The sequence below is a fragment of the Hippopotamus amphibius genome, chromosome 1 (genome assembly GCF_030028045.1).
Source record: "Hippopotamus amphibius kiboko isolate mHipAmp2 chromosome 1, mHipAmp2.hap2, whole genome shotgun sequence".
Classification (NCBI taxonomy): Eukaryota; Metazoa; Chordata; class Mammalia; order Artiodactyla; family Hippopotamidae; genus Hippopotamus; species Hippopotamus amphibius.
In genome coordinates, this window is record NC_080186.1 from 12,934,464 (window position 1) to 13,075,441 (window position 140,978).

Below are 140,978 nucleotides of genomic sequence, written 5' to 3' on the forward strand. Positions count from 1 at the left end.
CAGGCCTCTCTGTAGACCACAAAGCGATGTTTACCAGGTTCAAGGGCAAAGGTACAGCCTGATTCCTGGTCATATTGTCCTTTGAAAAAAGGCAACAGACACGGAGTGCGAGAACCCAAGGGGGCCGTGAGAATTGACTGTCGTTTGAAACACACCCAGACGTCAGCAAATTCTCCTCTGTCCCATTTGTCGTTTCCGTTCCACCAGCTTGAAGGCCCCATAAAGCGGGCTCTTGTCCCTCTTGTTTTCTGCTGTGCCACACGCTGCCTACCTGGACGTGGTACAGAGTAAGAGCCATGGGTTTTGTGGAATCAGGTTATTAGTCCCCACTGTGTCTTTTTTGTATGTTTTCTTTTATGGCCCTGACGTTAGGACTTAGATTCCTCTGTAGAAAATAACACTTGGTGACTTGAGGTCTTGAAAATTGAGGCCAGATTTTGGCTCCATAGAGCCTGGGATTCTCAGAAAACACCCAGAGATACTGTTTTCACGTGGGTCATGGAGAACATGATGGTGGAAAAAGATGGTTATCTGGAGTGTCTGCCCTGACACAGGCTGAGGAGAAAGGGACCCATAAACCTGTTGCTTCTCTGAATAGGATCAGCTTTCCCCCAGCCCTCCTCGGAATGTGCTGAGGCAGATGCACGAGTGTTTCTTATGGACAGAAGGGGGCCATGAACAAAGGGAAGCTGGTGTGAGGTTGTCCCCAAACCTGACCAAACAGGGCAGCCTGGAGCGGTGAATGAGCTCAATAGACAAAAACTGAAGCCTTTGCCAGATTCCTGGGGCTGCAGAAGACTGGAGAGAGGAGCCGATGGCTGAAGCAGCACTTACATCAGGTAAGTGCAAGCGAGCCTCCACCAACCATTCATGGGGCATGTGGGGGCATCAGTAAAGGAGCCAGGGGAGCCCCAGTGAGAAGAAGCACCAGCTTAAGTCCTACCGGCCCCATAGAGCATCTTGTGATGGCGCCTGGGAGCAAGAACCTTCCCGCTGGGACTTCCCTGGTGACACAGTGGTTAAGAATCCGCAGGGGACACGGGTTTGATCCCTGGTCCCGGAAGAGCCCACATGCTGCAGAGCAACTAAGCCCATGTGCCACAACTACTGAGCTGGCGAGCCACTGCTACTGAAGCCCGTGCGCCTGAGAACCTGTGCTCCACAGCAAAAGAAGCCACCGCAGTGAGAAGCCCGCTCACCTCAATGAAGAGTAGCCCCTGATCGCCACAACTAGAGAAAGCCTGTGCACAGCAACGAAGACCCAACACAGCCAAAAATAAATAAATAAATAATGTAAAAAAAAGTGCCCTTAAACACATTAAAGCGCACATATTCCAAAAAAAAAAAAAGAACCTTCTTGCTGCCTCCCCTACCTAACACGCATCTCCCCTCCCTTCTCCTGGAGTCACGTGTTGGTTTTCTGCGGCTGCTCTAACAAATGACCACAAACTTGGTGCCTTCAAACAATGGAAATTTATCCTCTCACAGTTTTGGAGGCCAGAAGTCCAGAACCAGTTTCACTGGGCTGAAATCAATGTGTCCACAGGGCTCTGGAGCCCTAGAGGAGAATCCGCTCTTTGCCTCTTCCAGCTTCTGTGGCTGCCGGCGTGCCTCGCCTGGTGGCTGCATCCCTTCAATCTCTGCCTGTGTGGTCATGTTGCCTTCTCCTCTGTGTGTGTCACATCTCCCTCTGCCTCTCTTATAAAGACACTTGTGATGGCATTTAGGGCCCACCCAGAGAATCTAGCATAATCTCAGCTCAAAGACTCTTAGTCACATCTGCAAACTTAGTCACAACTACAGGGACTCTTTCTATGTGAGAAAACACAGGTTCCAGGGATTAGGGCCTGATATCTTTTGGGGGCTATTATTCAACCTACCACAGATTAGGAACCACCATTTGCCAGCTGGGCAGGTAGAAGGGGAAGAAAGAAGCCGAGCATCCCCTTTCCAGAGTTCTAAGCTTTGCAGCTGCATTACATCCTAACAGGAAAGGGGCAAGGCAACTTTTTAAATTGAGATATAATTGACATGCACATTGTGCAAGTTTAAGGTGTACAAACGTGTTGATTTGATACATTTATATGTTGCAATACCATGACCACTGTAGGTGTTAGCTGATACCTCTGTCACATCACATAATTATCACTTTTTTGTAGGGCAGATTAAACTTCATAAAATTAAGAGGTTTTCTTTTGTGTTGGGTTCAGTTTTCAAACTTCTGAACTGAGATTGTTTGGTGACTGTTTTATGTCTGGTTCCCGGAAACAGATTCTGAGATGAAGGTTTGCACGTAGGAGGTTTGGGGTAGGGGGGAATGGTGGGAGGGTGCTCTTAGGAACCACACCCGGGAGGGAGTGTGCGGGGCAGCAGGAGATGATGAACTAGGATGTACTGGCCACAAAGGTTTTGGGTAATCCCCTGGGATGCTCTGGGGTTGGGCCCTCAGAGTTGTCCTGAGTTAAGACAAGTGGCCTGCCCTTTGTCTCCCCACATTGGCTGTAGCTACCCCCGAAGAGGGACTGTAACCTTGGGAATGGGCAGTAGACGATTCCAGGAGAGGGACTTGCTGTGAGCAGCCAGAAGCCAACACTCACAGCAGCTGGGGAATTAGTGCCTCCGCCCCAGAGGGGGTCAGGTGGCATACCATAGCATCCACCAGTGACCCAAAGTGACCATGGGACTTGATTCTCTCAGGGTGATGAGGAATGTCATTGAGGAGCTGAGGGAGGACTTCCTGCACTGAATGAGCATGTGAGGAAGTGGGGGAATCCATGTAAATTTGCCTTATGGTTACAAACCCCTCGCTTCATTGGAGAGACCTGGGGAAGCCCACTGAGATCTTTTGCAGGAATTGGGGGGTCGTTTAAGTCATTTGGACCACAAAAATTAATTGAGTACCTACTATGTCCAGGACTCTTTTGTGGGTACTGGGGAGTCAGTGGTAAACAGGAAGCGCCCTAGAGGGGGAGCAGGACCTGCTCTAGACCCCTCCAAGCCCCTCTCATGCCCTGAGATGTCTCCATGCACCAGCCCGAGGGTGCCCCTCCCCACTGTACTCAGAGCCCTGCACAAGGCAGGGCTGCCCAAGGGTGGGAGGCACAGAGCGCCCATGCTGTTCTGCACTAGAACCCTGAGCCCAGCCCTCTCGACCCCTCCTCTGTTGGACCATCTCCTCCCTCCAGCCAGCCAGATGGGCGGATGAGTGTGGGTGAGACATTTGGGGAGCATACACGCGATGGGCTCCTCCTACCAGAGGGGTTTTTAGGGTCATCCCGGCCACACCCTGCCTCCAAGAGCCCCCAGAACAAAGCCACTCCTGACAGTTATGCTGCATGCTTAAAACCTCCAAGGAGGGCTATTATTCTTTTTAATCTCAAATTCACCAAGCCTGGCTCACTGAGCAGTCTTCACGTGGTACCCAATTTATCTCCCCCAGGCTGTTATAGCACAGGTTACTCATCACAGCCTGGTGTGCCAGAGCAAAAGATTGAAAACAAACACTCATATATGATGATACAGCCTTACTCGGAATACTATACAGTCATAAAAAAGCATTGGGATGCTTTTTTACATACTGATACCAAGAACTTCTCTCTGAGTTATAAATACTATGAAGCGAACAAAGCAAGGTATGGAATTCTATGCAGCATATATAGTACCATGTACGTAAAAGTAAAAAGGAGGGGAGGATATAGGTTCATGTTTGCTTGGTGATGGGTAACATTTATTTGGAAAGAGAAAGAAGAACCCAATGCCACTGGCTGCTTCCATATAAGGGAGCTGAGTGGATGAGAGAAGGAGGGAAACTGTGTTGCAAGCCCCTTTAGAATTTGAACCCTTGTGACTGTCATACCTATTCAAAAATAACCATAACCCAGGGTTAATAAAATGAATAGTTTTAAAGTTAGCTGGTGAGGCTCTTAAGCTGGGGCAGGTGTTCTCATTTCTTCACTCAGTGAAGTCAGTGGAGATGGGGAGCAGCTGATGACCTCGCTCAGCGGGGCTCTTTCATCCATTTATCCCACGAGTACCTGCCGGGCCCCTGCTGGGAGCTGGTGACACAGCTGTGGTCAAGGAGCCCCCTAATCACCTGGGGAGGGGATGCAGCTTCCTGGACCACAGCCCAGGAATTTGCAACTTTTCAAGCCTCCACCCCCCAATCATTTTTGCAACCACCAGAGGGCTGAGAACCACTGGTCCAGGACTTTGTACCTTACCTCATCAATTTCCAGGAAACACACACCTTAGAATTGAGGCCCCAGAGCCTAGAGGTCCTGCCACATGCCCCCTTCCTGACCACTGCCCCATGCACCCCCTGCGGATATGTGCTCCTGACAGCTTCCAGTTAATTTAAGCCTCCAGCACCGTGTCCAGGTTGACCAGTTCCAGGCCCCAGCTTCCCAGAGCCCCTCTTGCTCCCAGCTGGAGGCCAGAGACCCAGGCAGCCAGCCTCAGCCTCCACGGGTCTGCAGGCACTAGCTGCTTCATATTGATAAATTAGTGATGCATGGGCTCTGACCCCAGTTGCACCTCAGCACTGCCCCTCCTCCCAGCAAACCTCCATGGAGAAAATCATTTCCACTTGGGCAGCTGCTAAAGCCTCCTTAACAAGGGGGCGGGCTGGAGAGGCCCTGAGCCCATAAGAGGGAAGGACAATGGGGAGCCCTGGGGTCATCTGAGGCCACTGTGCAAGGGTTGCTGTGCACATCTGGGGGTGGTCAGTTCGGAGGGCCGTGCCATGTCCTTTCAGAGCATCGTCCATCTGTCCTTGGACAGCCCTGCCCATGCCCTTTGTGTGCTGGGCATGGAAATCTACTTAGATGTCAATGGGTGAGGAGCTGGGGGTGGGGCCGGGCAGGGAGGCTAGTGCCTGCCTCCAGTCCTGAGGCTGCCCTTGGATTATGTGGAAGTCGGGGGTTACCTCCATTCTCTGTATCTTATCCTGTTGTCCTGCCTCATCTTAGGGAGCCTAGTTTGGGGCTTTAAGGGCCTCCCAGTCCTGCTTCTGCCCCTCATGGGCTGTGGGGCCTTAGAAGCAAGAGCCTTGCCGCCTCTCAGTCCCCTTACCTGTGAAATGGGGGTGAGGTTGGGTCCCAAGGCAGCCGTGAGGCCTGAGTGAGGGAGGTTCCTGTGAGCTGGAGCTTGTCGGAGGGAGGACGTGGGGGACCTGTGAACCTCAGTGGGGAGGTGACTTACAAGGCCACGTCTTCCCCGGGTCACGGCACAGACCTCCCAAGTCCCAGGCCATGTCTTTCCCCTCTAGGGATCCCTTGTGTCTGAGACAAGTGACCCTCCACTCCTTGGAAGCTGGGAGTTTATAAATAAGATGTAGCTTCGTAACTCTAGAGCGTCAGTGGGAGGTTGGAGTCTGGGCTGGAGCTTGTCGGAGGGAGGACATGGGGGTCCTTGGAGCCGGGCATGGTAAGAGTAAGGCTGAAGCTGTTAGGACCCCAAAACTGCCCTGACCATGAGTTAGGGCACCTCAGCAGCTGAGCGGCTGGGGGGCCATCCCCCTCCATGCCAGCTGCCTTCTAGGCCAAGAAGGTGAGGCTCTTGTGCCCCCAATTCTATCTCCTTGCCGGGCTACCCAGGTGTGCCCCGCAGCACTGCGAGTCCTTCACCGTCGATAGCTCTGCGGGAGTCTTGATCCAAATCTACGGCACAGCCCCGCTAAAGATGGGGGAGAGGGCGGCCATGAACTGGTGGCCCCTGTCGCATCCCACGAACGTGCTGGTGGGGGTGACATCCCCCAGCTCTGCCAAGGACAAGGCTAAGGTAGGTCTTGGGGGGAAGGTGAGGGGGACTCTCCCAGGAGAAGGAGCTAACACGCCTCCTGGGGTCTCCCTCCTGACAGCTGGCGTTTCCTAAGCTCTGAGTGTGTGAGAAATTCAGTGCCAAATGTTTCGCACGTCTGCTCTTATTCAGTGCTTGCAACAAACCTGTGAGGTGAGCACTCCGCGACCCCATTTTGCAGACAAAGAAACCGAGGCACTGAGTAAGGGAGGTGTTCTGCCTGAGCCAGTAATCGGTCGAACAGCGACTCAAGCTCAAGCACGTCTGTCTCCTCCATATGGGCTTCTGACCACGACACCAGCTTCCAAATTAGCTGCTTTTGAAGTCTGGCTTGAAAAGTTGCAGCAGCAGCAGAACTCAGATGGGCTTTTTGGCTAAGGCTGGTCTCCCACATGTGGAGCCTTTTAATGAAACTTGAGAGCTACCATGTGTTCAGCGCTGAGTATTAGGTATCGTGAGTGACACTTCCAGATGCTGGCTTTACGTCCTTTTATGCAGAAGGAAATGGGGCCTAAATAGCATAACTGCCATGGGGCAGACCTAGGACCTGAGCCCAAGTCCATGCCCTTTCTTCTGGGCAGGCTATCGCCCTAATGGGGTCCTTGAGAGGGAGAGGTGGCCTTGCATCTCGCAGAAGGGGCTCATCAGAGCCTGAGTGGTTGGTGGTGGTTCTAAGCGATTAGAACCACTTGATACCCAGGTCACACCCTCCTGCCAATCAAATCAGCCTCTGTGGGTTCACAGCTCCCAGGTGACTCCAATGTGAAGCTGAGGGTGAGAACAGCGGAGGAAGCACGTTCAGGACTAGGGGACTCGTGTCCTAAGCTTTCTGGAAGGTAGTTAGCAGAGGGCTACTCGGGGGTGGCTGAGGGGAGTACACCCCACCCCCATACACTCTATGCCCAGGGCAGGCAACCCCCTAAGAGGCAGGTAGCACACTTAGATAAGACTGAGCAGCTCACAGATAAGAGTTGAGGCTGTGATGTGACCCAGCTGAGCCCAGAGGACCTGAGACGCCTTCTCTGCCCAGGGCTCAGCCTCCAGCACCATCGAGAGTGAGATCCTTACTCCTGGCCCCAGCTAATGGCTAATTTTCTGGTTCGTGATGAAGGCCTGCAGTCAAGGCCAGTGGCTGAAGGGCAGGGCTTTATCTAAAGACTGCTCTGGAAGCAGAGGCTGGTCTGGGACACGGGAAAGGCTATCCCCGCCCTGGCTGTCCTGCTTCCTTTCGGACAGCTCAACCCATCCCACATCCTCACGGCCCATCTCATGGGGCAACAGGTGGGATCCTGGGAGGGGCAGGTATAGTGAGGAGGATGTATAGTGTAACTTAGAGCTTAACAGCTAGAGCTGGACAGCCCAGATCATAAATTCTATGCCTCGCCTTTATCTGGCTGAACGATTTAGTCCCTCCATCTCTCTGTCCTTCGGGGTGGAGCCCACCTGGACGGGCTGTCGTGAAGCCTCGGTGTCTAAGTGCCCTGGAGGGTCATGGTATGTTGTACATGGGGGTTATTACAGTAAGATGGCCCTGTTGGCTCACCGCAAGACACCGGAAGCTCAGAAACTGTAACTCGAGACCAAGGTCAAAAGGCTAGACTCAGGGCCCTGATCCGGCCCCCCACCCACTAATGCTCCCATGGGTCCTGGGTGCTGTCTCCACAGGTTTCGATCTCCTACTACCAGCAAAATGAGGATATCCCTGTAGCCACAGCTGTGCTCTACCTCACGGGCATTGGTGAGTGTCCTCCCAGCCCTGGAGAGGAGGGCTGGGCTTTGCAGAGGCGAGAGGAGCTGGAGAGGGCTCTCCCTGCAAGGAGATGCCTCCCGTAGGGCCCAGATGGAGTCACCCAGTACCCACGCTTACGGTCCCTCAAAGCTCAGCCGCTGCTCCGCCACCCTCGCTCACTGCTGACCTCATTCCCTGAACAAAACAGAGGCCATTGGGATCCCACGTGTTTTACATCACCCGCCTACCCAAGTCGGGGCCCTACCTCCTGCTTCCTCTGTTACAATGGATGACTTATCTGGTCCCAAGTTAATCTTAACCATACCAGACTCTTTCGCCTTTCATTCGGCAGTTCTTACTGATGTAGGAAGCCACTACCCTTCCTGCCCTCCTCTTCAGATTGTCCCAGAACAAACTATATCTATTTCCTTAATAGAAATAAGTTTTTGGGTTGGCCCAAAAGTTCATTCGGGTTTTTCTGTAGGATGGTATGGAAAACCCGAACAAACTTTTTGGCCAATTCAATATCATGCCTATTCTCTTCAGGAATGAGCTCTAACGTCTGTTCTTAGACCTGATTCTACGTTGTCTTCAAACTCCGCTCCCCTACCTCTCTGCATCCTTACTTTTCCTCCTTTTCCCTTGAACCTGCATGGACTAGACGCCCCCCACCAATGCAGCCCTCATCGAGGACCTGAACACCCTCTAGTGTGCTGGGTTCAGTGGTCCACTCTCTTCCTCTCCCTTGACCTGTCCTCAGTGTTCACAACACTGGTGGTCCTTCCTTGAGCCATTTCACCTGAAACACTTCAGGGAGCCTGCACCCACTTTCCCCTCTGCAGCTGGCCTTTCCTTCTCAGATCCCTGTGCTGGATCCTTCGTTGACCACCACCCACCCCTACCCTGCCTGTCAGTGAAGTGCTGCAGGGCTCAGGCAGCTGGTCACATGACTCTACAGACAGCCCCGTGGCTGTATCACGCTAGATGGTAGCTCCATCCTTCCAGCTGGCCAGGCCCAAGCCCCTGGTGTCGCCCTTACTTTTCTCTTAGCCCACATCTCATGGGGCAACAGGTGGGGTCCTGTTGATCATGAATCTTGTTGGTGTTGCCTTCAGTCTAGCTCGAATCCAGCACCAGCCACTTCCAAAGCGCTCAGCCTGGTCCGAGCCATGGTTATCTCTGCCTGGGTCACTGACAGGTCCCCAGTGAGGTTCCCTGCTCCATCCTTGATCTTCTACAGATCCATTCTCAATTTGGCCCCCAGAGAGGCCCCTCTTTAAAAGGCTCTCAGATAACGTCTCCTCCCATCAAAGCCTCCCACCACTTGCCTACACTCAGATTAAAGCTGGCATCACTGTTACCCACACTACCTACCCAAGCTGACCCTGCACTGCCTCTAACCCACAGTCTCTTTCTCTTCCTTTGTTCATGCTGTTCTAGGCATGCTGGCCTCTCTGACCCTTGAACTTGCCACCATGCACTTCCTATTCTAACTGCTTTTACCCCAGATACTAACACGGGTCACATTCTTGCCTCCTGCAGGTCTCTGTTCACACTTAGTCTTAGATCAAAGAAGTCTTGTGAGACACGCCCCCCATCTCCTTGTTCCCCGTGGCATTTTACCATCGGACATAACGTATATTTTACTTATTTCTTCACCCCTTGCCACTGCCCCGTGTGTGTGAGTAGGTACACACCTCCCTAAGATCAAAGAAGATAGGGCCTGTCTTGTGTGCTGCTGTATCCTCAGGACCTAGAACAGTACCTGGTTGGTGATGGGCATCCCTGAGCATCCGTGCCAGGTGCTGAGTGGACAGCAGGAAATGAGGTCTGTTCCCTTGGCCCTGATGTTTCAGTGGAGAAATACCACACTGGTTGTCAACGCTATGAACAAAAGTACAACCAGGGTAAAGCCACGCAGTGGTCAGCAGGGTGGGGAGGGGTGGGAGGTGGGATGTAAAGACCCAGGAAGAGCCTCTATGGTGATACTCGGGCAGAAGCCTAGATCCTTAAGCTCTACAGGGTCCTGGAATTGGCATGTATTGAGCCCTGGCTATGTCTTAGAGGGCCAAGAGCTTCCCGGAAGGCTGGGCAGGTGGGCCTTCCAAGTAGGCATCTGGGAAGAAGCCAAGAGGCACAGATGGCATCATGACCACAGTGGACTTGCTCTGTGGGCTCCCAGGAGGTGGGGGGGAGATGCATGAACACCTGGGCCTCTCTGGGCTTGCTTCCAAGCCGGCAGCATGCCCCAAAGGCTGGGGGACCCTGATATCAGCCTTAGGCAGCCCCGGGGCCTTACCTACAGCTCCAAGGCTGCACCCAGCAGGTCTAGGTGGCTGAGACCTTTCCCTCCCGTTACAGAGCTCTCCCTGGACGTGGATGTCTACCGCAGCGGGCACTTCGAGACATGTGACCCACGGGCTAAGGTGAGGCTGCCAGGGGTAGGAAGCAGGCCAGGGGCCCGGGAGCCAGATCTGGCTGACAGACTCAGTTTGGCCTTCACCGTGTCTCTTAAGTCAAATTTCTGCAATACCAATCAGAACTGATGACGTCAATTTCTAGCTCTTTCAAAAAATTAGAATGTCTGGTGGCACTAGGCTCCCATCCTAGCCTGGTCGAGTAGACATCTAGGCCAGAGGGTCATCTGCCCCCTTCAGATGGGACACGTCGCCTCCAGTTTGCCACAGACCCTACCTCCCCTAGACACTGAGCCAAGGTAGGAAGCTGGTAACCCGTGTCTAGATCTTTGCCTCCCTCTCAGCACGCTTCCCTGATGCTACTGTCCTGTTCCTGTAGGTACTGGAGTTGGTGAACTCTGACCTAGAGGTCCCTGTCGCCCTGGAGAAAGGCTGGACTCTGCCCCCCAGGTGGAGTAGCATCCGCAAAGCCAAGGGCTTACCTGGCTTCTGCCTAAACCAACATTCCTGTCTTCTTTACAGAAAAACTGGGTCTGGGGCCCCAAAGGCTGGGGTGCCATCTTGCTTGTGAACTGCAGCCCTGCTGACGCACGCCAGCTCGCGGACAAGAAGAGCAAGGTGTTCTCTACAGAGGGTGAGAACTGGCCGCTGACCAAGAACCATTGCCCCCTTTTCTCCCTGGGCTCTGCCTCCCCTGGGCCTTCACTGCTCCACCCTCTCAGCAAACCCAGATTCCAGGCTGATGTCCCTATTCTGGGCCCATCAAGCCTCTTGTCAATGGCTTGATGGCTTGAAGCATGTAACTGGGCAGAAAAGGGCCCCATGGCAAGACCATGGGCTCTGATGTTGGATAACAAATTGTTACTTCCTGGCCATGAATTTGAATATGTTAACTTCCCTGGTCTTGTTTTGCCATCTGTAAAATGGGGTGATACAATGGATATCACAGGTAGTTGAGAAGACTAAATGAAGACACCCAAGGGGTAGGTGAGACCCTTCCTAAAAACCCTCCTGTAGCCTGGGACAGGACTCCGAATGTCCTAACAAAAGCCCTCTTGGATCTGGTCCTGACTTGTGGTCGGGACGTAGATTCCAGGTCCCAGCAGTAGAACAGGATGTCCTGGTTCACACCAAGGCTAGAGGGGAACCCTCACTGAACTGACCATGCCAGGCCCTGTTCTAAGTGTTTGTGGGAAACATCTACCCCTTAAAACCAACAGGGTAAATGCCACCCTCACTCAGAGTGGGCCCCGGTGATGGCGAGTTGCCTGTGGCCACATGGGGAGCAGGCAGCAGTGACAAGGATAGAGGTCCAGGCCAGAGTGGGAGGCAGAAGGTCCTTGGTGCTCTAATATACAAGCCCCCCGGCCCTACTGCTCCCTCCACCCCTGGAGCGTTGGCTTCCCCGAAGGCCCTGAACCTTTGCCTTGTCTTTTGCTCAGATATAAAGAGTCTGTCCCAGATGATACTGAGAGTTCAGGGGCCCAGATGCATTTTAAAGAAATGCCGGGTGGTTCTCCACACCTCCAAGGAAGAGTCGGAGAAGGCAAGAGTCTACCGGCCACAAAGTGAGTGTGTCTCAGTGTGCCAGGGCCAGTCATGGCCACACCTGCTCCTGGCAGCGTCTCCGTCACAAGCCGCGAGCAGTAGTTTGGGGTCTGTTAAAAGCTGGACTTGTGTCCCTGGGGTCCTCTGGCTGCCACCTTCAGCATGGACTACGTCTATACACGTGGGTGAGTCATTGTACTTTCAAGCCACTTTCCCCAGTGGGGGCAAAGGTCATGCCTCTCCTTCCGGACTTTCATAGCTGGAAGAGGAGAGATGGTGGCTATTGCCTTGTATAGGTTAATGTCTTCTCCTGAATATTCCTCCCAGGTAAATCTGTTTCTTAACCAAGACTCCACTGTATTAGGTTTCTAGAGTTCAGAGGCCAGGAAGCCAGAGTGGCAGCTATGCCAACACATCCAGCCCAGGTCCCACATGGCCCGGGTACCACGTGGCAGGCAGGTGACACACCCCTATTCTACAGATGAAGGCGTGGAGGGCTACTGGTTTAGACAGAGGACGAGCCCAACTCCAGCAAACTGCCCTCCAACAAACAAGTCTTTGGATTCCTCTAAACGGGTTTAGTATTCAGAGCCTCTAAATTGAGATGTAACTCTTTGCTACCTCCTTTTAAAGCCAAGTTTAGCTTCAGCTGAGAAACTGGGGGGCCCTGTGGTTTAGAGTGGGCTACCTCTGTGTCCAGCATGGGAGAGAACCTCGGCTATCTCCCCACCTACCCTCAGGGGCCTCAGCTCCAAATCAGCTGCTCCATCTCTTCTGCAGACCTAGGTCACAGCTGGACTTAGAAGTGTCCTGGGACTAGCAGAAAAGGCAGGCTAGGTTGTATGTGGTCCTTTGACATGTGGGCTAGGAATGAGCCTTAGCAACCATGGGTCTAGGGCTGGTTCAGGCCACGAGGGCTGTTCTGCTCCCATGAAGCCCACCACACCCAGGCAACTGAGGTCCAGGCAATCTTGGGAGGCCAGCAATTTGTATACTGCTCAAGATGCTGTACTTCAACCTACCTTACCTGCCTTTTGACTTATTCAGAAATCTAGGGCAGGACAACACAGCATACTATGTTAACATACCCTCCAGGTGATACTGAGTTGAGCTGAAGTTGGGGAACCACTAGTCTCAAAGACAGAGCAAAGGAATTTAAGAAATTTCCAGACAAATTGAAAGCCAGTGCATAAGGTTCTAGAAACAAAAGATCACTGCTTTCATGAAAGTGTTTTCAACTATGGCCGGTACTGTTGAGCGACTAAGATGCCAAATCATTGGGAAAGTCTCAGTTTTCAAAGCTGGTCATTAGTGACCTTGATAAGAACAGTGGAGATAAAAAAAGAATAGGGAGTTCCCTGGTGGTCCAGTGGTTAGGACTCGGCGCTTTCACTGCAGGGGCCCAGGTTCAGTCCCTGTTTAGGGAAGTAAGATCCCACAAGTTGTACAGTGCAGCCAAAAGAGTAAAATGGGCGGGCACCGTGAACATAGACCACGGAAGGAATCTGCCATAAAGGGAGCCATGTGGCAGTGATACCTGGGCAGGGGCGAGGGCTGGGGTGGGGGGACAGGATCTGAGGATGGTAGGACACAGCTCATCCATGTGCAGATGGGGCCCATCTAAAGGAGGTGAGAAAATAGATCTAGGAGAAAATTACAGGAATGAGTGCACAGTACTCAGAGTAGGAGAAGGGGGAGAGTTAATGGCCACAAGATAGTGCAAGATAGTGTTTCTGAGCACTGCTGAGGCCCCTCTCTGAGGTTTCATCATATCCTAAAAGATCTTTCCGTGTGGTGGTTTCTCTAGCTGCCTGAATGCCAGGGTCAAGGTTTTGGTGTGGGAGCTGATGGCGTGTACAGGGGAGTGGGTTGGGTAATGGACCCTGGAAAATGAGGAAGATGCAAAGGAAAGTGAGGGTGGAGGGTGAGAACTGGCTGTGTAGAAAGGTTTGGGGCTGGGATGAAAGTGTAGATGAGCTGAAAAGACGGAAAGAAGATGCCAGATCTGTTTTGGAGGTGGTATCTGAGCCATGAGCCTTGACATTGGTGTCTAAGATGGTGCAGACCTCGAGTTCATTATTTTTTTAATAAATGTATTTATATATTTATTTACTTGGCTGTGTTGGGTCTTCGTTGCTATCCGTGGGCTCTCTCTAGTTGCAGCGAGAGGGGGGCTACGCTTTATTGCTGTGTGCGGGCTTCTCATTGTGGTGGCTTCTCTTGTTATGGAGCATGGGTTCTAGGTGCACGGACTTTAATGTTGCAGCACAGGGGCTCAGTAGTTGTGGCTCATGGGCTTAGTTGCTGCGCAGCATGTGGGATCTTCCAGGAGCAGAGATTGAACCCTTGCCCCTGCATTGGCAGGCAGATTCTTAACCACTGTGCCAGCGGGGAAGTCCCTCAAGTTCATTGAAATAAGGTCATAGAATCAGACTGGGTGGTCTGGTCTATAGTGTAAATGGTACCCACCACCCTAGTGGTAAAGATAAGCCAATGCTAGAACAATTCAGAGGTTGGTGAGGGTGGTAGTCAGGTACAGGGGGCAGGTGGCATTATCTGATAGCATGTCCCTCAAAGGGATAGGATTCTTCTAAAAACAAAAAAAATTTATTTATTTATTTGGCTGTGACAGGCCTTTGTTGTGGCACACAGGATCTTCGTTGCAGCATGTGGGCTCTCTAGTTGTGGCATGCGGGCTTAGTTGCCCCATGGCATGTGGGATATTGGTTCCCCGACCAGGGATCAAACCCACATCTCCTGTACTGGAAGACGGATTCTTAACCACTGGACCACCAGGGAAGTCCTAGGGATGGGATTCTTGAGGATTGAAGAGATGATCTAGAAGTGCCGGTGAAGATCAGAGGGCATCTGCCCTTCCTCTAGGCCCAGTGGTACATGGAAGGTAGAAGAAAGGAGCACAGTTCAAGGAAGTGTTTACTCTGTGCCCTGGGGCTCCAGCTCTAGAAGGATAAGTGTAAGACCTGCTTTCAAAGCCTAGGGCAGTTGGATGGTCAGCCACTCCTTGGGGAGTGGGTGTGGGGAGAGCTCGGGGGAAGCCAAGTGAGTGGGAGCCGGGCCGGGCCTGTGAGGACAAGGGCAGGAAGGGCCTTCGAGGTAAAAGTAACCGGGCTGTGGCTGGTCCTTCTGGCTGCCTTTTCTGAACGATGGGGATGATGGTTCGGCACCTGCCCCAAAGGATGGTGGTGATGCAGAAGAGCCCGAGCTCCACCCCCCAGTTGCAGGCGTGTAGTTAAGTCCTCAAGAAACGTTAGCTGTGCTTAAGAACAAGCGACTAGATACGCGAGAAGGCCCCCAGCAGCCGGACAGAGACCAGATGGTGGGCAGCCAAGATCCAGCCCTGCACCAGGCCAAGCACGCCTGCTGCAAACCCTGGGCGAGGGACCTGCAGGGATGCGGGGGGCGTCATACGGTCTTACCCCCTCAAGGTCTGGATCAGGGCCAGAGAGGAAGCTTCCAGGCAGACTAGAAGCAGGAGGCTACACAGGTACGTCCCCAGCACCGGGGCTGTCCAGCTGGCCCCGCCACACACTAAGGCCAAGCCTGCAGCCAGCACCCCTAGCACCTGTGATGAGGTTCTTCCGCAGAACCACCTGGAGCCAGAGTCTGCCAGGGAAGACAGAGCTCCGCTCAGGTGATCACTGCCTTTCAACCCAGAGCAAGAGGCAGGAGAACCAGGCCAGGGTCCCAGCTTGTGTTGGACTTTTCCGATGAGGCTGCCAGACCTACCTCTGTACAGTTTCTCACCTTGGAGACTTGTGACATTCTCCCCAAAGCTGGTCAAAGCGCAGAATGACCATGAGCCTTCACCTCTTGAAAGCAAGCGTTTTTATCTGAGTCCCACCTCCTGACAGGTCTTTATTTCATTTTATTTTATTTTTTAGGCTCTTTATCGGAATATAATTGCTTTACACTCTTGTACCAATTTTTGAGGTAAACCAAAGTCGATCAGCTGTATTTATACACATATCCCCATATTCAAAAATATGGAATGCTTCACGAATTTGCATGTCATCCTTGCACAGGGACCATGCTAATCTTCTCTGTATCGTTCCAATTTTAGTATATGTGCTGCCAAGGCGAGCACCCGACAGGTCTTTAAAGAGTAACTGGCCCGCGTTTGTGAACAAATACCTGGCTGTCCGCTAAGCCCTAAACACCAAGAACCTAGGGGCCGAAAAGCCAGCCTGGCCCCGCTCTGCTGGGGCTCCTGGCCTGGCTTGTGACCTGAAGGATGTGTCATCGGGTGTGGTGACCGGGCACGGGGCTCCTTTAGCAGCTGGTCTGTCCTTCTCTCCTTCCTAGAAGACAGCTCTAGCACCTTCGAGTTGGTGCTGGGGCCTGACCAGCACTCCTGCAACTTGGCCCTGCTTGAGGACAACTTGGAGGAAACCTTCTACGTCGAAGCCTTAGAGTTCCCATCAGCCAGCTTCTCGGGCTTGATTTCCTACTCAGCCTCCCTGGTGGAAGAGTCTCAAGACCCGGTACATCCCCAGTAGACAGGCGGCCCTCAGAGCAGGAACTAGGGGAAGGAGACCTCTCACAGCCGGGCAGACAACGGGGGCACAGTGGGTGGAGCTGGGGTGTCATGTCCCCTTTGGGTGAGAGCCCTGCAGAGGACAGGTGAGGGCCTGGAGGTGGGCTGGGCTGAGCAGCTGCAGGCCCAGGGGAGAAGGAGAAGGTGGGCGGGGAACCAGGTCACCAGCAGGACCTCGTCTTACATCGCAGTCGATTCCAGAGACCGTGGTGTACAAAGACACAGTGGTGTTCCGGGTGGCTCCCTGCATCTTTGTCCCCAGCACCCAGATGCCTCTAGAGGTGTACCTGTGCAGGTAAGAAACCCTCAGGCTGCCTGGGCCAGGTCGTTTCTAGAACTGGCATGTTCTCCTGCCTGTCAGCAGGACGGGTAAAGATGATTAGACTTCTCACCAGGAAAGTGAAATCTTTCCACCTAAGACAGTCATCCAATGCTTGTTTGGGTACTTAAAGGGCTAGGGCTGGAGCAGTCCCTCTCTGGTCTCATGGGGTGACAAACGAAAAGCATTGTTTCAGGTAGGATCCAGGGCTATAAAGCCAGGTAAAAGGATGGAGGGGTAAGGAGATTGTTCCAGGGACAGCAAGGAGGCCTGCAAAGCCAGGAGAGAGTGGGCGAGAGGAGGGGAAAGGGGTGACAGGGCAAGGTGAGCAGGGCCTCGTGGGCTTGATGTGTTAGGGCTTAGCCTCTGGGACTATAACAGACCCCCAGACGGTGGTTTAAAGCCAGCTTTCTCCCACCCAGATGCCCACAGTGGGAGTCAGGGGCCCTGGTTCCTTTCAGGCTGTGATAATGCTTTCCCCTGGGGCAGCAGCTTCCTCGTTATGTTGGAGGCTGACTGAGCACAGGCACTTCTGAGGCCTGGCCCCTAGGACATGGGCAGAGCTACCCATTTGTCACTGCTGGGGTCTGGAAGACTCCTGAATTACTCTGCTCACGTGCCAATGGCCTGAAGACGTACAGGCCACCCTAACGGCAGGGAGGCCAGGAACAACCTCTAGTTGGGCGGCCGGAGGAGGGGAGAAAAGACTCTGGCAGGTAAAGCCCTGGGAAAACATCCAGGGTTCTGTCTGCACAACCATGCCAGCCACATGGAAAACCAGGGGTACAGATAAAAAGGAGCCGGTTCAGCCATTGTGATCCCGTGGGCCAGACAGAGCCGTGGCTCAGGCCGGGCTGGCAGGATAGCAGCAGTTAGATTAAGGATTGCTTGGAGGGCAGGCTCCCCCACTGCTAAGTTAGCTGAGGGATGGGATGCAAAGAAACAGGAGTGTCCCCTAGGTTTGGGGTCTACAACAAGATGAATGGTGGTACCCCTGCCTGGGGTGGGGTAAATCGGTGCTTTGGCTCTGGAGACTTAAAGTTGGAGACACCCATTAAGTTTCTAAGCTTCTGGAGCTCAAGGGAAAGTCTGGCAGCTGGAGATGGGGGCCCTGGCACGTGGAGGGTGTTCAGAGCCACAGGCCTAGCTGAGCCCATGGGATGAGGGAGTATATTGGGAAGATGCTGAGAAGTGAGCGCTCGAGCCATTGAACCCTTGGCTCCAGGCAAGAACCTAGCAAAGGAGCCTGAGAAGGAAGAGGAAGTTCAGATAAAAATCAGGCAAGCAGAGACCCAGAGGTTAGGGGAGGGTGATGTAGGGTAAGGGGCCAACCATGGGGAACTCCGAGAGGAGAATAAGATGCCCATAGGGTTTGGTGAGATGGAAGCCAGTGTGAAGAGAGTGGTCCTGACTGATGGGTTTGAAAGTGTGATGGGGTCACAGTTGCATCGAAAGAAGAATGGGAGGGAAGTACTTTGCAAAACTCCAGGGAAGTGGTCTAAAGGGGATTTGGGAAAGGGGAGGCTGTTTTTTAAGGGAATCAAAGAATAATACTAATGGATGTGATCCAGCAGAGAAAGGAAAACTTAATGGGGAAAAAGCAAACAAGTCACACTGGCCTTAATAGGTAGGAGAGCTCACCCGCTTTCTAGGAGCAAATCGACTAGAAGAAGTGTTAATGGTAGGATGCTGTCTGATGCCAAGGACCTGTTGAAGTTGCCAACTTGGAGAGAAACCCAGTGACAGGTCTCTATTTTTGGTAATGAGTTCTAGGGAAGAATAAACATAGAACTGAATCTAGCCAGGGTTGGAGTTTTGCCAGGCAGATAAGCCCAAAGATAAGGACAAGGGTATAAAAAGAGGCATCACTGACTCAAAGTTGGATAAGGAGAAAGGCAAAGACACGGGGTGATGGGAATAAAAGTAGTTGAGGGCTAGGCATCCCAATGAGGTCAAGCTGCTGGCCCAGGAACCAAAGAGAAGATGGAGGTGATGGAACTGGACAGTTGATCTTGGAGGTGGTGAGACCACTGGGATGGAAGGGTAGAAATAAGACTTTTTAAGTCAAGCATCTGAAGTGGTCATGGTGGCCTGGTTGTAGCACCTCATGGCAAGGAGGTCCTCCATCCCTCCTCCAGACGCGGTGGAGGGGTAGAGGAAAAATAGCTCTTCTGTGGGAGGGCTGCTAGGGAGAAGGGTCCACAGAGCAGTGCCAGGCTTCAGAATGAGAGGGTTAAAAACGGGAAGAGCTTGAGGGATTTTGCTGACAACAGATGTCCAGGTACCAGATCTTTCTTTGTGTTTTGTATCTGAAGACAGAAGTTCACTCACAGGAGGCATCTACTGAAACTCTGATCTTCTAAGACTCTCCTGTAGGGGTGGTATTCAGGCATGGCTTGACCCAGCTTTGCCACAGATGGTGCCCAAGACTGGGGCTGCACTTCTTCCCTCAGCACACATCTCAGACCATTTCAGACTTTGTCAGGCTGGTCAGTTCCCTGTAGTCTTGTCTGTGTAAAATAAGAATTTCTTATCCAAAGAAATAGGTTCTTTGGAACACTAACATGGAATAGCAATTTAAGTTCCAGAGCTAGACTAGAATCCAAATTTTTTACACTTCCCAGTGGTGACCTTGCTGGCATTCAACTCATGAGGACCTGTTGGTAAAATGGGTGGTCTCAACGTCAGCCTCAAACATCACTGTTTCTCTTCAACAAGGAACGGATGTACATTGTGGACCTGTATGCCTGGTGCTGTACATGATGGCACTAAGACCTCAGGGCTCAAGACCTCCCCCGCCACCCGCCCCCCGTCACCCGTGTGAATATGACAGCCTCTTTGGCCATCTCAAGGAGGCACTTGGCTTCTTGGGAGAAAAATATAGCCCCCTTGGGGGGGGAAGAGTCAGCCCTCTGGGTAGACCAAGGCAGAGCCTAGGGCGGCTCCTAGATCACTGGGGCAGGGGGTGGAATGTGACTGCAGAGTAGGGCCAAGCAGGGTCCTAGGACACTAGAGCAGAGACTGACACTAGCAATTTTTAAATTTTTATTGGTGTATAGTTGACTTACAATGTTGCATTAGTTTCAGGTGTACTGCAGAGTGAATCAGTTATACATATATCCACTCTTTTTTTAGATTCTTTTCCCATATAGGTTATTATAGAATATTGAGTAGAGTTCCCTGTGCTATACAGTAGGTCCTCAATAGTTATCTATTTTATACATAGTAGCATGTACATGTCAATCCCAATGTCCCAATTTATCCCTCCTCCTCTTCCCCACTGGTAACGAAGTTTGTTTTCTACATCCATGGTTCTACTTTTGTTTTGTAAATCAGTTCATTTGTATCTCCCTTTTTTTTTAAGATTCCACATGTAAGTGATATCATATGATATTTGTCTTTCTGTGTCTGACTTATTTCACTCAGTATGACAATCTCTAGGTCCATCCATGTTGCTGCAAATGGCATTATTTCATTCTGTTTATGGCTAATATTCCATCGCACATATGTACCACAGGTTTATCCATTCCTCTGTTGATGGACTTTAGGTTGCTGTCCTGGCTATTGTAAATAGTGCTACAATGAGCATTGGGGTGCATGTATCTTTTGGAATTATGGTTTTCTCCAGGTATATGCCCAGGAGTGGGATTTCTGAGTCATATGGTAGTTCCATTTTTTGTTTTTTAAGGAGACACCAGCAATTCTTGGCCTGACTTTGCTGTGAGCTAAATGAATTGATGCCAGGAAAGGCATGCCCTCAGCTTACCAGCTGGTGCTCCGTGAGGTGGGGGGACGCAGCTCTGCTTACCTCACAGGCAGGGGCATCCTCTCTCCTGACCAGAAGGAGGTGCCCCCTTCCCCTGGGATGAGAGGTCACGACAGTGGGGGAGCCTTGGAGGCCTTCCCCGAGCTGGCTTATCGCCCATGCAGAGAGCTGCACGTCCAGGGCTTCGTGAACACAGTGACGGAACTGAGCGAGAGGAGTAAATGCCAGGTGGCATCCGTCTACGAGGACCCCAACCGCCTGGGAAGGTGGCTCCAGGTAACCCCCACCTGTGGGGGAGGGGCGGGGGAGACCCCACGACACCACGCGTGGCACGTACAGCAGACTTCGCCAGCTTCCGTCCCACCTTCCAGCAAAGCTAAGACTAACCGGGGGTGCCTTTGTTCTTAGGACATCAGCGGGGGCTGAGATGAAAAATGACTTGCCTGAGTCTTAGCCACTAAGGGATAAAGCTTAGAGTTCAACCTCCTCCTATTCCAGAACGTATGTGTTTGAGGCCACAGAACACCTAACCCTAAGCCCCAGGTATGTGAGGGGCTGATGCCTCCAGCTACAGGCTGGCAGAGCCGGGGCACCGCCCTGGGGTCCAGCTCGACCCTGGCTGAGCAGGAACTGTCAAGTCCAGTCTTTTGATGTCTGGTGCTCTATTCACAAATAACAAGCATAAATCTAAGTACTAGAGATGAAAGACAAGGGGCCTGACTTCTGCCCCTGATCTCGTGGGGATAGAACTTCAAGTACCAGGAAAGCAAGAAAATGAGATGATCTAGTGAGTTACTCGATCCACCTTAATGGTTTGGGTGGTCAGGAAAGTCTTCAAACTCAGGAAGCAAGGAGCTGGCCTTGCAAAGATTGGGGTTGGTGGTGGCTTAGAAGTAGGAGCCCTCCAGGCACAGCAACAGCTGACCGAACACCCGCCAGGTGAGGAACAGAAAAGCTGGTATGGCCAGATCAGAGGGAACTACCGTTTGAGGTAGGTAAGAGATAAATTATATATCAGGGACTTTTTACGCCAAGGGAAGGAAAAGAAGAAACCAATCTCAAGCAAGATGAAGGGAATTCCCTGGCAGTCCAGTGGTTAGGACTCCACGCTCTCACTGCTGAGGGCCTGGGTTTGATCCCTGACTGGGGAACTAAAAGCCCATGAGCAGTGCTGGTGTGGCAAAAAAACGAAACAAAACACCAAACTCCCAAAAAATCAAGCAACATGACATTGAGCGGTACGAGCCAGGGGAGTTGAACATTCTGACTTACATTTTAAAAGATCCTCTTGCTCAGTAGAGAGCCAGCCTTAGGAAGAGGCAAGAATAGAAGAGACGCTGATTGGAGGGCCTTGCAGTCACGTGGGGAAGAGGTGGTCTTCCCAGGTGGCTTCCCCTGTATAATACCAGAGAGGAGTCCACTCAAAACATATTTTGGAAATAAAGCTAACAAGGCTCGTTCATGGATTGGGTGCCGGAGATGAGAAGGGGAAGACTCTTAGATGACTCATCAGGTTTAAAATCTGATGAACAGAAGCACAGGTCAGGGAAAGCCCCCAAGAAGGGGAGGTGTCTGAGCAGGGTTTTGAGGGCTGAGCAGGAGTTGGCAGGAAGAAGGGGGTTCTCCCTGTACCTGCTCAGTGGAGATGGCCCATTTACAGGGAGCACTGTGGCTGGAAAACTGGATACAGGAAAGTAGCTGATGGAACGAGAGAAACTCACAACTTATTTCCCGGTCTCCTCTAGGATGAGATGGCCTTCTGCTACACCCAGGCTCCCCACAAGACTATTTCCTTGGTCCTCGACACCCCTCGGATCCCCAAGCTCGACGATTTCCCCATGAAATACTCACTGGTGGGGATTCGGTTTGACTGATCTGAACTCGGTCCAACCTCTCAGGCCTGGTGCCTGCCCGGAAGTGATGGGTGCCAGGGGAGAGGGCCCAGGTGGCCTCTGGGGGATGCGGGTGTAGGAATCTACCAAGAGTCTGGATTGGGGTAAGAGCGAGGCTTAACGCCTATCCCTCCTAACACCCTGCCCCTCTGGGTCTCCTTCCAGAGCCCTGGGGTTGGCTACATGACCCAGCGCACCCAGGACCATACGGTGGCCAGCATAGATTCCATTGGGAACCTGATGGTGTCCCCACCTGTCAAGGCCCAAGGGAAAGAGTACCCTCTAGGCAGGATCCTCATTGGCAGCAGCTTTTACCCCAGGTGAGGCGAGAGGCCAGGTGGTGGCCAGATGCCTTAAAACCAAAGGGAGGGACCCTTGTTCACCTGGACCTACCTGATTCCCAGAGGACGCAGCAGGTCATCTGACTTCGAGTCAGGCCCTCTGAGTCTTTGATTCATGTAGGAGACTAGAGGTAGAAAAAGCAGACAAACCGCTCCTTCTGAGTGGTGATTCCCGGGTTTAAATTGAAGCATGGTAAATTTGGTTGGCCTATTGACCCAACATGTTGTTACTGCCATAAGATGTGTGGCTAGATTTCTTGGTGGCCGTTCATCTAAATCCAGGAAATACTTGTGTCCCAGGGTTCAGTCTTTATTTAGAATCCCTTGGCTCAGTCCTGAGTCGAGCCGGAGTAAAGGAATCTTTTTAAAATTTTTATTGAAGTATCGTTGACTTACAATGTCGTGTTAATTTCTGCTGTACAAAGTGACTCTGTTATACATGTACATACATTCTTTTTCATCGTGTTTTCCATTATGGTTTATCACAGGATATTGACTATAGTTCCCTGTGCTGTACCGTAGTAAGGGATTCTTAATAACCACCCCACCCCCTAGGGACCAGCCAATGGTTAGAGCAGCCAGTTACCGGAAGGTAGCCCGGCACTCACTGAGTGGTTGGCAGCCAACCAGGGCCATGCCGGCTCACGGGCTATTCTTTCCATCTTCCCTTTAGCAAGGACTGCCGGAACATGAGTAAGACCCTCCGGGACTTCCTCTGCGCCCAGCAGGTCCAGGCCCCAGTGGAGCTCTTCTCCGATTGGCTGATGATCGGCCACGCCTACGAGTTCATGTGCTTCGTCCCGGCACAGTACAAGGTGGAGGGCAGAAAGGTCTGTGGGGGCTGGAGAGGAGGTCTCCCACCCTATTTTGGACTTCTGGAAGTTTCTGGAAGGGATGCTACCATCTGACCCTAGTTCTTTGATTCCCAGGACTTCCGGCTGCTCCTGGCCAGCCCCAGCTCCTGCTACAAACTGTTCCAGGAGAAACAGAAGGAGGGCTATGGAGACGCGCATCTGTTTGAAGGGATTCGAAAAGATCAGCTCCTTTCTAACGGTAAGGGAACCCCCTCGAAGCAGAGGCCAGCCCCTCGGCCCCAGATGTCCTTTCTAGAGAACCATTTCCACTTTGTTCCTCCTGATAGAAAAGAATCGTAGAGAAGCATACAATGTACCATATTAGAACATCTTGTTCTATCTCAGGGTAATTCTGGTGGTTCTAGGACAGGACAGGCAGATCAGCCAGAGGTTCTGGGATGGCTGAGAGGCTGCTAGAATATGTGAAAGAGGAACTTAACATATGGATGCTCCATGTGGTGGGCAAACCAGATGCTACCAACCCTGGTGTCTGGATCTCTTCGGGGAAGGCCAGGTTAAGTACCTGGGCGTTGGGACTTCAGGGTCTCCTGGTCCCTCTGCAAGAAGACATAAGTGGACAAGCAGAAATTGTAGGGACTGGCACCACAGCAGTTCTGTTCTAAACCTTTTGGAACCTAGAAAGGGAGTGGGGGGGGGGGGGGGTGGTGAAGTCCTGAGGGCCAGCATCTTTGACATCACCTGGGAGCTTGTTAGAAGTGCAGAATTTTGGATCAATTTTTGGGGTGGGGCCCAGGATCTCATGGTCCTAGGAGGGCTTAAGGAAGTTGACCTTGAGCATGAGGCACCAGTCACATACCAAAGACCTTGTGTTACCTCAGCTGATGGCCGAGTTGGGCAACTGAAGAACAATGTTAAATAACCCGGTCAGGGTCACAAGGGGGCAGGTATCTAGGCTGTACGGTCACAAGGCATGGAGGTGCTCAGGTTAGTGGGGGCTGATGGCACCTGCTCACTTGGTCCAGGCTGCCTGCCTCAAAGCCAATCCTAGGCTCCTCCCCTCTGACCAGGGACCAAGAGGCTGGTTATGGCCATGGAAGTCCTCCCTGGGCTTTCATGGACCCTGCTGAGTCCCCAGATGTGACATTTGACCTAGAATGGGTCCCTGGAGACCAGTCAGGCCACCTACAGTAGTCACTGGCTAGAGAATATACCCAGTCACCTGTGCCCAAGACTGGAGTCTGCCCAGCCCTGTACCACGTTGCCCGACCCCTAGCCCGCAGGCCTGCCTGCCCTCTCCTCCTTCCTGCAGGCAGGGAGGCCAATACCATCAATGAACTTCTGGCTGATGAAAACATGAGGAAGCAGAACGACTACGTGGAGGTAGGGGCCAAGGATGTAGGGGACCTTCTCCAAAAGGCAGGGGGAGGCAATGACCACCTTGGCAACGGGTCCCTACTGAGCAATAACTATGACCGAGTGGCACGCGTGATACCTTATTCTAATCCTCAAAATAACCCCTGAGGTGAACCCATCTTGTCTATGAGGATAGGGAGGCTCAGAAGAAAGCCACCAGCCTGAGCTGATGAGCTACGGCACCAGGGTTGAACCCGAGTGTGATTCCCAAGTCATCTAGTGTTGGACCCAGAGACAGTGCTATCTATAGCTCAGCACCTCCCGACCCTGACTTCTCTAGGAGGCTCTGAGCACCAGAGAACACACCAGGGCCTTCTCGCCACTTCTGGATGGAGCGGCCTTTCAGCTCAGAGTCAGAATCACCCAGCACCTCAGATCCCTTAAAATGTGAATCACAAGCTGTGAGAAGCAGATTTTCCAGCAATTAAACAACTCCCAGCGGGGAAGCCACGGCCTAGACAAGGGCAAGGAGGGGCCCAAGGTCACCGTCAGCACAAAACCGCTTGGCCCGCTGAGTCTGTGGCTCCTGGCCAAGGCATGTGCTGTGCCCCGATCTTTGAAACAGGGGAGGCCTCCAGGCACGGCAGGGTGGACAGAAGGGGGTCCAAACAGCATCTCTGAGCCCTGGTGACATGCGAGCACCTGGGGCATGAGGTCATGAGCCCTATGTCGAGACCTAGGATGTGCTCAGGCGTTAGGTATTAGCTGGTCTGGGCAGTGGCCCAGGGGCCCACTGCTGGTGTCCCTTCCTAAGGATGGGAGCAAGTGCCTGGGTTTGAGGACTTCTTACTCTTGCCCATGTCCCCCACTCTGGCCAGGACTGAGGGCCCAGGGGGCCCCATGCTACCATAGAATTAGGACTAATTGCCGCCCTGGCGCTGAGGAGCTGAGGGATCCTGGCCTCTTGAGACCAGGGCTTTGCCTTGAACCCCCACTTCAGGGGGCCGCCCCCCACCCCGCCCTGCATGGCTCCCTGCCCGCAGTCAGTGCCGAGAAGATGCAGCTGCTCTGGGCTGGTACTTGGTACCCGATGGACTCACTCCCCTCCTGGCCCCTTCCCGCCCCGCAGAAGTGCATCAGCCTGAACCGCGACATCCTGAAAAGGGAGCTGGGCCTGGAGGAGGAGGACATCATCGATGTCCCGCAGCTCTTCTGCCTGGAGCGGATGGCCAACATCCCCTCCAGCGAGCAGACCGAGAAACTCTACGCGAGGCCCTACTTCCCTGACCTGGTGAGGGGCGCAGGGTGTGGGCCGGGCGTCCCCAGGGTGGGGGTGGGGGCTGTCTGGCCACCTCTGGCTGGTCTCTTGATGTACCCGGTGCTAGACTGCATAGGTGAGGGCCCAGCAGTGGTGCCTGAGAGGAAGGCAGGTGAAAACGCTTCTCTCCCCCAGTTAGGGAAGACCCCTCCAGGGAGCAGGTGAGCGGGGCCCAGGCTGGGCAACTCACCAAGCAGGGACCAACGTCAACGGGTAGACACCGGGTGGCCCACCTCACAGGCGGGGCCGCTGGGCTCCCCCAGAGTTGAGGGGGCTAAGCTGACTGCAGAGGCCACGGGTAAGCTCCCTATCCAGGCAGCATCCTCCTACTTAGAACAGGAATTGGGAATTTGGGGGTGTGGTACGAGAGACCCCTGCTAGGCCAAGCCTGTTGCAATCGTGGCCTACATCTGACCTTTCTGTCACCACTGTGACCCATCGCATAGACACTTAGAATGAATTGAGACCCTTGGGTTCATCAATTCCCTACACACCCGCAAGCCTCTTCTCTGAGTCCCAGGGACACAGGCCCTGCATTCAATCACACGGGGTTCTTTTTACAAGACCAGTGAGGCCCTCTGGGCCTTTCACAGGCCCTGGGAGCAGGTAGGTGTGGGTGATGATGGGAGAAGCTGCTTTTCAGGAAGAGATGCTAGAGTTAAGATGTGAAAAATGCACACAAGTCCAGTGACAAAGGCGGGGGTGGAGCACATTCCAGTAGAGGGAGGCAAGAGAAATGCGGTAGAGGGAACCAGGGAAGCTGGCAGATTTTGGTTTGGTTATTGAGAAATCTATCAGGAGTCACTGGAGGGTTAAGTGGAAGTGGGGCGGAGTTTGTTCAGATGCATTAGTGATGTATGTCTGAGCACAGGCTTGGAGAAGGGTACCTTGTGCTTGTCTTTCCTGGTCCAGCCCAACCACAGAGGCAGCTGGGTTTTCCCTTGCGCCGAATCTAGAGGAGGCACAGGGGCCTTTTGTCCACAGTGCTGACCCTCATCCATCCCAACCGCCTCTCTGACAGCTGCAGATGATCGTAATGGGCCAGAACCTGGGCATCCCCAAGCCTTTTGGGCCCCAGATCAACGGCACCTGCTGCCTGGAAGAAACGATCTGCCAGCTGCTGGAGCCCCTGGGATTCCGATGCACCTTCATCAATGACTTTGACTGCTACCTGACTGAGATCGGAGACTTCTGCTCCTGTGCCAACATCCGCCGCGTGCCCTTTGCCTTCAAGTGGTGGAGGATGGTGCCTTAGACCCGTCTTAGTGCTGCCAGCCCTGCCCCAGCATGAATGGCTGTCACCACCCACTAGTGTCTGATCCTTGCCCTGCTCAGGGGCCTGGAGTCAGGGCACTACACCCCTTCCCCACCCTGTTCAGCCCCGTCCCTTGGCATTCATTGGGGTGGCGATGTTGGCAGCTGGAGCCCCTTGGAAGAAGATGGGAAATGGCCTTCAGCTGAAAAGCTACTAACTGTCCATTAAAGCTCTAGCCATTCTGACTGCATTTGGGCTGTGGCCTCCTTGTCTCAGGGCAGGGGGTGCGTAACAGCTAAGGATGGAAAGCGGAGCAACTGGGACACCTGTGGTCGGCCTGTCCCACTGGGAGGGGTGGAGGGCCAGGCCACGGTGGAGCTGCTGCCCCTCGTCTCTACCTGTAACGGGAAGTGCTTGGGCTCAGGTCACGCAAATTCTTCTCCAGTTCTAGATGACCTGGTTCTAGATGCCTGAGCTCAATGTGAAAGACTCCAGGCTGCGGGAAGGCAGAGGACTTCTCCTCAGCCTGGTAGGAGCTGCAAGAGGCCAGGCCCAGAGGAGTGACCTCGTGCCTTGTGGGCCTCCACAAGTAGAGGCTCTGGTCTCCTTGGCCAGCAGGTATAGCCTCTGAAGTACAAGCTGCGACAGACAGGCCTGCGAACGACCCCTGTTAAGCTCGAAGTGTCCAGGGGAGAGGAAACGCCCACTCAAGGACCCAAAGCTGCCTATTTCCATGTCTCTGCCCATCCGTGCTTATGGTACAAAAACGCCATTAAATCAAATGATCCTGAGGTTTAACCACAGCTGCTCCCACCCTGCCCCTCCTGCCGATGGGACGCTCCAAGCAGTCCAGGTACTTGGAACGGGGCGGTACCTACGGGAGGGGCTGACCTGCAGGCATAAAGCAGCCGGCATCACAGATGCTCCACCAACGGGGTTGGAACGTTGGTGGCTGGTGACCTGGAGGAGCCTGGAGTGAAGGCTGTCAACCTGGGCAGAAGAGAGGCCGCCTGGGGCCTCTGAACCCACGGCTGGCCGCTTGGTGCCCCCTGGTGGGCAGCTCACCACACTGCCAGTAAGGGGCCAACACAGCCTAAAAGGGGGACATTTGTGACAAGCGAAGTGACAGCAGGGCGCCCTTATGAAGAGTGGGTGTACGAGGGTGGGGAAGAGAACATGCGTTTTACAGCACTGCTCAGGTGCCTTCCATGCCTCATCCTCTCAAAGCCCTACTGTGTATGAAAAACTCAGTTTGAGTTGGGCCAATGGGGTGCTGAAGCCTCCCTGAGGATCACACTTCCAGGGACAGATCTGGGAGCTCCACTCACCTCCCACCCCCAGCAAGGGTCAAGCCCAGAAGCTGCAGTGACCCAATCCCCTGGGGCCCAGAGTGGGAGCCCACCCGGGACAGGAGGGGCTCACGTAGGAAGCCGTTTCATGGTCGTTCCTCTGAAAAAGAAGTGCAGAAGCCGAAACAGAGTAAACAATGATGTCATTTATTTAAAATGTTTACTCCAAGAAATATATATATATAAAAAGACAATTACAGCACTAAACCAGGCACCTTCAACCAAATCACAACCTCTTCTTGGACTCTCCCTTTTGCGCTAACCCTCCTCGTCCACAGTCTCCTTCCTGAGCTGGAAGACACGTCCTGTGCCCAGAAGGTCAGCACACCCCAGCCCGGCTGCTGTGTCCCTTCCCCTCGGAGCACAGGGCTGTCTCTCCCAGCTCCTCGTTCTAAAGGATTTTTCCCCCTTGGGAAGTTCATTTGAAAATTCTAAGCCCAAAGGAGTGACTGTGGGAGAGAACAGGGCACTCTCCACATGGAAAGGATGTCCCTTTCCTGCTCCAGTCCCTGGCAGGGGGCCCCAGAGCGGGCTGGCAGTGGGTTTCGGATGAGTCCACTTGAAGATCGAAGCCCCACTTGGCCAAGGGCAGCTCCTGCAAAGGCCAGGACCCAGGCTACTGCTCCCTCGACCCTCTCGGTGACCACAAAACCCAAGGCGGGCCTGCACGGGTACAAGGAGCCCGTGCACCTAAGCCCATTCCAGGAAAGAGGTCTGCCCAGGGAAACCGAGGGGTTCTACGCAGGGAAGCTGGAGTCAGCGATGATAACTGAGTGATTGGGACAAATCAGGTTAGTTTAGCAGAAGCTCTGAAGTTGCAGAAGCTTCTCCCCTGGACTATAAACACAGGACAGGAGAGCCGAGCATGGAGTCAGACTAAGTCTCGGAAGGCTGCGGGCGGCCTCAGGACTGGCCAGGACAGATGCTGCTACACGGCCTGTGAAGGCAGACGTCGCTGTCAGGAGTGACGGGGAGCGGGGGACAAGTAGGGAAAAAAGCAACAACGACTAGATCATTTTTGGCATTTTTAACATCAAGACAAAAATGGTGACAATAGCAAAGCAAAAAATAATAAAAAAAGACCAATATTTAACTTTCCCATCCACCCGTCTCACACTCAAGTTCTACCCCTGTCTCCCCCGTAAGCACCACGGAACTAAAAATCTATTTTAAAGCACCCAAACCAGTCCAGACCCTCTCGAAACCAAGAGCCCCAGCCAGAGCTGTCGCCTCTCTTGGGTCCAAGCGAGAGGAGGGGTCCGGGGAAGGCACCTGGTAACTCACACAGCGCAGCGCTGGGGACAGGCTCGGGCACAGGGCACTTGGCGGGGAGCCAGGGGAGCAGTCACAGCCTCTGCGCGGACACGCGGGGAAGGGGACTTCTTCCATGATCCCAACTATTTGGTTGCACAGCCAAGCAAACGTGACTAGGGAGTTGCGTTAGCAAAACAGGTACTCAGGCCTCAGAAACAGACCAGGCCCGTTCCCGCAGGATCCAGCCAGGAGGGAGAGGGAGGGGGTCCGAACAGAGACAGAAGCACAAAGGCGATCAAGGCTGGTACACAATGGGCTGATCCTTCTTTGCAAGGACTCCAGAATGCACTTTCTACTGCTGGCTGGTCCATCTCTAACGGCAAGTGCCAGCGAGGCGGCTCCGGCTCAGGGGAACCTTCGAGCTGGATCTGGAACCAGATACATTGTCCCCACGTCTGCCCAACCCCACCAAGTCCCCACGGGTTCCACGATCACCTGATTTCCATTTGGACTTTTTTTTTTTACAGCTAAAGTAGATATAAATGGCTAAACACAGATCCGAGAGCCCCCACCAGGGGGGAAAACGGCAGATTCTATTAATGTCGCGGCCAAAAGGTGGCGGGGCTCACGAGCAGCCGAGGGGAGAAGCAGAACACGCACGGCCTCAGCCGGGCCAGAAGGGAGAGCGGGAAAGAAGTGGCCCGGGGGCTTCCGGGCACGCGGGCGTGACTGTGGATGGAGATCGACCACCAGGGACGGTCTTGGCCTGGACGCCGCCGGCTCCCACAAGGGACATTTTTTTTCTGAGCGTGTGGTGACTCCTCTCCCAGGTAGCACCCACAGAGCTCACATCAGTAATCAGAACCGGAAAGGAGTGTTTTTGAGAAGTGTGTGTAGGAGAGGGGAAGGGAAAAGGAAAACTTAAAAAAAGAACCAAAAAAAACCCACCTAGATTGCTCAAAGTTTCTGCCTCTTTTGTAGGAATGGTAAGTCAACTATGAGCAAATATTTTAATTGAACATTAAGAGGGGAAAAAAAAACCCACTTTGGAAAGTACAAAGAAAAGGTAGTTGACGTTGAATCACTTATAAAACGGAACCTCAGGGAGTCTAACAAATATGCACCTTCGGTCAACTTTTGCTTTTGAAAATTCCTTGTCTGACTTCCCGTCCCAGTGCACGTGGAAATGACAGCTGCCGCGAGAGGTGTGGAGTGGAGAGACTCCGGGAGCATCAGAGGGTCCGGGGGTTGTACTCTGGCAGTTTCTTGATCTTCTCCTTCTCCGTCTCACTTTCGTCTCTCGCTATCACCAAGGAGTGTGAGTAACCCATGGCAACCTGCGGGACAAACCAGCGCTGAGTGGGCAAGGGCGCTTCAGCTACAGAGTTTGGGGCTGACAAACCCAAGGCAGGTGGCGGGACGCTGGGAAGCTGGGCTGGCCGTGGGGGTCAGTATGGAGATCAGAACAGAGACATCCTGAAAAGCTCAAAAAAGCCCTTCGCTGAGGACCACCCGTGTCAACATGACCTGCCACCGACGCCCTGCCAGCCTGCCTCCTGGGCTGCCCCGGGGAGACGGGGTGGAAGGAGGCCACCCAAGCAGGGCTTGGACACTGACTGCCGGCAGAGGCTGACGGGGACTCGGGACCATGCTCCGTTTCCTCCGCCTCTCTGGACCACAGTCCTGCCTTGTGTGAGGGCACAAGCCCCACCTGCATCTTGGTGACAAGGGCTGGCATCCTGGTGGATGGACCAACAGCAGAGGCCTCGCCCCACCATCTGCCCACAGCCTAATGGTGTACAGAGTCTTGGGTGAAGGTACTGAGCTGACGTGAGCGATGCACTCGGCCTGGAGCACATCGGCTGTGGCTGGACCGTGGCCGATGTCCCTCAGGGTGACAGCCGTCACAGGGCCGGCCAGTACACCTCTGGTGCTTTCCCCGTCACCCACCAGGAAACTCTAGCACGGGGCACAGGAAATCTGCATAAGGAGATATCAGACGAGGCTCAAGCGGGCTGCGAAGAGCAGAAGCAGGAAGAGGTGCGATTCGGCTGCGCCTTTTCCTCTCGGCCCCAGCGCCCCTGCCCCCACTCCTCCCGGGCCCAGGACGCCTCACTCACCTGCTCCGTGAAGATGCCGTCGAGCGTCTTCACCTCCTGAGCTGCAGTGGAAGACTTGGGCTTGTGGTCCCCGTAGCCCTGGTGAGGCAAACAGAGGGATGCTTGTAGAACCCGGTCCCAAACGCCAGGTGGAAACGGAATCTCAGCCATGTGGCTGGGCCTCCCACAGACCCAGAGCCTCTGTGGCCGAGCCCCACCGCGTCAGACCCGAGGCCAGACCTGGGCAGCAACACGCACTCACAGGGGCCAGTAGGGGACCGGCTCCTAAGCCCAGGACCGAGACGCTAAGAGGTAAGCTGTAGGGGTCTACATGTAAAGACACCTTCTGGGGAGTCACTGGTCAGATGACACCACCACGAGGGCAGGAAGAAATGGCAACTGCAACCCTTTAGGGCTACCAGGTCACAAAGAGTGCTGGCTGTCCCGTTCCCACCTGCGTCCATGATCAGCCATGACTCCAGGACACCAGAGATAGAAGGGACGGTCAAGGACTGCTTTTTTTTTTCGGGGGGGGGGGGAGGGGGTCGTCACATGCTGTGGTGTGAAGATGGGCGATTTTGAGGTGGGCAGGCCCCTCAGCTCAGCTCCAAGAGGGGCCCACGTGGCAGGCAAGCTTCACCTGCCACCAGCTGAACGCCACATCGACTCCTCACCCGAGAGGCTGCCCCCAAAGTCACCAAGTCTCCAAGTCGAGTCTATTTCTGATAGGCCCTAGAAACACCTGTCCTTCTCTAAGAACAACCCATTAAAAACTGGGCCAGGTTCTCCGTCTCTTTCAAGATTCCTCACGGGGCCACCACGGAAGGGGCCCCATGTCTGTGGCACATGGGGCCCCCTCTGAAGCCACCAAACTGAAAGCACGTGCACAGCCCCGAGGAACAGGCATATTCAGGCCACCAGCCCTGGACCCCCTGCTGCCAGGGGGTCAAGAAGCCCTCCTTTCCCTCCATCAGCTCCTGCTAAATGAGAGCAGCGGGAAGGGAAAGAGGCTGAGTTCCCAGCAGGAAGTTAAAGAGCCAGGCTGGTGATCAAATGGCAGCTACAACAGGCAGACTGTCAGGAGGAGCTCCACAGCCCAGCTGTTCTCGATGAAGATGTTAGAAGTTAAGGACTCACCACACCCCAGAAGCTACGAATCACACACTTGGTTGAGGAGGCCAAGTGTGTGGGGAAAACGAAGGGCCATGTGTTCTCAGCACTCAAGTAACTGAGATTTAAAGCAGGGAACACAGACAAACTTATTTGGGAAAAATGAGGGAAGGATGTCCCCACATGACACGAAGAGGCTGGAAACCAGGAAGATTTGATGCACGGTCACCAGTGGCCCCACAGTTTAAAAGGACACTCTGTTCCTGCTGATTGAAACCTTCCTGGGGAGAGGGAAGAGAAACCATCCTCTTTCCTGTCAACATCATCCCACAATTACCGTTTACAAAACACAGGGGAAAATGGGATCTGAAACTTCCCAACTTCCACTCAGCGCTGTGGACAGAAAGGTCTTTCACAGTTACTTGACGGGCAAAGGAACACCTCTGAAAGCTGAAGTGACCTAAACATTAGGGAATACTGCAGACCTTCATGGAACAAGGAAACACAAACACACACACACTTTCCTTCTGTGTGTTTTCAGGAAGCGGCTCAGGGAGCCCAGAGTGGGTTCCGCCTCCAGCGTGCGGGGACCAGCTTACCAGTTCCCCAAAGGTGGGCGACGGGCCCCAGCTGATCGTGCTCTCGTCCGCAGCCACGATGATGCTGCTCTTCCTGCAAACGGCCAGAGGCTGTTAGCGCCGAGCCCAGCAGCCCGGCCCTGCACCCCACCCACCCAGCAGCCCGGATGCTTCCTGTGGCCTCCCTGCAGGGTGAGACCTAGTAGCATTAAAACCAAGCCAGACCCACTAAAAACTCCATTTCCAAACAACACAGCACAGGGCCAACGGGCTTCTTCTGAAGCCCAAATGCTGTCCCTCACAGGCCCAAACTGCAGAAGCCCTTAGTGCCCCGGATCTCCCTGTCCCACCCCTAACTCAGGTTCTAGGGCTCTTTGGGTGGGGGGGTCACTTTTAGATGAACAAACACACTGGGAAAATAAGAGACCAAATCAGGATGAAGTGAGAGTTCATTACAAAGGCGGTGGAACTCGCCGGACAATAACTTGGGCGAGGCTAGAGGTTTCAGATTAAAATCAGACTGATCCCCCAACAACTACACACTACACTGTCATCTCCCCAAAACCTGGCAGGCGCTGAACATCAAACTCCTCACCAAGAGGTGCTGCATAGCTCAACAGGTGTCCTCAAAATCAACTGAAAATCACTGACTTGAGAATCCTTTCTTGTTCCCACTGTATCAAAGTTAACTAAAATTTTGTACCTAAATATAATTTTGAAGCTGCAGTAGGAACAGAGCACATACCAAGCCTTCGAAGGATGAAACCCTCGGGGACCTTTCCGCAGCAAAGCGAGTCACCTGTTGTAGGACCTCCCAAGCCCTTCGACCCAGTCCCTCACCTCCTGACTCTAGAATCTGTGCCTGATGCCCTGATGGGAAGAGTGGAGACCCCAAGGGACAGGGCACCTCCCAGGTGTGCCCAACATGCCCGGGAGGGGAAAGACATCCCGCTCACCGGAGACACAGCCACGTACCCACAAGCCAGGCTTCGGATTCTCCAGCCGCAGAGGTCCTGCACGGCCTTCGGGTACATGGTGGACTCCCGGGACGTGTTGGTGGCACCCCAGAAAAAGAGACCACCTGGGAAAGACAAACACATCACACTGTCACCGTCATCTCAAGTGCTGGACCCTCACCTCAGCAACAACAAAGGAGAAAAGGGGAATGGGGACCCGCCTGGCATGGTGCTTGGCACGGGTGACCACAAAGAACTCTGGTCTTGAACAGGGCAAAGGCCATGGGACTCCCCAGCGGAGCACGCAGCCAGGGAGGGAAACCCATGACTTGGCCCTGGACGCCTTCTTGCCGAGGCCCAGACAGGGAATCACTGACCCACTTCGCTGACGGCAAAGGAGCAGGTGTAGCCGGCGTAGATCTGGGATGCCCCGCGCCCAGGGAAGTCGAACAGCTTCACCAGGCGGGGGACCATCTCGTCTTTCTGCTCGGCGTGGCCCAGCCTGCCGTAGCCGCCAAAGCCCCAGGAGAAGACACGCTTCTGGGAGTCCAGGACCAGCTGCAGGAGAGAGAAAAGGCAGCGCTGGCACAGGGGCCAAGTGGGTGGCTGCTGCTCTGAGAGCCTGTGGCTGTGGCTGGGGGCAAAGGGCAGAAACACTGCAGGTGACCCACGCCCGCCTCCGACAGGGGAGGCGCCAGCAGCAGGCACCGCATGGCAAGGATGTCTGCTCTCTTCCCAGCCAGGGACACTACTTTCCACTCAACAAATTACTGTCACACGTCTTCCTCTTTCCTTCATCAGAAGCACGTGGGTGATGTCTCCAGAGCAGCCTGCTGCACTCCACTTCCTGTTTCAATCCTGACAAATGCAGACAGAGCCTAGAGGAAAAGCCCCACCCGCCTTGGATTCTCCTTCAGGCGGATTCGCACAGGTGACCCTCCACCCAGTCACAGGTGCAGTGTGCATGGTGACATGTCAACAATTTAAAATCCGTCTTCTTACACGCACTCCTATGTTCACTGCAGTGCTATTTACAACAGGCAAGACACAGAAGCAACTTAAATGTCCACGGATTGACGAATGGGTCAAGAAGATGTGGTACATATACACTATGGAACACTACTCAGCCATAAAAAGCAAAACAAACAAAAATGAAATAATGCCATTTGCAGCAACATGGATGGACCCAGAGAGTATCTTACTAAGTGAAGTCAGTCAGAAAGAGAAAGACCATATGGTATCACTTACATGTGGAATCTAAAATATGGCACAAATGAACTTATTTACAAAACAGAAACAGACTCACAGACATAGAGAACAAACTCTGATTACCAAAGGGAAGTGATGGGGGAGGGGATTAGGAGTTTGGGATTAGCAGATACACGCTACTATATAGAAAACAGACAACCAACAAAGTCCTACTGAACAGCACAGGGAACTATATTCAATATCCTATAACAAATCATAATGGAAAAAACATGAAAAAGAATATATAATAACTGAATCACTCTGCTATACACCAGAAACTAACACAACACTGTAAATCAACTACACTTCAATGAAAAAAATAAAAAGTAAAAAAAATCTATCTTCTCTGCACAGCATCCTTGATGTCTCATGTTTGAATCTTGTGAATATACAACATATTAACATGATTTGATGTCAGAGACCTAAATAAGATGGATTTCTCCTGACTACGCTGTACAAGAGAATCAGCTTTTGGACTTGAAGGGACTGAAATCTCCCAGTGCTGAGGTCACTCAGCCCGGCACCCACTCACAGGAGACCGACCCATCTCTGAACTCCCAGCCCTGGCCCTGCTCCTTCAACAGAGATGAGAACCAAGTTTGACTTTTTTCAGGCAAAATAATCTCAGGAAGGCAACTAAGATAAAAAGACACACATACAGGGACTTCCCTGGTGGACAATGCAGGGGGCGCAGGGAACTCAGATCCCATGTGCCGCACAGCCAAAAAAAAAAAATACACGTACAAAAATTTTATTGCCGTTTATCTAGATTGACCTTTAAGAAAACACCCTTAATGACTCAATCTATTCAACAGCCCATCTGAGGTACTGTCTGTCGACCTGGAAAGACATCTGTGATGGTCTATTAGACAAAAAACTAAGAAACTTACTATATGACCCCAACCCAAAGTGTCTGCATGTTCAGCTACATCTGTGGACGCCACGGAGAAGCTGTCAGGGGAGAGCGACGCCCCCGGACGACAGAGGGTGCGTAGCCCTTGAGGAGGGCAGGATGTCGAGGAGGCCAGGATCAGTTCAGTTCCTGGCTTTGCCAAGCCAAAGGTCTCCACCGAGGTGATACCCAGGAAGCCTGAAGAAAGGCCAGAGACACTCCAGGCTTACCGTGTGGTTAGCGCCGCAGGCCACATCCCGTACCACCACGTTCGGGACAGGCAGGATCTGGCCGTCTTTCGTCTTCTCGATGAAGATGGCCACTCGCCGGGGCACCAGCTCGCAGTCATACTCTATCCGCTGCGCCCGGGCGATGAACTTGCCGTCCGAGTTGTGTCCTGCAGCGACCACAGAGCCGGCCATCAGCAGCGGCCACAGCACAGAGCGCCTGCCCAGCTTGGCCAGGCAGAGCCTCACGGGGCCTCTCCTCAACCGAAGGAGCGCCCTCCAATCTGAGGCACGACCTACCTTGTGGGGCATGGAATTGGTGTTGTGGGTTGAAACCGGTTATTTTTTAAAAAATGAATAGTGGGGGGCGAAGGGGAAGCTGGGATGAAGTGAGAGAGTAGCACAGACATATTTACACTACCAACTGTAAAACAGATAGCTAGTGGGAAATTGCTGTATAAGAAAATGAGATCAACTTGATGATGGGAGATGCTTTAGAGGGCCAGGACCGGTGGGGGGGGGGGGGGGGAGGGAGTCATGGGAGGGAGGGGATATATGTATAAATACAGCTGATTCACTTTGGTGTACCTCAAAAACTGGTACAAGAATGTAAAGCAAATATAGTCCAATAAAGAGCTTAAAAAAATAAAAATGAATAGAACACCCAAGGACACCATCCGTAATGGGGAGTTCTGGGAAAATTATTTGTGCATCTATGTTTGGGCTGGGCTGCGGCCAAAAATGGGAAGCTCCGGGTCAAAAGGTATGGTCTTCTCTGCGCGCCACGTGGGGGCCTCGAGGAGCCCTGCGTGGGCCGAGAACAGACCAAAAAGTTCAACATGCTTTCCCAGGCTTGCTTTTTTATGAGTTACCAGTAACCCAATACATCATCCGTGATGTTAAACGCATGTGATGTTCCCGCCTCTGCCTCACCCGACCCAGTAAGCAAGTCGTGGGAATGAGCGCGTGCTGGGGGTGCACCTTCCAAGGTCAAGGTCTAATTCTGAAAAGGGATCTCTCTGGGTTTGGACAATAAGACTGAAAACAGGTTTTAAAATAAGCTGGGAAGATTAACTGACTCTATAGCTAAAAATCAAGACAACTTCTCAAAACACCTTTAAATGAGTGTAAACCAAGCAAATGAGATGCGGTATAAAGTGCTGCAATGGGGACTGGTTCCCAGTAACTGCTCACTCGATATTAGCCGTCATGGCCATTACCAAGGGCATTTCATTTCCCTGAAGGAAAATCTACCTGCTACGACAGGCTGCCTGCCTGCAGATCTGGGGCAGCCACAGGCAGCAGGGGAGCCACGCACACTTCCGGAAGAAGACCAGAAACTTGCTTCCGGTGTTTTGCCTGGGGCTGGGGACGGCACCAGGGCCTGTGGCCATGGAAACGGTTTCTCCAACAGTCTCTGGCAACTCCCTGGCAACCAACGCTGAATGTGCACGGGGCTGTTCTTTCTTATTCACTTCTGACTTGGGTATATTTAGTTTCACAAAGTCACTGTTCCCTGAAGTCTAAAGGCCAGCGAGATGCTCCTCGTTCTATTTATACTATCCTCCATCTGCCTGCTTTTAATGACGTGGGGACCCAGGCAACCCAGATCCGGGGGCTGCCGGGGATCCGGCGCGGCGTGCACCTAAACAGCCAGCAGAGGGCGCCCACTCCTCACCTCCCACTTGGAAGGAGCTGGAAGGTGGGAAGACGCCAGAAAGGGAAAAAAAAAAACAACAAAAAACAAAAAACACCTCGTTGGTGTCAGATGGGAAAAGAAAATGGAGACCTTGTCAAGTCAGGAGGGAGAGTCATCTTCCACTCACTGAGCATAGCTGAGAACTACCTTCTGAGTTTTACTTTTCTACTCAATGAAATAGAAGTAAATTTCATCCCTTCTGTTTAGGGATGAGAATCCAGAAGGGAATCTCACTTTTACATGATATTGGCTCTTCATGTGCATACCTGAAATAATGGCCCGGGCCAAGGTTTTCAAAGCAACCTTATTCTCGTATAATTTCCTCACTTTCAATAAAGGCAAATCTTTAAATATGAAAATGAATGAAGGTGGTTTGAGTAAAAAAAAACAAAAACCAAAAAAACTTTAAAATCCTTTTATATAAAAATGAACCCCCAAATCAGAAAAAAATCCTATGTCAGACGCGAGCCCTGACCTGCATTAAGGCAAGTCACGGTCAGACTGCACAACCCCGTGAGTTATGACATGCCGGCCCGCTACATGGGACGCCCACTTAACGGATCAAGGCTATTACCTGCGATCAATTACCCACATTTCTACCATGTGTGCAGCCCCACAGACTTCTGGTTCTAAACCTACAGTCAGATTACAGAGCTTTTAAAACATGTACTTGCATACCCAGCTGGCCATACTCAGGGCACCCAAAGGAATAGAGGTTTCCTTTGCAGTCCATTATCATACTGAATTCAGCCCCACAGGCCATTTTGGTAATTGGCTGGCCGTTGTACATTATCTGAAAAGAAAAGACAGCAGACTTTTAGAGTTCGTTTTTTAAAATATTGATAAAGTCTCTACCTCTCCACGGGTTGGTGTGAAACAATTACTGGGCTGCAAAGGACTTATGGACTCAACAACGCTGAAGGCAAAGGCCTAGAACGTATGTAAAGAAACACCCCCAGTACAGAGGCAGTCCACAGACAGGCAAATCATGTCCCCGGGGCTTTGTAACCCTCAAAACGCACTACACTGTGCCTCACACATCCTGGTGCCCAGGGAATGCCGAATCCAGCTGACTGACGTGGGCACGAAGACCTAAGGAAACAGAAATGAACCACATGTAGTCCCCAAATCTCATCCTAGTCACTAGTTCTGATGTCAGGCAACTTTAAAAAGAAAAGCTTTTATAAGCCATATTGCCAGCCAGTAAAATGAACTGTTTTACACTCTCCTTCACTACTGTAAGAGCTGCCGGCTAATTGGCCTTAATGGAAGGTGTGACTAGGAAATATAATGGTTCAAAAGGAACTTAGAAGACAGCAAAGGCCCTGACTAATTTAACATGGGATTTGGAAACAAATCTGAGAAAGTGCTTAGAAGACTCGCTACTGCAAACTAACCAGTCTGGGAAAGCCAGAATGGAGGAATGGAGGGCGTGAAGTATTGGCATTGCAGGAAATCACAGGAAAAGGTGATGAGACTGGAGAGGGGATGCTGAGTCCTGGCCTCTGTCCCGGCCCCGGCTCACTCTGGAAACAAGTCATATTCCACTGCAGAGCAAATGGCTGACAAAACGGCAACCCCTCGAAAATCCTCCAAACTACAGGTACGTTTGGCAAAGGTTGAGGTTTCTCTTTAAGACCAAGAAACCCACACCCTCATCAGACACTCACTATAGCATCCTGCTGCCTTATGTCAGTAGCTCACTTTCTAGGTATAAAACCCACTCCTCCAACTGACTCCAAAGTTTCTCAGAAATAAAAGACGACCTACCTCCTATTTGTTTTCTAAGTACCTGGCAGGTGACTTGTTACAAGGTCAAAACTCAGAGTATTTTCAGACAAAGACAAATCATATCCGTGTAACAATTCTCACCTTGGAATAGAACAGGCTTCAAACAGGCCTCTGGAACAAATTATTTCGGTCAGAATGAAAACCTGTTTCTAGGTTGTTCTTCAACTGTGACCATCTATTAAACCTGATCCACTCAAAGCACTGAGACCCTGCTTTTACAAGGGACCCAGTAACTCAAACGATGGGGAGGAATTCCTGACCTCCTCCCAGAAAATTCAGCCCCAAAGCCAAGAGAGACAAAGGCCCTAAAGGCAGAGGAGGATGGGCACCTGTGCGGGGCTAGGAACGGCGTCTGTTTGGTTGCCGAGGCCCAGCTGTCCCATCTTGTTCTCCCCGAATGCAAACACGGAGCCCGTTTCTGAAAGGAGAGAACAACGTTCATTACCAACGGGAAAATAGTGATGAGTATTCTGAACTAGATCTGGAAGCAAAGGCTCTAAAATAATAAAAACAGCTCCTTTGCCAGGAAGAATGCAAGTGAGACAATTTTCCAAAAGGGGGTGGGACGGACACCTCAGAGCAGAACCACTGTCCAGCAGAGACCACCCCGCTGCCCCGGCCTCTGGTGCCCACAGGTGAAAGCTCCTGACACCTCGAGAAGCCGCCCACCGGGCTCCCTGGGCATCTTTCCGATCGTGACCATGAGTCATGGGGGAAGCTCCATCCCTGGCCCCAGGCGGACCATGTGGCCTCTGACCCCATTTTGAGGGCAGCAGCTCTTCCTTACCTGTCAAGGCCAAGGTGTGGTTCCGCCCACATGCCGCTGACACAATCACCTCGTGGCTGAGCCCCTCAATGAGTCTGGGGGCTTCAACTCTCTTGGTGTCGCCATGGCCCAGCTGCCCTTTCTCATTTCGCCCTGTGGGTCAGAAGCAGGATAGATGAAGTGGGTGGGGGAGGAGAGAGGGCAACCAGAGCAGCTGCTGGGCGAGGCTGGGTCTCCTAGAAGGCGCCATCCAAACCCACAGCGGAGCACTGGGTGACATCAAGCCTGGCTCCGCAGGCAATGCCAGCGTCTCAGGGCTGCCGGATGGGGTCGGGTGACCAGATGAGACATGCAGGGCTGTCCCCAGAGTCACCTCGGTGGGCAGCCGACAGCCACCACCTCACCTGCTCTGACCCTCTTTTCTGGGACAACGGCTGAGACCCATCCAAGCACTTCTGCCAGCTCTCTGCCCCCGAGGGGAACAGAAGAAAAACCAGGTTCGGCCTGGATGTCACACACGAGGACGAGCTCATGGAAACTCACAGCTCTCACTTCTCACCGCACCTGCCAGACGCCAACTCCCTCATTTGCTTCACTCCGAGGTATTTTGAGACAGTAACACCTGTCTCACAGGAGTCTGATTCCCTCGGTGCTCTGGGCGTCTACCGTGGACCCTGCATCTCTCTCCTCTCTAACCCCACTTCCCACGGACCCTTAGCCACGGGAACCCCAGCAATGGCCAAAGGCCAGACCTGCTCTGAACACAGGCCCTCCCCGGACACGGGCCCGCCTCGGCCTCCGGGGCTGCGCTGGTGTGGAATCGGGGGGCAGAGAGGCCCCAGGAGGCCAGCCCCGCCCAGCCCCTCTGTGCTACACAGCCCCCCTCCCCCGCCCAACACAGCCCTTCGGCTCAAAGCTGATGTGAGAGCTGCGTGGGCCAGGAGCCTGGGCCCTCTGAACCTCACCTAATTTTCAACAGAGGCTACAAAATAGTTCCAAACTCAGCACCTCAGTGGGCCTCTCGCAGGCTCCTCTAAGAACCATACTTACAACTGAACACTTTGTGGGATTTTATGGGGCTGGAAAGCCAGGCAACTCGGAAAGCAGGGGAGGTTTCCACATCCTTCCCCATCAATCAACTTTGACCTTGCAGTCATGAAAGAGGGGGAGTAGAGCCCCAACTGTCCTGGACAGGGCTCAAGAAGGAGTGACCAACCACCGTTACTAGAGGAAAACCATCCTTGGGCTTTGATTATGGCACTCCAGCAGGACAGAAGGACACCAGCTTCTAGTGGAAACTGCCCAAGTTCACTGTGAAAGTCATGAACAAGCACTGGGCGCAGTTCTTCAGCAAATGCGAGAGGCCCAGGTGGCTGGCGAGTGCAGACCCCGTGAATTCCGGGTCGCAGCACGAATGCTCCCGGGAGCTGGACCAGACCCTGCACCTTCCAGGGACTCACGTGGACTCGTGACACCCCCACTGGCTTGTCCCCCTACAGTGGCTAGTCTGCTCACGGGACAAGTCTTTGTTCTGGGGCCAGGTCAGACGCACAGCTTTTAGAATTGTTCCCTGCCCACAGGGTCAGCAGAAGGGACATTTTTAGAAGCACCACGTAAGTGAAATTCAGTAGGGAGATCAGAAAGAAGACACCTGAAGTTGGGAACGCCGACATACGAGGCTGCATTCAATGCTGGAAGAGTGAGCACGAGGGGGCTCTGGGGGAGGGACACACCTCTGGGCCGACCGGGAGAAATGAAAATCGTGGCGATGTCAGCGTGTCACCAAGAAACTATAAAGTTTAAATTTGGGCCAGACACACTTGTTAGCTTTTTTCCAACAGAATTACAAAATTAGCAGAGTGCAGGGAAGACAACAGATGTTAATATATTTGGACTTTGGTACAGTCGCTCATGAAATTGCAAAAAATGGTTCAAACAGCCCAAAATAAAACTGCAGTCACATGGACTCAAAGCTAGCCAAAGGGCCAGAAACAAAGGGTGAGGACAAATGCAAACAACCCCCACGGGAAGGAGAGTCCAGGAGCCAGCAAAGGGCAGGGGTGGGGGTGGGGTGGGGGGAGGACGATGACTGAGCCCCAGCCAGGACCTGCATGAAGGATCTAGGAGCTGGAAGAGGACATGGGCACACGGCGTGGAAGCCCTCTGCAGGGGATCCTGAAAGGGAAGACAGGCTAAAAGACAAGGACGGTGCCCGCAGCACCCAGGCGAGGCAGTCCGGCGGCAGGACAAGCAGATTGCCTTGGAGAAAGTAAACTCAACTGCCTGGGGAAATGGAATAGGAAACAGGAACAGGACTGCAGAGACTCAGGGCTGGTGTCACCACGTGGCGGATGTAAAAGCTGGTGGCATTTAAAGTTGCAAGAACAGAGGTCTACGTCACACTGTGCTGTGTGCTGGGGGGACAGCGTGCCGAAAATAGGAATGCAATTCTAGGCACCTCAATATCAGAAAGATCCAGAGTCAGTCAGAACTTTCAGGAAAAGGCTGTTTAAAGAAGAGGGTTCAGAGAAATCGGGGGGTACGTACAGACCAAAACCTGGTAGAAGAGTGGAGGGAGTGATGTATTCACGCGGCACAGACGAGCTGGGAACCAGGGAGAGAGGAAACACACAGGGAAAAGCACAGCCCCAGAGGGTGGGCGAGGCTCTCCCCTCCAGGGAGAGGACGGGAGCCCACCCGAGGGCCCGCCCCGCGCGTCACCCTGTCCCCATGGTACCTACCCCAGCTCCACAGCTTCCCCTCGGTGGTGATGAGGAGGCTGTGGGCGGCGCATGACCCAGAAACCACCGTCCGCACCCGGACCCCCAACAGGCACCCATACCTGTGGGGCCCCCACAAGTTCTGCCCGAGGTTGCGGTAAGCAGCTGCGAAGAGAAAGGAACACGCGTCAAACACCTGCAGAGCTAAGGTGGGTGCTGAGAGCTGCCCCAATGTCACACGCCACAAAGGGCCACCCTCCCACCCCGGCGTAAAGTGTGTCCTTGGGGGCTCCTGGGGCGGCACAGCGGCAGCGGGGACCTGTCCGTGGCCACCTGCACAGACACTGTTCCACCGCTCTCTGGCCCCGACCCACTGGGGGCAGCTGCCGCGGAGGGTGCCACGTGCTGGTGGCCAAAAAGCAGGTGCCAGCCCACCGCAGCCCCCGTGGGGTGGGGCTGACCCAGAAAAGCGGGTAGCAGGCCCCAAGTCTCCCTCACCCTCCTGACAGCTCGTTCCTGGCCTTCCACCTGGGGAGTGAGGGGGACCCTGCAGCCAGAAGGCTCTCTTGGGGCCAAGCCTGGGCCTGCACCCCCACCCCATCGTTCTCAGGGGTCCCATCATGCTGGCCAGGTCACGACCCCCAGCTTCACCCATGTATCTGCTCCCCCAGGAGGCCCTTCCCTGCCCCCTGCTTATTCTTCACGCCTCAGGTCAAACACCCCCTGCTCCAGGAAGCCCCCCTTGCCCAAGTCCCCCTTTGGACTTGTCACCCTAGGGCTCTGTGAATCCTGTCACAGCACTTGTCCTACTGTACTCACAAGCCTTCCTGCCCCACCCACCCCTGGAGCAGAGAGCGCCCTGGGGACCGTTCGAGGGCAGGTAGGGGAAAGAGACAGCCGCAGCCTTCACAACCCCCACTTCATCTGATGAGTGTGCAGGGTGTGGCCAACTTCTGGCTTCATTTTCGCAACTTGGGGCTCTCAAGGACAGAAAAATGAGCCTGTTTCTAGGCCCAAGGTGACTGTTATGAAATGCTGGCCGCTGCATAATCAACTGTGTCAGACTGACCTGGATGCAGGGACTGACTGAAAGGTGGACTTCTCCATCAGGTACCTGGATGCATGGGAAAGTCTGTAAAACTGTTCCTGTCGGTCCCCACCCTGCCCGCACCCCCAACCAGAGGGTGCCAGGCGTGGCCTCTCGTTTAGTTACATGGGGTGCGTCAGGCAAAGGAAGGAAATTCCCCACCGTGATTCAGGACAGCCCTGACCTCCTCTACCTCAAGACACTCCTCTACTACTGAAAACTGAAAGAAGACCCAGCAATTTCCTGGGAAAGAGCACACCAGAAACAGCAGCCTTCACACTGATGTTAAGGTCTGCTCCACTCATCACAGTGGCATGAGTGCATGTGCTACGCTTGTGGACACACGCAGTGCCCAGAGATGCCAGGGGACACCACGACTGACCGAGTGGCTAGGTGGACCCCCTCGCAGGTGGGTAGATGGTTCGATTTGCCAAAGCATCTGCCCTGTTTGAGCTCCACTGGGTGTCCGTGCCCAAGATGCCATCAGCTCGAGAGAGGCAGGAATTCTCGGGGCCTCCGTCTTCAGAGGGATTCTAGTCCAACAAAATGCGTGGCAGAAGGCCTGGGCAACTCAGCCAGGCTGGAGGTCATCAATGCCTGGGGCCTGGCCCGAGGCAGAGGCGGAGCACAAAAATCACCTCGTTATCTTGAAGAGGAGGCTGCTGACTTTAAGAGATCCAGTGACAGGTACCCAAGGGCTCGCGGAGGGAAGGCAGCTTCAAGGACGGGAGGGACTGGGAACAGTTAGGCAGAGGGGGAAATATCCTTCTTCCCTTCATATTTGGCACCAGTGGGAAAACAAATTCTCCCTCCCTTCCCTTCGTGTCTACCGGCAAGGTCACAGCCGAAAGACACTGAAAGACTTTAAAAATTTGTATTTAATTACATAAAACTTCATTCAGTGGGAGAAACATCCGGGAAGCAAAGGTAGGCCTGGGAGAAGACAAAAAGGCACTCTTAACACGAGCCCAAGTGGGACAAGATTCCTTCAACTAGCGGCAGCCCTGCTCTGCCACAGGTTCCTCTCTGGAATCTACTTCTCACTTGGGCTCGAGTGTCTCTAATTGCAAGTGGGCCACTCATTTAAAGAGAGGCTTTGAGAAATAATGCGACACCTGCGCAGGGGCTGGCAGGGAGACTGATGTTATCTCGCCCTGGGAAAGGTTCCAGGTGACACCAGCTGTCGGGGAGCTCGGGCGGAGACAGCTTAGTCCTGAAGGCTGGGCACTGTCCCCAACAGGAAGAAAATGGTTCGAACCCATTTTTAACTCAGTTGGACCCCAAGTGCTGCTGAAACCCCGCCCGCTGTTTTCATGGAATAAGATGATCCCCACTGCCTGTCCTGAGGCCCCAGGGAGTGTCACTGTGCAAATATTTGTTCACTGGGCAATGCTGGGAAGTACTTTGGGAATCTTTCCAGATGAAATCAAGAAGCCATAAACTGTGGCAAAGCGCCAGCCTCACTTCTCTTGGATGGGCCGGTATTCTCCCAAGGAAAGACACCAATTTTCTAAAAACATTTGGAGGTTGAGACACTTCTTAGGACCTCTCTGCTCCCCCCACTCCAGACTGTTACTTGCTCTGTCAAACCAGTTCCGGCAACAATTTGGCAGTCTACAAGGAAATGTGGACTCTTCTGAAATGTCTAACGAGTTTGACATCCGACACATGACACGTATCGAGGACATTTTGACATTCAACAGCACCAGCCTCTTCATTTTAATAAAAATAAGGGCTATGAGAAGATGGGAAAAAAGTGTCAAGGTTTATCTGAGGCTACTATTTATATTTTTCTGTTCAAGCGCAACAGAATTTTCAAAAGCAGAGTTGTGCCCAAGTGATGGACTTGCCCCAAGACCAGGGTTCAAATCCAGCCATCACCAGAGTGGCTGTGTGGCCCTGGGCAAATCGCTTGGCCTCTCTGAGCACTTCTGTAAAGAGAATACCTACCTGGTGGACAGTCACCAGAATCACACTGGACACCTAGCACACAGGAAGCACTCAATCAACAGTAGCGTCTTCTATTTTTTAGAAATCGTTTCTCATACCTTGTTGTTTAGGCACTTCTTTTCGACCAATCAAGTCCCAGTTGGTGGCCCCAAAAATCAAAAGCTGCCCTTTGCACTTAGACCCTTCAAGTTTCTACAGAGACAGAGAGAGAGGGAAAAAGAATTAGCTTGCAATGCTGCTTCTAGCTTCCCAAATCTGTCCAACAGCAGGAAACAAACAAAAACAAAAACAAAATTTATCGTTAACACTTTCCCCCAGCGGTGCACAAGTGGACAGACAGGCCTGGTATAATCTCCACCTCCTCAGCCCCTTCCACGTGCAAAATCCCAAACCTGCCCCGGCAGCTCATCGGTTAACCCCAGGTTCTTTTTTATCCTTTGATTTCTCTTTAAAACATCTTCGGCAAAACACTACAGAAGAAGCTAAATGCTATTCCTCCCTTCTGCTCTGCAGATTGCCTCACATAGGTATTTGTAAGAGGCCTGCTGCGTCACACAGGGAGTGAGGGTTAAAACCACTGTCCTTGGGGCTAGGGCTGCGTTTTCCCCCTGCAAGCACCGCACACCCACACGTGGACCTGAAGCCTTTGGGGCCCCGTGGCATCTCTGCACAACGATCACATCGGTGGACTTTCCCATTCTCCCTGTGTGCTGCCCTGGCTGCCAGGAGCCTTCCACAGGGAAAACAGCAGAGTCCTGTGTTCATTCCTTCACTGGAGGGAGGAAGACCCATGTGGGGCTGGGTGGATCTGACCTGGCGCCTCTGATGGGCTTGTTCTCACTGCTGGCTGAAAGCCAGGGGACCAACAGCAAGTGTCCCTGCCAATACACCTCAGTCCCCATCCTCCGTCCCTAAGGGCCACATGCCCTGTCTGGTAGCATGTGCCACTTAAAAAGACCACTGTCTGATTCTGGGTGGCACTCGTTAATCACTCAGCCCTTCCCCCTTCGATTCTGAGATGCCAGTACACTGGTGAGTCGACTGTTAGTCAAAGATTCATTTCTGAGTCCACACAGGCAAGGGAAGCAGAAGCTTCCTGTTCTGCTTTCATCTTTTACATCATCAGCATCCCAGGACATTAAAGGCAAAGAAGGGGTTTTCCTTCGGTTCACAGAAGCATTCTTAGAAGGCTTCGAGAAAAAAAAGACCAAACAGCTGCAAATCCAGTCATTCTAACTCCTATGCGGTGACTGCCCTGGCAGGACGTTCTGGCAGCCCAGCACGTGTGTGTGTGTGTATGTGTGTGTGTGTAAGAAGAACACATCTTCATGGGGTGGATTCCATCTCTTAGGGAACTCTGTGAGACCCAAACCTGATGTCACAGGCACCCCCCCCCCCCCAAAAGGTCCTGTCATGCTTGCCCTCTCGGCCACGAGTACAGGGCTGGAGGCAGACGGTCCATCTACAGGGCGCGTCCACGGTCAGCATGCAAAAGGGCACCAAAGCAGCAGGGCTGGAGAATGACTTCACCACATTTCAATTATTCAGAGAACGACCTTAATCAGGGTAGTCCAACCCCTCAGCACCCAGACTCCGATTACTTGAACGGGAGCCGAGTTTCCCCTGGTTATCTTTCCTTTTCTTTGTTTAACTGGCAGGCCTGGCTGGAACATTCTACAGGTCTACTGCAGGAGACAAATAGCATCAGGGGAACATCAAGTTCCCGGGGGAAGGAGTAGCCCTGGGTCTCTGCTCCCGATGCTGACTTGCTCTCCACTACTCCTCAGGTCTGCGTGGAGGGGCAGTGGAGAGTCAGAATGGACCTAAGGCACCGTGGGATGTGCTACCAGGCCAGAACGGTGGAGAGAGGACACCGGAAGGACCGTGACTTCAGGCCAGGCCACCCCCGCCGGCCCCTAGGTGGGCAGAGGCGGTTAAACCACTCCACACCAAGATGCGCTCAGCACAGCAACACTTTAGCAGTGCTGCTGGCCACTGCGGGACCTGCAACTCTGCCAGAACTAGCGGCCGTCACTCTGGGCATGAGAGGGGTCTCCTTTGTGACCTGGAGATGCCAGCACCTGCACGAGTGGTCAAGGGCTTGTGGGTACTGGCCTATTGAGCCAGCTGAGCATTTATACAAAACCCCAAGCCTTCTGACACAAGGTGCTTGTGGGCAATCTTCATCAACTGGTCAATGGTGTTTCCTCCAGTGATAGTGGTCCAAGGAGGGTAGTAAGTGGTACCTTATTTGGGTTTTTGTGTCACGGGCCTCATTTCCTCCTCATTTCCTCACATGTTAGATGTTATCATCTACAGAACTCTTTGCTGTAGGCTGCTTACAATTCAATTCTTCCCCTCACCTTATATGAGATTAAAAATTCAAGTAAGGACCAGAACTCCTAACACCCCTTAAAAATCACAGCCCACGTCTCTCTTTGTCAGAGCTGAGCCTGCCCACAGGTGAGAGAGACCCCAGATGCGGGGCGCTCCAACCAGAGGAACCCCAGGGACAGCTGCCTGGGCTGTGAGAGCCAGAGGTTACGAGACCCTCCAACGTGTAACCCGGCCTTCACCGATGGGCAGAGAGATTGTTTTTTGGATGAAATCAGCAGCCATACTGCCTCTGTCTAAAGATCATGTGGCAGAAAAGCTGGGAAAACAGTCTCCCAAGAGGATGGGTGAATTTCGCTGGCCGGGATTGAACGGCCACAGCAGACACACGCACCAAACTTCTTCAATCAACAAAATGGGGTTTCTGGTCCGAAGTAATTTTTGAATTACTGCCCAAGTGCAAGGAGCATGTTTACGAGGCTGAGAGTCAATCTTTAACATACATCCATTTAGAAAGCTGCCGCTCTAGGCAGAGGGAAGACCATTCAGAGAAAGGCCCACAACAACTCCCTAGTGGGCTATCAATTAAAACAGGCTTCAAGCTCAGTTTTCAGTTGTATTTATTTGGTCCTTTCAGATGGGGCAGAGTTGTCTCGGGGTCCACAAACCCCGAGCAACCCAACACTGGAAGAACTACAAAGACCTGTACAGCTTATGACACTCACCTATCTTCTAGGAGTCAGCCAAGGCTGCTCGCTTTACCTACAGGGTTATGAAGTTCACAGGGAATTCAGGCTGCATCAACCCTAGAGGATCATAAAATGCTCATCTGATACAACTACATAGAAACCTGAGGTCCTTGAAGAGAGCATTTTCCGAGACTGAAATCCTAAGAATGTTTTATAAAAATACACAGCTTCTCCTCAAGGCAACTCTGTCCCTCAACCATACAAGTATTCGGGGTTCATCTTGCACAAGCCCAACATCTGCGGCTTTGAGTTAACCAAAGGCAACATGGCTTCAGACAACTCCTGGCAGCTGCTCACACAAACCCCCTTCCAACAGTCCTGAACGACGGCGAAGCTTGTGAAATTCTCAGTAAAAAGCCTCTTTCTGAAACGAGCTGTGGACTGCGGCGGGCCCATGGCAGCAGACAGGATTCCCAGGACTGCTTCCCAGGCGCCTCCCCTAGAGTCTAGGAACCAGGGACCAGGGATACACCCAGGACCGGGGCGATGCCCAACTAGGGCAAGGCAATGGGAACGCCAATGGGGCAGCATGGGCCTGGCCTTTAAGGCTTGAGGTGTGCACTTTCCATGAGGCAGGGAGGAGCATCATTCACTTGGACCCTCAGTCTCCTGCACACCCTGAGCCTGGGATGGTGTGCTGGCCAGGTCACTGCACACACTCTCTCTTGGTGACTACCTTCGGGGGTGAATCTCCACTCACTGCTCTAAAAGGCTGACTGGAAACACTTGAGAGACAATGCAGCAGAGGTAGAGCCCGGCTGACCTTTCTTCTCAGTTCCCTCCTAACATTGGCATTGGAGGGCAAGTGTCCAGAGTCCTGCACAGGTCGTGTCTGTTAAAGGAAAACAGTCCCTGCACTCCCTTTTCTCAATACTGTGGCCATTGCCCTGGCACTGGCCTGCTCCCCAGCCCCAGGTGACATATTTCAGGGATACAGGCTCTCCTTTACGTCACTCTCCTCCACGTCACTCTCCTCCACCATCAAACACGCTGACCCTTTCCACTTAGATGGCAGTTATAAAGCATCGCCACATGAACAATTTGCAGAGGCGTTAACGATGACATCAGAAAAAAACCTGAGCCCAGTGGAAATCTAGCTCCATGTGATCTTGGGCTAGGCCCTTAGACTCCGTGCCCCAGTTTTCTCACCTATAAAGTGGACCTAGAAGTGCAATTATTTTTAACCATTTAAATACTGCCTGAGCTTTCCCTGCGGGAAATCACGCTGATACCGACTGAGAAAAGGATCCCTTCCAGACTGTGAGCCTCTAGACCCCAAGTGCAAGTTCTTACTCTTTTGGAGTTATCTGAGCATCTGGTGAAAGCTTTGACCGTCTCCCTAAACACACATCCCACACTAAACCCGTGGGGTTTGAGGATCACTGACCCCAGGTTAAGATCTCTGGCTCCGCAGGGTTTTGCAGACATATGAATTAGTTCCAATCTTAATTAAGATTTGAAGGCCCAACTCTAATGAACAAATTGAAGCCCATTCAGACCACGGGAAGGGGGGGAGGTCTGCACAGAGCCCACACCGAGCGCCCGTGCCCTCGGACCACAAGCGATGAACAAAGCCCACAAACCTCTGGGGATGAGGGGGAGACCCTTCCCCACCTCCGGGGGGAGGGCTCTCTGGAGCATGCGCCCTCGCACCCTGCCCCGGCGCCCGCCACCCCCGCCTCCCCGGCGGCGCGAGACGGCGCAGGGCCGCACGGGGCATGCGCGGCGGCCGCCAAGCCCCGCCCCCCCGGAGCGCCGGAGCCGAGGCGGCGGGAACCTCAAAGCCCCGGCGTGAACCGCCGCTCCCCGCAGCGCGCCGGCGGCCCCCTCCCCCGCGGCGCCCGGGCCGACCGGCGGCCGCAGCGGGCCAGGGGCGACCAAGGGCACGCGGAGCCGCGCCCCGCACCCGGAGCGCACCTCCCCTCCTCCGGCCGGAGACAACTCGCAAAAGTCTCCCTTCCCGGGGCGGGAGGGGGAGGGGAGGCGGAGGCCGTCGGCTCGCGCGGCGCCGGGGGCGGGGCCATGACCCCCTCGCGCGGGCGGGCAGGCGCGGGCTCCGGCTGCCCCTCCCCCGGCGGGGGGCCCGGGGCGCGCGCCCCAACGGCCAACGGCCGCGCGGGCGGCGGCGGGGGCGGGTAGGCCCCGGCCCGCGCCCGCCCCGCGCCCTTTTGTTGTGCGGCGGCGGCGGCGGCGATGATTCAGCCCGCGGCCTGCGCCGGCCCCGCCGCCCCCGGTCAGGACGCGCGCGGTGACGTGCCGCGGCCCTCGCCCCCCGCGGACCCCGGCCCCGCACTCACGACGCGCTCCTTGGTGTGCTCGGGCTCGGTGATGACCACGGCCGCGCCGCCCGCCTTGGCCGCCGCCGGCCGCGCCGCGCGCTTGCCCCCGCCGGGGGCCCCGTCGAGCTCCAGGCCGTCCTCGTCGCCGCTGCTCCCGCCGCCGCTGCTGCTGCTGCAGCGTTCGGGCCGCTCGCGCTTCCTGCCGGCCGGGCCGCCGCGCTTCCTGGGCCCGGCACGGGCCGTGCCGTTGCCCGAGCTCGGCTCCTCCCAGGCCGCCGCCGCCGCCTTCTTCCTGGGCATGGTCGCGCTGGAGGAGACACGGGGCAGCGGCGCACAATGGACGGGTTATAAACTGCGCGGGGGGAGGGGAGCCAGCCGAGCCACCGGCCTCCACTTCCTCCCCTGCCCTCCCCAAAGTGGCGGCCGCGGGGTGGGCGGAGAGGGGGCGAGCCGGGAGGAAATCGCGCCCCTCCCGGGCTCCGGCGCGCCTCCTCCGGGGAATCCCGCACGGGAGCCCGGGTCCCCGACTGCAGTCCGCTCAGGGAAAGGAAGAAAAAAGAAAAAAATGGAGAGCCCCTGCCCCATCCTCAAGTTAGGTTTGCCTACATCGCATCATAATTGCAGCCTGGTCCCCAAAAAAGTGAAGGGAAAGAAAAAAGGAGTCTCTGATCCCCTAGCTTTTAATTGGAGAGGGCTTTGGGACACTTCAGAGATCCCCTCTTGGCACCTCGGGTGGCGAAGGAGCTCCCCCTTCCCCAACTGCCCCACCTGCTGCTTTTGTCTCCGCGCCCCCCTCCCCAAGCCCACTCAAATGCAATTCTCTCCACCCCTCGCCTGAGTCCCCAATTCCGCCCCAGCCTGGGGGTTCCGACCTCGGGCTCTAATTAGCCGAATCCCTTGGGGTTGGCTGCCCCCGGTGGAGGAGTGGGGGGTGGCGCGAATACAGCCGGCCCCCAGCCCCAAACACCTGCTCGCACAGACACGAAAAATAAAAACTTTAATGATGCCCGACTCTCTCCCGGCCCTTCCCCGAGCGTGCGGCTCAGCCGATCCCCGCGATTCCGGCTGCAAAGTGCCCAGCTCCGCCGCTACTTTCCCCCGGCGTCCCTGCGCCTTCGCCCTGTCTGCTTTTTTTTTTTTTTTTTTTTATTGATTTTGAACAATGGGATCTCTGTCTGTCTCCGATTTAACCACGTGGATCCGCCTTCCTTCCCCTTTTTATTCATTCAATTCCCCCAACCCCCCTTCCCCAGGTTGTTGTTTTTTTTTAACCTTTTCTTCTCTTTTTTAAGAAAAAAAAGGAAGGAGAAAAAAAAAACTTTCCCAGACCCCGCAAACTGATCATCGTCGATTTCATTTTCAGCCCCTACCTGCTTGGAGTGATGAGAAACCGGAGAGAAAAGGGAAGAGGAGAGGCTGAAAGACGAACCGAAGGGCTTTTTTTTTCCCCCAGCCCAGACGAGGGCTCCAGCCCACTCACCAGATACACTTAAAATGTAAATACGAGCTTCCAGAACAAATGCTACAACACAAAACAGAAACACATGTGCGGCCGGGCGGCAAGCGAGCGCGCGGCGGGGCGGGCGGCACGGGGCCCGGGGCTCGCGCGCCCCCTGCCGGCGGGCGGACCCAGCGGCGGCCCGGGTCGCCGCCCGCGCCCCGCGGGGCAGCCCGGCCCAGCGGAGCCTGCGCCGGGCGCCACGCCGCCAGACTCCACTCCCCGGTCCTGCGCGTTTCGCGGGCGGCGCAGCGCGCCCTGGGCCTCTTACGCGGCGCGTCCTGCACGTCAGAGATTACTTGGGGGGTTAGGAGAGTGTTAGGTTGTTTTTCCCGGGCATGTCTAGACAGGTCACCTGAGGACAGTCGCTGGAAAATAGTTACTTCGCTCATGAATCGGCCAACAAGGGACGTGCCCTAATTGTGATTGGAACGAAAGATGGATACAATTTGAATAATTTTCTCCTGTGCAGAGAGGAGCTGTATTTTATTTGACTATGGATGTGTCCCAGTATGTAGCAAGATGCTGTTACATGGTAGTTACATACATAAAAGTTTGCTGTATTAGCAAATTAATTAGTAATTAATTTGGAGGTCAAGGAGGCACTAGAGGCTAGTTCTGACGGAAATTTTTCATTTTTTGACAAATATTTGCTGAGGCCCCAGTACATACAAGAGGCAGTGCTAGATGCTGGGTATACAAAGCTAGATAACAAGATTTCTGCCCTAGTGGAATGAGCAGTCTAACGGGAAAGATAGATAATTAAACAAGTCATTGCAAATATAAGTGATGGGGTTCAAGACACGCTACCCCAAATGATGCCACTTTGGCGTATTGAATAAACCTTGGCATATTGAAGTTTTGAGAAAATGGCAGAAGCAGGAAGGTCGTTCTCTGACCTTCTTCCCCCAAACCTGTCATAACACCCTGAGGTGAGAGGTGCCTTCCCAGCTGCAGGAGGACAGGAACATCCTTATCTCTGAAGACAAAGGAAAACCAAGAAGAATCCTGGTAAACCAGCCTTGCTAAGTTGCCCCCAGTCTACTACACTTCACCTCAAGCTCCTGAACCTCTCCTAGTCCTCCAGACTGTCCACTCTTCATCAAACCTAGAAGAAAAATACACAGATCTGTTTCTTTGGGTCTTCATTTCCTTATGAAGTTTCCTGTGTCATGTAAAACTTAGGTTAAAATAAATTTGTATGCTTTTCTCCTGTTAATCTGTCTTTGTCAGCATAATTTTCAAACTCAGCCAAGGACCAGGTCGAGGAAAGCTTTTTTCTCCTCTACATAAGCATTGCAAAGTGATACTTATGTAGGACAATTATGGCAAGGGAATTCATCCTGTTCTGGGGTGGGGGAAGGCATCCCTATAGAAAGATCATCTGAGCTGAGTAACTGACAGGGTGGGTAAGACTCACCAGATGAACAGGGGTGAGAAGACTTCTCCAGGGCAAGTGGAGGGAATGATACACGCAGAAGTCCAGGGATTTTGAGAGACGTGTCTCCTGGGAGGAGAAGGGTCCTTTGGAGTTGAGAGAGAAGGATGATTTGGCTCAAGCTGGAGAGGCAGGCAAGGGCTAGCTCATGTAGAGCCTGGTAGCCACATTAAGGATTGCTTTTTGCTAGATCTCGTCAGCTCATTCTGGGAAGGAGGGATAAAAGGCTTACTTTCTTCCTACGGGTCCCCTCTTCTACATTATGATCTCAGTATCACTTGGTCTCCTACCAAAGATTTTTACCTGCTTCCTTTTTCCTTAAGCATTCTGCACAAGGAGATTGCTATTTTAGGCAACTTCCTGAAGATGGCTAGAGTACTAGGATTTTTGCAATCAATTCATTCCTTAACTGTTATAGCAAGAAGCACGATTCAGGAGGCAACAAATGTTTAAAGGAAGACAGAGGAACCAAGAGGCCTAAATTGAAGATATTTGATCAGAGTCAAAAGTCTGTGTGTCCAGGGAGCCAAGAGTGCTTATGTAAAAGGACTTTGGAAATGAGAAATCAGCTGGTACGTTTCAGAGATTTTCAGAAAGGTCAAGACAGGGAATAGAAGCACTCTTTGAAAGCCTCTTCTTAATAGTCGTGCATTTAAAAAGATTTAGGAGATTAAACCTTGATGTTTTGATATAAAACATAAGTACAGCCAACCAGTGAAGAATTTCGCCTAAATATGCCATCAAGTCCCCTCCAGGAGATGGCATGCTGTTGCTTGTCAGGCTGCAGTGGTTGGGTGGGTGTTTATCCTCCAAACACCTTGTGTGGCCAATTAGGAGCAGTACTAACAGTACCTTTAGATGTCAGCCAGCGAGTCTTTTTCTTTTTTCTCTTTCCCCATTTAAAGCTCTTTGTCGGTGCAAAAGACAGATGCGTCAGAAACACTGATGCAAGGAGACGCTAATATCAGATTGCATCATATGATCTGAGGTGTGGTGCCCCTGAAACTGGTTTTTCCTGAGGCTGTGCTGCCGTAGGAAAGCGCTTTGGGTAGAACACCCAAGAACTGGCCCTACTCGTCAGATGGCAAAAGTAATTTCTGCAACTACATGCCTCAATCCCACACCACTCTTCTCCCCGGGGAAGCCGGTGTGGCTTTCCTGGCTGAAATGGGTGTGCTGCCAACCTTCATCAGTGAGGTGTGTCATGCTGCTGTGACTTATGTAACGAATGTTACCTAGGGAGATGCACCTACCAGTCAGGCTGGAAATGACACTTCCGCCTCCAAAATGTGCTCTGAATTCTAGCTCACTTGAATGGAGCAGCTTCTCTGGGGAGACACCAGTTTGATACAAAACTGGAAGAGGAGAAAGGAGAGAAGGTGGCCGAGGTTTCTCAGGCACTTGTTATGCGACTGGCACAGTATTTTAAGCACTACATGCACAGAACTGCAGAAATGTGGGTTCCAACTGCCAGCCTGCCATCACTTGGACCCACAGCATGCTATTTTGCCTCCCCAGATGTTCATAAAGTCCTATGTCAAGTTAGATTAGGCTACTTTTAAGGTCCCTCCCAGAAATGGAATGCTATTCAACTTGGCCATGGAAAGCTACACCTCCTGTTGGAAGACTAACTTTCTGGTCTAGTGTCTATAAAAAATGATCACTCATCATGGGAATGATGCGACTGTCCACTGGGAAAGTGGTCTGTGTTTTGTGCAGTTGGGTTAGGCTAGGATGATACAACTTGGATCTGCACCATGCAACATGGGAGCCATGCCGGAAACGTGACTAGCGCAAATCGAGATGTGCCGTCAGTATTACTTACATTGGATTTCTAAGTCTCAGGACCATGAAGGAATATGAAGTATCTCATTAATAATTTCATTATGTTGATCACATGTTGAAATGATATTTTTGACCTTTAGGTAAATGGAGTATTAAAATGAATATCGGACTTGCCTGGTGGCGCAGTGGTTAAGAATCCGCCTGCCAACGCAGGGGACGTGAGTTCAAGCCCTGGTGCAGGAAGATCCCATGTGCCGCGGAGCAACTAAGCTCTATGCACCACAACTGCTGAAGCCTGCACGTTTAGAGCCTGTGTTCTGCAATAAGAGAAGCCACCGCAATGAGAAGCTTGAGCACTGCAACAAAGAGTAGCCCCTGCTTGCCCCAACTGGAGAAAGCCCATGCGTAGCAACGAATACACAACGCAGCCAATAAATTAATTAATTAAAAATAATAAAATGAATATCACCTGTTTCTTTTTAACCTTTTCAGTGTGGCCACAAATTTTTAAATTATCTGTTTAAAATTTTGTGGTTCACATTTTATTTCTATTGGAGAACACTACCTTCAAAAGCAGAGCTGGAAACCAGTAATTCGCTCAGGACCCAACACTTTCTGCCTCTGTTCTCTAGTTCCCCCCATCAGTTAAATGGCAAGATACAGTTTGAGCTAAATTTGGGGGGTGGGGTGGTTACCTCCAGATTAAATGTTCCCTGATTCTGAGAACAGTAGCTGGTGGGAGCGCCCTGTCATAGTGTTTGGAAAGATGTTTTCCAGGAGAGGAAGATCTTTTAAGCCTTTTCTACCAGTGAGCCATGAAATTTTAGAATCCAGATGGTCTTTAAATATTATTGTTGGATCTTTCAGCTCCCCAGTCCGTAAGCCCCTCCTGGGCTGGGCTTGTGATTCATTCATCTTTGTTTTTCCAGCCACCACCCAGGGCAGTTCGGCATGTAGTCAGCTGTCCATATATGTTTGTTGACCTATATAACATCCAGATGAAGAACCAAAGCCCAGAGAAGCACTGAGACCACCTAAGGCCGCACAGCTGGCTGGTAGGAGAGTCAAAAAGAATACAACCTTCTTGAACCAGTTCAGGAAACCCTTAGTGTGGTCCCTGGACCAGCAGCAACTGCATCACTTGGGCATTTGTTAGAAACACAGAATCTCAGGCCTGGCCCCATCCCTACTGAACCTGAACCTGAATTTTTATCAAGATTCCCCCAGGTGATTTGTATGTATCTTAAATTATGAAAACTGCCACTTGAAGTCATGTCACCTTTCTCAAGGAAAGCCTCCCTCTCTGTGCCCTGCAGAAGTGTGTTTCCAGGGTGAGGAGGTATAAGACGCTAGTCACCGAGTCACGTGTCGGCTAATGAAGACTAAGATTTAGGGACATGCAACTAATATTGACTGAGCCTCTGCTCTGCCCAGTACCTGGAGCCAGTGCACCTGCTTCTCTTCCTGAGGGTTTGAGGGGCTCACGCTTTTGTAGTCCCAGCCACCTGCACCTCAAGGAACACGCAACCCTTCACAAGTTTGCCCCCGCCTGGTCCCACTATCCCTGCTTTCATACAAGACAGTCCAGGAGAAACTGGGAATGAAACCAGGCACACCTTGGGAGTCCAATCTAATCTTTCAGATCCAGGAAAAACAGGATCAAAGTCAATTGCATCAATGTCTGTATGTTGTTTGTATCTGCCAGTCCCTCCACCCCTGCTTCGGCCCCGGGTGTTTGCAATTCGTGGTGCGTTCCCAGCCTGTGATAGAGCCCCAGTTTGCAGAATTGATCTCTAATCAATAGCTCTCCAGTCATTTTTAAAGACTATCCCTCATCCAAGCTTGCGAATAAAAGCTGTCTACTGCAGAGATTATATTTTCCCCTTGCTGTGGGCAGGATGGATATATGGTTTTGAGGCTAGAGAAACAGACAGAAGGACAAACAATTGCAGGCCTTACAGATGTTCACCCAGCATCGATTGTGTAATGGAACCAAGAAGCCAGGTGACTTTCCGGTGAGGTCAAGAGGCAGAGGGTTAATGGACAAGAAAAACCAGGGCTTTGGGCTCAGCTACAGAATTGGGTCATGTGCCTGAAAGGTTAGTGATAAAACCAGAAGGAGTTCAGCCTGTTGAGTGTGTCAGGTGGCCCTGCTGGCTGGGAACCACTGCATTTAACAACTCCTCGGAAAATGGTCAAACCAAACCAGCGGGGGCCCTCACTGTGCCAGCTCTCTGGACTGTCTGATTTTCACCTTCGCTGCGTGGACTGAGTCAGCCAGATGGAAGGAAAGAAGTCTTAAACTGAACCAAACTCTGGCATTTATTGAGTACCTACTATGTGCTAGAGATTGGGCCATGTGCCCTACATAGGAAAGCCTGTTTGATCTTTATAAAATCCATCCTGTGGGTCCCTGTATTAGTTCGCTAGGGCTGCTGTAGCAAAGCATAACAGACTGGGTGGGCTTAAACCTCAGAAGTTTATTTTCTCCCAATTCTGGAGGCTGGAGGTCCAATATCAAGGTGTTGGCAGGGTTGGTGTCTTCTGAGGCCTCTCTCCTTGGCTTGTAGATGGCCGTCTTTTCCTCGTGTCCTCCCATGGTCTTCCCTCTGTGTGTGTCTATGTCCTAGTCTCCTCTTCTTATAAGGACGCCAGACATGCTGGATTAGGGCTCACTCTAGTGACCCTATTTTAACTTAATTACCTTAAAGGCCCTATTGCCAAATACAATCAGATTCTGACGTACTTGAGGTTAGGACTTTAACATAAGAATTTGAGCGGGTTATGGAGACACAATTCATCCCATAACAGTCCCATTTTACAAATAAGGAAACTGAAACAAGGAGGTTAAGTAACTCGGTCAAGTTCTCACAGATGGAAGTGGAAAAGCTGAGATTTCAACCTCAGCAAGGGACTCCCAACCTATCCTTTCTTGTTTGTCAGACAAACCCATCCCTGGGACCTGACGCAGGGCGACCTCCGAGAAGCTCAGGCCCCACGTGTGGAAAACAGAGCCCGCTCACCAAAGGGGACGGTGCTGCTCAAGGCTGTAGGTCCAGCAGGTGCACGCTCCCCGCGTGTGGAAAGTGCATGATGGAGCTGATTCTGATCCCTCCCACTGACCTCTCCGGGACCTGGGGTCCTGGACTCTCAGTGGGGCCAACCATTCCTGCCCTGCCTGCTCCCACGGGTGGCACATGAAAGGGCTTCCTGAATTGTAAAGGGCTGTTCCCATGTACGGAAACCTTGGTAACAGGGATAGCATGTCTTTAGGTCAATGCAGCACCTAAAACCATCTGGGTCTCCTCTTCAACCCCTGCTTGTGAGGTTCAGCCAGGAAATCACCTAAGGAAGTCATCCACTCAACAATCATCCACTGAGCCAGGCAGAGCCCACCTCTTTCTGCCTTAGTTTCTCTGTCATGTATTCATTAGAACACCTTAGCTGGGGACTTCCCTGGCAGTCCAATGGTTAAGACTCTGCGCTTCCAATGCTGGGGGTGCAGGTTCAATCCCTGGTCGGGGAACTAAGATCTCACAAGCTGTGGGGTGAGGCCAAAAAGAGAAAAAAAAAAGTTTTTATAGAACACCTTAGCTGAGCACTTTCTCTCTCTCTTTTTTTTAATTGAAGTATAGTTTATTTACAATGTTGTGTTAGTTTCTTGGGTACAGCAAAGCGATTCAGTTATACACGCGTACACACACACACACACACACACATATTATTTTTCAGATTGTTTTTCATTATATGTTATTACAGGATATTGAATATCATTCCCTGTACTATACAGTAGGACTTTGTTTAAACTGAATACCTTCTAGGGACTTCCCTGGTGGCCTAGTAGTTAAGACCCTGCACTCGCAATGCCCAAGTTCAATCCCTGGTCAGGGAACTAGATCCCACATGCTGCAACTAAAGATCACGCACACCACAATGGAGATCGGGCACAGCCTAAATGAATAAATAGTAAAAAAAAAAAAAAAACCTGAGTACCTTCTAGTGAGTTGACAGTGACTTAATGCTTTATTTTTCACTAGGATTCAATATAAGATATAACAATGTCAAGATAAAATATAATAATATAAGAAATAATGGTGTAATGCTTTCATAACTTTTGTCTATTTTCAAAGCGACTTCAGGGCCTCTACCCAAGCCATTCCTGTACTTACTCCACGGCCCCCCACAAGCCCTCGCCTTGCCATCCTCCCCGCCATGCCCGCCTTCATTTTCTTAAATATTCCCTCTTCTTATCACCCCTTCTTTTAATTCCTTGTCTTACTATCTCTATAGGGGTCTCACTTGAGTTCCTTCTTTTTTTGGCCACGTGGCGCAGCTTGCAGGATCTTAGTTCCCTGACCAGGGATCGAACCCCGGGCCCCAACGGTGAAAGTGCCGAGTCCTAACCTGGACCGCCAGGAAATTCCCTCACTTGGGTTCTAAGGCTGGAAACAAAGGGGTTCTCTTTAGAATGAGTAGCAATAGCACGTGTGGTTCTGTAGGTTTTGAGTCTCAAGTGGAGGCAACATCTTAAAATACATTCCCTACTATAGGCAACTGTGACAGTGGGCCTGGAGCTGGATGATGCCAGGGCCCAGCTTCTACCCCAGGGCTGTGCTGTTCCTGGGAGGTGGACCACATGGGCTGGCAAGTCTGTGGTGTGGGCTGAGTGCCTGCTGTATGCTGGACTGGCCCTAGGGTGGGTGTGTCACCCACCCTATCATGACCTTAGATTGGGTCCCTAGATTATAACCAACACAGAGGCGTGGGGGTCACAACCTCAGCTTCCTCTCTTCAGTCGGCAATTCAGGCAGTAGGAACAGCATGTGCAAAAGCCTTGGAGTAGGAGTGCATTCTGCTCCCCTGGGCAAAATGGAGGCGCAAGAGAATGGCTCCAGACCAAGTGCTTTTATGGGGCCAGCCCTGTGAGACGTGCCCTGTGGAGCTGCAGCAGTTGCTGAGGGAAACTGGGGGTCTGAGGCTCAAGGTTGCTCAGCTGATAAGTTCCAAGGCCATCACGGGGATTCTGCAATTCTGAAACCCACATCCTTTATGCCACACCTCACTGCCCCTCAACACTGAGACCTGGGCCTCTTCTCAGAGTACGCATCAATGATGTTAGGCTTGGGTTGTGGGCAGCCCTCCTAGACCCCTGACATCCTCACTGCAAAATGGAGGGGATGGGGGACTTGACTTCCTGGTGGCACAGTGATTAAGAATCCGCCTGCCAATACAGGGGACACAGGTTCGATTCCTGGTCCAAGAAGATCCCACATGTCGTGGAGCAACTAAGCCCATGCACCACAACTACTGAACCTGTGCTCTAGAGCCTGTGAGCCACAGCTAATGAGCCCGTGTGCCACAACTACTGAAGCCCGCATGCCTAGAGCCAGTGCTCTGCAACAAGAGAAGCCACTGCAATGAGAAGCTCGCTCACCACAACGAAGAGTAGCCCCCACTCGCTGCAACTAGAGAAAGCCTGCGCGCAGCAACAAAGACCCGATGCAGCCAAAAAATAAGTAAATAAAAATAAATAAATTTTTAAAAAATGGAGGGGATGGGTCTGTGCTCCATGAACGGATGTACCCGTGGACGTGGTCCGTGGACACACACTGTGGACGTGGTCCATGGACACACACTGTGGACGTGCTCCGTGGATGCACAGCATACCCAGACACCACCACTGTGCACCCTGGGGTGTTCTGGCTGGGACACAGATGGACATTTTAAAAATTCCAATTGCTACACATTTATTTTTTTACATTTTAGAAATATGTGTATGTGTGTTTAGTAATTAAATCCATGTTTTCAATCATGAATGATAGAGTTTCTTTTTCAGAATGGTTCATTTCAGTTTCAAATAGGTGCTTATTATGAATTCCCTGGTGGTCCAGTGGTTAGGACTCTGTTCTTCCACTGCAGAGGGCATGGGTTCCATCCCTGGTCAGGGAACTAAGATCCCACATGCTGCAATGCAGCTAAAAAATTTGTTTTAAATAAAAAAAACCAAATAAATAAAATAGGTGCTTATTTAAAGAAAGAGATTTAATCAGGTGTTATATAGATCTTGCAAAAATGGGGAATATTGTTCACACACAGGCTTGGCCTGCGGCTGTCCCAGCTCTGATGTTCTCAGGTCTACGATGGACCAAACTCTGACCATCTAGAACAATCCACTGTGAAGGGGACTCAGGCAATGCACAAGAACGTGGGCCTGTTTGTTTGTTTGTTTGTTTGTTTAATTTTTTGGGCTTGCCGCTTGTGGGATCTTAGTTCCCTGACCAGAGATCAAACCTGTGCGCCCTGCAGTGGAAGCGCAGAGTCCTAACCGCTGGACCCCCAGGGAAGTCCCAGGCCTGTTTAAGGCAACACAAGGGATCATGCAGGTCTGGACCTGATCCATGGAAAACGTCTTGGCTTTGAGTGTGTGACCAGGTGTGCAACCCGTCTTCAAACGCCAGCCTGATTCCAGGGCTTAGGAAGCAGGAAGCTGGCACCAAAGGAGGATGAACCTTGCAGGTGGGAACCTGATCTCAGCCTGTCGAGTCTAGTGTTTACAGGGGAAATATTGTCATTTCTGTGTCCGTTAGGCTGCTCTGGAAAGTATCCTTTTCCAGCTGGAATCTAGTTCCCTCCTTTGAGGAATGAGAAAACCAAGACCCAGGGGAGGTGAGCTGTCTGGAGTCTGAGCCAGATGAAGGACCCTGCACTGACTCCTCAATGCTCCGCCAGGAGCCACCCTGACACCTAAACCACTCATTACTTTTTATCTTCTGGGTAGCTTCAATAACTATCATTACGGGCATGTTTTTCAAAAGAGTGCATTTCTTACCAAACCTCATTTAAATTGCCTGAGTTGTGGACTGACTCCCCTTCCCTGCCTTGGAGGGAAGGAAGAAATTTGGCTGGACACAGAGGCATCCTCCTCCCATGCTATCATTACCTAATGCTCTGTGTCCAAAACAGGGCGCTGGGGACCTCTGGGCAACCAGCCTGGCAGAAAGGGGGTTTCCAGTGACTCACAGGGCAGTAGTGAGCACAGGTAACCCCCAGCACGCAGGCAGGGCCCATCTGAAGAGTCTGAAAAGGGTGGACTGGGGTGAGAGACAGCATGAGAGGGAGATGGAGAGCTCAGGTTCTGGAACTGGCCTGCCCGGGTTCAAATCCCAGCTCTGCCAATGGCTGTGTGATCTTGGACAAGTTAAATAACTTCTCTGTGCCTCTCTTCCCTCCTCTGTAAGTGGGAATGATGACAACAGAAGCTACCTTGAAGCCCCATACTGTGGCCTAAGTGAGCTAGTCTTAGGATGGTGCTAGCAAGTGCTATTGGGTTGCTATTATCCTAGACCTTGGGAGGGCAGTCCCTGGATCCAAAGCCCCACCAGAACCAAAGCTCCAGCCCTACTTGTACCATGACCTTGGGCCACCTACTGCATTCCTCTGGACCTCAGTTATGTGTCACATCAGGGCAATGACGGAGCCTACTTCCTGGGATTGTTCTCAGGAATCAAGGACTGGAACCCAGAGCCTGGCACAGAGGGAGCCCTTGAGAAAGAGGAACTTGTGTGAGCTGAGACAGTAGTCCATGCATCTGTGGAATCTTGTCGGCCTCACACAGGCAGTGCCCAAGACCCTCAGGAGTGAATGTCTCTGGCTGCATGGGTGGGAGGAGCCAACAGAGGAGTAAAGTGGGAAGAGCCCAGGGTTAGGAGCCAGGAGCACTGGGTCTGAGTCTCCGAGCACCATGGGCTCTGGATGACCCAGGGTACGGTCCCTCCCACTTCCAGGGCCTCAGCTGCACCCAAGATACAAAGAGAAATGGTGTTGCAGTGAGGCTTCCTTGGAGGTGCCTGCCCCAGCTCCCCTAGCCCCACTCCAATCAGAGCATAATCCTTTTTATAATAACAACAAACATCTGTTGGGTCCTTATTGAGCATCAGGTACTTTACATGCATGCAGTTAACCCCTACAAACTCCTGAGGGAGTTTCATGTTACAGAGGGAGACATGAAGCCCAGAGAGGTGATGCAATTTGCCTAAGGTCACACAGCAAGTTAACAGTGGCGCTGGGCTTTAACCTCAGTTCTGAGTGACCTCTGAGCCTGGGTATTTATGTATTTACTTGCTTTTCATTGTGAAATCATTATAGCTTCACAGGAAGTTGCCTAGATAGTACCCTTCACCCAGTTTCCCCCAATGGTTACATCTTACACAACTGTGGTACAATATCAAAACCAGGAAATTGACATTGGTACATACAAGTATTGTATACTTCTCTGCCAGCGTATATCATATGGGTAGATTTGTGTAACGACCACAGCAATCAAGATAGGAAACTGTTCCATGATCACAAAGATCTCCCCTGGGTCACCCTTTATAGCCATACCCACGTCCCTCCTACCTGCCAGTCCTGACACCCGGCAACCACTAACCTGTTCTCCATCTGTATGACTTTGTCCTTTCAAGTGGTTATATAAATGGAATCATACACTTTTAAGGCTGACTTTCTCACTCAGCATACTCCCTTGAGATTCCAGCCAACCTGCTCTATGTATCAATAGCTTGTTCCTCTTTATCGCCGAATTGTATTCCATGGTACAGATGCCCCATTCAGCCAAATAAAGGACCTTTTGCTTCTTGCCAGTTTTTGGCTATTACGCATAAAGGTGCTATAAACATTTGTATACAGGTTTTTGTGTGGACATACGTTTTTATTTCTCTGGGATAAATGTCTGGCAGTGTAATTGCTAGATCATAACGTAAGTGTATATTTAGTTAGTTTTTTTTTTTTTAATTAATTTTTTTGGCTGTGTTGGGTCTTCCTTGCTGCCCGTGGGCTTTTTTTTTTTTTTTCTAGTTGTGGCGAGCAGGGCTACTTTTTGTTTTGATGCTCTGACTTCTCAGTGTCGTGGCTTCTCTTTTTGCAGAGCATGGGCTCTAGGCACGAGGGCTTCAGTAGTTGTGGCTCGTGGGTGCACAGGCTTAGTTGCTCCGAGGCATTTGGGATCTTCCCGGACCAGGGCTCAAACCCATGTCCCCTGCATTGGCAGGAGGATTCTTAACCACTACACCACCAGGGAAGCCCTCTTGCCCATTTTCTAACTGGATTTTTTCTGTTGAGTTTCAAGATGGAGGTTGTGTGTGTGTGTGTGTGTGTGTGTGTGTGTTTAGCTATGAGTCCTTTGTCAGGTCTGTGGTTTACAAATATTTTCTAATTTTGATGAAGTCCAATTTATGGATTTTTTTCTTTCATGGATCTTGCTGAAAACCCTAGTCCTGGGACCCAAAGGCAGCCGCCTTGTTTCTTCTAAAAGTTTTATAGTTTTATGTTTTACTTTTAAGTCCGTGATCCATTTTGAGTTAACTTTTGCATGTTTTTTAAAATTTAATTTAATTATTTTTTATTGAAGTGTAACTGCGTAGAGCTAAATCGGACTCCATGTTAGATCTGTTTCTTTGACTTTAACCTTTGCTTTTTATTGCTTTTGTTATTATAATCATACATGATGGCCTGCCTCAGGGAACCCTGCCCCTCTGCCTGAATGTTAAACTAAAGTGTCTCTGTTCAGCCCACAGGCAGACAAGCTGCCCTGCCCACCTGTGTGAATGGCTGAAATTAACATACCCCCTCACCTAGGCTGGTCATTCCCAGAGATGTTTTTAAGACTGATGGCCCTTTAACTTTACTCCCTCACAGCCTCTCCCTCTCTAGTCTGCCCTACACTTTACTTCTTCACAGCTTCTCCCTCCCTGATTCTATAAAACAAACTGGTGCTTTTCTCTGCGGAATCACCATGGCGGCTGGGACCCTGTTCACATATCCTGAAAACTGGAGGGCCTTCAAGGCCCTCGTTGCCGCTCAGTACAGTAGGGCTCAGGTCTGCGTCCTCCCTGCACCACCCCACTTCCATTTTGGCCAAACCAACCGCACCCTGGAGTTTCTCCATAAATTTCCTGCTGGCAAGCTTCCAGTCTTTGAGAGCGACGATGGATTCTGTGTGTTTGAGAGCAATGCCATTGCCTACTGTGTGAGCAACGAGGAGCTGCGGGGAAGTGCTCCCGAGGCAGCAGCGCAGGTGGTGCAGCGGGTGAGCTTTGCGGATAGTGACATAGTGCCCCCAGCCAGTACACAATGCCCCACAACAAGCAGGCCGCAGGGAATGCAGAGGAGGAGGTGCGGCGAATTCTGGGGCTGCCGGATGCTCACTTGAGGACGAGGACTTTTCTGGCGGGCGAACACGTGACGCTGGCTGACATCACAGTCATCTGCACCCTGTTGTGGCTTTATAAACAGGTTCTAGAGTCTTCTTTCTGCCAGGCATTCCCTAATACCAGCTGCTGGTTCCTCACCTGCATTAACCAGCCCAAGTTCCAGGCTGTCTTGGGGGAGGTGAAACTGTGAGAAAATGGCCCAATGTGCTGCTAAAAAGTTTGCAGAGAGCCAACCTAAAAAGGACACCCTGTGGAAAGGGAAATGTTCTTGAGCAGAGAAGCAGAAGCCCCAGGCAGAGCGGACAGAGGAGAAGGAGGCGGCTGCCCCCGCTTCTGAGGAGCTGGACGAATGTGGGCACTGACTGCTGAGCCGAAGACCGAGGATCCCTTTGTTCACCTGCCCAAGAGCACCTCTGTGCTGGATGAATTTAAGCGCAAGTACCCCAACGAGGACGCACTCTCCGCGGCGCTGCCGTGTTGTTGGGAGCACTTTGATCAGGATGGCTGGTCCCTGTGGTACCCTGAGTACCGCTTCCCTGAAGAGCCCACCCACACCTTCGTGAGCTGCAACCTCATCACTGGAATGTTGGACAAACTGAGGAAGAGTGCCTTTGCCAGTGTCATTCTCTTTGGAACCAACAACAGCAGCTCCATTTCTGGAGTCTGGGTCTTCCGAGGCCAGGAGCTTGCCTTTGCGCTGAGTCCAGATTGGCAGGTGGACTATGAGTCATACATGTGGCGGAAACTGGATCCCGGCAGCGAGGAGACCCAAACGCTGGTTCGAGAATACTTTTCCTGGGATGGGGCCTTCCAGCATGTGGGCAAAGCCTGCCATCAGGGCACGATCTTCAAGTGAACATCTCTTGCCATCGCCTAGCTGCCTGCACCTGCCCTTCAGGGAGAATGGGGGTCATTAAGGGAAACTGAACACTGGAAAACAAAAACAAAAACAAAAAACAAACTGGCATCCAGACCCCAATAAGATGGTTTCTTCGGAGACACAAGTCCGCCTTCTCGGTTTACCGGCTTTCCGAATAAAGATGTGTTCCTTGCCCCAACACCTCTTCTTCGATTCATTGGTCTGTCGTGAGGCGAGCAGAGCAAGCTTGGACTTGAAGACAGAAGTATAGTTGATTTACCATTGTTAATCTCTGTACAGCAAAACTTTTGCATGTTTCTTTTTGAGGTGTGCAGTTTAGGTCAAGTTCATGGCTTCAGCGCCATTTGTTGAAAAAACTATCCCTCCTCTTAAATCTTTTTTTTTTTTCAATTGAAGTATAGTTGATTTTGTTCCTCCTTTTCTGAGCGTGGATGTAAAACCACAACACTGCCACATCTAGTCTTTATCTGTTAATGTTCCCTGCAGGATTTTGTTTGGAGGAAAAACTGCACTGCTAAAGCAGTTTGAAAACGATTGAACAAGATGCAGATGTTCTCCTGGTTCTAATTAACTTATTAGTCAATTCGAAGCTAACAGGTCTTGGGTGATCCATGAAGTTCAGCAGGAAAGCTCCCCAGAAAAGGGATTCCTGGGTTCCAGGCCTCTCCAGTACCCACTCTTCTCACCACCTGGGGCCTCTCTCCCCAGAAAAGCAGGTTTGCTGGCCACGGGGTCATTGATGGGACAAATGACATCCTTGCCAGGGGCATGGGCCGGCAGGGGAGGCAGGCAACCCACTTGTGAGGGGAGATTTAGATGAGAGGGCGGAGATCAAGGGAGAAGACCCAGCCCTGAGGACTGAGTGTGGGGCTGCACAAAGAGAATTTAAATACTTGCCTCCACCCACCGGCTCTTCGATGGTGGGAGAGAATTCCAGCCACTCTAGGCGCCCAGTTGAAGCGGGAGCAGTTGCAGAGGAGTGAAGGGGCACTTGGGAACACTTTCCTCTGCACCCGCCCTCCCCAAATACATGTGGACGCACCAGGATTAACTTCACATCAGGAATGGCCCAGATTCGCCTGGTAACTGATGTCTCCACTCACTCTCTGCCGTCCCTACCAACTGCAATGGGACCTTGAATGTTGCTTGTCAAAATCTCGTTTTCGACAAAAAAAAAGCAGCCGAAAATAATGTGGAAGGTCCCTGCTCACATCAGCAGGATGCCTTAAAGTTTGCAAAGCATGTTGGTCTTCTCTCTCAGGTCTCACAACCATCTGTTAAGGGCATGGGGCATAGATTTTTATGTCCATTTCATAGATGGGAAAACTGAGGCTCAGAAAGGTCAAGTGGTTTGCCTTTTAACTTTTCTGTCTACTAGACCGGAAGCTTCAAGAGGGAGGGCTCAGACTTGCTTTGCTCCCTGCTGTGCCCCCCAGGTCTAAGCACAGCTTCCAGAATCTAGCAGTTGCTCAGAAAATGACTGCAGGTGAGCAGAGTAATGCCCAAGATGATAAAGCTACTCAGAAAAGCAACAGCGCTTGGATGAACAGTCCTGGTGGTTTTCTTTTTGCAACATGATCCAGCCAAGAAAAAGGAAAGGCGCCAAGAAAAAGGAACGTCACCAAGAGAGAACAAATTCAACCTGGGCGTTAAGAACAGTTTTTACATTTGAACCCCAGGTAAGCAAAATGTTATCCCTTCCCCCAAAGAATTTTGTTCTGTTCTTTGGTAGATCTCTGTTACATTAAAAAAAAAAAATCTATTCAATTATTATTTTAGAATTTGTAAACAAACAATAAAACATTTGTGAAAATTTATTTTTTCTTGGTATATAAATACCCACATAATACCCACAAGTGTGCCTCTTGGCTCACAAAGCCTAAAGTATTTCCGATCTGGACCTTTACAGAAAAAGTTTGCCAACCCCAACTGGAGAGAGGGAAACTTGAGTTTAATGTAAGTGTTGGGGGAGATGAGAGGGCATCCAGATAAAATGATAAGGAAGTGAGGGACAGCTTTTGTGTCCCTGGGCAGGGCAGGATGGTGTGGCAGAAGGAGAGGAAAGCAGCTAGTGAGGAGTGGGGGTGGCGTGGGGGGGCGGGTGGGAAAGGCTGCTGTTTCCCCAAAGACCCTGTTAAGGAGAAAACCCCAGGTCCAAAATCGCATCACTTGTGCTAAAACCCATGATAACAAGCCTAGACTTCATACCTGACCTAATTGCAGTTTCAACCTTCCCTAGGAATGTAAACTTAATCCACCACTCTGGAATGTTCTGGTCAGCACCAATGAGGTCATCTGTCCCGTGGAAACTCTCCATTCCCCAGAGGAAGAAGAGGCATCTGTATGATAAAACCTTGGCCACTCCCTTTGCCCCCCACCCCCCAAGAAGCCATCCTTGCCTGAAATTAAACCCTTCTTTTCTTTTGCTAGTAGTTCCTTTGCCCCATCCTTCTTCCCATAAAAGCCTAACATTTTGTACAAGCCCTGGAGCGCCCTTCTAATTGCTCCATTTAGGAATCCTTGTCTAAAGCCAATTAGATCTTCGAATTTACTTGGTTGACTTTTTTTTAACAACCCTCTAAAGGTGACCGGCATCCACAAAATACCCATCATGCACTGGGGACTTTCCATACACACTTGACCTGTATGGCAAGTGTTGTCAGGATCCTGCTTTCCTGTGAGGAAACAGAGGCAGAGAAAGTTCTCGCAGCCAGGGAGAGGCAGAGCCGGGATTCTGTGGTGGTTAATTTTTTGTGTCAGTTCCACTGGGTTCAGGGATGCCCAGATAGCTGGTGAAAACATTATTTCTGGGTGTGGTCGTGAGGTTGTTTCTGGAAAAGATTAGCATTTGAGTTGATAGACTGAGTATAGAAACAAGGCCCTCACCCAGGTGAATGGCTGTCATCCAAACACTTGAGGCCTGAATAGAACAAGAGGGCAAATTCTCTCTCTGCAGGAGCTGGGACGTCCCAACTTCTCCCATCCTCCGTCATTAGCGCTTCTGCTTCAGACTGGAACCCAGATTTATACCCAGACCAGTGCTTGGGCCTTTGGGTTTGGACTGGCATACACCTGCTTTGCTGAGCCTCCAGCCTGCAGACAGCAGGCCACGGGACTTAGCCTCCAGAACCAAGTGAGCCAATTCTGCACATGTATTTTATTTTATCTCTATATGTCCTGTTGCTTCTGTTTCTCTGGAGAACCCTAACTAATATAGATGCAAACACAAAACTGACCAAGCCCAGTCTCTCTCCCTTCTTGCCACCCCAAGTCCTGCAGAACCTGCTCTTCTTCATCTTACAACCACAAATACTTCTTAGGTGCTTGTCATGTGCTCAGCACCATTCTGAGTCCTTCGAACTCCTATTCACCCTTCAAAGCACTTTCAGGGTTACATCTTTCCAGAAGCCTTCTCTGATTTACCAATACTGATGGTGATGATGATGCTGATGATAGAGCAGGCCTTGTTTTTTCATGTATTTTTGCACCTTTTCTCACAGCAGCCTTTGTGACTTGGCACTATTGTTACCAACCTTGGTGTATTACAGGTGAGAATACAAGCCCAGAGAGGTCATGTAGGTAGACCAAGGTTGAACAGGATGTGAACACAGGTCAAACTGATTCAACCACACACTCTACTGCTTCCAGAGTAATAATGAATAATTTCTCAAGTCTGTGTTCAAAAGTTTCAAACCCCTATCACTGCTTCACTGTTATATGTCATCTTCAGAACAATCCAAGGAGCAGGCATCGTTACCATTGGCTATTTTTTTGGTGCTCAGAGAGCTAAGCAAAGTTCTCAGAAGTCATGCATCAGTAAGCAGCAGAAGGGCTTCCCTGGCGGGCCAGTGGTTGGGACTCCTCGCTTCCACTGCAGGGGGCAAGGATTTGATCCCTGGTCAGGGAACTGGGATCCCACAAGCTGTGAGGCATAGCCAAAAAAAAAAAAAAAAAAAGCAGCGGTATCAGATTCAACCCAGGCTTGCAGGATCCCAGAGCCTGTGCCCTTTCTGCAGACATGTCTTTTTCTCTCCTAGTGAAACCTCACTGGGAGAGTTCTCCAGGTGCGATGCATTGCCTGGAGTCTTCCACCATCCAGATGGTGGGTTTGGGTTTGGCAGCTCCTCTGCAGCCCATCAGCTTCCCAGAAGCGACTGCCTTCCTCCAGCTCAGCCCAGGACACTCTGGGTCCTGGAATCCCAGAGTGGCAAGGGTTTGGACATGAAAGTGAAGAGGAAGGGCATTTGGAGAGGCATCAAATTCAAACCTGCTTTGCTGGGCATGACCCTCAACCTGGGGTCCCATGGGGCAGGGGGGCATTCCCAGCTCTCCAACTGCCAGCCTGGCCATGCCAGGGACCAAGGAGGCTGCTTCAGGCAAAATCCCTGCATGCAAGAGCCAGTTTCCTATGTTCTTTCGGGGGGCATGTGAAAGGTATGCACGAGGAGTGGGGACATCGAAGCTCTTCCTCTGTCCAGCAGCTCTGTGCAGAGAAGCCTGGAAAATCTCCCTGTCCTAGGGTCTCGTTGAAATAAGAACCTCAGTAGGAAACACAGACCTCGTTCAGTCCTTACTATGCTTCGCGCTAGAGGACGGCTCCTTTCCAAATCATTTCATGCATGTGTTAAAAACAAGTTCTGAATCAATGACTAAACAAATCGCAGAACTTGTTTGTATTTAGGAAAATTGTTTCAGGCTTATTCTCAGAAGTAGAATTACTGGGGCAGAGGGCATGCATGTTTTTAAGACTCTTGATGCACATTGCTCACCAAAAGAGTAGAGATGGTGTGGACCCTGCCATAAACAGCGCAGATTCCTGGCATCATCACTGGTGGGTGCATTTTAAATCCCTAACACCAAATACCCCGCATGTAACTACACCCGGCCACCCAGCACAGCTTTATTGACTATGCGACAGGGAGATATGTGGCCCTTAGCGTACGCCATATAAAGGTTTTGATGTTTTTGCTTATTTTAACTTAGTTATTTAAGCCTCATAATGATCTGATGAAGTGGATGGTCTTGTTACAGATGAGGAAGCTGAGGCACAGTGGTGAGAGGGTTGGCCAGGGAGAGTGCCCCCGGCACCCTGCCCCCCCACTTGCAGACATTTCTGCTGTCCCAAAGGCAGGACCTCCGGGCTCTGCCTGGGTTCCAGCTGCTGTGTGGTGTTTGGGGAACTGTTCTCAGGAAGAAGGGATGTGGCAAAGAGCGGGGGCTCATCTTGTGAGTTTCCCTCTTCTGGCTTGTGCTGCCTGTGGTTCAATGTCTGGAAACTGCCACCGCAGCTGCCTTGTCCAATTAAATGGTTGTTTACAATGGGAGGGCTTGCATGGTACCAGTTCCATCTGTCAGTGGAGTCCACCTTGTTTGCCAGGATGATGTTTCTTTTTTTCAATTAAAAGTTTTAGATGGTGAGAAAATATATATATAACATAAAATTGATCATTTCAATCCTTTTTTTTTTTTGGCTGTGCATCGAGGCATGTGGGATCTTAGTTCCTTGACCAGAGATTGAACCTGGGCCCCTTGCAGTGGAAGCACGGGGTCTTAACCACTGGACCACCAGGGAATTCCCCATTTCGACCATTTTTTAAGTGTACAGTGCAGTGGCATTAAGTACATTCACATTGTTTTGTAATCAGCACCAGCATCCATCTCCCAAACTTTCTCATCTTCGAAACTCCAAACACATTAAACAGTAACTCCCCATTCTCCCTTCTCAGCTCCTGGCTGCCATTCTTCTACATTCTATCTTTGTGGCTTTGACTACTTTAGAACTCTCATATAAATGGATATGATGATGTTTCTTGACAGTCATTTTTAAATATGAAAACAATACAGAGATCACTGAAGCAAAGTAGAAAGTACAGGAAAGAAGGAGAAGAAAGACTAATGACCTATCACTCTAAATTTTTTTTTCCCATTTGTAGCAGTACCTTCTGGGAACCATCAAAGCCAACTGCTGTTGCAAGTCAACCATATTTAAGTTAAAACACACACACACACACACACGCACGCACACACCAAAATTGCTGTATTTCTTGGCAAGGGGCTCTAGTGAGCTGAAGCTGATAGAAGATCATGAACTTGGCCTGGCCTGGGACTAGACTCAGAGGACCTAACTGAAGACATTTTCCTGACCCATGAACAGCAAAACATTTTTTTCTTTCAGTTTTATGGAGATGTAATTGACACTGTATAAGTTTAAGGTATACAGCATAATAATTTGACTTACATCAACAGGACTTGTTTTAACCAATCACCTGCAGACCCAGGGCCTCACTCAGGCCTCTCCAGGGTGGTGGTTTTCCAGGCTTCACGCACAAAACACCGTGAACCCCCTTTCCAGCACTGAAAGCCCCTGACTCCACCCTCAGGAATCCACGTAGTGTGTTCCTCTGCTGCCCTGCTGGCTAGTTACTTGGCCAGATAATGGTACCCGAAACATGGGTTCACCTTTAGGTGGGTGTCGAGCCAATAGATACAACCAAGCCAAAAATCGGGAGAAGGAAGGATATATTACACCGGGGATCTCTCCCAAAACACTGTCTCCCCAAACAGCAAAATTGGGGAAGTTTTAAGCTAAGGGTACATGCATATTCACGAGGGGGCTTGAATGGAGGAGAATTCAGCATAGAATTGGGGCAAAGGCTGACAGAGTCCAAGCTCAGTCGATTGAAGTAAAGAGGGTCCACGTCATCATTCCATCCTCCACCTGGGTGGGGGGCTTAGTTCCTGCAGAGCTCAAAGATATATTGTTATGTATATCCCTTGAGTAACCAGGACCCTGCCCCTAGGCTGCACTATTGTTTCTTTTTATTTATTTATTTATTTATTTATTTATTTATTTGGCTGTGCCGGGTTGTAGCTGCAGCTGTGTCATGTGGGATCTTCGCTGCGATATGCGGGATCTGGTTGCCAGACCAGCGACAGCATTGGGAGTGCGGGGTCTTAACCACTGGACCACCAGGGAAGCCCCTGCACGATTGTTTCTTGACAGCTCCTCCCTTGTTTCTGCATTCCCTCCCTTAAGGTCGTGAATTACGGAGACCTGTTCTAGGGCAAGGATTGTGGCCAGGCTTAGATCACAAAATGGCTTAGGCCAAAATGGGTTCTCTTATGTCAAGAAAGCCACTCCTGGCTCTCTTTCTCTGGGGACTCCCCTACCTTATCTGCTTACTGTAATGTTTTCTCTCTGATGGCCTTTATTTTTAAAAACCTAAACACAACCATTTTGGCTGATTTTATTGTGGTGGTGACCTATACGAACAGACCAAGGAGCAGTGTAAACCTCAAATTCTCATTGCACTGGGGCTGGGCTCTAGGAAAGCAATTTAGTTCCTGCCCCCGAGGGATCTAAATGCTAAACACAGGCCGTGATCAGGGTCTGCAAAGAAAGCTGGCAAACAAAGGCCAGCTGTTTTGAGAAATCATCATAATTAGAGCTACCATTTCTTGTGCTTTTTCTAGGAAATGTTGGGTACTTAGCACACATTATTTTGTTGCAAGAAGGCATTGTTGCTTCCAGGAGATGGAAGCTCAGAGGGGCGAATTGATTAGCTTTAGTTCACACAGTTGGAATGTGGTAAAGCAGAGGTAACGATGAGATGATAGCTAGTATGTACTGAACAGTTACTATTTGCTGGGCAAAGTTTTCTGTATATATGTGTGTGTAACTTTATATAATTATCACTATAACATTATGTGGTGTCTGCTATTTTCATCAGCATCCCTGTTAGGGGAAACACTGACTGAAACCGCCCGCCCTGGCCTGGCAAAGACAGTAACAACTTGCATGAGTTATTTTACAACAGGAGATCCTGGTAAGGAACACGGAACTAACAAGCCACCACCAATCGCAAGGATACGGCAAAGGTCAAAAGGAGATGCCAGCCTACATGTCCTACCAACCCCCCAGAATCCTCCTTGCTGGAAGCCATCTCGGCTCGCGCCACCTGAATGATGGGCCAGAGACCACCCAGAACTAATCCCATCATCAAACCTGAGACTTCGAGCCACGTGGCAGAGCAGTCCTCCTGGGTTCCCTTACCATCCTGCTCTCCGCCCGGGCGCCCTTTCCCAGTAAAGTCTTCTGTTTTGTCAGCAAGTGTGTCTCCTCAGACAATTCATTTCTGAGTGTTAGACAAGAGCCCACCCTCAGGCCCTCGAAGGGGCACCCCTTGATGAGTGGGATATTTATAAATGGAATATTTCCTGCCGTATCAATAAACAAAGGATGTCACAGTCATCAAGGATTGCAGCCCTCGCTGAAAAGAACACCCGCCATCAGACTGCAAGTCACTCGCTGTGCTGAGCCCCAAGGACACTCAGGATGTGAAAATGCAGCCACCAGATAGCTAAGGTGCATGTCAAAGGAATGATTTCAGTGAGCCCAGAGCTTGCATCTCCCCATACATAGAAAAGCGCTAAATTCCTTCACTTGAGATATCTGGTTTCCTTTAGTTAACAATAATCTCTTGACGTTCCTGACTACCTGTCCTTTGTTGCAAAAATCCTATACTTCCTGGCTCCTCCCCTCACCTCCTTGGACCAGTTTCGCAGAGCTCTCTGAGATGCTGCCTCCTGGGCTGCAGTCCTCATTTTGCCCCAAATAAAACTTAACTCGCAATTCTCACGTTGTGCATATATTTTTAAAGTCAACACCCTTCCTGCAACATTCCCACTTTACAGAGGATGAAACTGAGAAGCAGGGAGAGCCTCTCTCAAAGCACCTTAGCTGGTCCTGGGGGGAGCTAGGACTTGAACCCAGGCCCTCCACACCACCTGTAGTTAACCTTTGGCTCACCCTGACCCCAGACCTCTGACCAGCCTGCAGATTCTAAAGCCCTCCCTCTTCCCAGCCACCGGTGCATGGATAACACTAGCCATTTTGTTATGGGCAGACCTGTGATCTGATCTCAGGTGGGAGCTGAGACGGGCCTTTGGGATTTGTCTCCTATCCCTGGGGACCTCAGAACCTCCTTGACTCTACCAGGGACGGCCCCCTCTCCCTCCCTGTGGTGGAGTGATTGTCTCTTGGCAAAGCCTGAGAGATTGTGTGCACTAGCTCTTCACGGGTATTTGCAGGTTTGGCCACAATCTCGGTTCGTTCAGGATGGTGGAAAAAACAGGCTCCATCTGTGAATTTTGTGCCTGCTCTCTCTGTTTAAGAGAAGTTTTAGCACTTTTTTGGAAACATCTTTTTCTACCTTCCAGTTCCTTCAGGCCAGCTGGGAGGTTAACCCTTTGCTGTCCCATCCCCCTCTTGCTCAAATGGAATCTTTCTTTCCCCCCACCCCGCTTTTTTCCTTAAGACTCTTTTCACGGAGGTGAAATTTACATAATGAAATGCATGGATTTGAAGGTACAGTCTGATCAGTTTTGACAAGTGTATACAATGGTGTAGGTCGCATCACTGTCAAGATGCTGAGCATGCCAATCAGTCCAGAAAGTTCCCTCGCGCCCTTATCTCTTTCATGATCCCTGGACGAGGGCACTCACTGGATGCCAGGCCAAATCCCTGGGTGGTGCAGTGCCTGGTCCTGAGCTGGGTGCCTGTACTCCAGCGTCCTGGGACACGGGACACCCAGCCTCAGCCTTCACGGAACTGCCTGGTTTTGAAACTGTGCAACTCAGATGCGGACTTGAACCCACAGGGATGGGACTTGAAGCCAGCCAAAACCCAGATTGCGACTTGAACCCATGGTCTTTTAACTGAGATCACACCCCTGGTCTCAGGACTTAATGGAGCTCAGGTTCTTGACGTCTCATCACAGAAAGAATTCAGTGAGAGACAAAGTGATAGGTAAGAAGTGGATTTATTTAGAGTGAAACACACTCCAAAGACTGAGTGTGGGCCATCTCAGAAGGTGAGAGTGGCACCAGGGTATGGGGTTGTCAGTTTTTATAGGGGTGGGTAATTTCATAGGCTGATGAGTGGGAGGAGTAGTCCAGCTATTTTGGGGAGGGGTAGGGATTTCCAGGAATTGGGCTACCACCCACTTTTTGACCTTTCTGGTCGGCCTTGGAACTGTCCTGGCTCCTGTGGGTGTGTCACTTAGCTGAGGTGTTACAATGAGCGTGTCCTGAGGCTCAAGGTCTAGTGGAAGTCGACTTGTCTGCTATCCTGGACTTACTTGGTTCTAATCAGTTTATATCACATCCTCGGGCTCTGTCATTCTTTCAAAGGTTGTGCCCTGCCTCCTTCTAACCCCCCTGTTTCTGTTTCACTGGGTAGGGACCCAGGTAATGAGAGGCTGATGTGAGATACAGACATAGCCCAGCAGAGGGCTTTCCAGCCATGAGGAAGATGCTCAGAGGAGGGCCAGAGCCTAGCTCATTCAGGAGTGTGAGTGTCTGTGTGTATAAAACCCGGCTGTGACAATGTATGTTGCTAAAGGAAAGAAAAGGTTGCACTGGACACCAGTTAAAAACTGTAAGGAGGATTATTCAAAACTACTGCAACAGGGAAGAGACTATTGCAATGTGGAGATTGAACTCAACTCTGAATACATCACAGATGGGAGGGGAGGGGGTTGCAGGGGGTTAGATTTATAGCCAAGGAGCAGAATGAAGCAGGTGAATCATTTTTCTTTAACAGTGACCCCTGCCAGGAGGGCGAGGCTCACCTGATTTACTCAGGACGTTTACTTGCCCCAGTCCAGGTTAGGGTGATGGACCGAGAGTATTTCCACAAATGGGGGTGGGGGTGGCCCTACGTATAAATTCTTTTTGGGAGGGAAGCTGGGAGGCAGAAATAGGGGGAGAGGAAAGTGGAAGGACAAAATGAAAAGGTAAGTACTTGTTCAGAGTTAAGGTGAATATCGAGGCTTCCCTGATGGTCCAGTGGTTAAGACTCTGCGCTTCCACCTCAGGGGGCATGGGTTTGATTCCTGGTTGGGGAACAAAGATCCTGCATGCTGTGCAGTGCAGCAAAAAAAAATTAAAAAAAAAATTAAAACAACAAGGGACTTCCCTGGTAGCGCAGTGGTTAAGAATCTGCCCACCCAGAAATAGAAACACAGATGTAGAGAACAAACATATGGACACCAAGTGGGGAAGGTGGCGGGGGGAGGGTTGGGGTGGGATGAACTGGGAGAATGGGATTGCCATATATACATTACTAATAAGAAAAAAATATCAAATTGTACACTTTAAATATATGCAGTTTATTGTATGTCAATTGTATCTCAATAAAATTTCTTCAAGAAAAAAAAAAACAAAAAAACCCCAAAACATTAAATGGATAATTCCAGAAATACAGGCAAAAAAAAAAAAAAAAGAATCTGCCTGCCAATGCAGGGGACACGGGTTCAATCCCTGGTCTGGTAAGATCCCACATGCCCAAGGAGCAACTAAGCCTGTGTGCCACAACTACTGAGCCTGAGCTCTTGAGCCCTCGAGCCACAACTACTGAAGCCCGAGCACCTAGAGCCAGTGCTCTGCAACAAGAGCCTGCACCACAATGAGAAGCTCACACATTGTAATGAAGAGGAGCCCCCACTCACCGCAACTAGAGAAAGCCCACACACATCAGCAAAGACCCAACACAGCCAAAAATAGAGAAACCATTAAAAAGTTATAAAAAAAAACCTTAAAAAAACAATGAAAGTATATTAAGGACATAAACAACAACAACAAAACAGAGTCAAGGTGAATATCTCAGAATTAATTTGATCTTCTGAAGGGGAGCAGAATATACCCTCCAAAATATGCCATTTTGGCATATTGATTATTTTGAATTCAAGTTATTTGAGTGCAAGAATGATACTTTGCCTTCCTTTGTCCCCTGAAAGCAGGAAATAAATCTCCCAGGTGAAAGGTATACTCTCTGTACCAGGGGGGTAGATGGCATCTTATTGCCAGATGAAATTTAGGGCTAAGATTATAAACAAACCTTGTTATTTCCTCACTAATTTACTAGCCCAAGCCCAAGCTTCTTTGTCTTGTCAATTCTTCACAAATTTGTTTCTTTGTCTAAAGATATAAAGCCTTCCTTCTTTGGTCACTGCTTTGAGTCTCATGTTTTTATGAGTTCCTGTACACAGGAAATTTGTTTTTCTCCTGTTCATCTGCTTTTTTGTTTGTTTGTTTTTGTTTGTTTTTATTTTTTGGCTGCTTGGGTCTTCATTGCTGCGCATGGACTTTCTAGTTGTGAGCAGGAGCTACTCTTGGTTGAGGAGCATGGGCTCTAGGCACTCGGGCTTCAGTAGTTGTGGTGCGTGGCCTCAGCAGTTGTGGCTCGCAGGCTCTAGAGTGCAGGCTCAGTAGTTGTGGCACATGGGCTTAGTTGCTCTGTGGCATGTGGGATCTTCCCAGACCAGGGGTCGAATCCATGTCCCATGAATTGGCAGGCGGATTCTTAACCACTGCGCTACCAGGCAAGTCCTTGTCTCTTTTATGTCACTTTAATTATGAGACCAGCCAAAGAACCTAGGAGGGAAGAAAGGAAAAGTTTCCTCCCCTACCCTTGCTTTCCTTTCAACACCTGCCCTAGTGTTCCATTCTTCCAAAGCACCACCTGTTGGAAGTATTCCTTTGACAAATATTTATCGAACACTGACTAAGCCACTGTTTCTGGCACTGAGGATACAAGTGATGATGCAGACAGAGATCCTATCCCCCTGGGGTTTCCATTATATTATGGGGAGATAGACAGTAAACAAGGTAAAGAAGTGAATTGTGGCTTGTGCTAGGGAAGGATGCTGGGGAAGGGAAGGGGAGAAAGAGTGCCACTTGGAATGTTTACCATTGCAATCAGGGGTGGGCAGGAACGATTTCACTGGGAAGGAGACATCCAGCTAGGGAGCTAGCCAGGAGATGGGACACCTGGGGGAAAACATGAGGCAAAGGGAAAAGGAGGTGCAAAGGCCCTGAGGTAGGTGCATGGAGACCATGTTGAGGGTCCACAGTCAAAGAGGCTGGTGTGGCTGGAGATGAGGGAGGGAGGGAGAGAGAGGAGGCGATGAAGTGGGAGGGGTAAGGGATGTAGGATAGGTCATCTAGGGCTTTGACTTTTACTACCAATGACACCAGCAGATCCTAGAGAGCACTGAGCAGAGGAGGGAACTGAGCCTTTTATTTCTCAAATGGATTCCTTTGCTATGTTGAGGAAGGGGCAAGGGAGGCAGCAGGGAGATCAGTTAGCAGTGGTCCCCAAGCATTTTGGCACCAGGGACCGTTTTCGTGGAAGACAATTTTTCCAAGTACTGAGGGTGGGGGGGTGCTGGTTTTGGGATGATCCAAGTGCATTGCATTTATTGTGCACTTTATTTCTATTATTTTTACATCAACTCCACCTCAGATCATCAGGCATTAGATCCCAGGGGTTGGGGACCCCTGAGTTAGGGGAGCAATGTGAAAATCCAAGGGAGGACTGAGCACAGGGAAGGTGGTGAGAAACGGTTGCATAAAGGTGATGCCATTAGGGTTCATTGACTGTGGGGTTTGGGGGAAAAGCAAGAGGATAATACTGGAAGCATGTGGTCACTGTCGTCAAAGGAGAGCGGAAGACCCACCTGGGTAGAAGCAGATGGAGTGTGGGGGTAAGAGAAGCAGATTAGAAGGGGGGACCACTTGCAAGCTCAGTTTGGGACATGCTGACAGGAGATGCCATTGGACAACCAAGTGGAGATGTTGAGATGGCTCTCAGAGTCTAGAGTTGGGAAGAGGTTTGGAGGTATAAACATGTGAGTCATCGCTTCAGCGTAGGCATGCTATTTAAAGCCTTGAAATTACGTAGGATCGTCAAAGAAATAGAATCTTGGATAATAGCAGTGAAAAGCCTCTCACAGCTCTGCCCATCTGATGCTCACATTTCACAGGAAAAAATGTGAAGCCCAGAGAGGAGAGGTTACTGGTCTAAGGTCACACACCCAGCTGATGGCAAAGTAACGAATAAGACCTCGATTCTCCGGTTGCCTTTTCCTACACCTAGTTTGTTATTACATTTTTTATGACAAATAAGGCTCAGGGGCTCTAACACTTTTTCATTTGACCTCATGGCAAGCTCATGAGGTCACCAGAGAGCTCAGATGACCTCCCCCAGCCACATGGCTTGTGGGGGCTGAAGGACTTCCGACTCCTGGTCCAGTGCTCCTTGCTCTCCACCCCCATCTGTGCCGCCTCCTCCAGGAAGCCTCCAAAGACATCTCATACCTGGACCATCCCATCTTACCAGACTCTGGGTTCCGGGTCTTTGCCATTTTATGTCCCACAGCCCAGAGCTCAGCATTTAGTAGTGACAAAGATTCTCTCCTTGACCAAACTCTACTCAGGCTCGTCTGAATTCTCTCGTCAACTGGTCTCTGACTTTGGGCTTCCATGTTCGTCTCTGCTTTGTCCTATGTTCTCTGCAAGAATCCTGCTAAGTCAGTTCAACCAGGCTCCTCCATTGATATCTGATCACCCTCGATATCTGATCAGATTCCTCATCCTCCATCATTCCCCAGGTGATGTCAGATAACCCTGACCTGCCTTCAGCAGGAGTCCTGCCAGGTTGGTGTGATATTGTGATTGATAATAAGAAATATATATTAGGTTTTCCTCCTGTTTCTGGCACAGAGCTCCTACAACCTACAAAAGAGCCATAGGGGGCATCTTCTGTTATATTTACTTTTATTCCTCAGTCCCTGAAATAGCTCCAGCCTGATATAAAGGTGAAATGGGTGTCTTTTGTTGTTCGTAACAAGCCCCTTTCAACTACAGCTGAATTGCTGTTAATGAGGTGACTTTTGGAAAGCCCCTAAGGATGGGGGCTGGTTGCCAGGGGCACCAACCAAGATTAGAAGGTTGAGGACTTCCCAGGTGGTGCAGTGGTTAAGAATCTGCCGGCCAATGCAGGGGACATGAGTTCGAGCCCTGGTCCGGGAAGATCCCACATGCCTCGGAGCAACTAAGCCCATGTGCCACATCTACTGAGCCTATGCTCTAGAGCCCATGAGCCACAACCACTGAGCCCATGAGCCACAACTATTGAAGTTCGTGCACCTAGAACCCATGCTCTGCAACAAGAGAAGCCACTGCAATGAGAAGCCTGCACACCACAACGAGGAGTAGCCCCCTCTCTCCACAACTAGAGAAAGCGCGTGTGCAGCAATGAAGACCCAACACGGACAAAAATAAAGATAAATAAATTTATTAAAAAAAAAAAGATTGGAAGGTTGGAACTTTTAGCCCACCCCTCAACTTTCCTCCTGCCTCTAGGAAGGGGAGTGATACTGGAGATTGAGTTCAGTTACCAATGGCCAGTGGTTAAATCAGTCATGCCCTATGTAATGAAGCCTCCATAAAAATCTAAAACCATGGGGTTCAGAGAGCTTCTGGGTTGGTGAACACAGGGAGGTGCTGGCAGGTGGCACCCTTTCCTCACATATCTTGCTTTCTGCATTTCTTCCGTTGGGCTATTCCTGACTTGTATCCTTGTACAGTATGTCCCCTACATACGAACCTTCAAGTTGCGAACTTTCAAAGATGTGAACGTGCGTGCCAGCCCTGTATGCCAGCTGTTGTACTTACTACTATACTTTTCAAGGTACTGTAAGATTAAAAATGTTTTCTTTATTTTTTTGTGTTTGTTTGTTATGCATGTGTAAGCAAGTCCAATCTCACTCTGCTTGCTCCACGACAGGCCAATGAATTGAACCAATGAATCGAAGACGAGGTGTTGAGGCAAGGAATCTGACTTTTTATTCGGAAAGCCGGCAGACCGAGAAGATGGCAGACTAGGGTCTCCAAAAAAACATCTTATCGGGGTCTGGATGCCAGTTTGTTTTACAGAATCAGAGAGGGAGAGGCGGTGAGGAAGTAAAGTAGAAAAGGCAGAATGGAGAGGGAGAGGTGGTGGAGAAGTAAAATAAAAAGGACTATCAGTCTTGTAAAACATCTCCTTAAACAACCAGCCTCAGTGAGGCGATGTGTTAATTTCTTCTTTTCTGCAGCCATTCACAGGTGGGCAGGGTCAGATTGTCTGCCCGTGAGCTGAACAGAGGCACTTCAGTTTAACATTCAGGCAGAGGGGCAGGGTTCCCTGAAGCAGGCCATCATGTATGACTATAATAACAAAAGCAACAAAAAGCAAAGGTAAAAGTCGAATAGATTGATCTTGGAGTCCAGTTTAGCTCTTCCTTGTTATATGTGTATTATCTGTGTGAAGAGTATTATACACCTATTACAGTACAGTACTATATAGCCAATTGTGTTAGTTGGGTACCTAGGCTAACTTTGTTGGACTTATGAACAAATTAGACTTAGGAACATGCTCTTGGAATGGAACTCATTTGTATGTAGGGGACTTACTGTATAATGAACCAGTGCTCCAGTAAGTTAACTGTTTTCCTGAGTTCTGTGAGCCATTCTAGCCTATTAATCAAACCCAAGGAAGGGGTCATTGGAACCTCTGCTCTATAGCCTGTGGGTCAGAAGCACAGGTTACAAACTGAGCTTCAGTTGGCATCTGAAGTGTGTGTGGGTGAGTAGTTTTGTGGGACTGAGTCCTTAATCCGTGGGATCCGATGTGAATTCTAGGTGGACAGTGTCAGGGCAGAGTTAAATTGTGGGACGTTCAGCTGGTGTTGAGGAACTGCTTGGTTTGGGACCCTCTCCCCCCCGCCCCCCACATACATACACACACATACGTACTACATTTGGTGACAGAGTACAGAAGTGTTCAGAGTATTGTGTGGTGTAAAGGAAAACAATAGTGTGTTTTTTTCTTTACAGCTCACAATCTGCCCAACCCTGCTGTTTCCTTTTAGTAATTTTCCAACCACAGACCACCCCGCCCCCCACCTCCCACCCTGTTCTTTGGCTATACATTCCCACTTTTCCTGGATGTATTCCGAATTGAGATTCTGGAGATTTCTCCCTCGTTGGGAAGCATCATTGCAGTGGTCCCTCCATCTATGGCAATAGTCCCTGAATAAAATCTGCCTTACTGTTCTCCATGAACAGCAAGAACCATCTTGTAGCGAGGGAGTCTGTGACCATCTTCTTGCAGGAATAACCTCCCTAGGGATGGGACCCTGGCTATGTCTGTAAACTGCATGGGGTCTAGAGCAGCACCAGAGACAAGCAAGTGACCCAGTAAAGATTTGGAAGGTCTACCTCCCAATCTCATGGTCCACATTCATGCTTTTGGGGTGACACGTCTGCAGCAGTGGTGAAGGAGGACATGTCCAGTGACCTTCCCTATCCCTCAGGCCAAGGTTTGGGTGTGAGTGTAGGAATTTTGAGGGGTATTTTTAAAAATTGAGGTATAGTTAATTTACAATGTTGTGTCAGTTTCTAGTGTACAGCAAAGTTATTCAATTATACATATATATTCTTTTTCATATTTTCCCCTTATAGTTTATTATAGGTACTGAATATAGTTCCCTGTGTTATATGGTAGGTCCTTGTTATTTATTTTATGTACAATAGTGTATATCTGCTAATCCGAAACTCCTAATTTTTCCCTCCCCCACCCCCTTTCCCCTTCGGTAACCATAAGTTTGTTTTCTATGTCTGTGAGTCTGCTTCTGTTTTTATAAATAAGTTCATTTATGTTGTATTTTAGACTCCAAATATAAGTGATATCATATGGTATTTGTCTTTCTCTGTCTGACATTTCACTGAGTATGATAATCTCTGGGTCCATCCATGTAGCTGCAAATGGCATTATTTCATCCTTTTTTTTATGGCTAATATACACACGCACACATACATATATATCACACATCTTGATGCATTTGTCAGTGGACATTTAGGTTGCTTCCATGTCTTGGTTATTGTAAATAGTGCTGTTAGGAACATTGGGGTGCATGTATCTTTTTGAATTAGAGTTTTTTCTGGATGTAGAGCATAGGAATTTTTGCCTCTCGTGGATAAACCTGGATAAGCTTCTTTCCCCTCAGCATCATTTCCTTCATTAAAGAATTTCCCTCCCCATGTGGGGTTGGGGCAGCAGCGGCGGTGGGGGGGAGAGGATAGATTGGGAGTTTGGGACTGACATGTACACACACCTTTATTTATTTATTTATTTATTTATTGTGTCTTTTTCCTCTGGCTGTCTTTTTTTTTTTTTAGCTCTTTATTGGAATATAATTGCTTTACACTGTTGCACCAGTTTTTGCTGTACAACAAAGTGAGTTAGCTATATTTATACATATATATCCCCATATCCCCTCCCTGTCTTTTTAAAACAAAAATATTTATTTACTTATTTATTTGGCTGCGTGGGTCTTAGTTGTGGCATAAGGGATCTTTCGTTGCAGTGCTCAGGTTCTTTGTTGGGGGCTCTTCCTTGAGGCACACCGGCTTCTCTCTAGTTGTGGCACGTGGGCTCCTGAGCTCGCAAGCTGAGTAGTTGCAGCATGTGGGCTTCGTTGGCCCGAGGCACGTGGGATCTTAATTCCCCGACCAGGGATCCAACCTGCGTCCCCTGCATTGGAAAGTGAATTCTTAACTGGACCACCAGGGAAGTCCCCACACTGCTGTATTTAAAATAAATAACCAACAAGGACCTATTGTATAGCACAGGGAACTCTGCTCAATATTCTGTAATAACTTAAATGGGAAAAAAATTGGAAAAGAATAGATACATGTATATGTATAACTGAATCATACACCTGAAACCGACGCAACATTGCTGTACACCTGAAACTAACACAACATTGTTCATCAACTGTATTCCAATATTAAAAAAAAAGAAAAGAATTTCCCTCCTCACTTAGCTCCTGCAACTTGTCATTTTTCCTGGGTCTGTAAAGAGCCCTTACTCATGTGCGTGGGCTAATGCTAATGCAGGGTTTTTTCAGGCACAATTGACATTTGGGGCCTGGTAAGTCTTTGTCATGGAGACTGTCCTGTGCATTGTGGGGTATTCAGCAGCATCCCTGGACTCTACTAGACGCCAGTAGCACCATCTCTTGCTTATGACAACAAACATATCTCCAGACCTTGCAAGATGTTCCCCGAAAACAAAATTGTCCCCCTCCTCCAATTGAGAACCACTGAGTTACTGGAAAGAATTGTTTTCAGCTGTAGTAGCAGGAAGGGGGCTGGAGTGGGGCCCCTACAGGGGGAGGTGACCAGAACCAGATGTATCACTTTGATCATTACACTGAAGCTAACTTTACAGCCACGTGTTTCATATCTAGAGGGGGCCCCGGAGGCTGTTTTCTTCATTGTCTTGGAGGTGGGGGCAAATTCTGAGAATTAGCAGGCTCCCTGCCTACAGTGAAAAGTGATGACATGCGAGTGATGTCTTGATTAGTGAAGGAAGAGCCAATTCCACAAAGGGAAGGGGAAGAAGGGAGAGTCTGGGATCTGATCCTGGCCCAGCTCCAGATGGCTGTGTGGCTTCAGGCAAGTTACTTAACCTCTCTGGGTTGTGAGGATAAAATGCACCCAGGGACGAGAGGGGCCCAGAAGGCTGCGTGGTCTGCAATTGGCCTGCCCACTAAATGCAAATTCTCTGTTTTAACTCTGAACGATGCTGAGCATGATGGCCAAGTTTCCTAATAGCCTCATGATGTTGAACTCTGCAAAACTGAAACCAAGTGTAAGGATCGTCCACCCAGCAGTAGATGTGAGGGCAAATTAATGTTTGGTAATTATGCTGTGCAAGCAGCACTGGGAGCCAGGACGTTGCCTTTTTCTAGAAAGAAGAATCGAAGGAAGGAAGCCTGAGAACTCAATTCAATGACTTCGTGCTTCGTGCTGAACTGGCTTAAATGTTCTTAGAAAGTTTTCTGAAAAATATCTGGGGGAGATGGAAGAAACACACACACAGTAGCTCTTAAAGGAAGGCTTGACAGCTAAGTTCCATGTCCTTTATTTGCAGCGCCAGCACACTGTACCCACCTAGCCCTCTGCAAACCCCTAATAAACAAATCTGTACAATTATGTTGGAATGGGGTTGGGAGGAAATCACATCCAGGTTTGCAGAAGGCACAATGACCACAGAAAGAGTGGAAATAGCAGTTTAGTTCTGTTTTACACTTTTTTTTTTTAAGTTCTCTCTCTCTCTCTTTTTAATATTTATTTTTAGCTGTGTTGGGTCTTTGTTGCTGTGTGCCGGCTTTCTCTAGTTGTGGTGAGCGAGGGCTACTCTTTGTTGTGGTGCACTGGCTTCTCATTGAGGTGGCTTCTCTTGTTGTGGAGCACAGGCTGTAGGTATGCAGGCTTCAGTAGTTGTGGCACATGGGCTTAGTTGCTCCACGGCACGTGGAATTTTTCCAGACCTGGGATCAAACCTGTGTCCCCTGCATTGGCAAGCGGATTCATAACCACTGTACCACCAGGGAAGTCCGAATCATAAGTCTTAAGTCATAAGATTTAAGATCTTTTTGGCACCCAATTACTATTTTTCTAAAAGCTGTTTTTTTTTCTTTTTTTTTTTCTTTTGTTTTTACTACTGCTGCCCAGAAGTATTTTTTTAAGGAATTTTATTGAGATATAATTGACATACAATAAATTATGTATATTTAAAGTGTACAACTTGATATTTTTTTTCTTATTGCTAATGTATATATGGCAATCCCAATCTCTCAAGTTATTCCACCCCAAAAGCTGGGGTTTCTAATTGAAATATAGTTGATTTACAATATTGTGTTAGTTTCAGGTATTCAGAAAAGTAATTCAGATATATATATACACACACACATATATATACTTTTCAGATTATTTCCCATTATAGATTATAAAGCATCGAATACAGTTCCCTGTGCTATACAGTAAATCCTTGCTGCTTATCTATGTTATGTACAGAAGCTTGTATTTGTTAATCCCACACTCCTAATTTATCCCTCCTTGCCTCCCTTTCCCCTTTGGTGATCATGTTTGTTTTCTATGTCTGTGAGTCTGTTTCTGTTTTGTATGTAAGTTCATTTGTATTAATTTTTAGATTCCACCTATGTGATATCAATATAGTATTTGTCTTTCTCTGACTTCATTTAGTATGATAATCTCTAGGTTCATCCATGTTGCTGCAAATGGCAACATTTCACTCTTTTTATGACTAATATTCCATTACATATATATGTATATGCACACACATACACACCACATCTTCTTAAACAAATCATCTCAATGGGCATTTGGATTGTTTCCATTTCTTTTTTTTTAATTTTTATTTATTTATTTTTTGGCTATGTTGGGTCTTTCTTGCTGCACGCGGGCTTTCTCTAGTTGTGGTGAGCAGGGGCTACTCGTCGTTGCAGTGTATGGGCTTCTCATTGTGGTGGCTTCTCTTGTTGCAGAGCATGGGATCTGGGTGCGCAGGCTTCAGTAGTTGTGGCACGCGGGCTTAGTTGCTCCATGGCATGTGGGATCTTCCTGGACCAGAGATCGAATCTGTGTCCCCTGCATTGGCAGGTGGATTCTTAACCACTGTGTCAATGCAGTCCCTCCATTTCTTGACTATTATAAATGGTGCTATGAACATTGGGATGGTACCCCATTATTTTAAGGACAAGAAAACGAAGAGAAGAGGAAAGAGATCAAGGTAAGGACGATGGCCGTGGGATGTAGTGGTGAGGACCACGTTCCAGAACTTCTGCTGGGCTCAGTCCTTATTGTGTGGCACTAGACCATGTTCCTTCACCTCCTTGTCACAGTCTCCTCACGCTTAGAACGGAAGCAGTGCTGCGGCTCTTGCTTGTTGAAAGGATGTAGGTGAACTGCCCAGCCCAGCAACAATGAGCAGCAAATGTCAGCGTATCAGGAACCCACAAAACCATGAAATAAAACCACATGTGCCGAGACCAGCTCGGCGACTCGAGGTGAGTGACGGGTGCCGCAAGCTTGAGGAAGACACAGACACAGACTGAAGAGAAAAGTAGGACCGGGGGGCTCAAGACCTCTCGGATCAAGAGCCTCACTGATTGATCCCACGTTGCTTTTATTGAGTTCTCGGCATAGCCTAAGGGTCTAACACTCCCAGGTTAATCCCATAAACAATCAAAGGCCTCACATGACTGGGGGCAATGATCTTTGTTTGCCTCCTGGGTCCTGATTTGAGCTGGGCGTGGAGAGCAAAGCAGCCCTGGGGGCAGGAGACCTCTCTCAAAAGGATTAAGGGTCTGTGCCCCACCCGTGTTGGCCCCTCTGCGACTGTGCCTGTCTTAGGTTGTTCCTCCCTTGAGGAATCTTACCCGTCTTTGGCTAACCAGCCATCCCTCAGGACCAAACAGGGTGATATTAGTCTCCACGCCCCGCACCCTCAGCTCCTCCACGGCTCAAGCAGGACATTCTGAATCCCATCGCTCGGCCCATATACTTCAACATTTTCAATGTTTCAAAAAGGTTCCAGAATGTCTTCCCACACACGTGGTTCTCAAAACTCCAGCCAGCCAGTGTTTCTTCTCTGGAGCTCACTTGGTTTTGAAGGGAATAAGAAGTGCAGCCAGGAACTGACAATCTTCAGGGATTGCTTAGGGCAGTGGTACTCAAATTTTAGTATCACCTGCGCTGGGTGGGGTGAGGAGGGGGGCGGCTTGTTCGATAATCTGCATTTCTAGCAACTTCCTAGGCGACGAGGTGCTACCAGCTACCCTGGATCACAGCCCAGTACTACTTTTCTTTTTTCTTTTTAGCCACCATGGCTAATGGTCTACTGCAAACTTGTGGCTTTGCTTCTGTCTGCTCAGTCCAGCTCCTGACCCCTCCTCCACCCTCCCCAATAAGGCCTAGGATTCCTCTTCTGTCCTTATGCACCTTTACACATGTGGTTCTTCCTATACTTCTGCCCCATTAGTACCTTCTCATTCTTTAAGAGAGCAGCTCAGGTAATATTCTCAGGTTTTTAAATTAACGGGCAGGATGACCTATACCAATCTATACCAATCGCCCTGGCCAATTAAACCTACATTGTTTTGACTTCAGTGAATTGAACTCCTGAATCAGGCTCCCCATGGCTCTATGCAGATCGCCTCCTCCAGGAAGCCTTCCCAGGCTACCCAGGCTCAGCAGGTGTTTCTTCTGAGCCATTTGCTTACCACTGTCATAAATGGTCTGTTTCCTCGGAGGGGAATGCATCCTTAGGGCAGGGAAGATGCATTATCCATCTTCGCATCCCCGGTCTTCTCGGTGTTCTTTTCACTTCAGCCAGCAGGGGTCACCTCAGTACCACGATTCTGCCCAGCTGGGTTCCGCCTTGGGGGTGAATAGCCCAGAACTTCCTGTCCTCAGGAGGCCTTGGGGCAAAGGGGAGGCTTCCCAGTCCTTTGAGAACCAGGTCACTTATGGTTAAGTGCCGGGACTTGGGCCCAGACATTCCTAGCTGTGTGATCTTGGGCTTTGTGACTCGCCCACCTGACTCTCAGTTTTCTCTTCTATAAATTGGCTATAATAGTACCTCTTGACAGTTTGTGAACATTTGATGGGATGGTCACATGATTTGCTTAACCCAGAGCCTGAATCAGGAGTAGCACATGCCTGGGTGACCTTGGACTAGTGATTTCACCTCTCTGCACCTCAGTTTCCTCATCTGTAAAATGGGGATAATTTAAGCTCCCTCCTCATAGGCTGCCTCCTCAATTCCCTTTATTATTATTATTCTTTGATGATGATCAAGCCTCGATATTTACCTGTTCCATTGTAGCTGGTTATGAGTCCAGATTAAAGTCTGCTCCACCCCACGTTCCTGGGCTCCCCCCTGTTCCCCTGGAGCTATGGCTTCTGGTGGGGGCAAGATCAGCATCCCAACTTTTCCTGGGAAGGATCTGTTGAGGTTCCTGGCATGAGCTGGGGTGCCAGGTGGCGTCTGGAAACTTGAATCCCCTGAACCTTGCTGCAGCTCATGGCAGGAGTGGCAGTCCAGGGTGCCCCCAGGATGCCCCCACACCCACCTCACAGAAACCAAGACTGTCCTGGGCCCCTGAGCAGGCCCTGCTTTCTGTAAGGGGATGGGGAGAGGAGAGGCTGGTGGCTGGGTCAGCCTTACAGCCAAAGTGGGGGTTAGGGGGAGCTTGGACCACCACTCTTTCTCCATCCACATAATGGGGACAATAAGACCTATCTTCTCTCTCCCTCTCAGGGCAGCCTGGCAGAGCAACATCTTCATCCAGTGGAGTTGGATGGAGAAGAAAAGCCCACATTTTGGATGCTGATGATCTGGCTTTGAACACTGGCTCTACTTCCTACCAGCTGTGTGACATTGGGCAAGTGACTTAACCTCTCTGAATCTCAGTTTCCTCATAGTGATGCTGGGAGGATTGAAAAAGTTATATACATGTTGTGTGTGTTTGTTTTACTCTTGCTGTTGTTATTATGTTAGAAACCAAATGGACTTCTGTGTAATCTTCAGTTAAACAATACAAGATAATATTCACCAGATCAGCACCTGGACACTAGTGGTGGGCCTTTTACATACAAGATTTCACTGATTCCTCAGAGCAACCATGAGAGGTAACATCATCATCCCAATTTATAGATAAGAAGACTGAGGCTCCAGGAGGTGGAGTGACTTGTTGAAGATCCATATTTGCAGGACCATGTGACCCAGAGCCTGCGTCTGGGACGGAGGAAAGGGCATGAGAACATGAGCACAGTGCCCCCCTGGACTTGTCCAGCCCTTGATACATCCCAGTCCCGACTGTAACACTCAGTGCACAACACCAGGGGCTGCCATTCACCTAGCAGAACCCTCCTGGTTGAAACCCAGCCCCTGAGGCTGTCCCTCTGAGCCACCGCTGCGGCTGACCACTGAGTTCTGTGAAGACAGTTCTGGGAGGAGAGCATCGTAGATGGTAGTGACCCACTATGCCCATCACTGGCCTCTTGGGAACTGGCCTCCCTCAAGCCATTGGCTTCAGTCCCCTCTCTGATTTACTTTCCATTTCTGCAATGTCTTGAGTGTGCCCCAGCTGTTTGTGCTGTGAATTTAATTCCCAGAATGGTCTTGAGCTTGACAGAAGAGAGACACAATAGGAATCTAATAATGCGTGGATGGCCAGGCAAATAGATGTAATTAAGTTGTGCCTCTGAACCTCTTGGGGAAGGGTAACTCATCCTGAGAATACTGTTCAAGGACCTGAGCTGGAAAAGGAAGAGCTTCAAGTACAACACCAAATAAGATGAGTATTGGTGATCCGAGCTGAGATTAGATACAGGATGGCATAAAGGAGAAGTGACGGGCCTGTGTTCAAATCCTGGCCCAACCACAGTATAAGTGACAAAAAGGGCCACCATGCTTCATTTTCCCCATTGGTGTGGAGTCTATTTTTACACTCTTTGTCTTAACCTATAGAAAGGGATGGAAGTGAGGACACGTAACTGCCAAGCCAGGGTCTCAAGGGGCATTGCCCACCTGCATGTTCTCTCTCTTGGATCTTTGTAACCTCCACGTGACACGAGCATGTGCTAGAGGCCGGGGGTAAGAGGCCCTCTGGAGCGGCAAGGCCACCCTAGACCAGCTGACAGCAGACCCAAGGGCAAGCCAAGTCTAGTTGAGATCAAGTTTGGGCCTGGCCAGGAGAACCACACAGCTGACCACCAACTGATGCTTATTGTTTTAAGCCACTGAGGTTGGGTTGGTTTGTTATGCAGAGACAGTTTATTGATGAACCACTTGTTATGGTCAAATGGCTTGCCCTCTCTGAGCCTCAGTTTTTGTCTCTGTGATATGGGCACAATAATCTCCTGTGTTCCAGAGGACTGACATGAGGAGGGGATAAAATGCACATAAAGTACTGAGCACGGTGCCCGGCATGGTGAAGATGCTGGAAAGGGCCCGGTTGTGCTGCTGGGAAGAAACAACCTCAAAATCCTAATGACTGAAAACAGCAAAGCTCTACTTTCTGCTACTTCTCCATGGCCTGTGGGCTGGGGCTTGGTGCATTGTGATTGTGTAGAGTCCTGGGCTGCTGAAGTTGCCCAGCCTGAGTGGTCCAGAGCTGGGCACTGTGCCAGGATTTAGCGGAGTCTCTGGAAATCGAGTGCTCAGCCCGGACGTGACACACATGGCACTCACAAATCATCATCCCACTCACCCAAGGGGTCAGGAAGTGCATCCTTCTTACCAGAAGGAGACAGCCGGAAATATTGGGTGAACAACATTCATTAATGATAGCTATCGTTTCCTGCTTTTCAAGTCCTGAGAGTGGAAAAGTCAAAACAATAATAGAAGTGATGCTGATAGCAGCTCTATCTATTGAGGGCTGACTACATGCCAGGCACGGTGAGAGGCCTTTTACATGTGTCTTCAATTCCTCATTCCCATTTGATGGGGAATGTGTCTCGGAGAGCTACAGGACCTGCCTAGTGCTCCGGGTTGGTGGCAGAGCCAGTGTTTGGACCCAGGATTCCAAAGCTCACTTTCTTTCTAGTAGACTATGTGGCCCCTTTTCAAAGCCCCCAAAGGCTGACCAAGGGGCATTTGAGAGAGTGCCCAGAGGTAAGGCAAGGGGCCAGATCAGGCTTCCACAAACAGGGCCAGACAGGCAAGGCTCTCCCTGGACTCCTACCAGTTATGATCAGAAACCTAAAAAGCCGTCTGTTTTTGCACTTTTATTCCCTCTGCTCTTTCCGGTTTCACAATACATTGTCTCTCTGAGGAATTCCAGGTGAGCCAAGAGGCTCAGGATTTTCTTCCCCCCATCAAACTGGAGGTAGGCTCTTCTTCTTTGCGAAGCCATTCATAACTACCACCATCATTCACTGTACTCTAGCTGTTTGCCCACGGATGCCAGGGCAACGGTTTCTTACTGAAACCTCTCTGCAACCCTCTGTTATCACCTCCATTTTACATAAGCGGGAACGGATGCACAGAGAGGTTAAGTGTCCTGACCAAGGTCACACAGCTGGTGAGGCACTGCAGCCCAGGCAGCCTGGCCTGTCAACCTCACTTTTAACCACTAAGCCATAAAGGGCTTTCACATCCTTGAGCTCATCTGATCTTCCTCCAAACACACACACACACACACACACACACACACACACAGACCCCCCCAAAACTTCATGGCATAATACAACCATTTTTGTGATGCTAACAGGGATTTGGACCAGGTACAAAGGGATGGCCTTTCTCTGCTCTATGATGTCTGGAGCCTCAGCTGAAATACTTAAAGCCTGGGGGTGAGTCAAGAGGTGGGCACTGGAATTGACTAGTCAAGAGCTGAGAATCATCTGGAAGCAATTGATCCCAGTTGTGGCTGGGACTCAGGCTGCTGACGCAGTACCTCTTTGCGTAGCTTGGGCTTCCTCACGTCATGGCAGGCTTGGAGGTCATTGGTGTCTTACATGGTGGCTTCAGAGATGAGTATGAGATAGCAGGATTGAGATAACATGCCTGCTTCTGACCTAGAAGGATCACTTCTGCTGCATTGTGTTGGCTACACAAGCCTGCCCAGATTCAGGCACAGACCCTCTCTCTCCATGAGAGGAGGGTCAAAGAATTTGTGGACATGTTTAAAAACTCCAGGTGGATGGCATCAATGCCTGGCCATCCCCCAGGGCCAGGGGAAGCTGGGACAGAGAGTGTGGAGCACTAATGGGATAGTGCAGATACTCAGATTAGCACTGACTTCCAGTATCCCAGTACTGTCTCTTAGCAAAAACTTGCATCTTGGGCATTCCCATCCTGGAGGCCATGCTCCTGGTGGCCAGCAGGGGGCGCCCAATACCCCTTAGCGTCCATAGGTTAGGAGGTGGCAAGAGAGGACACCCTGGTAGCCCCTCTGGACGTAATTGCCCTCCACTCAAGGGGACTCCAGCTGTGTCCACACTGTGTCACTCCCGCCCCACAAACTCCATAACAGACTGTTGATGGCTTTTCTTGCTTCTCACCAGCTGTGCCAGCCTCACAGAACCCCCTGGGGCAGCACCCTAGGCAGGGGTCCAGCACTGGCTTTGCAGCCGGGCAGATGGTGAGCTTGGACAAATCATGTCCCTGGTCTGGACTTGGATTTCCCAGATGCAGGACTGAGGGGGCAGGGCTACATCATCCTCCAGTTTCTAGGACTCCAGGGAGCACCTGAATTTCTTCTCAGGGGAAAGCCTCACCTCCCAAGACTGCCTGCAAACTCCTTGAAGAGAGATTGTCCTCTTGACTCTGGACAAGCCCCTTCCTTACTGTGGGCCTCAGTCTTCTCATCTGGAAAGTGGGGATGCCAACACTGCCTGCCTCAGTGAATTGCTGGGAGGTAGACAGACTTATGGACACAGCCGGCACATTAGTAGGTGGTCACTGACAGCTTCTTGCCTTCTTGCTTTGCTGCAGGAAGAACCCATGCAGACCAGTTCCTGAGTCACTGGTCCCCTGGGGTCCCCTGAGGGACTGGGGAGAGTGTGGATGGTTGAGAGCCGGCCATCACAGCTATAGCACAGAGTTCCAGGAGCAGGTCTCCTGGAACTTCCCTCCAACAGCTCTAAACATGCGCTGAATGAAGTTTCTGAAAATACCTCTTGTCTTTACAAAATGACCTGCTTTCCCAGGCCTCTGAGGCCCCCTGTTGTGCTGTGTGGGCACCGTGTGGCTTGCAGGTGGGCATCAGGCCCAGGGTCCACAGGAGGCACTGAGGTCCAGGGAAAAGGCTGGGGGCTTCCTGTAGAAGCAATAACAGCAACCCCTCCCAGGAATGAGCACCTACTATGCACCAAGCACCCCACCCTCCATGTGCAGGGGGCCTGGCCATTGGTGTGGGGGGAGACAGGCCTCCCTGCCTTCACTGCTCTGCCACACTGGAGCGCTGAGTCACCGTGGCCCCTGGAAATTTCTGCCTGCTCCCCTTCCCTTCTCTTCCCCGCTGCCCACCCCGCAGAGGCCGGACCTTACTCACCCCCCATCTCTCCTTCCTGCACCCCCCTCAACCTCCCCACGTCCCCAGGCATGGCGGGTGTGGGTCTCGACTTCTCTTCATTGCTGGCTGACATTTGTCTGGAGAGCGGGGCAGAGTGTTGTAAGGTCCCAACCGAAGAACTTTGTTGGCAGTAGAAATCACTTATCTTTTTTCAACTTTCCTTCCTCCCAGGTTTGATCTATGATCCCGAGACCCATTTGGAAGTCTTTGAAGAAGCAGCTTTCGCTCTTGAAAGCACAGTCTGTTGTAGCCGTCAGGACCCACGAGCTTCAGAGAGGACAAAGGGAGAGGGAGGCCTCGGGGGTGGGGCTGCTGGAAGGGACTACTTTTCAGTGAATCAGGTTTTAAATTTTCCAGGACTCGGTGGAGGCTTACCTTTGGGGCAGCCAGGTGACCTGATGTCACAGCTGCCTCCTTCAGGCTTGTGGGCTGAGTGTTGCATGAAGCTGGGGGCACCAGACAGGCTGTATGTGATGGCATCCTTCAGGGGTGCATCGTGGCCACCCTGACTGATGCCTGGCCAGACCTTCCATGGTCCCCTTGCCTTACCTGTCCTCTGTACCTGGGCACCTGCCTCAGTTTCCCCCGGCTGAGCCCTCTTACCCTTCCTGCCTGTCTCTTGCAGTAGAGAGGGGCTCGATCCTCCTTGAAGAGATGCTTCCAAATGGCAGTACCACCAACCTCTTAACACTGAGTAATGCCACTACCTAGATGCCACTGTTCAGACCCCAGCCTGGGATGGACCTCTGATGGGCTGACATTTGCCCAAGTCGGGCCCAAACTGAACAAAACAGAAGCTTCAGATCCCGACTCTGCCTCCTTTTCTCTGTGTGATCGCAGGCAGGACTCCCAAATCTTTCTGAACCTCAGTGTTTTCAACTGCAAAATGGAAAATAGCACTAAAAAACCTATAATAAATTGGAGTGGGGGTGAATCTTGGTGGCACAGTGATGGGGATGGAGCAGGCATTTAGCAAATACCAGTTGTCAAGTTCTGCCCTTTGGAGCACTGTCTTAAGGTAAGGTTTCCCCACCTGTGTCCCATGTAGACCCTCCTTCCTCCTTCCTCTCAGCTCAGGACAGTCAGTGTAGGTTGGGCCCCTGAAAGCCTGAACTTCACAGTGAGAAGTTTAATCTCTTCTATGCATTTTTAATGAATTGACTTGAGATTTTCAGTAGGTCTGTTTAACTGACAGATAATCATTTGCCATTAGCCTGGGCATCATTAATGTAAGTAGGGCTTCCATATTATTTGCTTTTGCTTTCTTAAAAAATTTTTTTTATTGATGTATGGTTGGTTTACAATGTTGTGTTAGTTTCAGGTTTACAGCAGTTTTATATACATATAACAGATATATATATATAATATATATATTTTTCAGATTTTCTCCCTTATAGGTTATTAGAAAATATTGAGTATAGTTCCCTGTGCTATAAGTTAGGTCCTTGTTGTTTAACTATTTTATATACAGCAGTATGTATATGTTAATACCAAACTCCTAATTTATCCTTCCTCCCCTTTCCCCTTTGGTAACCATAAGTTTGCTTTCTATGTCTGTGGGTTTATTTCTGTTTTGTAAATAAGTTCATTTGTATCCTTTTTTTTTTTTTAAGATTCCACGTATAAGGGATATCATACGATATTTTATACGGCTTACTTCACTTAGTATGATAATCTCTAGGTCACTTTCTTCGATTTCTTACATGTATTTATTCATTCAATTAATGTTACTTAACCCCCTAGGATGTTCCAGGCACTAGGTTAGCTGCTGAGGATACTGGTGAATCAGACAGGCGGGCTCCTTTGTTCATGGAGTTTCTAACAGAGTTGAGAGCACAGATAAAATCCAAGCAACACACAGATACATTACATAATTAAAAATTGCATAAATGCCTTGGAGGAAACAAACGAATTTGCGTATTAAAGCTTAAATAATTCAAAGGTAAATTTCAGCCTAGCCCATGGAAGGTTTTCTGGGATACTATAATAAAAATGGTAATAACCATGACAGTCTCCATAGATATCAGTGGCCGGCCAAGGCTACATATGTAAATGAGTGCTTTATGTAAATAAGCTCATTCACTCCTTACAACAGCCCTCATAGTTGAGTGTCATTATCCCCATTTTACAGATGAGCATACAGAAGTCAAGGGGTCAAGTGACTTGCCCAAGGTCACACGGCTTACTAAGGAAGTTGGATTCAAGCTTGGGTTTGTTTGACCAGTCCCTGTTGTAATTATAGACCTCGTCTGTGCAGGGCTGGCTGGGACACATGCTACACTGTTTGTCATGTTGTTAAGCCTGGGCAGGGAGCTCTAAAGCTGAGTGGCTGGAGGGCTAGGAGAGCAATAAGAGAGATGTCCCCTCCCTTGGGGATGAGCTGGGAGAGGGGATGGGAGGGCAGTGAGATCTGTGGCTGGGGGTTGCTAAATGTCCAGGTGCAGCCCAGAGGCTTGTCTTTTAACAAATGGGAGCAACTAGTGTCTCTCTCCGAGATGCACGGTCCTTTCCACCTGGAAAAGAGTACCTGGCCTCGACCTTGTAAAAGCTGGATGAGGATGATGGGGTGGGGGCGGGAGCCCTGACTGCATCCACGTAGTACCTGATGGCTCGAGTGTGGCATGGCCTTGACCTTTCACACTTTTAAGACTGTGGGCAGGTGGCTTAGAAGGTTGGGAGCCAACATGGAGACACCCAGACTCAGAATCTGGACTCCCTGCTTCCACTACGCCCTGCCCTCTGCAGCCCCAATCCTGTTCTCCCTGTGGCTGAGAGCCTGGGTCCTGGAAATTAAAATAAACCTGGATCCAAATTCCAGCTCTCCGACATTTTTTTTTTTTGGCCACGCTGCACGGCATGCAGGATCTTAGTTCCCCAATCAGGGATTGAACCTGTGCCCCTGCAGTGGAAGTGTGAATTCTTAACCACTGGACCGCCAGGGACATCCCCAGCTCTTCCACATTCTGCTCTTTGACTTGTGGCAAGTGACTTCCCTTCTCTGAGCTGCAGTTTCCTCATCTTTCAAATGGGCATAATAAGACCTGCCTCTCAAGCTGTTTGGGAGATTAAATAAGATGATTTATATAAAGTGTTTTATCCAGCTCCTGGATGATTATATAGTCTTAGTCAATGAGCATAAAGTTGAATCCTATTTTCAGGGACTTGGGGTGTTGGCATCTCCCCAACTGATGTGAAGAGTCTGCAGAACAGAGAATGACCCAAGAATGTTCTTTCTCTGATTTTGTTCTAATGTATCCTTGTAAGAGACTGTTGTCTCTTCAAAGTGGTCGCCTGTCAGGAGGCTCTTCAGGGAACCTGGCTCTTGGAAACGTCCCAGAACCTGTGGCACTGCTTTGAATGTGCTTGTTGGAGGCATTCACCCTCTGAGGGTGGGTCTGGTGTTTGGACTAGCAAGGAGTCTTCTGGACCCAAGATTGCTGACTCTGGGTGGAGGTTTGAGCTGGGAAATGCTGACAACGGAAAACTAGAATTAAAATGCAGGGGGCGGGGGAGGGTGGAGGGTGGAGAAAGGTTTTCTACCATGGAGGGCTGTGGATCTAATTTAGGCAGTTTTAAAATAAACATGTGGAGGATGGTTCTATTATGGGTCAGGAAGAGAAGCTTGGGGTATGAAGCCACCAGGCCTTTTTGGGGGCTGACCTTGGACAGAGGGTGACACCCTCACAGAATTAACTGTTCCCTGATATTCGACTGAGATCCTTTCATTTGCAAGTACCGAGCCCTGCATGGATGCGCTTAAGCAAAAATGGGAGCATAAAAAAAAAAATGGGAGCATATATTCTAAGAATTCAGGGGTGTCTCAGAAACCCAGAGAGCTGGCCTGGACTCATGGGGGCTGATACCAGGAGCTGGACAGGGGCTGGGAACCCAGGCAGCACTGCCTGTCTCTATTGTCATGGTCTTGCTCTTTTTTGAAATATACATAACATAAAACCTATTATTGTAACCATTTTTTTTTCTTTGGCTGTGTCGGGTCTTTGTTGCTGCAAGCAGGCTTTCTCTAGTTGCGATGAGCGGGGGCTACTCTTCGTTGCAGTGCGGTGTCGTCTTTTGTTGCAGAGCACGGGCTCTAGGTGTGCAGGCTTCAGTACTTGTAGCATGTGTGCTCAGTAGTTGTGGCTCACTGGCTCTAGAGCACAGGCTCAGTAGTTGTGGCGCACTGGCTTCGTTGCTCCATGGCATGTAGGATCTTCCCGGACCAGATATCAAACCTGTGTCCCCTGCATTGGCAGGCGGATTCTTAACCACTGCACCACCAGGAAAGTCCCTATTGGAACCATTTTTAAGCATAAGTTTGGTGGCCTTAAGTGCATTCACAATGTTGTGCAGCCATCACCACTATCCATCTCTAGAATTTTTTTATCCCAAACAGAAACTCTGTACCCATTAAAGAACAACTCTCCATCCCCCACCCCCATCCCCTGGTAACCACCATTCTACCTTCTGTCTCTATGAATCTGCCTATTCTAGGTACTTCATATAAGTGGCATCATATAATATGACCTTTGTGTCTGGCTTATTTCACTTAACACAATGTATTTGAAGTTCATCTATGTTGTAGCATGTGGCAGAATTTCATTCCTTTTAAAGGCTGAATAGTATACCATTATTTGGATGGATCACAGTTTGTCCATTCATCCATCTATGGACATTTGGGTGGTTTCTGCTTTTTGGCTGTTGCGAGTAACGCCAATAGCATGATCTCATCTCTGCTTCCCTCCTTGCACCTGGGACCAGATTTCTCAGTGTCTCTGGGCATGTGGCGGAGGGTGGCCACCCCGCAGCTTTTGAGTTGAAAGTACTCAATTCCAGCCTCCAGCAGAAACCTAGTTCTAAATTTCTGAGGCAGAGACTGTGACAGTCACGTGTATGCGATGGCTTGGGGTTACATGGTGCCAACATGGAATTCATCCTTGGGAGTGAGGAATGGTTCTCAGAAAGGAAATGGCAGTTGTTTGTGACCGGGCAACCTCCCTTTCAATAAGAAACTAAACCAGGGCACCCCCAGATGGAAATATTTCCACTTTGATGAACCTATCTGGAATTTTAAAATCAGAAGACTCAGAAAGATGCTGTGTGAGTTTCTGTACACGTGCATGTTTTGTGTCACCTGGCTTATTGTTTTTGATGGCTTCTATGTGTCATCCTGGACCCTGGTTGGGCTGACACCTTGACCTGTCTTGGGGACCTGCCTGCCTTGGAGGCCCGTTGGCTGCAGGTGTGGGAGGAGAGAGTGTTATCTATGTGCTGTTTCAGAACCTCTGGGGCTGGTCATCCCTGGTCTAGCCCTGCCTCTGCCCCAGCATCCTCACTCATCCTTCAGGCCTCTCAGTAGAGTGACTTGTACCTTTTCCAACTTCTGTTTTGTGACTAACTGACATGGGACACATCTCTTGATATTACGATATTTCAGGTTCTTTAGTGATAAAATGGCTAATAATACCTGTCTGTTTTCTCTAGATGCTGGTGCAGGTGTCCCAAGAAAGCGATGACTACAGAGCCGGGGTTCTCAACTCGGGGCAGTTGGCCCCCCCAGAGGGCATTTGGCAATATCTGGAGACATTTTTGCTTGACACAACCAGGAGGGGTGGGTACCAGGGGTTAGAGGCCAGACGAGCTGCCTGAAATCCTACAGAACACTGGACGGCCCCCACAACAAAGAGTTAGCTGGTCCAACACATTAGCAATGCCAAGGGTGAGAAACGGTGGTCTAGAGCTGCTTGGAAGATTCATTTATTCTGCAAGCCTTTTTGAGCATCTTTGGCTGCTGGGTGTTTGTTGGGGGAAGAGGGAGGTTGGTGAGGATTCAAGTATGGAAAGGACCCAGCCCCTCCCTATGATGGGGAGGGGACAGAGGGTCTGGCATGCAGTGGGCACTTAGATTCTGTTTTTACATCAAAGTTTAGCCCCAGTTAGCAGAAAGCTTGGCAGGTGGCTGTTTAGGCCCTGTACAGATGGCAGAGCAGACCAGGGGTAAAGGCTTGGTGGGGAGGAGGGGCTCTTTGGGGTACCAGATCAGCGAATAAATAAGTTGCTGTGGGTAAGCATAGCCATGGTTGGCAAACAGGTGCTTCCAAAATGCCGCCCTGCAGCCTCACCTAGCAGAGCGTTGCTTAGGCAACCAGTTATTGTGTGGATGGTGGAAAGCAAGCCTCCCCTAACCTCTTGGAGGGACCAACAGTTTGGGAAAAAGAACTGAAGGTGGATTTATTGAGTTTTCTCTGAAGTCATGGCTTATTCTCAACTAATATTCAGCCCCTCCTCTGCCACTGGGCCTTGGGGGTGGGTGGGGAGAGGAGGGGCCAGAGAAGACACCCAGAGAGCAGGAGAGGAAATTCCAGAAGATGGGGGTGTGGGGGCTTGTGGTCCAGATTTCCAAAGAAAAATACCAAGAGTGACCCTGGCCCCTCCCACCCTTCTTCCATCACCTTTGGTGCTGCTTCTTCTGGGATACAAGGCCCAGGCCAGCCCTTCTGGGTGGGTGAAGGCAGTGCCCTCTAGGGTGGGGCTCTGGGAACCAGAGTGCAGCCTCCCGACAGTGGCAGCCTCTCCCTGGCCAGAGCTGAGGGAAGGTGCTGGCATGGAGGCAAGGGAGGTGGTGGTAGACAGCATCTCTCCTCGCAAGACCCCTGGAACCAGGAACCATCCCTCCCAACCCTGGCCAGGCCCTCTGGAAGGGAGAGCCCTCCCCTTCTGTCACTTCTGTGGGTGGAGGGCCTGCTTCTCCATGGCCTTCCTTCTGCTCACACTTTAAGCCCCGATAATAATGACCAGGAAGCTCTAGCCATGCTGGAGGGCTTCCTGCCGGCCCAGCGCTATTTCAGGTGCTTTCATTTGGCACTATTCTCATTCCCACCTTACAGCTGGAGCCAGGAGGTGGTCTGGCTCTGGTCCAGTGGCCTGCAGCCTCCCAGGGGGTTCCAGTGAACCGGGCCTGTTTACCCTCTCCCGTGGGGCAGGACTTCCGATCCTACTAGGGTTTGCTGAACGCTTTGTGCGCCAGGCCTTTGGACTCACCAGAGGCTTCTGCTTTTGTCAGTCCCTGATTCAAAATGACCTTCTGCTGAACTCCCTGTGTGACCTTGGGCACGTTACTGATCTCTCAGAAGCCTCAGTTTCCCTCTCTCTAAAAGGGGGAGACACTTGGCAAGGCTTATATGAAGTTATTCAGGAAGAGGTTTTGAGTGGATAAAACATGTAAGAGCCAGGACTTCCCTGGTGGTGCAGTGGTTGAGAATCTGCCTGCTAACACAGGGGACACGGGCTCGATCCCTGGTCTGGGAAGATCCCACATGCCGCGGAGCAACTAAGCCCCGCGCACCATGACTACCGAGCCTGCGCTCTAGAGCCCGTGAGCCACAATGACTGAGCTCGTGCGCTGCCGCTACTGAGCCTGCGCACCTAGAGCCCGTGCTCCACAACAAGAGAAACCACCACAGTGAGAAGCCTGTGCACCGCAAAGAAGAGTAAGTAGCCCCTGCTCACCGCAGCTAGAGAAAGCCCGCACACAGCAACAAAGGCCCAACGCAGCCAAAAAAACCCCAAAAAACCACATGTAAAAGCCAAAACCCAGGATTATCAGTATTGTCCTCGTCTTCATCATCTAAGGCAGGGATCTGCAAACTTTCTCTTCTCTGCAGGCCGGACGGCAAATATTTTGGCTTTGCAGACCCTGCAGTCTCTGTCACCACTCAGTTTTGCCTTTGTCTCTCCAAAGCAGCCATGGACAATAAGCCAATGCGCGTGCCTGTGTTTCAATAAAACTTTATTTACAAAAACAGGCTAATGGCCGGATTTGGCCCAAGGTCATTTGCCAACCCCTGATCTAAGACCTTGAGGCTTGATTGCCAATGTCCTGTAGCAGGAGGTGGAGCAGGGTCCAGGTCCGGTTTGGTGTGAAGTGCAAGCTGCCCGTGAGCATTTTAAGGGCAGGGGCTGGTCTCCTTTGCAATCCCATCCTGCGTTCTCAGGAGCACATGCTTAGGGCAGAGTAAGTGTTTGTGGTTAAATGACTTTTTCCCTGATGTCCAGATACTCATGCTCTTAATCAGCTCGGCAGATGTTTGACTAAAATCTGGGTGGGGGGGGCGGTGATTAACACTGACAATGAGAAAGCAAACAGGGCCAGCCCTGAGCGTGCTGTCCTGCGTTCCTGAAAAGGCACCCTTGTGATTAGAGCCACTGTACTGTCTGTCCCCTGGCAGCCGGGATGCCAGCTTTCTCCTTACACAGTGTCACTTCATTCTCCTGAGAATGCTGTCGTGTTGGGACTATTATAATTACTCCAGTTGAACAAGGGGGAAACTGAGGCTTGAGAGACAAGGCCAAGCAGCTGGAAAGGGCTGGGATTCAAACCTGAAACGTTCCAACTTCAAAGTCATGTTCTTTTCCATCCGTGCCCGTGCCCTGAGCCCCTTCCTGGGCCAGCAGGCAGCTGTCAGCGCCCAGCCCTTCTGCTCAGAACCCCCTTTTAGAGCCGCCCCCCCTTTGTTTCTGTCCCTCCTCCCTTCCTCACTCTGGCAGCTTCCTGGTCCTCCCAGCCTGGCCCAGCCCTGCCCTGCCCTTCCCAGTTTGACTCAGTCTAGCCTTTCCCTGTGGGCTGCTGGCGGCTGCCTCCTGTCCTCCTGCCCACCCGCCTGGCAGGTCTGGCAGGTGAGTGACTCACACACCTGGACCCACTGCACGCCCAGCAAGGGGAGTCAGTGCACGTGACCCCTGGGCTCCTGCCCGTCCTGCCAGCTGCTGTAACACACCAGACGGGACCCTTCCCTGCCGCTGGGGCCCGCCCCCATCACCCGCACTGCCTTCTTCCTCGCTCGGAATTGGACTGCACAGAATCCAGGTCAGGCTTTTGGTTTTTAAACATCTCTGTCCCTCGCTGAGTTGGAGGAGGTTGCTTTGGAGGTCACTGGGTGTGTGTCTGGGTCTCTGTTGCTGTTGCCACCCTTGGGCTCCAGGCCCAGGGGCACCCTGCTCCCTCTCAGGTGGCGGTGGGAATGCCTCGGGCTGGACTCCGGGAAGAGAACGCTGCTGGGAGCCTCAGTGGACATGACCTTGACCCTCGTGGCCCCCTTGTGGGGCAGGTCAGGGCAAGGCGGGGGTAAGGAATGCAGAGGGAGCCCGGCTGGGATGTGTGTGCAGTGGGAACCTTCCCCAACTCCCTTCTTAGGGTCACACAGTTTGATAGTTGCAGCTGGATGCGGCCTCAGAGGATACCTAGTTCAAGGCATCATTTTGTTGCTGGGAAAACTGAGGCTCGGAGGAGAGGGAGTAACTCAAGGTCATGCTGTGAATCTGCGGCAGAATAGGGGCTGAAATCCAGAAATGGCTGCGCCTCCCCGCCCAGTGCTCTTTCCTGGCTCCTCAGTGCCTGCTTCTCTGCTTGTGCCCCTAGCCCTCTCCCACCTCCTCCTCTCCTGGGTGCATTAGGAGGGAGGAATGCACTGCACACAATTTCACGGGTGTGATTTCATGGGCTCACAGTTGGAAGCATTTGAAAGGTTACCCAGGCAGTCCTGGCTCTGAGTCTCCGACAGGTGGCTGTTTAACCCCGGCTTGAATATCTCCAGTGATGGAGAGCTCACTGTGTTTAGAGGCAGCCTTTTCATGCGTGTGGCCGCTGTCTGGCAAATGCCAGTGTAATGCTTGCTGGGCGCTTACTTTGTGCCAGGTGCTTTGCTAACGGAGTACATTATGTGTACAAACCCATTTAATCCTCCCAACACCCCTATGAGGTAAGTTTTATGATTATCATTCTTGTTTATAGCTGAGGAAACAGGCACAGAGAGGTTAAGTAACTTACTCAAGATTTCACAGCTTGAACAAGGGGAGCTGAGACTTGAAGCCAGACAAGTCTGATTCTAGAACCCGACTGAGCCCTTAGCTCCATCACTTGGCCACTGCCGGGCTATGACGAGGCTTCCTGGGGGCGGGAGTCCCACTGGGCACGGCAAGGCTGAGGTTGGAATGGGAACTTCCAGTGATTGTGTGTCCCTCTGGCTGACCTCCCAGGGGGAGGGGCAAGGCTCAGAGAGGTGAGGCCACTTACTTGAGGTCACACAGGAGACAGCACAGAGTCAGACCCTCCCTCCTGGCTCCTAACAGAGTGTGCGCTGCACCAGGCCGGCCCCTCCTCTGGGTGGCTTTTCCTCCAGAGGATCGTGGTACATCTGGGGCAGAAGTGCCTGAGTGAGGCCTCCCCAGCTTTCGGCCCCTGAATCAAGGTCTCCTGAGCCTTGTTTGGGGACCACCCTCTCTCGTCTATCCCTCTGAGGGCTGAGCTCCTCTAGGATTAGTGTGACCAACCCTCCCACTGGGTCTCCTCAGTTAGTGGGACTTTGGGGACTTCAAGGGCGGTGATCAGTCTGGCCCCATTCATATCCCTACCACCTGGAAGGTGAGCAAGAGTCCCTGGTTTCTCCTTCCAGGGCTCCTTCTCTAGGATAGTCACGTGGGCAAGAGGTCCCCAGGGTGATTCCGTTCTGTCCTCTCCTCCTGATAATAATAATAATGATATTAACAGAGATATTGACTACTGGTCCTGCCACCATGTCTCCATTTCCATTTATCGGACACTCACTGTCTGCTAAGCTCTGAGTCAGGCAGCCCGCGTGCCACATCTTGTTCAGTCCTTCTGAAAACTCTCATTCCACAGATGAGGAAGCTGAGGCTCAGAGAGGTGAAGTCACCTGCCCAGGGTCACACAGCTGGCCAATGGCACTGAAATCATCAGCAGAAAGTTGAAAGCTCACATTATCCAAAGTTGCGTCCTGAGTTCACAGTGCAGCCAGGGATAGGACCTGGGTTGTCTGACCCCAGATTTCAAGCTTTTCCTACTCAGCACCTCTGGCCTGGGCTGCGCTGTGGTGGGACTTGAGAACCATGGCTTTTGGTCATGTTCTGCCTCTAAATACTACAGGACCTTGGGCAAGCCACTCAGCCTGTGGGGGCCTGGGTCCCCCCATCTGGGTGCAGGAGCTGATCATTTCTTTCCTGTGATCTTACCAAGGGCCATGAATTATAGTCACAGCTGGGAATGCCTTAAAAACATTGACACAGGGAGTTCCTTCATGGCTTAGTGCTTAGGATTCTGGGCCTTCACTGCCGTGGCCTGGGTTCAATCCCTGATCGGGGAACTGAGGTCCCGCAAGCTGCGTCTGGCCAAAAACAAACAAAAAAACAAACAAAATAAAACCAAGCAAAACAAAAAAAGCAAACTTTGTCACAACACGCATGCAGAGAATTAGTGTGAAGAGAGGTGATTACCCAAGTAGCATCTCCAGTCCCCTCTATGCCTGGCACAGCCTTAACGCTGAATCCCCACAACCACCTCAGGATGCAGGAACACAAGCCCGGCTCTACAGCAGGGAAGCTGAGACTCAGGGAAGTGAGGTCACAGGACTAGTAGGTGGGGAAGCAGGGATTTGTCCCCAGAAGGGAGTACTGCCATCATGGTGAGAGACAGCTCCTTGGGACTGGCGCTCTCCCAGGGTACCCAGGCTTGGAGAAGTGAGCGGGTTTGGAGACACCGACCCTTTGGCCTCAAGGGGGTCAGACTTACAGGAGCAGGATCCCAGGAGCTTAGCAGGTAGGTCCAAGGCAGGTGGGGCTGTGCTGCCGGGAGGTGAGTCCCTGGCTTCCCTGCTCAGGCCTCTGCCACTTGGCCCTTCAGCAGAGCAAGAGGGACCTCCCCTCCTCCAACCTTCCTTGTCTCAGGGACAGAGGCAGTCCTTGTTCCAAAGGGACCGGAAAACAGGGAGCTCTCCTGAGCCATTCTGGGACCTGCCCTGTGGATGACCTGACCCCTCCTCCTGGCCCAGCTCAGCCCAGCTCAGCCCCTGCAGAGAGTCATCTGATGCCCCAGCAGAGGGAGGAAGGCAGGGGGGTTAGGTCTCACTTCTGCCCACCTCCTCCCTCCCCATCTTTCCCCGTCCCCTGGTTCTCCTCCTGAGCAGTGTCGTAATTAAATCTGATAACCACTCGTTCTATCTGATAAGAGGGGTTCCAAAGTCGTGGCTTGTTTGAGACTGGATGGGGTGGGGCAGGGGACCCCAGGCTGGGAGCCAAGAGGCTGCCACTGTTCCCACTCTGTTCTTCACGCCCAGTGCAAGCTTGAGCAAATTCGTTGCCCTCTCTGCGCCTCAGTTTCCCCTTCTGTGAAAGGAGGGGTTTGGCTTGGATCATCCCTAAGGGCCCTGCCAGCTCTGAAAGTCTCTGACTCGCTTGAGTGGGTGGCCTCTAGGTGCCCTCTGAGCTAGCTGCCAGCTCTCTCTCCTCCCCACGTGGCCCCAGGAGCACAGGAATGTGGGGGAGGCTCCTGTTTGCTTCTCAAAACCCAGACGGGGGCGAGCGCCATAAAAACCCGCTCCTACTCTGTCCGGCCAATTTTTGGAATAAACCCAGGGTGCCAATGTTTGTCTGATTGCAGGGGAGAGGCTGCCTGAGGCCCTTCCCTCCTTGTTGTTCGTGAAAAAAAGCATGGGATTTTGGGGTCTGACTTGGGTTCAGATCCCAGCTCTGTTCTTCCTGATGGCGTGAACTTAGGCGGGCCACTTGGTCTCAGTTATTATATCTGAAAAGGGAGATAATAATACTGAACTCAATGAGATGCTATGAGGGTTATGAGCTCTCCCAGGCAGAGCACTTGGCCCAGCAAATAGTAGACACTCAATAAAAGGGAGGACACACCCCCAGCACCAGTGCCGTCCGATCCCTCGATCCCTCGTGGTTCTAGAAAGACAGGATGCCTCAGGGTGCTGTCCGGGATCTCAATGCCACATTCCACGCAGACAAGCGGATGTCTCCAGGTGTGATAGGGCCGATATGGTCCTAGTTCTAGTCTTTCCTCTTCCTCTTTCTTAAAGTTGCTCTGGAAACTACAAAACTGGGCCACATGCCTCAATGCCTGCTCTCCTGGGACTGCTGGGTCTCTTCACCCCAAGTCTTGCTTTCCCCACGGGAAACCAGAAAGCCTAGGCTCCAGCCAGGGACAGCAGGGAGGGGGCAGCCTGCTGAACACTGACCTCACCCCCACATCTGGCTGCCTGGCTCAAACGGCTGATCAGAGTTCTCGAGGATTCATGGGTCAGGGTGAGATCTTTTCAATGAACTAGAGAAAAAGCCCCCTACAGCTCAAGGCTCCTGGAGGGATTGCTCCAGAATTCCGAGAGAGCACCCCAGGAAAGGGTTGGGGCTGACTTCAAACAAACCCCGGGGTTTGGCACAGCTCTGTTCCCCAGCCCAGCCCTAGAGCCACAGGGCAGGCTGCTCACTGCAGACGATGCATTGATGGCTGCCCCGATTCAGAGACATGCATTTGGGGTGGAGCAGACGAAATTCCCCGGCGAAGCGGTGGTTTCTGGGAAGGGGGAACGTGCCTGATAAGGCTACATGCTGCTGTCTCAAAGCTCATTACCAAAAAACACTTCTTTTTTCCTTCCCCTAAAGATCAGCAGGCTCTTCTCTGCTTTTCCTGGAATTCTAGCTGGGCGATTTTCCAGTTAGCACAGAAATTACATCCAGCTTTCTCCTGCTTCACTGAGGGGGTGAGTGGCTGGGAGTGGAAGAGGTATAGTCCTATAGTTCTTTCCTTCTAGTTCTTCAGTTGTATTCATCCATCCATCCATCGGTCTGTCTGTCCATCCATCTGTCCATCGGTCCATCCATCCAAAGACTGCTTATTGAGTGTGTCTGCTCTGTGCCAGACACCGCATTTTTTTTCTTTATTTTTTTTGCTGCGTTGGGTCTTAGTTGCAGCACGCGGGATCTTCGTTGTGGTGCTTGGGCTTCTCTCTAGTTGTGGTGCATGGGCTTCTCTCTATTTGTGGTCTGCAGGTTTTTTTCTCTCTCTAGTTGTGGCACCTGGGCTCCAGGGCACGTGAGCTCTGTAGTTTGCGGCACGTAGGCTCTCTATTTGAGGTGTGCAAGCTCAATAGTTGTGGCAAGCGGGCTTAGTTGCCCCACGGCATGTGAGATCTTAGTTCCCCGACCAGGGGAAAGGTGGATTCTTTAGCACTGGACCCTGCATTGAAAGGTGGATTCTTTAGCCCTGGACCACCAGCAAAGTCCCCAGACACTGCATTCTGGAGCTACAACTCTGCGCAAAACAGACATCCTACCCTTAGGGAGGTGATCGCATAGCAGGGGTGACAGGCCATTTAGACAATACAGTACCTGGGGTGCTATGGCCTTATCTGTTTATCAGTTTCCCGATCTGTTGCATGGGATGGTAACTGTGCCTACCTCCTGGTATTGCTGTGAAGATCTGATGAGATAATACAGGTCAGAGATTGGCCTGGTGCCTGGCATGTAGTAAAGTGCTTGGCAAGTGTTAACCGTGATGATAACGGTGTCCACGAGTGTGATGAAGACCGTGATGGTTCGGGTCACCTACAGCAGTGCCCGCACTAACGAGCAGCCCTGTACATCCGTGAGGGGCTCTGGGCAGGCTGGTGTTCCTTGGCGGCGGCAGCAGCAGGTAATAGGGGAGTGGTGGCCAAGGGCAGGCCCCAAGCCAGCTTCTCTGGGTGGGGCAGCCCGTGAGCTAATCATCTCAACAAAGGGGCCGTGGGTGCCGGCCATGCCACCTGGAGGCAGGGCGTGGGGGTCCGAGGGCTCCTTGGGGGAGCTTGAGCCAATGCAGCTGCCTGTCTGGTTGGTCCAGTTAGGAGCTGGTCATGTATGCAGCGTCTTGGGGTGAAATCAGCCATGAGACCAGGCGCTGTAGACTGCCTTTGCAGGGCTGGGGCAGGCTATTTTGGAAAGTTCCCAGAAGATGAGAGGGGACAGGGCGGCCAAGGGCAGCAGAGGTGGGGATGAACCCCTGCGTTGGGGGCTCAGCAAGGGGAGGCTGTGGATGAAGTTCTAGGGCGAGCAGCCAGAAGTGGTCAGGGGGTCCCTGGTGGTCCCCCATGGGGCTGATGGGGGCTGAAGATGGCAGTCTTCTTCACCACTGTACCCCCAGCTCCTGGAATGGTGCCAGGAAAATCTTAGGTACTTAATTGGGAGTATTAGTTGAATGAACGCTGTGTGATCAGGCCACCCAAGATGGCTGTTCTCTTGCTCTCCGTACATCCCCGGCTTGACCAGTCCCTGCTTTACCTACACCCTACTCACAGGACTGAACTTTCCTCTTAATCATAAAGCCTAATCTGTAAATGTCTACATACTTGCCCCCTGGCCCAGCTAGCGATTGTTCTAATCTTTAGAGCAGAACATCTCCACCATAGCTTAACAAAGGGGCAGTGAGGGACACGATCCTCTGCTGGTTTCCCTGGTAACCGATGAGGCATCCTGACGTCAATTCCCCCATAACTGGTAACCTCTCCCCCACAACCCCTGGAAGTGAAGTTGGCAGCCATGTCCTGCCCACCATCTGCCGCACACGGTGGGGTGTCTCTCCAGGACCCTGCTTCACACATGTAAGCTCCCCCATCCATTAAACCATTAATGCCTCTGTCACTGACTCTGGGCTTTCTTTGGTCTTGAGGCTGGGCTAGTACAGGGCTGGCATGCCTGTGGGGTGCAGCCCAACACCTGTCAAGACTCTGTGGAATGGTCCGGTTTAACTCGCATGCTGGTTTACCTATAGGAAGCGGTGGTTCTGGAACCCACAAGAGTGGGTTCAAATCCTGGTACCCCTACTTACCAGCTCTGTGGGACCGTGAATAAGACATTTCCCCTTTCTGAGCTTCAGTTTCCTCATCTGCAAAATAAGAATTGCAATATCAGCCTTGAGGGTTGTTGGGTAGACAGGAGGTGGTGAAGGGATTTAGAAGTGACAGCTATTGTCAATTTCCACGCATCCGGGCTGACACCCAGAGTTGTGAGCCGGGACTGTGGGATCGAGCTGATGGGGATGGAGTGTCTGCTGAACCCTGCATCGCGAAGTTTTGGGGAGGTGTGGTAGCTGGAGTCAGATAGACCTAGAATCCATTGCTTACTTGCTGTGTGACCTTAGGTGGCCTACCTACCTCTCTGTGCCTACGTGCCTCATGTGAAGAAAAGGGGATCTTGAAAGCAGCAATTCTGCAGAGTTCTTGGGAGAATAAATGGGGTCATACATGAAGAGCACAGGGCCTGGCATATCTGTCAGTAAAGGGGGCTTTACTGCCCAGTAAAGGGGGCTGGGTTTAAAGTTGGTGGCCGTCAGGGGAGGAATGGGGTGAAAAGCCTTTGTGAGTGTGAATGTGAGATACAGCGAGGGACTCTGGGTTTCATCTGAGGGGAGGGGCTCAGGTCCCTCCCCGATGTGTTGGAAATCCCATCCTGCTGTGTCTCTGCTGACATGTTGGGTAGGTGAACACAACCATCCTGCTGAAGGCTTTCCCAGAAGAAGCTTGTTTCCAGGAGAAAACCTAGGAAACCCATTTGGCCTAATCTCTTGGGTGATCTTTTTTTTTTTTTTCCTTTGTTCTTGGGTGATCTTAACTGGGGGCCACAGGGTATGGGGAGGAGCGGATTCTGGATTTAAATCTCAGCTCCTCCGCTCTCTCACGGTGTGACCCTGGGCAAGTCACTTAACCTCTCCGAGTCTGTTTCTGTACTCCTAAAGCCGGACAAAACCACCTACCTTGCAGAGTTCCGGAGGCTGAGCACACAGTGGGCCTCTGTGAAGGGGAATGGTTTGTGCAGGCTCCACAGAGGGCGAGGGAGTAGCTGTTAATGAACGTGGGGCTGGTCCAAAAATCCGGTCTATGAAACTCCTGCCTGCAGCTTCTGGTGCGTTGCTAATGGGAGTGTATGTGAAGGACACAGCGGGATAAGGGCCCCTTGTTCCGAGTGGGGACGGTTTTATGACTCTTAGAAAGCGTCTTTCATCTGGGAGACCAGAGAGCTTACGGAACCTCCCAGTCCTGGGCGGTGAAACTGGGGGACGCTGAAGGTTTCTGGGGCCGGTGCCAGGCTGCAGCCATGGCCAGGCCCTCCTGCTGGCAGGGCTAAGGCCTCCCTGGAGTGTCACTGCAGCGTCAGGCTGGCAGCTGCTGTGCCTCCCTTTCCCCAGGCCCAGGACCTTCTCTCCTGGAGACCTCCTGTCTGGTCCCCGGTCCCCAGCCTGGGCTGCTTGGCAAGGCTGGAGGCTCCCTGGGTCTCCCGGGTTCCCTTTCTGCTCCCCTCCTCAGCGGCCAGTGCTGTATCCTCTTCATTCTTATGGCAGCTTCTAGAATAGGCCTTGGACTCTGTCTGCTGTCAGCTGACTGGCAACTCTCATTGCTTGGGAGGCTCGTCTGGTGCCCCGAGCCCTGGGTAGGGGCCGTAACCTGATGCCAGGAAGCGAAGACCTTGTCCCTCTGTCCTTTCTGGCTGCTTGGCCAGGTCCCAAGCAGAGAAATCCGACCTCCCCTTGGCTCGGCAGACAGCCCCCTGCCCCCTGCCTGCTTATTCCCAGCAGAGGCTGCAGATACTCCGAGGAGTGGGTGAGGCTGGCTTGCTAGTGTAGACTGGGCTGGCACCCGGGGCAAGGGGGTCTGGGCTGATGGGCGGAGGATCTTTACGTGTTTGCAGCTGCCTTTGATGGCCCAGGCTGGGACTTTTCCCTTTCCCCTTCATCTTTTCCATTTTGGGAGATACCAAAAGGCTAGAGCAGGATGTTTGGATACGAGAATTGATCCCAGCATCCCCCCTCATCTTGCACCCAGACGGTAGCCGTGGGGAGTGGGCACTGCCCTCCTCTTGTCATAGGAATAAAAATCCACTCAGGCAAGTGCAAGTGAAGGAGACATCTGTAAGGACACAACAGGTCACTCGGATGGACGTTTAAAGCTAGGACACAATATCATTGTGTCTCACTTTCTTCATCTGTAAAACAGGGATAAAAGTTCCTACTTTATAGGGTTGCTGTGAGGATTAAATGAATTAATACATGAAAGTGATTAAACAGAGCCCAGTACAGCAGAGTGTTATGGAAGATTTGCTATTCTTATCGCTATTTTCTTTGCTAGGGCTAGATGATCTCTGCCTCCCTTTTTCTCCCACTTTACTTTTTTTTTTTTTTTTTTTTTTTTTTTTGCTTTTCTATGGTATTTCTGATCTCTCAGAACCTCAGCTTGAACTCGGCTGTGGTTTGCTGCAGCATGAATGCCAGCCCTGGCTCCGCACCATCTTTCAGGCTCAGCGCTGGAGGTCATTTGACCAACTCAGTCTCTCAGCTCTTCATTTCCAAATTCTTGGGGGAAACGAGATGATTGGCCCAGTTTGGGTCAGATGTTCACCCTCTTGCCCAATCAGGTGCGTTGCGAAGAAGTGGGCTGTCCCGGCACACACGGAGGTGCATGCGTCCTAGCACGCCCAGCCCAGCCTCTTCAGAGGCTCTATCAGAGCAGCAGAAGAACTGTAAACAGTGGTTTGGTGCTGTTTCTGTCCATCCACGGGAGTGTTCCGCATTTCTAAGCATTCAGGACAAGCTTTTAGAACTCCTGCTCCTGGCACCTGGAGCCTGTTTGGCTCACAAATTATTGGCCCATTTAAAATTTGAAAGAGTTGTCAATACTAAAAATCAGGGGATTTCACGTGGAAATCTGGATTTCAAGCTTCTCTTGGGAAAAACAAAGAGAAAGCTTTATGGCACACAGTGACTCATCTACTGGAACTGGGTGGTGGACTGCCCCTTCTAGCTGGGGCAGTGCCTTTCCAGGCTTCCAACCTCGAGTCCCAGTGTCAGTTATCATGCTCAGCTTGCTTCTCTCATTTTCATCTCCTACCTGGCCCCCTAGGTCCTGGAGTTTGCTACCTTACTTCACATGCTGGCACTTTCCCAGGGAAGGGAACTGTACAAAGAAAAAGAAAAATTATGTAGCTTTTCAAAATTTTGGAATATGTACATGAGTCTAGTTCTGTGTTAAATAGTCCACAAAGATTATCTCATTTAATTCTCTAAGCAACCTAATAAGGTAGGTATTATTACTTTTACCTATACTATACAGATAGTGAAACTGAGGCTCAGAGAGTTAGGCAGATTGCTCTAGATTAGCACGGGCCATCTGACTTTAGAAATGACTTTAAACTTACAGAAAAGCGGCAAGTACAATATGACTTTCCCTTTGAGGTATTTGAGAGGAAACTGCTGATGTGATGGTCCTTTACTTTGGATATTCAGTGTGTTTTTCCTACAAACAAGGACACGCTGCTATACAACCATGATTCAAGCATCAAAATCAGGAAATTCACATGATACATTTCTACCACCTAATCCTCAGACCCTATTCAAGTTTTGCCAGTTGTCCCAATAACGTCCTTTACAGGCAAAGGATGTCCGACCGCATGCTGCATCTGGTTGTCGCGTCTCTTTGGTTTCGTTCAATCTGGAAAAGTTCCTTGGTCTTTCCTTGATTTTTGTGACCTTGGCATTTTAGAAGACAGAGGAATGTCCCTCAATTTGGGTTTTTTGATGTTTGCTTATGATTATGTGAGTTGTGCATTTTTGGCAGGAAGGTCATGAAGTGATATTGTGTCTTTCTCAGCAAATCACACCAGGAGACTCATGATGTCAAAATATCCCCCAACTGGTCATGGTAACCCAATCTGACCACTTGGGTGAGGAGGTGTCTGCCAAGTTTCTCTACTGTAAAGTTGCTGTTTCCCCCTTTGTGGTTAATAAGTATTTTATGGGGAAGTATTTTGAGACTCCACAAATAGCATTCCTAGCTTTCAATTTATTCACTTACTTATCTTCATCAGTATAGACACTTGGTTTCCAGTTGTATTTAATGGACTGTAAATCCTTATAATCATTATTTATTTTGATGCTCAGATTCCCTTGGTTTGGCTAGTGGAAGCCTCTTTGAGTTGGTTTCTATGTCCTTTTGCTATGTTTCCATCACTGCTTGAGCATCTTATTAATTTTTGGCCTGACAGTATGTTTCAGGCACAGCTTATTCTTTGCTTGGAATTGGTCATTTCTTCAAGGAGCTCTGGTTCCTTTCAGCAGAGAATGCTATTTATTTATTTATTTATTTATTTATTTATTGGCTGTGCCTTGTGGCATGCAGGATCTTAGTTCCCTGACCAGGGATCGAACCCATGTCCCCTACAGTGGAAGCATGGAATCTTAGCCACCAGACCACCAAGGAAGTCCCTGAGAATGGTATTTAGAAACCATGATCTCACTGCTAAGTGTGTTCATTGTCATTGGATGTCCCTGCTCCCAGGCCCTTTTGGTGGACAGAACTATGAGCTCACACCAAAATCTCCAATTGCTGTCCAACACCACAGGATGGGGAGGTTGCTCAGTGCATCCCAGCCCCCTTTAAAATGCCCATCCTACCGAATAGGGACAGTAGTGTTACGGAAAGATGGTTTCATTTTGGTAAGACAGACTCTTCTGTCCTCATTCATAATCAAAATGTGATCCAGCCTCTCTTGGGTAAGAGCCTTTTCATGATTGGTTTGATGATACAGGAAATAATAAGGACTAGCCGCTGTCTGAACACTCTCCATTCATACTGCTTGTGCAACGGTGGTATCTGGACTTGGGAAGTCCACTTTCCCATCTATCCTCTTCATTTTTTTTTTTTTAATATTTATTTGTTTAGCTGCACCAGGTCTTAGTTGTGGTACATGGGATCTTTAGTTTCGTCATGTGAGATCTAGTCCCTTGACCAGGGATTGAACCCAGGCCCTCTGCGTTAGGAGCGTGGACCCCTAGCCACTGGACCACCAGGAAAGTCCCCTGCCCTCTTCCTTTTTGATCTAGTACAAGGCTGGGTCGATGGAAGCGGGGCTGGGCTGGGAGGCAAAGGCAAGAGCCCTGGGTTCCTATCCTCTGTTTGCCGCCAGTTTGCTAGGCAACCTTGGCCAAGTCACTTTGCCTCTCTGGGCAATGGGAAATACCACTGTGCCCTCCCTCTCTCCCTCTTTCCCAGGTCAGCAGTGGAGACCAGAGTTCCGGACCCATCCAGATGTATCATTCCTGATTATGCTTATACAATAGATCCTGTACCACCAGAATGCTCAGCAAGTGGGAAATTCTGGTTAATTGAATGTTCTGGGACATGGAAATGCTCCCAGAAATTCTTTTTGTTCTTTTTGTGGCTACTGAAACCCATTTGCTCATCTATTTAGCAAATATTTGTCTCGTGCTTATGCTCCATCAGGCTCTGCCCCAGGTGTGGGGGATTCCAGCATGAATGAGACAGCAGAGTCCCAGCTCCTGAGGACTCACAGTTTGGGGGAAGACATGGGGCAAATACCCACACCACGCGGTAGGATGGGTGCACGTAGAAAGGGACTGTAGGATACTGTGGGAGCCCAGGAGCGCAGTCTTGGGGCACTAGAGAACAGATGCTCAAGTAGGTGTTATCTGTGTGAAGAGCATCAAAAAGCCACAGTGTCTGGGGGATGGAGCAGTAATGGTGTTCTAGACAGAGGGAACAGCGCAGGCAAAGACCCAGTGAAATGCCTTGTACTTTTCATTCATGCTGTGGAGCTTAGCATGTGAGGTTGGGCAGGCGAGAGAGAAGGGGTGTGTGCGTGTCAGGAGGGCCAGATGGTGGAGAGAGCAAGAAAGCAGGAGAATTGCCCTGGGCTTGGGCTTGGGCCTGGCCTGGCCTAGAAGGTGAGGGCTGTAGGCTCATTTATTCTTTTTTTAAAAAAAATATTTTATTTATTTAGTTTTGGCTGCATCAGGTCTTAGTTGCAGTGTGTGGGCTCTTTGTTGTGGTGTGCAGGCTTCTCTCTAGTTGTGGCACGTGTTCCAGAGTACATGGGCGTAGTTTGCAGCACACACGCTCTCTAGTTGAGGCACACAGGCTTGGTAGTTTTGGCGTGTGGGCTTAGTTTCCCCGTGGCGTGTGGGATCTTAGTCCCCGACTAGGGATCGAACCCACGTCCCATGCATTGGAAGGAGTCACAAGGGAAGTCCCTCATTTATTCTTTTTTTTTAAATTAATTAATTTATATTTTTGGCTGCATTGGGTCTTCGCTGCTGCACTAGGGCTTTCTTTAGCTGTGGTGAGCAGGGGCTACTCTTTGTTGTGGTGCATGGGCTTCTCAGTGCGGTAGCTTCTCTTGTTGCGAATCATGGGCTCTAGGCGCGCGGGCTTCAGTAGTTGTGGCACACGAGCTCAGTAGTTGTGGCTCTCGGGCTCTAGAGTGCAGGCTCAGTAGTTGTGGTGCACAGGCCACAACTGTTGCTCCGCGGCAAGTGGAATCTTCCCGGACCATGGGATTGAACCCATGTCCCCTGCATTGGCAGGCGGACTCTTAACCACTGAGCCACCTGGGAAGTCCCTCATGATGTAATTTTTCCCCCTCATACAGTATAAGTAGAATATAGAGGGAAAATGAAATGAAAACACTAATTCACAGAGGAGGGGCCTCAAGGTCAAGTGAGCGACACAGGGCTGGGAGGGATGGTGACAAGTGGGACAATAGAGCTCTTTCTAAGGGGCCACCGCTCCTTGAGGCCTATAGAGTGTGACCGTGGGGCCCTAGCATTACGAGATCTTCAGATTTGTTAAGAGAAGCCAGCAACCTGGCAGTTTATGGGAAATCTCTCAATTGTTAAATGTTGGTAGCTAATTACCCATAATAACAAAATCACTGTGGGCAAAACAAAATGCTTCTGCAGGCTCTATCTGTTCTATGAGCTAGTAAATTGCAATCCTGGATCCGGAAGTTTCTATTGATAAGGGTTTGAGGGTGTCCACTTGCTGTGCCCCTAACCTGTGCTGGGCTCTGGGGGCACAGTGGGGCCTGAGGTGTGGCCTCTGCCCGCAAACCTGGATCATAGCTGCCCTGGATCATAGCTGGAGACAGTTCAAGTCGCCCAGAATCAATTAACAGGAACAAAAGCGTTAACAGAAGCAAGTAACCAAAGCATGAAGTGCTGTAGAGCTCAGAGGGAGAGGTGGTCGGGAACAGAGGCCACGTGGGGAGGCTTCCTGGAGATTCTGGGCCTTCTGCTAGTTCTGGGAGGGAAGGTAGACCTTAGTGCAACCAAACAGGGGGCAGGCATTCCAGACTGGAGGACTCAGGAGGGCTCAGGCCCAGGAGAGAAACAAGATAGGCAGGGAGGGGGGTTGGAATAGGACTGAAAGTCTGCAAAGGCAGGTCCAGGGACCTGCACTTGGCACTTTCTATCCCAGCAGGACCCGAATGTCTAAATTCTGGCCCAAGGCTTAATACCACGAGCCCTGAGGTCGGTCACTTAATAGACATGTGAAGATGTTCTTGCTGCTTTTCTGGCATTCCAGAAACTTATCTCTCTGTCATCGTTTATTCTTCCCTGGGATGGGCAGTCTAGCAGGGCAGGGGCCTTGCCTGTGTTGTTCACTGATGTCTCCTGTGTGTCTAGAATGATGTCTGGAACATAGTCAGTGCTCAACAAATATATACTGGCTGCACACTGTGAGCCCAGTGTTGCTGTAGGCTTGGGGGTTAGGATGACTCTATGAGCAGCTCTTAGGATGAGCTCTATGGGGCTTATGTTCTCGTGTGGAGATGGACAATAAACAAACCAATCAATGGATAAGATGATTTCAGAGAGTGTGGACTGGTGTGGCCTGTCTCCCTGCACTGTAGTCGTCTGTTACCCGTGTCTCCCCCTAGCCTAGGAGAGCCGAGGGGGCAGGCCGGGGTCTGTCTGATTCCTGGTTTCATTCCTTGCCCCTAAGGCTGGTGCCTGCCAAATAGGGAGCAGTTAAAAGAAAAAAGGTTTTTGCTGGCTGTATGAATGAATGCTCGCAGGCCAGCACAGACTCCCGCCTACATTCACCTGTGCCCTCTGGAGGCTGCCGAACTCATCAATACCAACCCAGGATAATTGCTGATAAGCCTGAGTGTGAATTTCTTTACAAATAGGGAGGTAGCAGGGCAGTGCTTAATAACAACAGGGATAATCTTAATTAATGACCTGATAACTGTAATTAATTGCATCATATCCGGAGGCCCTCTTGGGAATTCTGAGAGGGAGTAACTAGGGTTTGGCAGCTTTGGGGACTGCAAGGGAGGGGCGGGCTAGGATCTTGGTTCTACCACTTCCTTGCCGGGTGGGCTCTGACACAGTTCTGAGCCTCCATTTTCTCAACAGGAAAATGGAGCTATCTGGCAAGGTGGTTGCTAGGTCAAAGCCCTCAACGCCTGTAGCTGCCAGGATTATGTTCCCGAGGTTATTACGGGAAACCAGGGTGCCGGGTTGATCTAAGGCATCGGGAGGCTCCCCTGCGTCTGGGGCTGGGTGGGGGCCCCTCGCGGGTCTGGGTTTTCCTCTGGGACCAAGCCAGGCATCCCTCACCCTTCTGGGGAAGCCCTGAGCAAACTCCTGCAAGTGAGGAAGGCGACCTTTCCAAGGCATAACCGGGGCAGGGGGAGGGGACCCGGGGCGGGGGTGGGGGGGGATGAAGGAGTGGGGGGCCCTGTGTGACCTGGGGGGGGTCTTGCCCCACCCCCTGCGGGAGTCGGGCTCCCCACCCATGTGGCGAGAGGCCGGGTGGACGGGCGGGATGGAAGGCCGCGGGGGGCGGTCGGGGGAGCTCCCGGCCCCCCGGGGGTCTCCGGGCGGGCGCGGCGGCCCGGCCAGCAGGGGTTAAGCGGTGACTTCAGCCGCGGCGAGCGGGCCGCGGGCCGGCCGGCCGGGCGGGGGCGGCGCCGCGTCGCGTTGTGCGCGGCGGCTGGACCAGGCCGCTCGGCGGCGGCGGCGGCGGCAGCGGCGGCGGCGGGCGCACTCCCTGCCGGGCCGTGACCTCGCGGGCGGCGCGCGGCGCGGCCATTGGCTCGGGCGGCGGCGGTGGCGGCGGCGGCGGACCGGGCGGCTGGGGCGCGGGGCTGGGCTGGGCTGGGCCGGCCCGGCCATGGGCGCCCGCGGCCGCCGGGGCAGCTGAGGCGCGGGGCGGCCGCCGGCGCCTTTGTGAGCGGCGCGGACAACAAAGGCGCGGCCGAGCGGCCCGAGCCGGTGAGTGCGGCCCCGCGGGGCGCTGGCCGGGGGTGGGGGGGGCGCGGGGCCGCGATCCCCGAGACCCCGCCAGGGTGTCCGTGTGGCTCCGGGTCTCTCCGGGGCCGTGGGCGACCCTGTGCGAGTGTCGCCGAGTCCAGGGTGCCGGTCTCCCGTGTGGTCCCGGGCTCCGCTCGTGCGTGATCCTTGGGTCCCCGATTCTCCGGGGGGAAGAGTCTCTCCCGGAGCCCGGGTCTCCTCCGTGTGCCCGGGGCGTGTCTGCGAGTGTGTATCGCAGTGTCTCTGGGGGTGAGGTCCCGGAGCTGGGGTCTCCTCTCTGCGTGTAGGTCTGCCCTGTGTCATTAGAGCGATGGTATCACCAGTGTGTATGTGTCCCCTCCCCCGATGGGAGACTCTGTGTCTCTTGGGTGTCCCATCCCTCTGCATGACTCCTGTCTGGCTTTTGTGCATCAGTGTGTGTGTGTGTGTGTGTGTGTGTGTGACCTCAGCAGGTTGTGATAGGGACAGTTTGGGAATCCCCTCCCGGACCTTGTGCTTCACTTTCCCTTTGATTCATCTGGGCCTTCAGGTCCTGCTGTCACTGTGGTTCAGTTCCCCCTGCACTGACCTGAGGGTCCCTGGGATTATGTGGAGTCAGGGATGCTCTTCTTGCCTCTGCTCTGGTCCAGCCTCTCGCACCCTGGACCCCTGCCCAGAGATGGAACAGGGGCGGCCTCCTGGAGGAGGGGAGTGTGGGAGGAGAGGATGCCCTGGTCAGCCAGAAGGCCACGGCCACAGAACCGGGTCAGTCCTGGACACTCCTGGAGACAGGAAAGTGTGACTGGGGCAGCCTCTGTGAAGATGAAGACCGGCCTCCTGGGCCTCCAAGGGTGGTCTTTGAGAGGGAGGCCAGGCCTGTGGTAGGGGAGTCCTGGGATAGTTCTTCCTCCCTCTCCCAGGCTGAGATCCTGGGGCAGGAGGTCAGGAAGCTTCCCTTAGCCTTGAGAGCCTGAGGACCCTGCCTCGGGCCACAGCAGGGAGATGGTGGCGGGTGAGCCCCACTTCCCATGGGCTTTGGAACTGAGACTTTGACTCAGACTCCTGTCCTTGGCCTTCCCGAGGGCTTCAATCAGGGGAAGTCACGCCCCTCCTGCTGAAGCCCCATCTGCTCCTCCTCGGATGCTGGGGAGAGAGGACAGGTCGTGCAGGCCTATTAACATGCTCAGCCTGTCCCTGCAAGCCCTGCTCGAATGGCTGCCTTATCCATCCGTTCCTCTGTCTGTCCCCCCAGCACTGTGTCCCAGAGTGTCCCGGCCTCGGGCATATAAACTAGAAAGGAAGGCACAATCCGGAAATCTCCACGCTCCCTGTGACTGGGTTGAAACTTCTCAGGATGAAGCTTGGGACCCTTCTTCTGGCTTCTGAGGGCTCGGCTTGCTGCCTGCGTCTTGCTCCCTCTGCGCCATCACACTTGTCTTCCTGAGTTCCCCTGCTCCTTTCTCTTCCACCAGAGACCTTTGCCTCAGCTGTTCCCTCTCTCCAGAAAGCTGGGCCCCTCCTTCCCCTCTTCGCTTCTCATTCAGGGATCTCCTTCTCTCTGGGCAGTCTGGCTGGCTGCAGAATGTTCGTGATGCTCTTAGAGCCCTTGCTGCGGTTGGGGTAGGTTTTTACCCTCCCAGTGGACTGGAAGCTTTTGAGAGCAGGGACCACGTCTGTCCTGATCACCAGCGCTTGACACATAGTAGGTGCTCAGGAAATGCTTTTGCTGGTTGCGTGGATGCCCAGGAACTAGTTCAGCTTTGGAGGAGTCTGGGGAGGTGGAGACTTGGTGGATTCCTCGGGGTCCAGGTACCAGGTTCATTTAAGAGGAAGGCTTACTGTTATTTAAATAAATAGTAAAGTAATGGATAAATTAACAGTACATTAAAAGATCTTTATGGAACCTGGTATGTGCCAGGTGCTGGGCTAGCTGGTGCAGTGGGGAGGAGCAGAGTGAAAAAAACATAATCTTCTTAGATAAGTTTTGAAAAGATAAAGCAGGTGATATATACTGCATATGTATATATGATAATAGCAGCTTAGATTTATGTTGCTCTTTCATGTTCACTACGTCTTTGTTTCTACAACCACCCTGATAATGAGGCAGTGAAGTGAATGGGCTCATACCCATTCAACAGATGAGGAAGATGAAGCACAGCATTCTTTTTTTTTTTTGGCTGCGTTGGGTCTTCGTTGCTGCGCGCGGGCTTTCTCTAGTGATGGCGAGTGGGGGCTACCATTCCTTGCGGTGCTCGGGCTTCTCAGTGCAGTGGCTTCTCTTCTTCAGGAGCACGGGCTCTAGGCCCTCGGGCTTCAATAGTTGCACCCCCCGGGCCCTAGAGCGCAGGCTCAGTGTTGTGGTGCACGGGCTTTGTTGCTCCGCAGCATGTGGAATCTTCCCGGGCCAGGGCTCAAACCCGTGTCCCCTGCATTGGCAGGTGGATTCTTAACCACTGCGCCACCAGGGAAGTCCCTGAAGCACAGCATTTAAGTGACCGCCGAAGGTCCTTGAGTGAAGGACTCAAGCCTGGGTCTTCCTGCCCGCTCAATCCTTGTTTTCTTCTGCAAGCTGTCTTTAGTACCTCTGGATTCTCATCTACTGTCCTTGCCCTCAAGTCCAGGAAAGACAGTCTGACTCATAAACAGCGGAGTAGGCCAAAGTTCTCTTTCCTCCCCACTGTGCCGCCTGGGCCCCAGCTCAGCCCCTTTCTTGCCATGTGTCCCTGAAGAGTTCCTTGATCTCTCTTTGTCTCAGCGGAGGGCATTTGAGTCGCCTTCCTTAGGGGTCCTAGTCTAATGAGCTCCCAGGAGTGACCCGTCCTCACACAACCTGTGCCTGGCCCTTGGCACTGGTGTGCTGGAGTCAGTTTGTACCGCAGCATGAGAGCTGATTGCTAAATTTTAGGCATTTTCTGACTTGGCTGTTAACCTGCAATTCTATAATATATAAACTGGCTGTAGTATATAAATTTACAATCAAATAAATTATACCAAAAACAAGGGTGATAAATACTCAAAATACAGTACTTCTTGACGATTTCACTGTTTTTCACTATTACTTATGTATTTGTGGTTATTTATGTCTTTAGTATGTGTATATATATAGATCTGTATATATATTATATGTGTGTGTATACACACACACACACAGATCTTCCTCCACTTATGACGGGTCCTGATAAACCCATCGTTAGTTGAAAATATTGTAAGTTGAAAATATCATTAGTCGAGGGAATTCCCTGGTGTTCCAGTGGTTAAGACTTGGCCCTTTCACTGCCAGGGCCCAGTTTCAGTCTCTGGTTGGGGACCTAGGATCCTGTAAACCGTGAGGTGCAGCCAATAAATAAATAAATAAATAAATAAATAAATAAATAAATAAATAAAATGTTTAAAAAAAATCATAAGTGGAAACCACATTTAATACACCTAACCTCCCAAACATCATAGCTTAGCTTCACCCACCTTGAACGTGCTCAGAACCTCCCATTAGCCTACAGCTGGGCAAAATCGTCTAGCACAAAGTCTGCTTGATAATAAAGTGTTGAACATCTCACGCAATGTCTCGAGCACGGTACTGAAAGTGAAAAACAGAATGGCTGTCCGGGTGCAGAATGGTTGTGAGCATGTGGGCTGTTTACCCTGGTGACTGCACTGCTGGCTGGGAGCTACGGCTCGCTGCCCTGCCGCGCATCACGAGTGAGTGTTGTACTGCATGTCGCCAGCCCGGGAAAAGATCCAAATTCAAAACTCCAAGTACAGTTTCCACTGAATGCGTATTGCTTTCACACCATTGTAAAGTTCGAAAATTGTGAACTGAACCTTGGTAAGTCGGGGATGTAATGTACATGTGGGTGTGCTACTGCCCATCTCTTCCCAACTTTGTTTAGCAGAGTCACCTTGTAGCTTGAAATTGGCCATAGTGAGAGTATTTACACCACGGAAATGGGAAAACTGCAGGTGTTCCAGTTCTGCCCCCTATGTTAAACATTTACCAACATACCATGGGGATCTAGCAGTGACCTTCCCCGGGCGCAGCCCGTCCTTGGAGCTTGCATTCTCATCTGACAGCACTCCAGGGCTGGTTTAGGGTCCTCACAGGAGCAGAGTGAGAGTGGCAGCTTCTGGGCTGGGTCTGCTATGATGATAGGGTTATAAGTGGTCCTCTAATGAGCTCTCCACTCGGGAAACTAAATTGCTATCTTCCCATGCACGAAGAAGAGAGGATGTGAGATATGGATAAGTTTCAGTTAATTGAAAGCCTGCTTTGTCATTGATTGAAAAACCACACTCAGGATGACCCAGGTATCTGGGAGGCAAAGTGGCTGGGGTGCCCGAGGAGAGACTGTGGACACGTCAAACAGCTCGGGGCTGGTGAAGGGGTGATGACTGGGACACGGGCGGCTAGAACTGTCTAGGGGTGGCTTAGGCAACGGTGGGCAGGACCCATCCATGTGGATTCAGGGGCAGGGTAGAGTCAGACTGTTGAATGGCAGGCTGTAGCTCTTGAACAGCCTGAGAGCCCTGTTTGGGAGCGGGGCGTGTGCACAGTTACAAAGCAGCAGAGGTGTGTGCAGAATGTAGCAGAAGAGTGGGTGGGGAGAGGGCAAGGGTCTGGGTGGAAGGAACAGCATGTGCGAAGGCTCAGAGGCATGGCCTGCTGGAAGTTCAGTCTGGGTCAGGTGTCAGGTGAACCAGGAGTCTGCAGAGATGGTGGCAGAGCGGGGGAAGCCCTGAACCTTTCTGAAGTCAGAGCGCATAGCATCATCTGGGTCCCGGCAAAGGAACCCTGCCAAACCTCTCCTGCCAGGGGCATCCGCGGATTGCCCCTTCCCCTGAAAATCTTTAAGTTTTCCAGGTCATTTGTTATCCCCAAGCTTGCTGCTGCTCCAGCCCTCACATCTGTGGCTGGTGGATTCATAAAAAAAATTCCATTTTAATATCAGGCCAAAAAAATACAGAATTCGGAAGGTGGGTCTGCTGCCCTCCCTCCACCCCAAAGATAAAAGTACCAGTTATTTAATTTATCCAGTGCTTTTGATTACCTCTGCTACTTCTGCCTGTCATCTAGGCAAATAATTGGGAGCTTGTTTAAAGACAACTCATGTTTATACTTTAATGTGTGTACGTGGCAGACATTCTTCATGTATCAATTCATTTAATTCCAACACCGATCCTGCAGGTGGGTACTATTATCCCATCTTATAGATGAGGAAACTGAGTCTTAAGGAGATTGAGTGACTTTCCCAAGGCCACAGTGTTAGTGGCAGGATTTGAACCAGGTGGGCCCTGAGCTCTTTCTACTGCCCCTCTTTGTTCTCTTTTTCCCCTTTGCCCTTTGAGGAGGGGAGGGAGAGAAGATTCGATACGTCTGGAATCTCAACTCACGCTGCCCTTCTTCGCTGGAAGTGAATGTGTGTTTTCTCACCCACATAACCGGGTTCATCACCCTGTGGTTCAGGGTCAAGGCCTAGAATAGAACTCCGTGCCCAGATGGGCCGCTAGGCCTGGTGTCTGGAAAGAGCTGATAATAACGTATCGTGTTTATGGAGAGCGCTAATCGTAATAGCTCATACTGACGGAGTGGCAGGCTGGTTGCTGGGTGCGGGGTTTGCGGGAGCTTGTTTAGTTCTTGGCCATCCTGACAAGTGGGCTGTATCATCAGCTCTGTTTTACAGCTCAGGTAAGTCATCTCACCCGCCCAGACGCACGTAGCGCTGAGGAGCAGAAGCAGCGCAGGTTGACCTTGTTCTGTTTGCCCCAGAGCCCCGGCTCTTAACGCTGTGTCCTGGAGCCATGCCACCCCTCCCAGGGCCTGGCCCTCCTGCGCCTCCGAGGGCCCCTGGCAGCAGGACCTGCACGCCATGGGAACTGGGGTTGGGTGAGTGATCGCTTGGCCAGAAGTGCAGGTTGTGCCCACCCCTTGGTCAGAACCTGATGCTGAACCAAGGGCTTCACCTTTCCCTGACCTGTCTGTCGAGAGGGAACCCCCTACCAAGGGGCTCATCTTCCCATCCACCTATTGGGAGGGTGGCCTTGGCCCAGGCCTCACCACCACCTTCTTGCAGGGACATCGCCAGTCCTGGGCAGTGCAGGTGGCTTGGGGTGACCCCTGTCCATGAGTGCGCATTGGGCCCGAGGTGAGGCGGCATTTCTGGGTCTGGACCCCCTCCTCCTTGAGAGTCTGGCCTCTGCAGGAACCCCCTCCCAGCGGCTGCCTGATTGGTATGCATCCCTGAATTCCAGCCCAGAGCATGCAAGGCAGGCGGGAACCAGCTCCCGTTACTGCCCTCTCTTCATTGTTTGAAGTGGGTAGACTTGGAGCGAGCTTTAAAAATGCGGGCTTTTTATTCAATTTCCCTAGAAAAACAATGGTTTAAATTAAATAGAGGAATAACAGCCTCGGGAAACTGAAGAAAAATATTCCTGAACCCAGATGTTACCCGGAACCTTTGAATTTCTTTTAAAATAAGGGTTTATTTTACTTTAAATTAGGCATGTATTATGTGACCATTGAGGAAAACTTGGAAAATACAGGGAGAAGATTAGAATCCCCCTTTGTTGCACCACCTGAGGATGACCTCTGTCCCGATTGCGGTGTGGAACGTTTATGTATTCAGAGATTCATTTGCTTATTCGGTGGGTTCCTATTTAGGGCCCACAAAGGGCTGGGTCTGTGCTGGGCGTGAAGGGGGTGCAGGTGAATGGTACCCTGCTTCCCGCTGGGCTTCTTTTTTTTTTTTTGGCCGCACCGCGTGGCACGCGGGATCTCAGTTCCCCAACCAGGGATTGAACCCGTGCTTCCTGCCGTGGAAGCACGGAGTCTTAACCGCTGGACCACCAGGGAAGTCCCTGCTGGGCCTCTTTCGATGCTGGACCTTGGGCAACTCACTTGGCCTCTCGATATCTCAGTTTTCTCATCTGTGAAAAGGAGGTAATACAAGTTCACTGCTCAGGGCAAAGCCTGGCCTGCTGTCCTGGCAGAGCGGGTGGTTCTTACCACAGTGAGCAGGCCAGTGGTAAGTGGCCTTGCCTTTGTGGATCTCATGTGATGGCGGAAGAGGCCAAAGCTACACAAATCAAATAAGTTACTAAAGTAACTGCAAGTCATGGAATTAGTCCTGCCAAGGAAACAACCTAATGTGATAGGATGGGAATAATGGGGGTGGGGGGGTATGTGGGGGTTAGTGGTGCAGAATTTCTCAGCTGGAGGCGGTCAGAGGGCCTCCCTGAGAGGCATTTAAGCTGAGTCCTGAATGACAGAGAGGACCGCCCCCACCTCCTGCTTCCCCTGCAAAGAGCAGAGGGAAAAGTGTTCCAGGCAGGCGCACAGCAGATGCAAAGGTCCTGAGGCTAGAATGATCTTGGCTGGTTTGAGCAGGAGAAAGCCTAGGGCTTGCAGCGGGCAAGAGGGGAGGGCAGTATAAGGAGAGTCTGTGGAGGGCTGTGCAGATGCTTAATCCAGGAGCAGCGGGAAGCCATCAGCAGTTTCTCCTTAATTTCCCATAAATACCTTTATTAATGAAAGACGATCCCAAGATTCTAGCTATTAATAGCTCTGGAAAGGAATTTACATTTTTTTTTCAGATAATTTATTCAGAAATAACTAACTGAGTGCCTGTGATGCAGAAGCACTGGAGCAGGTGCTGGGGGATGAGGGATGGACACAGATGAGAAAGGGGAGGCCTCGCCCGCAGGTGACCCCGTGCCTGCATTCCGTCCCGCTGGCCCCCCCACCGCCCACTGGAGCCTTGTGGGCTGCGACTCACCTCGGGAAGGGATCCTCTGGCTGCAGGAGGAGAACTGGCTATGGGGACCCAGGTGGACTTGGGCCCGGAGGAAAGGCAAGGGTGGCTCAGGTGTGAGTGGTGGCCATGGAGCTGGAGAGAAGTGGTTGGGTTCAGGTTACTTATCAGAGAAAGAACGAGCTGAAATTCCTGGTGGATTGGTCACAGGATAAGGGAAAGAGGAGAATCAAGAGGAGCCAAGACTTCTAGAATCTTCTTTTGAGTGTCTAGGTGGGTGATGGTGTCATTAAAAAAAGGTGGTTCAGAGCGTTGGGTGCATGGTTTTGGAGAATCCAGGAATCCAGCTGGGGACAAGTTCATGCTGAGACGTTGGCTTAGAAGTCCAAGGGAGAGGTGGGGGCCCCTGGGCTGGGTGTCATTAGTATATAGATGGCACAGGTGGGACCACCCAGAGGCCAGGTGGAGGAGAAGGGGCGGCCAGAGTGCTAGGAAGAGAAGGGAGGAAGAGTGGGGTCTCTGGGAACCTGACATGACACAACATGGGGACTGTTGCAGAAGAGGGCTGGTGGTCGACAGGGCTGCAGGCCGTTGAGAGTGGAAGTAAGACCAGATAGAAACACGCAGACAGTTTGGGCCTTTATAAGAGCCCTTTTGGAGGAGTGATGGGGCTGGAATCTGAAGTGGGTGTGGCTGAGGAGCTGGGAGGGGAGCAAGGAGAGACCGTGCGTGGACAGCACCGAGATGTTGGCCAACTGAAGGGGGGCTGGGAAAAGGTGTCTCGGGTGGAGGGGAAGTGGGGGGACCCAGGAGGGTGATTTGTGCTGGTGGCCAGCGCTGGTCCGAGAGGGGACAAGACAGGGGGCAGCTATGGGAGCTAGATCTTTAGGCAAATGAAAGAGGGTGGTACCCAGTGTGATGGTGTGGGGGTGGCGAGGTGAGGTGTTGGCCCTTGATGGGTGCAGGGATGCTCTTAGGAAATGGGAGAGGAGGGCATAGGTTTGGATTATACATGAGGAGAAGTTGGGGACAGTCCCATCTGACGGCCTCATGTTTCTCAAACCTTGACCAGAGGACGGTGAGGTAGGGGCCCACCAAGACTGTCAGAGTAAGAATGGTGAGGCTAAGGGCCCCCCCGGGAGAGGTCATTCTGCAGCCACTGAAGGAACAGGAAGAGATGGCTGGGTCCCCACAGTGACGGAAGCAGCCTCAGCCTGCCTCTGTATGGAGAGAAAGGATCAGAGAGGTCAATGATTGGTCTGGGCTGGCACAGTAGGGCTGAGCCCTCTTTTTTTCAATGCCGTGGGGCTCATGTTCTCCGGGGCACTGGGCTGCCAGGGTGTGAAGCTCATGCTGGCAGACGGGGGCAGCACCCGAGCCAATGGGCAGTGTGGTGTCAAGGGCATTGGCTCCCTGCAGCAGAAGCTCAGCTCCCCGTGTCATGCCCACCTCCCGCTTTTCTTCCTCAGAGGTCAAGTGCAAGGAACTCGCCTTTTCGTCCCAGGCACTGAACTAAGGCCTCTGGGAGGTTTAGCTCACGGAGTCCTCACAGTACGTGGGGGCGGATGCTGTTACTGTCCTCACTTTACAGCTGGGAGAAGAGCCCGAGGGGAGAAATGCCACCCTCACCAAAGGGGGGGGGGGCGGGTGAGGGTCTGCAACCCAGTGAGTCTAGCTGCTTCTCCCACACACGCCCGTTCTGCAGAGGAGGAGGCCAGAGCTCGTGGATTCGTTAATTTGTTTTCACTTGCTTGTCCTCGCATTCCCCTCCTCCCAGCATATATGTATTGGACGCCTGTGGGGAGCTGGGCTCTGGGCTAGGAGCCGGAGATGAGTAAAGTATGGTGATCCCCTGTCTGGGGTGGGGGTGGGGTGGGGTAGGGCAGGCAGGTAACCCATGGAGGGAGGGGAGAGCACCTGACCCAGGCGTAGGGCTCAGAGAAGCTTCCCAGGGAGTGCTGGGTGGAGTAGCCTAGAGGTGGAGTTGGTTCAGGGAGAGGGAAGCGTCCTGTCCCAGGCGTGTGTGCAGAGGCTGGGGGTGAGCGCATGGTAGGGCCCTGCCCAGTCAGAATGGGTGTGGTCGGGGATACCACTGGAGAGCTCTGTCCATCTCACTAGGAGCTTGCACTTTATCTTGACCATGGGGAACAGTTCAAGTGTTTCTAACTGGGAAGGGACGTGACGAGTGTGGTCAGAACTTTTTGTCCTGGGCGGAGACTGAGCTGGAAGGGACAGGAGACGTCAGGGAGACCTTTAGAGGCTGTTACAGGCTCTCTGATTCCTAGGTTGTTCTGCGAATTCTTGCTGCTTCCTTCATGATGCCCAAACTCTGCTCATTTCTCTTGTCTAAAGAGCTTCCCTAGACTCAGAGAGGTTAAGCAACTTCGCCTGAGGTCACACAGCATAACAGGGCATCCAGGCTCATGCTGGTTCCTTGAGTGAGACAACCAGAGGCTCAAGGGTGGAAGCAGATGGTAACCCCCGCGAGGGGCTCACCGGAGGCTCCAGTGGACCTCATCATCTGCAGGTCCCCTTGTGCCTTTAAATGTTGCCCTTTCGCTGGTCTCAGAGAGTGGGTGGTGCCTCTAGGAGGGAGGAGCTGAGTGGCTGCTGGGAACTGGGAGTCAGCCTTTGCCTTCCCAGGAACCGGGGCCCCACATTTAAGCAGTTTCCCGGGGAATTGGCTTCCTCCCCAGTGAGTGATTGGAAAACTCTCTGGGGCTGGGCCAGGTCATGTGAGGCCGGCGAGGGCCGCGGTCTCCGCTGGGAAGGTTGGCTGTATTTCGCTGATGCCAGGCAGAGGCCTCCTTCAGGGGCGCCGGAAGAGATGGGGGGCAGTTCCCAGAGCCCTGTTCCTGTGAGCCCCATCACTTTGGGCAGGTGTCTTGTCCCTCTGGAGTCTTGGGGGCCTCATCAGTGAGGTGGGGATCATATTAAATGTGTTCCCGAGGGACTGAAGGAATAACGGGTGTTTGCTGAGGGCCTCGAGTGTGCCAGGCAGCACGCATGGTCTTCTTTCAGGTCTTTATGGCAATCTTATGGGCTATGTGGGGTTATTACCTTCATTTTACAGATGGGGCAGCTGAGGAACAGAGAGGGTAAGGAATTTGCCCAAAGTCACACAGCTCGTAAGTGGCAGAATTTGAACCCTGATCCATCTGACTCAGGAGTCCTCCCTTGAAACCCCTCTGGTCCCTGTCAGACTTCTTGGCAAGTCACCTGATAGAATCTTCTGGGCCTCCAGCTTTCTGGCCATCCCACTTTGGGGCACCCCAGCCTAGTCCAGCTCCTTCAGTTCTATCACGAGGCCTTGGGGTCCCAATGGCCCTGAGCCCCTTGCTGAGCATCTCCCAGCCACTTGGGGCAGGTTCCCAGGGATACTGCCTTCTGCTCCTGCACTACCCCAGGGTCTCAGGAAGAGCACTGGACTGGGAGCCCGGCACCTGCGTTCTAATCCCACTTCTTCCTCAAACCAGCCAGGAGAGCTTGGACAACATTTCATCCTGCCCCTAACTTCTCCCTATGCCTCAGTTTCCTCCTCTGCAAAGTGGGCAGGTAGAGAATCTGGGGTCTCTACCAATTCTAATATTTCAGGTTTCTGGGAGTCTGCAAGAGTCAGGCTTTTGCCACTTGTTTTCTACTTGCCATCCTTTGTCACCTGTGGAGCAGGGAGAGATTGAATTGAGAAAACAACTCAGAGAGCCCTATAGCTAGATAGCAGCTTATGATCTCAGCACTGATGGAGCGCCCCCATGTGTCAGGCACTGAGCTGGCTGCTTTGCGTGTAATTGAATGGTGTGCTCATCAGGGAAGTGGGCATTATTAGCTATGCTGCAGATGTGGAAGCTGAGGCATAAAGAGGTTAGATAACTTTCCTGAGGGCCAGGCTATACAGTTACCTTTGTATGAGGGCTGGACTTAGAAGCCCAGAGGCAGTGCTGGGGTCTGTGTGGGATCCGTCCTGCCTCGTGGCCCATCATACGGAACTCTTGGCAAAACCGGCTTTCTGAGGTCCCAGGTGAAAAAATCTACCCTGTCCATCTACCCTTGAGCAATGGTGATTGGGGTCCAGTCTGGAAACGCTTAATGGATGAGTCACAGTGAGGATGATGAAGGGATGATGGCAGGAAGAGCAAAACAGTACTTAGTCTGCCGTTGGCCAGAGCTCAGCCTAGCCAGGAAGCCTGGCCCCAGAGCACAGGCCACAGCTGTTTACAGAGTTGGGGACTTGGAACCAGGGAGGGACAAGGAGGGAAATGGGAGCTGAGGGTAGGACAGTGGGGTCAGACTCTTGTTTAGAGCTAGAAGGACCTTCTGGGATTATCTAGTCCAAGCTCCTAATTTTATGTATGGGACGTGTTAATCTGGAGAAGGGCCGTGACTCGCCCCAGGTCACACAGCCAGTGGCGGCAGAGCAAAGAACAGAGGAGGATTTGGGAAGCTGCGTCCTCAGCCTCGCCTCCTGGCCACCTGTCATGGGATGACTTCCTGCCCAGGCCCTGCTGCTGCCTGCCCTATCTCCCTCCCATCAGAAGTTCAAGAGCGAGAATGGTGATAGGAAATGAGAGAAATCATCTTGCTGAGTATAGGCACGGTGGTCGCCAGTATGGACTCTGGAGGCAGGCTGTCTTGCTTAAGCTGTAAGGCAACACTGCCCTTCCCCGTCCCTTCCAGCTCTGTGACTTTGGGCAAGGCAGGTAGTTCCTCTTAGCCTCAACTTTCTTCATCTGTATCATGATTTAAGCAGATTCTGAAATTGCAGGACTTTTCAGTGCCTTTAGCGTCCAGGAGGGGAATTTCTACTCTGGTTCTTCCCTGGTCTTTGACCACTGAACACCTTTTTTTGCAGTGAGTATCTATTAGCCTGTTTTAGGGCACAGGTGTTCCCCCCAAATGTGCAGATTGAGAAACACTGATGTCAGTGGTTCCTCAGGACTGTTGAAACATTTAAACTCAGGCACTGTGGTCTGATTGTGGAGTTTTGGGGAGACGTTTCTGCTGAGCTGTGATTATCAGCTCCCTCCCCAAGCTCCCTGGGATCCACACGAGACTGTTTCTGCTCCTGCTGTTCTCTGGTGCCCCCTCCTCCCTGGAGCACGAGTTGTTTTATCACCGTACATGGTGGAGACAGCAGGAGCCTTCCCTGGTTGGAGCCACCCTGTCTTCCTGGGGCAGCAAGGCTGGCTGAGGTGTCCAGGGCTGGCCGCTGCTGCCCTGCTGCCTGGCTCACCTGGGAGCAGGCTTGGAGGATGCGAGGCCGGGCAGCCTGGGACCATGGGGCGAGTCTGGGCGTGGCTACCCGGCTTCTAGGCTGGCTCTGCCACTCACTCTTTTATGACCTTGGGCAAGACACAGCCCTCCCTGGGCCTCAGTTTCCACATCTGTAAGATAGGAAGTGAGGCGTCGTGATTTATTTGTAGGTTCCCTTTGGGGCTAATGTTCTGTGGAATGGACACATTTGGTACCTTTTGGCCTCATACCCTCATTTGTTGGGTTTTTGGAATCATCCAAGATGTCTTTTTTTTTGGAGGAGGGGCACTCTACATGGCTTGTAGGGTCTCAGTTCCCCCACCAGGAATTGAACCTGGGCCACAGCAGTGAAAGTCCAGACTCCTGACCACTAGGCAACCAGGGAACTCCCAAGATGTTCTGACAGAAGCTTTTCTCTCTCAGGAGGTTAGGTGTGCATGAAGGTGCCAGACACAAGCAGGTGCTCTGAGCACCTGGGGAACCAGGAGCCAGTCATTCTACGTTCACGTGTGCTGGCGTCATCCTGACAGCCTGCAAAGAATGCAGATTCTCGGCCTCACCCCTAGGGACTCTAAGTTTGTAGGTTGGGATTGGACCTTAGAGTCTACATTTTAAAAAAGCCTCTCTCTCATTCAGGTTGTTCTGAAGTCAATAGTTCAAGGGCCACACTTTGAAAAAGACCATTAGACTCTCTTTGAGCCGAGAAAGGCTTAAGGAGTGAGAACCTGCCGCGTTTGGTGATGGCTCTGTGCGACCGTGTTCCGAGCTGCCCTCATCTGTGGCCACAGCCTCCTTAGCCGGCTCCTCCTCTTCCCGACAAGCCAGTGTTTCCCACACCTGGCTGACTATTAGAACCTCCAGGAAGCTTTTGAGCAAAATACAAATTCTTGAGTTTCACCCTTAGTGATTCTAAGCCAGCAGCTCTTGGCCAGGACCAAAAATCTCCATGTTTAAAAAGCGCCCTAGGTCTTTGGTTCATTTGTGTGTCCTTCATTCATGCAATGGTCTAGGCCCAGGGGAAGGCGTTGAGAACATAATTGTTAGTCCAGATACAGTCTTGGACATTATGTCACTTGTGCTACAGCCTGGTGAGGGAGGCAGACAGTGATCACATAGGGATGCTCAGCCAGGTTGGGGAAACATGTGTCTAGAAAATGATTGGGTCAGACTAAATACCTGGGTGAAGCTGAGCTTCCTGGTAAATTCCAGATTGGAATTTACTGGGCCTCCAGTAAATTTTATTTTATTTACTTTTTATTTATTTATTTTTAAAATAAATTTACTTATTAGCTGTGTTGGGTCTTCTTTGCTGCACACAGGCTTTCTCTAGTTGTGGTGAGTGGGGGTGGGGGCTATTCTTCATTGCGGTACTCGGGCTCTTCACTGCGGTGGCTTCTCTCCTTGTGGAGCGCGGGCTCTAGGTGCGCGGGCCTTGGTAGTTGCGGCACATGGGCTCAATAGTTGTGGCGGACAGGCTTAGTTGCTTCGTGGCATATGGAATCTTCCCCGAGCAGGGATCAAACCCACGTCCCCTGCATTGGCAGGCAGATTCCTATCCACTGCGTCTCGTAGGAAGTCTCTCCAGTAAATTTTAGATTGAAGTAGAGCCCTGAGCCCAGGGGCCTTTGGTCACAGCTTATGGACTCCTGTCATTTTTTCATTCACTTATTCTTCTGTTTATCCATCCATCCATCCATCCATCCATCCATCCATCCATCCATCTCTCCATCTCTCCATCCATCCATAGAACCACCCACCCATCCACCCATCCACCCATCACTCTTGAGTCTCTACCTAGTGCTGAGGGCTGCACTGGGTACTGGAGAGACAGAAATAAAAAGCCTTGTCCCTGCCCTCAAGGAGCTCACAGTCTAGCGCAGGAGTCAGAAAACAAAGCAAACGATTCCAAACCGAGCTGCTCAGAGTATTAGCTGCTCAGAGGGGTGAGTAGCTGGCTCTCCCACGGGAAGATTTCCCTGCAGTTGGCTTGTGTTAAGGCTCAAAATGTAGGTGGGAGGATCCCAGGTGGGGCACGGCTTCCAGGCCAAGGAAGGGTCATGCCCTGGGGAAGGCAGGTCATGGCGGCTGGGCAGGTGGGGGCACTTCTTCTGCTCCCAGAGCTCAGGCTCTGTCTTTTGTTTTCCTTGCTTGTTTCCCTATGAGGCCTGGTCCACAGTAGGTGCTCAGCAAACATTCGTCATTGGTGAGTGGGGAGATGCGGGGTGATCTGGCAGAAGGGACGGCCTTGTGGGCCATGCTGAGGAGCTTGTGGCTCTGTGCGCTCTGGACAGGGTGCAGGTGGGGAATGACACTATCTCCTGGGCTCCCTTGGCTGGGGGAAGGGGGAGAATGGAGAGGACCGAGGGGGCCCCCCAGCTCTCACCTTCCTTGGCTTCCTCGGCCTTCAGCTCTTTCCTTGTGTGGATCAGAGCCGTTCCCTCTGTGAAAACTCGTTGAGCCCATGGCACCTTCCCAAGAGCGGGTCTCCCTGCAACCCAAGGGCTCTGCCTCTGTCGGTGGATGAGGAGGACAGGGTGCTCTAGTCAGGGGAGTAGATGCAGGGATGGCTGAGAGCCTTGGCCTCTGGCCTCAGCCTGATTTTGAGTCTCACTTCTGCCTCTTGTCAGCTGTGTGCCCTGAGACAAGTGTCTCAGCCTCCCTGTTTCAGTTCAGTTTCTCAGCTTGTCGAATGGGATAATATCAGCCTCTCCCTCATCCGGTTCTTGGACTAAGAGAGTTGTCACACGTAAGGCATTTAGAGCAGCGCCTGGCACCCAGTAAGCATCTGATAAACGTTACCTGAAGTGTGGAGCTTGGGAGGCAGTCGTGCTGGGGTGATTGGAGCCAGAAGGCCTGGTTCGAATCCCACCTCTACCTCTGACTAATTATAGAGAGCTTGGCAAGCGGCCTCAGGCGCTGAGCGTGGGTTTCTTATCTGTGAAGTGGGGACTCATGCCCGAAGTATTGCTGGGAGGAGCACAGAGTCTGGTAGTTCCTTCTCTGCATTGGGCTTATTGCTAAAGTCCAAAATCTTGGGTCTTAACAGGTAGACCAAGGTGGATGAAATCTCCATCTGGTGAGGGTGGTGTGCACGGTCACCTCCAGAGCCGGCAGACTCTGGGGATCAGTCTCACGTCTGTAGGGCCGCCTCTCTTGATCCCAGCTTCCCCTTCACATGCCATCACTGGTTTCCGGTGACCTTGGGAGATGTATCATCATATGGCAGGGGCTTGGGGTCTTCAGAGCAGGGTGCTGTGGGGGGAGGGTCACACTAGTCTGTAGGGGCACATGGTAGGGACTCTCCTTCCCCAGCCAGCCTGGGTCTGGGTGCCCTGGAGACACCAGGGTCCAATACCTGTCTTGGCCTCAGTACCCTCTGTCTCCCACCTTACGTCCCTACTTGCTTTGAGTTCTTAAGGTTGAACAGCTCGGGCATGCCTGATGTCCCAGAAGATTTGGGTCACAAGCAGGTAAATATTAAACCCAGAAATCTAGCTCAGAGTGGAAACCTGTTTGGGCTAGCTGCCTGGGGGACTGCCAGGTTCTGAGCCTCCCGCCCCAGCTTTGGCCAGGATAGGCAGGTGCCCTCCAGGTGAAGAAAGGGCACCCACTCTGTTCCACGTGACTGCATTTACTTGCCATTATGGTCCAGTGGTCAGGGGAGGCCGTGTCTATTTTACAGTGAGGAGGAAACCGAGGCATAGAGAAGGCAGGAGCTCTGCTTAGGTTTACACAGGTAATGGGGGGACCTGGGGTTGGATCCAGGGGGGTATCCCTGCAGAGCCCCTGCTTTCCCCACCCCTGGCCCCCTGCGGGCTCCTTGCTGCTGCTAGGGCCACACCCGGATGCTGCGTCTGTCACTGGTGCTGAGGTTTGCCTCTGGCTCCTCTGAGGCTGGGCCTCAGATTCCCTTTTTGCAAAGTGGGGCCAGGCTGGTTTGAGGTCCTTGGCAGGCAGGACCGGGCCCAGGACACCTGAGTGCAGTGATGCTGCGGGCAGGATCCCAGGGAGCCCTTCCTGTTTGCAACATACAAAGTTATCCTGGAGCCCAGGCAGGGCTTTGGGAGTAACCACCTGGCCAATCAAAGAAGCCTTCTCTGGAAGACCATGTATGAGGGGGACGCCCAGGGCCCAGCCACGGTTCCCGTGCTCTGAGAGCGGACTCATGAGCAAGAATAAGAACATAAGTTTGGGGCTTCAGGACCTGGGTTTGCATTCCAGGTCTTATTAGCTGCGTGATGCTGGGCAGGTGCCTTTGTCTGGCTCAGCCTTGCCAGCTCCTCTGAAAGACAGGAATTCTAACTTATTCCACTGGGCCATCACGAGGAGAGGTGAGATGGTGTTCGCAAAGCTCCTGGTAGAAAGTAAGTGTTCAGTCGGTCGACGGCCCTCCCCAGACCCTAGGGGAGAGTCTTCTAAGGCTGAAAGTGACCAGCAGGTCTGAAAGGTGAGTGAAGACTGCTTCCTGGTGATGCCAGCAGCCCCAGAGTAGCATGGGATGGTCCTGCAGGCAGCTGGGGATGGGGCAGAATGGCATGTCAGCTCCACAACGGGATGGGTGGGATGTGGGTTAAGCTTTGTTGGGGGGAGAGGGAGATGTTGGCTTTTACCTGGTCTCTCCACCCCCAGCCCTGTAGGCAGCGGCAGCCCCAGACCCTTGGCTGTTTTCACAGACTGAAAATCAGAGCCTGGGGGTGGAAGTGACTTGTCCAGCGTTGGTGAGAGTGGGTGGCAGAGCCAGCCAGACTCCTAGCCCGAGACCCACCCGGTCCTGATGCTGCTCGTCAGCCGCCTGGGGTGGGCCCCTGGGGCTGCCGGCCTCCCTCACCTCTCCGGCCTGCCCTGGAGCCAGCCATGGACAGAATATTCTGGGCCATATGACTCACAGGCTGGCCCTTCCTCCACCAGGGCGCTTTGGGTTTTCCTTTCTTTACTTTTCCCTAATAAGGTCTCGCGCAGCGCTCCCCTCTCCTTTTGTGGGGCCTGGAGCAGTGGTGGCTTTTGCCTCAGGAAGTCTGTCCTGGGAGGGCTCCCCTTAGACAGCTGGCCTGCAGGTGCTCAAACGTGGGGAAGTTTAAAGGGAGGCAGGGCAGAGGCATTGGAGCGGCACAGACCTGGGTCCGGAGTTCCCTGCCCGCTCTCTAGCTGCGTGACCTCGGGCAAGTCACATTGCTTCTCTGAGCCTCAGTTTTCTGACGCAGTGCAATCGAACCGGCATTTATTGAACCCCTGTTAGCTGCCAGGTGTGGCGCTAGACATTTCTGGTAGAGCAGCGAACAGACTCAGCCGCTGTCCTCTGGGAGCCTCAAGAGTGAGTGGCAAGTCATGTGGGGACCAGGGCTCTCCACCCTGAAGCGCATGTGAAGGCCCACACCCAGCTCCTGGTTTTACTAGAAACTCAGAAATCAGAGTGAGCCTGATTCCCAGCTAGTGAGAGCAGTAGCTGGAATTTCATGTCAATTACTGTCACTTCGATTTCACGCTTAGCAGGAAAGCGCAGGACCGACTTCTGGAGGGATGGCCTTGATTTTTCTATGCATGTTGGCGATGCAATTTAGTGTCCCGGGTGGTGAGCTGAGGCTGCCATGTTCTCACGTGTGCCCCGACCTTGGCAGGGAGGAAACGCAACCCATGTCACGTCCCAGGGTTGTCACCCCCAGCACGTAGTGGGCACCCAAGAAGCGTTCATTGAACTAATGAGAGGGACAGTGGCAGCCTGGGACACATCCTAGCGAGGGTGTGATTGACACAGGGAAGGAGGGCCAGCTTATGGGTGTCCCGTCCCGTGTGGGAGGGAGGAGCCTTGTCCTGAGAAACTGCAAAGGATGAAATGAGGGCAGGTTTAGACCTTTCTACCGTGAGACAATGAGACTTCTGCCAAAGGGAAAATTCAAACATGAGAAGATGATGTGGGACAGTGACTCAGGCTTGGGTAGAGGTGGGGCGTTTATGGAATAGCCACTGTGAGGCTGGCACAGGGCCAGGCTCAGTAAGCTCCGTCAGGGCAGGGAGGCTTTTTCTTTTTTGTTCACTGATGTATCCCAAGCGCCTAGAACAGTACTTGGCTCACAGGAGTGCCTAATAAACATGAATTGATTGATTGAATGAATCAGTGAATATATTACTTAATTAGGTCTCAGGGATGTCATTACACCCAGTTTACAGATGAGTAAGCTGAGGCTTATGGAGGTCAAGTCACACATTTACTAGGTTGTGGGGTCAGGACTTGGAGTCAGGGCTGCCTGATTTCAAAGCTTGTGCTTTGACCCACCCATCTAT

At 51.4% G+C, this 140,978-nt stretch overlaps 3 protein-coding genes, 1 non-coding gene and 1 pseudogene across 18 annotated transcripts in view; 3 read left to right on the top strand and 2 right to left on the bottom strand.

The window, feature by feature from the left end:
- Positions 1-4,723: 4,723 nt before the first annotated feature.
- On the top strand, positions 4,724-27,104 carry PADI6 (peptidyl arginine deiminase 6). Its single transcript, XM_057698092.1, has 16 exons — positions 4,724-4,833; positions 5,595-5,778; positions 7,462-7,534; positions 9,887-9,951; positions 10,465-10,576; positions 11,385-11,510; positions 15,814-15,992; positions 16,237-16,340; positions 20,295-20,406; positions 21,876-21,983; positions 22,188-22,342; positions 23,037-23,193; positions 23,293-23,416; positions 24,488-24,558; positions 25,661-25,822; positions 26,871-27,104. The coding sequence occupies exons 1-16, from the start codon at positions 4,742-4,744 to the stop codon at positions 27,102-27,104; spliced, it is 2,058 nt and encodes a 685-aa protein (XP_057554075.1). The 5' UTR covers positions 4,724-4,741.
- On the bottom strand, positions 15,489-15,595 carry LOC130842382 (U6 spliceosomal RNA). Its single transcript, XR_009050416.1, has one exon. It is a non-coding gene; the product is annotated as a U6 spliceosomal RNA (small nuclear RNA).
- A 1,475-nt stretch (positions 27,105-28,579) lies between the features above and the next one.
- Positions 28,580-53,793, bottom strand: RCC2 (regulator of chromosome condensation 2). 8 transcript variants are annotated; one of them, XM_057697748.1, is made up of 13 exons: positions 53,673-53,793; positions 52,211-52,499; positions 46,929-47,022; positions 43,815-43,958; positions 41,095-41,226; positions 40,637-40,725; positions 39,195-39,309; positions 36,821-36,987; positions 34,828-35,008; positions 34,470-34,575; positions 33,516-33,588; positions 31,828-31,905; positions 28,580-31,044 (listed from the first exon to the last, which is right to left on the bottom strand). In XM_057697748.1, the coding sequence occupies exons 2-13, from the start codon at positions 52,490-52,492 to the stop codon at positions 30,940-30,942; spliced, it is 1,566 nt and encodes a 521-aa protein (XP_057553731.1). In that variant the 5' UTR covers positions 52,493-52,499; positions 53,673-53,793; the 3' UTR covers positions 28,580-30,939. The 8 variants fall into 8 exon arrangements, with proteins under 8 accessions (XP_057553731.1, XP_057553711.1, XP_057553746.1 ...); XM_057697728.1 differs by having other exon boundaries at positions 53,563-53,721; XM_057697763.1 differs by having other exon boundaries at positions 34,451-34,575; positions 53,563-53,721.
- Positions 53,794-66,703: 12,910 nt separating this feature from the next.
- LOC130859958 (elongation factor 1-gamma-like) lies at positions 66,704-68,203 on the top strand (annotated as a pseudogene).
- Positions 68,204-105,468: 37,265 nt separating this feature from the next.
- The window catches only part of ARHGEF10L (Rho guanine nucleotide exchange factor 10 like), a 159,885-nt gene continuing 124,375 nt past the window's right edge, over positions 105,469-140,978 (top strand). For 5 of the 8 annotated variants that reach the window (XM_057697820.1, XM_057697894.1, XM_057697807.1 and 2 more), the window contains exon 1: positions 121,541-121,689. The gene's annotated coding sequence lies outside the window, so the exon portion shown is untranslated. Of the gene's footprint in view, positions 105,646-121,540; positions 121,690-139,097; positions 139,147-140,978 lie in introns of those variants that run through there. The other 3 variants (XM_057697827.1, XM_057697814.1, XM_057697836.1) reach the window with 2 other exon arrangements.

Coding starts and splice junctions, on each gene's coding strand:
- PADI6 (XM_057698092.1), top strand. CDS start 4,742: ATGTCCTTTCAGAGCATCGTCCATCTGTCCTTGGACAGCCCTGCCCAT. Junction 22,343..23,036: donor GGCAGCAGCTTTTACCCCAG/GTGAGGCGAGAG, acceptor TCTTCCCTTTAG/CAAGGACTGCCGGAACATGA. Junction 23,417..24,487: donor AGATCAGCTCCTTTCTAACG/GTAAGGGAACCC, acceptor TCCTTCCTGCAG/GCAGGGAGGCCAATACCATC.
- RCC2 (XM_057697748.1), bottom strand. CDS start 52,492: ATGCCCAGGAAGAAGGCGGCGGCGGCGGCCTGGGAGGAGCCGAGCTCG. Junction 31,906..33,515: donor CGCCCACCTTTGGGGAACTG/GTAAGCTGGTCC, acceptor TTGCCTCACCAG/GGCTACGGGGACCACAAGCC. Junction 31,045..31,827: donor ACGGCATCTTCACGGAGCAG/GTGAGTGAGGCG, acceptor TTTGTCCCGCAG/GTTGCCATGGGTTACTCACA.